The sequence below is a fragment of the Felis catus genome, chromosome B1 (assembly GCF_018350175.1).
Source record: "Felis catus isolate Fca126 chromosome B1, F.catus_Fca126_mat1.0, whole genome shotgun sequence".
In the NCBI taxonomy this organism is placed as follows: Eukaryota; Metazoa; Chordata; class Mammalia; order Carnivora; family Felidae; genus Felis; species Felis catus.
Genome location: NC_058371.1, coordinates 33,754,805 through 33,898,983, shown reverse-complemented (window position 1 = coordinate 33,898,983; position 144,179 = coordinate 33,754,805). Strand labels below are relative to the sequence as shown.

Here is a 144,179-nt window from a genome sequence, read left to right as displayed (position 1 = left end):
CCCTCCCCTGTTCTCTCTCTCTCTCAAAATATATAAACATTTTTTAAAATTTTGCAAAAAAACAAATTAAGAGTAGAATACTCCCTTCATATTAATATATCACTTCACATTCATTTCTAGACTGTCTTTAACTTTCCACAGTGCTACCAAATCTTTTTCTTTACGACCTGTGGGATAGCTAAATAGTATATAACTATTTCCACTTTACAAAGAAGAGAACTTGAGAGTCACTTGTCCAAATCACCTAGCAAGTCAATGGTAATTCCTGGGCGAAAATACCAGGGGCTTGACTTCTTAGCTAATTCTTGCTCTCCCTTCATCACCTCTTCAACACACACACACACACACACACACACACACACACACTCACACAAAGAATCGCAGAACAAACTCTTATGCTCGCTTCTATTACTGTTCCTAATGACTTTATAGGCTTTAAGCACACTAGTTATTTCTCATAGTTCAATTTAAAGGATAACTGAAGCATCACTGATCGATCATCAGGGAAATACAGACCCAAACCACCATGAGCTACCACCTCCCCCCTGTCAGAATGGCTAAGATCAACAACACAAGAAACAACAGGTGTTGGCGAGGATGTGGAGAAAAAGGAACCCTTGTGCACTGTTGGTGGGAATGTAAACTGTGCAGCCACTCTGGAAAACAGTATGGAGGTTCCTCAAAAAGTTAAAAATAGAGCTACCATGTGACCCAGCAATTGTACTGCAGGGTATTTACCCAAAGAATACAAAAATACTAATTCAAAGGATACATACACCCCTGTTTATAGCAGAATTACTTCCAATAGCCAAGATACGGAAGCAACCGGAGACTAATATTACACTCTATGTTTACTGGAATTAAAACTTAAAAAAAAAGCCAGTTCTCCTTTTACCTATTTTGTTCTGAATAGATTTGAATAAATGGTAAAAAGACTAAATGCTTAAGTATCCTGCCTCCAGAAGGAAAAACATCTTGCGGGCGAAATGTGGTCCCGGCGCCTGGGTGGCTCAATCTGTTAAGTATCTGACTCTTGGTTTCAGCTCAGGTCATGATCTCATGGTTTTGTGCGTTTGAGCCCCACTGTTTCATGAGTTTGAACCCCATGTCTGGCTCTGTGCTGGCAGCGCAGAGCTTGCTTGAGATTCTCTCTCTCTCCGCCCTTCCCCGACTCGTGCTTTGTCTCTCTCAAATAAATAAATAAACTTAAAAAAAAAAAAAAGGGAAATGTGGTCTGTTGAAAACCGGGATGAGATTACAAGCTGGCCTTCAAATTCTCATTACAGCTTTTGTGGCTGGTTACTTAATCTCTCTGAGCCTATTTTCTCTTCTTAAAATGAGAAAGAGGGAGTAATTCCTATATGGCAGAGACATCAAGAAGAATAGGGAAGGGGGCGCCTGGGTGGCGCAGTCGGTTAAGCGTCCGACTTCAGCCAGGTCACGATCTCGCGGTCCGTGAGTTCGAGCCCCGCGTCAGGCTCTGGGCTGATGGCTCGGAGCCTGGAGCCTGTTTCCGATTCTGTGTCTCCCTCTCTCTCTGCCCCTCCCCCCGTTCATGCTCTGTCTCTCTCTGTCCCCATTTCAAATAAACGTTTCAAATTCAACGTTTCAAATAAACGTTGAAAAAAAAATTAAAAAAAAAAAAGAAGAATAGGGAGGGAATATATATACATGTATATGTACATATATATCAAGCATTTGACACAGAAAGTTTAGAGACTCCACCAAGTAAATGTTGCAAAAGTTAAAAAAAAAAGGATATCTGAATATTTTAACCGATGCTATTTAACACATAATTACTGTATGTAGAACACACTTAAGATTTTCTCTGATGTATAATTATATGTAATTAAGTTTTTGCATTTTAACACTGTTTTTCCTATTTTGCCTTTTTCCTCTTTTATATCAGTAATTGTATTTGAAAAGTTAAAGTGAGAGAGGGGCCAGGCACAGGCAAAGAAGAACTTGCATTTATAATATATGTTAGGTATCAGTTGTAATAAAAGGAAAGTTTTATTTCTGTGATTTTTCTAACTATATATTTGGTTATTGGTAGACGTTTAATTTCATCTCTGATATTAGGCTGGGCCATATCTATAGATCAATAAGTGAACTCTATTCTTAATTATCTGTATTAACCAGTAATTTGCTGTGTCATCTGCACATTACTCTTTTTTATAGGCTTATTTATTTATTTATTTGAGAGAGAAAGAGACAGACAGACAGATAGAGTGAGCTTGAGTGGGGAAGGGGTAGAGAGGAGAGAGAGAATCCCAAGCAGGCTTCAAGATCACGAGATCATGACCTGAGTCGAAATCAAGAGCCCGACGATTAACTGACTGAGCCACCCAGGCAGGCATCCCCATGGGATCGAAGTATTGTAATCAGAGATCAAGATATATTTATTCATTTTAAATGTGATCAGACGTGTTAATTACAACTGGATTCTAATGAGAGACAACCATTCACCTTGAGGCTAAGCCTCTCAAACAAGTGCTTCTTCTGCACTAAAAAATCAGTTTTAAAATTGACTTAAAGGGGCGCCTGGGTGGCTCAGTTGGCTAAGCACTGAGTGTGCAGCCTGCTTAAGAATGTGTCTCTCTCTCCCTCTACCCCTCTCCCAAGAAAGAAAGCAGGAAGGAAGGAAGGAAGGGAGAAAAGAAAAAAAGAAAGAAAAGAAAAGAAAAAGAAAGAAAGAACAAAAGAAAGAAAGAAAAGAAAAGAAAAGAAAGAAAGAAAGAAAGAAAGAAAGAAAGAAAGAAAGAAAGAAAGAAAAAGAAAGGAAGGGACACAGATGTATTAATCCTTCTTAGTTCCCCAGAAACTAGGTCTAATGATTCCTGTACAGTGTGAATCAACAAATACAAACCAACTATCCCACACTGTGATAAACACTATGGGGTAACATACACTTTTAGAGAGTCTCCAGTGTAATTTACTATGACTTCTGTTACTTCAACTATGGCTTATGCTGGGCACTATGTGCCAGGCTCTGTTCTAAGAGCTTGAAGTATAGTAACTCATTTAATTTTTACAATACATGAACGAGGCAGGTATCATTATTACATACAGGAGGAAACTGAGGCAAAGAGATGTTGGGTAACTCTAACTAGTATGTGGTGGAGCTGTAGTAAGACATACCCGTGGAAAGATCACTGATGTTAAGAAACAAATCGCTCTAAATGCCAAATGAGTGTTGGAAGCAGTACGTACTTTAGGTATTCATTAGAGGAAGAAGTCAGCGTGAGCTTATGTGGTCAGGGCATGGGTCTTGGTAAGCACAGGATCTCGACAGATAAAAACAATGTCTTTTAAGGACACTGTGAATTTACCGAAGCACAGTAGATTAAGACAACATCAAGCTCAATTATTTTTAACCTAACCGCTTATTTATGGTGTGAGTTCAAAGATGGGTGGGGGCTGGGAGTTTGCATCAAGGACACTTAGCCACTGCCTGTACTTCCTCTGTATTCTGCATTTTTTTTTTTGAGACAGTGCTCTGCTCTATGATTTTGACAAAGACAACATGGGAATCTGAGAAATCAAGGTAAAATAGATTAGGTTTGAATGGATAGGTTTGAGAGCATGGTTTATAAAGATCAGCTTTGTTTCCCTTTATTCTCCATCAAGGCCCTAAATAAATCTGAAATAACTTTACCTGTGCCTTTCATGATTACCTGAGGTTGCTCATTAAAGTGACTGAGTCCACTCTGGAATGTATAGTACAGAGGCTAAATAAATACTTACTGTATAGGAGAATGAACTGTAATATTTGATCTTGATGTTGTAGACATAAGGCTATTGATTGGACAGTGTTAGAGAAGGCAATACTTAAATCTTCCCAAATACTACTCCTCAAACTGTTGGTCAATTTTTCCTATAAGACCCCTTGTGGGTTTTTGAAACGTATTTATTGACATCTAATTGAAATATAACATGAGTTTCAGGTGTATAACATAACAGTTTGATGTATGTATACGTTGTGAAATGATCACCACAATAAATTCAGTTAACATCTGTCACCACACGTAATTATAATTTTTTTCTCGTGATAAAACTTTTAAGATCTACTCTTAACTTTCAAATGCACAGCACGGTATTATTAACTGTAGCCACCACGCTTCACATTACATCCCCACGATTTCCTCATTTTATAACTAGAAGTTGGTACATTTTGGCCATTTTCATCCATTTCACCCACCTCTCAACCCCCATCTCTGGCAACCAGCAATCTGTTCTCTGTATCTATTTTTGTTCTCTCTTTAGAGAAAACTGACTTCGCTTAGCATAATGCCCTTAAGGTCCATCCATGTTATGGCAAAGAGCCAGGTTTTCCTCTTTCCTTATTTTCTATGGCTGAATAATATTCCTCTGTGTGTGTATGTGTGTGTGTGCTTGTACATATCCCACATTTCTTGATCTATTCACGTTTCAGCGGGCATAGGTTATTTCCATGTCTTGGCTATTACACACGATGATGCGATGAACAGAAAAGTGCAGATATCTTGTTGAGTTAGTGTTTTCATTGACCTAAGAAAATTCCCCAAAGTGGAATTGCCGGGTCACATGATAGTTCTATTTTTTATGTTTTGTGGAAACGACATATAGTTTGTCGTAGCGGAGGGTGCACAAGTGTTCCCTTTTCTCTACATCCTCACCAACGCTTATTATGTCTTGTCTTTTTTCATAGTAGCCATTAAACAGGTGTAAGATGATAGGCCATTGTGGCTTTGATTTGCATTTCTCTGACGACCAGCGACGTTGAGCACCTTATCATGCACCTGTTGGCCCTCTGTATCTCTTGTTTAGGAAGAAAAGAAAAAAAAAAAGGTCTATTCAAATCCTCTCCCCATATTAATTAGATCGTTTTCTTGTTTTTTGTTCTTGTTTTTTACTACTGAATTATATAAGACCTTTATAGATATGAATTCTTTATCAGATATATGACTTGCACATATTTTCCCCCATTCAGTAGGTTGCGTTCACTTTTGTTTTTTTCATTTCCTTTTTGGTGTAGAAGCTTTTTTTTTTTTTTAATTTTTTTTTCAACGTTTATTTATTTTTGGGACAGAGAGAGACAGAGCATGAACGGGGGAGGGGCAGAGAGAGAGGGAGACACAGAATCGGAAACAGGCTCCAGGCTCTGAGCCATCAGCCCAGAGCCTGACGCGGGGCTCGAACTCACGGACCGCGAGATCGTGACCTGGCTGAAGTCGGACGCTTAACCGACTGCACCACCCAGGCGCCCCTGTAGAAGCTTTTTAGTTCAATGTAGTCCCACTTGTTTATTTTTGCTTTTGTTGCCTTTGCTCTTGGTGTCAAATCCCCCCCCCCCCAAAAAAAATCATCGTCAAGACTTATGTCAAGGGAGCTTACTGCCTATGTCTTCTAGGAGTTTTATAGTTTCAGGTCTTATGTTCAAGTGTTTAACAGCTTTTTCTACTTTAAACCTGACATTCTTATATTTTGGTTTCCAGTTTGCAAGGGTAGCATGTCTTAGACTTACAGAATAGTCTTTTTCTTCATTTTAGCATTTATCAAAAAATGAATCACTTCCTATTATAAAAATCTTCAGGAGCGCCTGGGTGGCACCGTCGGTTAAGTGTCTGACTTCAGCCAGGTCACGATCTCGCGGTCCGTGAGTTCGAGCCCCGCGTCGGGCTCTGGGCTGATGGCTCAGAGCCTGGAGCCTGTTTCCGATTCTGTGTCTCCCTCTCTCTCTGCCCCTCCCCCATTCATGCTCTGTCTCTCTCTGTCCCAAAAATAAATAAATAAAAAAAAACGTTGAAAAAAAAAGAAAAAAAAATCTTCAGCAACACTCAAGAAGGGAGTCACAATGGTAAAGTAGGAAAATGAGGACAACTTATTGAAGAAGACATTTTTTACAAAAAGAAAGGTGTAAGCAAAGAAATAAGACAACCATCCTAAATGAAACCTCCCCCTCACTTTGCTTTTAACCAAGTCGATTTATGGACCAAAAGCCCGAGATCAATGGTTCCTCAAGTTCCTGGCTGAGCATTAGAATTATCTAGGGAGCTTTTAACAAACACCAAAGTCCGGGCCTTCCCCATGAAATATGCAATTTAATTGGCTCGGGATGACATCTGGGTGTTGGCATCTTTAATAGCTCTCCAGATGATTCCAATGTGTAGCCAGGGTTGAGAGCCACTAGTCTAGAAACTGTCTCAACTGCCTATATGAAATATATAGATAACGTAATCAGAAGTGTATTTTATTGAGATTTCAACTCAAAGTGTGAAACTTAATTGATCTTTGATTTTTTTTCACTTTCAGGAAATGTTGTAGTTAGACGTTAAACTCACCTAGGCATAATAGTACACCATAATGAATCAGATCTTTGGAGCAACAGAGAGGCATGGTCTTTAACATGGTCTTAAATACTATTGGTTAAAACCTCCAACTGGCAGTAACTTCCACAGTGATAAACACTGGTCTGTAATGGAAATAGAATTGCACAATTTGAGCTCCTAAGAGCTCTTAACTATACTCATGGATACATAAATTGGAAAATTCTTTGGAAGGGGCTGTCCAGTGTTCATTTGCTCTCTCTTGGATCTGAAAGTGATAACACATGAAGAGTGAAACTAGGAATGCGGGGTGGGATACAGCCCCCATTAAAATCTCCTCCACACTGAGAAAACTGCTATAGTTTGAGGTGGCCAGGCTATGGGCGGTTGAAGACCCCTGGGGAATATGTCCATACACCTCATCGCTGCAGAGCAAATTGATAGGCAGGAATAGGGCTGCAAAATTCAGCAGGATGAAGAAGGAGGCATGGTCTCCCTACACAAAACATGCAAATATTTCTTTTATTAACTCTTTATTACTTACTGTCATTAGATGATACTGTTAAGCCAACATAGTCTCAGGGATTCGTTGGAAGTCAGCACTATGTAAGAATGGAGCATTGACGAGGCAGCAGAGTCTAGGCAAAATAGCGTCTAACGCATTCCACCAATGTGTTAGAAAACTTGATGGAAATCTACATCCAAGTCTTTCCACATAGTTTTCTCTTCCCCAGTGATTGATTAACATGGGTGGACCGCCTAAGCTCCTACTCCCCAGATCTTTTATTGCCACCTGAGCTTCTGATGCCTCCCTCCTTTCCTTCTCTCTTTCCACATCTGAATCTCCCGCAGCCATTGTCAGGGTGCCTATCAAAAATGCCTTCAAAATTCTGGTTCATCCGATGAATACTTAACATAACTTTTGACAACCTCAGTGTGTAAAGTGGGAATGATGTTACTAGTCTTGTGGTTTTTATTAGAACAAAAATTAGAATGATTTATGGAAGGGTAAACTGTAAACTTTTGCTACTCAACTTTTGAGAACTCAACCTAGAAAACTCACACTGCTTATTTTCTTTGTTTTTACTGTCAAATATTGCTGTGGGAAGTATCCCAAAGATACTGATCCTACTGAAGTATTTATTTTGTTTCTATAGAATTTTATTTTGAAAATATTATTTCACCTGAAGATTGTTCTAAAAACACTAAAAGTTTTTTAGTGTTTATTTATTCATTTTTTGAGAGACAGAGAGAGAGCACACAAGCAGGGGAGGGGCAGCGTGAGAGGGAGAGACAGAATCTGAAGCAGGATCCAGGTTCTGAGCTGTCAGCACAGAGCCACACATGGGGCTGGAACTCATGAACCTTGAGATCATGACCTGAGCCAAAGCTGAACACTTGACTGAGCCACCCAGGAGCCCCTAAAAAAAGTTTAAGATATAAAAATGTTATACAACTTATCTATTACAGATTAATCTGATAATTACTTCTGCAATTAGGTACATTGTGTTGGCTCCCCTGTGTAAAAAATATTGCACACTTTCATTTTGTCTCCACATGTGACTGGTGTCTAAACCACATATAGTGTGGACCATATATATAGTTCTATAGGATCATAGTACTATATATAGGGTTCTGTATACAGAATTCCAAACTATTTAAAAGTTATTCTGAAGGCTCAGTTGGAGAAGCTTCTGACTTTGGCTCAGGTCATGATCTCACAGTCTGTGGGTTCAATCCCCCCATAGGGATCTGTACTGACAGTTCAGCCTGGAGCCTGCTTCAGGTTCTGTGTCTCCCTCTCTCTCTGCCCCTCCCCTGCTCGTGCTCTGTCTCTCAAAAATAAGTACATGTTAAAATTTTTTTAAATATAAGTGTTTTTTGTGAAATAACAACTTTATAAATATCCGAACTCAATGCACTGTAAAACAATCATTTTGGTAAACATTCATTTATTACAGTTGATTTATTTCCTCTAAATAAATGCATAACTGCTCAAAATCATTTAAGAACCTATGTAGAGGTACAACAGCACACTTACAAATCTATTTCTAGCTTCATTTTGAAGAAACACTGATCTTGGCAAAAATCTGGCTTATGTTTAGATGGATGATTGCTGGTGAGAAGGCATACAGTAAAACTTTTCCGTGGCCTGCACCGGCTCTTTTCTTTTTAAATTAAAATATAAAAGCATCTGTTTTCAGAGATGTATCTGACTATTGTGGCATAAATGAATAATTACATAAAAACAGACCCTGAAAGCAGTTGAGCATTAACATGCCTGCAGAGGCTGATTTTACTTGTAAGTTATAACTGCCTTAAACTAGCTAGACCAGGGGCGCCTGGGTGGCTCAGTCGTTAAGCGTCTGACTTTGGCTCAGGTCATGATCTCACAGTCTGTGGGTTCGAGCCCCGCATCGGGCTCTGTGCTGACAGCTCAGAGCCTGGAGCCTGCTTTGGATTCTGTGTCTCCCTCTCTCTCTGCCCCTCCCCTGCTCATGCTCTGTCTCTCTCTGTCGCAAAAATAAATAAAAACATTAAAAAAAATTAAAAAAAAAATAGCCAGACCACTCACTGATCATAATTGTAAGAAACTGACAAAACCAGACCATTTTAATGTTGTGAAATTAATTCAAACCTGCCTGATACAGCATTCCTTCACTGAGCTGAGGTCATATTATATTTAAAAAAATACAAATAAATACATCGAACTGTGAGTCTTATTTCTATAATACACCCAGTGTTTAAAATAAGCTTCTCAAAGAGAAGTGGGTAACTTCAGAATACAGATCCAGACTTGACTATTACCCACCGAAGTATTCCATGCCAGTCTGGGTGTCATTGCTGTTCTATAATTTTTGAATTTAGCCTTTTCAGTCTTCCTATTGTATTATTTACAATGGTTATGTCATACCTTATCCACTTACCTCCAGTCTCCACTCCTCCCCCTTTTCAGCCCCTGTGAATAGATGCCTTCTCTCTATTGACAAGCACGATTGGGTCCACCCACTGGAGGGCTGCATTAAGCTTTCTACGTTTTAGCTGGCGATTTCCCTGAATTTTCATCTTCCCTATTTTTCTTTGCTCCTGCCAAAAAAATCTCTCCTCTCAGATTAACTTGACTGAATCTCATCTTCTCCGGCTCCTCTGGAACCTGCTAAGTCATCATATCCTCTCTGTTCAGCTTCTTCTCTCTCTCCCCCTTTTCATGGGCTTGTTGCCTTGAGACATATTCGTGCCACACCCTCCTAATATAAACTCGCCTTTCCTCTCTTTCTACCTTATATTACCGTGATACTTTCCTCTTCCTTGGACCCTACATTTCTGAAGGGAGTAGTATTTCCTCATTCCCCTTTCAATATTTAACCTCTCATTATTCCTCTTCACCCCCTGTTCCCAAACTTTTATGTCCTGTGGCTTCTCCGTTGCATTTCCTGCCATTCGTCATTCCTCTCTTTGTGGCCCTAGCCCCCGCTTTGTCCTCTGTGATAATGGCTGTCCTCATTTTTGCCTTACATCCCACGCCCTTCCACCGAAGTCATTTTTCTTTCTAGCCTCCCAGTTCACTTTTACACTAAATGCATTCTACAACTATCTTCTCTTTTTTACAATTTCTCCCTTAAGATTATTATCCAGGGGCGCCTGGGTGGCGCAGTCGGTTAAGCGTCCGACTTCAGCCAGGTCACGATCTCGCGGTCCGTGAGTTCGAGCCCCGCGTCGGGCTCTGGGCTGATGGCTCAGAGCCTGGAGCCTGTTTCCGATTCTGTGTCTCCCTCTCTCTCTGCCCCTCCCCCGTTCATGCTCTGTCTCTGTCCCAAAAATAAATAAACGTTGAAAAAAAAAATTAAAAAAAAAAGATTATTATCCATTCCCACAAATTCTAATATGTCTATCAACTCTCAAATTTGTTCAATGCCAAATTTGACTCTTCTTGGGTCATGGCTTGCATTTGCAATTGTTTGATGGTCACCTCACCAAATTCATGTAAAATTAATTCGTTATGTTTCAGTCAGGCACATTTTTTCTAGTGCTTATTTCTATCAGTTGAATTATCAGCTATATAATATTATCACTTCAATTTCACTCAACTACCTACCCACCCATGTTTACTCTAAATGTAATTGGATTCATATTTAAAAAGCATTTGTTCAGTCTAGCCACGCAGTAAAAAATTCTCCTAAATATACATACCTTATGTTTTCTTTATTGTCATTTATTTTTATGAGTAATATGAATGTTTAGTAAATATTATTAGTATGAAATGGGTTACTAGAAATAGTTTGATTTGATGGAACAGTACTAATGGAAGAAGGGAATGGGTTTATAGTAATCTGACACGCAACTGTTGTCTAGGAACTAAGCAAATCTAATATCTAGAGTGGCATGAATCTCTTTTACAATAATTACTGCATTCTGCCTTTAGCGTCTTTTCAAATTTATCTTATTTTATATCTCAGGTTGCAATGTTAAATGATAGTAGGGATTATGTCCTATTCACCTCTGTTTTTTTTTGTTGTTGTTGTTGTTAATATTTTATTTTTAAGTAATCTCTACACCAACGTGGGACTCAAACTCACAACCCTGAGAGTGAGTCACATGTTCTACCAGGGAGCCAGCCACGTACCCATAGCTCTGTTTTATCTATAGCCTCTAGAACATTCCCCTTATATAATAGGTAATCAATAGATAGTCACTAGCTTCACAAGGACACTCCGTTCTTAAGGTATTGTGGAAGAAACCACCCCCAAAATGGAACGGCTGATGGGAAGATTGCCGATCACGGAGTAAGGATTACAAAAAACAGTCATTGCTCGCTGATACATTTTGTCCTAGGCCTGGACATAGCTGTGCATCCTCAGCAAGAAACAGGAAATGAATACTAGAAGTGCATACAATTCTGCCCTGTGTTACCACCATGTGTTTCTTATATTCCATTGGTTTCCTTTGTGATTGGCAAGCACTACATATTTAGCTTAACTATTCGTTCTGGGAGTTCTTCCAGAAATATGAGCTTAGCTCACTTATGAAACTTGAGCAATTTCACTACATGATTATTACTAGTAATAACAACAATTAGTTAATAAAGAGAAACATTGATTCGGAACCAACAGAGCTCTGTGGAATCATTTGCTGTTTGAAACGTGATGGGACGTGGTGCCTGCAGAGCCCGTGAGCAGAGTGTAGACATTTTAAATCAGCCTGAGCCAAGAATTACGGACACAAACCTTAGGGGAACTAACTTCCAACTTTATAAATTTCCTCATAAATTTTCAGGGTTACTTCTTTGAAAATGTTCATGAAATCCCAGCACCTTCCATTTCATTTTGGAACCTGGATTGTCTTAGAATCAAGCCACTGTTTTTATCTGACTTTTACAGTTGATTTCATGCTGCCTTTCCATTAGTTTTACTGGTCCCGGCTCTAGCACCATGCCTAAAAATGCTGGCATGTCAAGAAAATCCAACTTTGGGGTCTTATTGCTAGCATGTTATGTATGATCTCATAGAGTGCTTAGTGGTTACATGGATGGTCTTCGTTCATTGTGGCCATAGGAATTAGTTTTCAATATACTCATTTGCTGAAAACGAATGTGCCGGTGTAGGCTACTGCTTATGCCAACAGTATGTAAAATTACAAACACATTATAAGAGACCTTAGAACATGAAGACTTGACTGAAATCTTGAAGATTTTTTTTTTAAGTTTATGTATTTTGAGAGAGAGAGAGAGAGAGAGAGGGCATGAGCAGGGGAGGGACAGAGAGAGTGGGAGAGAGAGAATCCCAAACACGCTCTGCATTGTCAGCAGGGAGCCCGAGGCAGGGCTCGAACCCACCAACTGCGAGATCATGACGTGAGATCATGTCCGACGCATAACCGACTGAGCCACCCAGGTGACCCTTGGAGAGTTTTAAAATTAGTAGTTTGAGATTTGATTTCTTAGACTCACACAGGAAGGATAGAATACTTACAGGAAAGAAGTGAAGGGGAGAAAAAGGAAAAGAAAAGAAAAATGTAAAAAAAAAAAAGCCCTTCCTTTGAATTTTATTGCTTCTTTTAGCCTATATAGGCAAAGCAAAGCTCAGAATTCATTACCAAATATGTATCCCGTGAGCCTAAGTCCAATTAAATGTTAGTGTAAACATTTTCAAAATGACAAATAGCTAAATAAATGGAATAACGTTTCAAGTAACACTGGACAAGAAAGATCAGAAAATGTTTGAATTTTATGACAGATTGTGAGCTCTTCAATGCCGGGAAAGATATTTTGCTTCATCTTGGTATCTATTCAGGAAGCTGGTATATTTTAGGTGGAGACATAAATGTGAATATGTTAATATATAATTTGATATAAATAGATATGTGAATACATGTATATAGTTTATATATAACTATACTTAAGTATGTATAACATATAAACGCATATGTGAAATTTACAAAGGTGTAGTGCCGTCTCAACGAGCTTGTGTTTTCATCACCTTAATAGTCACAGCCGTATGCTTCTATTGCTCTGTGGAAACATGAAGAGTGAAATTCAGAAAAGTAAGACAAAGAGGGAGCCCAGCATTCCTTAGTGTGACACATTGGGAATATTCCTACAAAACAGAAATGTCTATGGCCTGATGTGTATTACCTGAGAATATGGCCCCACAGAGATAACAGAATGAAGAAACATCTTGGTGACTCGTCTATTTTCAAGAGATGTGCTACAGTGTATTACAAATGGAAGGCATTCCTGCTCCAAAATAACACCCCCCACCCTTTATATAAAGTTAACCTCATATGTCTGTTTCTTTATAGAAAATTTTAAAGCCAGCCCCTAAAGCACTTTGGAGATTTAATAAAGGTTTATCAAAAGTGTAGAATGGACTTTCTCCCCCGTTTATTAATCCTACCAGAACCTCCAAACCCAAGTCTCGTCTCACCTCCTCCTAGAGGCATCTAAAGTCCAGAAAGGGAAATTAAAAATCATCTTACTGGCTGTATTATTTTCGACACGAGAAAACTGAGACGGAGAGAGGTTAAGTGAATTACCTAAGGCCACACAGTCTGTTGCTCTGAGGTCAGAGCCTAAAACTTCCAGCAAAGCCTACTCCATTTTCCTGGCTTCCTCGCCATCCCTAGTGAACTTCTCAGGCTTTGAAAATTACCAAAAAATGCAATAGGAGGTTAGTATTCTGGGAAGTGGGTGAAATGTTCTAGGACAAGCCGCCTTGCCTTCTCAGGAAGTGAGGCTTCCCGACAAAGAAAAGAAATGTAGGCGGCCCTTTGGAGGCAAGGCCTCCCTCGCCCTGGCTGGTTAATTCGAGGGGGTGATGAGAATGACAGCAGGGTAAGAACAACCTCCTTGCCAACATTATTATAGTCTACCTTTGGTATCAAGAATCAGTGTACGCTTTAAAACATTGATTTTGAAACCGGATCTCTAAATGGACTTCAGGAGTCAGTGTCTCCCACATAAAAATCTATGCAGAAAATTTCTCTTTTGCATTCATCTGGGATAAAATCCACTGACGTCCTCAAATTTTCTGAGGGTGTTATGAACCAAATAGGGGTTCAAAATCACTGATTTTACTTTCAACGAAGATAAACGCCACGAAACAAATTGTAATGTTGGGATTTTATCTTTGGTATTTCCACCCTCTCCCTTCTGTAATGTTTTGCCTTTGTTAATACTCCGTTTGTATCATCCCTTACCATGTTGCGTACTCAGTATTCTCACTCTTTTTCTCCCTTTTAAAAGTTTGGGGCGCCTGGGTGGCGCAGTCGGTTAAGCGTCCGACTTCAGCCAGGTCACGATCGCGCGGTCGGTGAGTTCGAGCCCCGCGTCGGGCTCTGGGCTGATGGCTCGGAGCCTGGAGCCTGTTTCCGATTCCGTGTCTCCCTCTCTCTCTGCCCATCCCCCGTTCATGCCTCTGTCTCTCTGTCCCAAAAATAAATAAACGTTGAAAAAAAAAATTTAAAAAAAAAAGTTTATCTTCGAGGGAAAAAAAAAGTGCCCCAAACTTTAGACTCCCACTGAGAAGGACGTCTTGGCTCAGTAATTCTTGGCTCTTTGCCATTCTCTCTTTTAGGCCAACTTGAATGATTCCAGAACTCTTTCTGTGTTTATCAGTTTAACCTTCTAGAGAACATAGAGTTTTGTCTGTGGGAGCGAGGTCACATTTCTATTAAGTTCTAAGAATTCTCTAATATCTCTTGAGATTTGTGTTTGTTTGATCTTCAGTTTTTGAGAAGTCTGTTCTTAAATCCCCAAGCATAAGCCTCCTAGAGGTTCAATGTAATCTCCATTCTAAAGGCATTTAGATTCTAAAAGCTTTTTTTTTTTTACAGAACTAAGAAAAACATTCCTAAAATTTGTTCAGAATCAAAAAAGACCCTGAATTGTCAAAGAAATCTTGAGAAATAAGAACAAAGCAGAAGGTATCACACTTCCTGATTTCAAGCTATACTACAAAGCTATAGTTGTCAAAATAGTATAGGACTAGCCTGAAAATAGACAAATAGACCATGGAACAGAATAGTCAGCCCAGAAATAAACCTAAACATATAGGCAACTAATGTTTTCCAAGGGAGCCAAGTATACTCAAAGGAGAAAAGACAATCTATTCAATAAATGCGTGCTGGAATAATTACATGTTTGCATGTAAAAGAGTAAAGCTGCACACCATCCACAAAAATTAACTCAAAGAAGGTTGGTGACTTAAGTGGAAGACCTGAAGCCACGCAACACCTAGAAGAAAACATAAAAATTAAGCTTCTTGATATAGATTTTGGTAATTTTTTTGGATATGACACCTAAATCATAAGCAACAACAACCACCACCACCTGAGATTACATCAAACTAAAAAGCTTCTGCACAGCAGAAGAAACCATCAACCAAGTGAAAAATCACCTACAGAATGGGGAAAAAAAACATTTGCACACCACATATATGATAAGAGGTTAATATCCAAAATATAGAAAAACTCATATAACTCAATAGCAAAAAGTCCGTAACCCAATTATAGAATGGGAAAGGGACTTGAATAGACATTTCCTGAAAGAAGACATATAAAAGGCCAATGGGTGCATGAGAAAATGCTCAACCTCACTGGTCATTAGGGAAATGCAGACTAAAACCACCGTGGGATATCCCCTCAGCCCTGTTGGAATGGCCATCATCAGAAAGATGAGAGCTAACAAATGCTGGCATAAATGTGGAGAGAAGGGAACCCTTGTCCACTGTTGTTGAGACTGTAAGTTGGTGCAGCCACTATGGAAAATAGTATGGAGGAACCTCAAAAAAAAAAACAAATTAAAAAGAGAACTACCACATTATCCAACAATTCCATTGCTGGGGACAGTACAGCTACTATAAGCATCATGCTGTAAACAAACATTGCTTTGGAAATATAGGAAAGCTAAACCTTGAAAATTTTATGGTACAGATTTTCCTTGACTCGCAATGGGGTTATGTCCCAATAAACCATTGTACATTGAAAATATCCCAAGTTGGAAAAAATGCATTTAATACACTTAACCTACCCAACATCATAAATTAGCCTTAAACGTGCTGAGAACATTTACGTGAGCCCACAGTTAAGCAAACTCATCTAACACAGAGACTGTTTTATACTAAAGTATCGAATACCTCATGTAATTTATTGAATACTGTACTGGAAGTGAAATATGCAATAATTGCCTGAGTCTGGAATGATTGTCGGTATATTGGTCGTTTGCCATTGTGATCTGGGTGGCTGACCAGGGGCTGTGGCTTGCGGCCACCACCCAGCATCATGAGGAAATATTGCATCGCGTGGCAATAGTCTGGGGAAAAAGCTAAATTTGAAACTCAATGTACAAATTTCTACTGATGGTGTACCACTTTAATGCCCTTGTAAGTCAAAAAATCATAAGCCAATGCACTATAAGTCAGGGAAGGTCTGTCTTTTCATGATATCTGAGTAGGGGAGGTGAGCAAGTAACAAGGTATAGAATAATTTTAGTTTATTTTGATTTTTGTTAGCTTTTTTGACAAAGAAAATTTGCATATATCTAAGGTGCATAGCAAGATGTTCTGAGATATGCATACATTATGAGCTCATTGCCACAATCAGACTAATTAGTATATCCATCACCTCTCACTGCTACCTTATTTTTCTTGTGGTAAAAACACTGGAGACCTACCCTCTTGGCAAATTGTAAGTTTATGGCTCATTAACGTTAATTCTAGTCACCATGCTGTATATTAGGTCTCCAGAATTTACTCGTATTATTACTTTTCTCCCACCTTCTCACCTCTGGTTACCACCATTCTACTGTCACTATGAGTTTGATTTCTTTTTAAACTTTTTTTCTTTTTTAGATTCTACATATAAGTGAGAAAAGGACTTCCAGACTAGCCTGGATAAAACAGATTTGCTTTGGGAACGACAGGAAGGAAGGGGGAGCACCTAGAGGAAGATAAGTTATGTGGGGCCACCTCTTCTGGAATAAATTTAAACAGTGTTATCACTACAGATTTAGGCACAAAATAAGGTCTGTTTGCACTGACTTTGGCAAAAAAGCTGCTGGGGAAAGTGACTTGCCTACAAGACTGACTCCAGAGACACAAGTGGGTGAAAAAGATAGTATATGACTTGGCAAATAACTCAGGTGGCCAATGAATCAGACATTCAGAACAAAATGGTGGGGACTTCAGGCAAAGGTTAATTTTCAGATTTCTGCAAGAAATTAGGGAGGCAATTATTATTTGTGAGAACTGCCCATGGATGTAAGATCTCTCGCACTGATTTGGGTCTCGAGCAGAGCTCCAGGCTTAAAGTGAGACTGCCACAGGCACAAGGACCTCTCTCCCTGCCAAAAAGTAAACAAAATCCCAAATCAGAAACAGAGGACACTGGAGGGAGGCCAAGACTTGGTTAGGTTGGAGAAGGGGGTTATCAGCCAAATAACTTGTATCTAGAACTCTTTTCTGGAAATATAAATGTCTGGATGACCAAAGGGACACCGAAACTGTCACAGAAATCTAGCAGGTATGATTAGACCATTTTATTCCTTAGTCTAGAAGGGGCAACAATTTCTACTAATAAGGTCTACCAGGTGTGGAAGGGAATAGAGACAATAGTTTACATCTTACGTGCCATGCTATTTAGGATTGACAAAATTCTGGTATGAGACAGATTGAGTCTATGGGTGGTAACACCGGTTGAACTGCTGTGAAGAACTTAGGGGGGCTAGATGCAGGGGAAATGCGTGAAGACTACAGAAAAGATGGAAGTCATGTTTTGGAAAGATTAGTCTAAATGAGACACGTAAAATATTCCTTAGGAGAAAAAGCTTAGGCTTAGGGGGGCCAATTTTTTTCAAATATTTTTTTAATGTTTATGTTTATTTTTGACAGAGAGAGAGACAGAACATGAGCGGGGGAGGGGCAGAGAGAGAGGGAGACACAGAATCTGAAGCAGACTCCAGGCTCCGGGCTGTCAGCACAGAGCCCGACGCGGGGCTCGAACTCACACTGCGAGATCGTGACCTGAGCTGTAGTCGGACGCTCAACAGACTGAGCCACCCGGGTGCCCCGGGGAGCCAATTCATACACTGGAACATTACAGAAGACCAGGCACAGCCATAGAAATTGAGAAAGGGGGGAATGAACATGACATAAAAACTACATGTGAGTAGAAAAGCTTGCAAGTATCTGATTAAGAGTTTGCTCATTTTGGCTAGTTTTCTGTCCCTTATGCATTTTAAAAGCTTGTTGTGTGCTCCGCACCTATAAGCATTGCTATATTAAAAGACGGTCATACGCTGTCCAGGAGGTGTTTTTCCAGAGATTGTTACTTGCTCTCTGTTGTTGTACTTTGGTTATTTTATTACCCTACTCGTAGTGATACTTTGGACCCCCCACCTGGTGTGCTTTGATTTTTTCCTTGGAGTAGCCCTGGAAAGGAAAACAGATAGACAAACAGGAGACAAAAACATGCAAACACACAAACAAATAAACAAAAACAAAAAACTAAAGACTAAAAACAAAAAACCCCAAAACACGGACTACAAGTAAAGACGAGGGTGGGGGGTGGTGCTGATGGAAGAGCACGGACAAAGAGAGAAAGGACAGGAACGGGGGTGGGGGGTGGAGAAAGAATAAACACTGACTAGGCGGGGAGACTAAAAGGCTTAATCCAGAGAGAGAGAAAGGAAAGTAAAGAAGGAGGCGGGGAAAACGAAACACAGATAAAGTTACCCAGACAGAGAAAGTATACGGCTTGATTATTCCAGAGAGAGAGAAAGGAGTGTAAAGAAGGAGATGTAGAACATGTATCAAGAGAATGGATTAAATATACCTGTTTAGACATACCACTAACCAGAGTAACCAGCCTAGGGGAAGGAAGAGAGAAGGAGGCTGTTGTTTAAGATAGCGTCGGAAGTTCTAGCATCACCAATCAGACAAAAGGAAATCGAAGGCATCAAAATTGGCAAAGATGAAGTCAAGCTTTCACTTTTTGCAGATGACATGATACTATACATGGAAAACCCGATAGACTCCACCAAAAGTCTGCTAGCACTGATAACATGAATTCAGCAAAGTCGCAGGATCCAAAATTAATGTACAGAAATCAGTTGCACTTTTATACACCAATAATGAAGCAACAGAAAGACGAATAAAGAAAAAGATCCCATTCACAATTGCACCAAGAGTTATAAAATACGTAGGAATAAACTTAACCAAAGATGTAAAAGATCTGTATGCTGAAAACTATAGAAAGCTTATGAAGGAAATTGAAGAAGATACAAAGAAATGGAAAAACACTCCATGCTCATGGATTGGAAGAATAAATATTGTTAAAATGTCAATACTACCCAAAGCAATCTACAGATTCAAAGCAGTCCCAATAAAAATTGCACCAGCATTCTTCTCGAAGCTAGAACAAGCAATCCTAAAATTTGTATGGAACCACAAAAGACCCCGAAGAGCCAAAGTAATATTGAAGAAGAAAACCAAAGCGGGAGGCATCACAATCCCAGACTTTAGCCTCTACTACAAAGCTGTCATCATCAAGACAGCATGGTATTGGCACAAAAACAGACACGTAGACCAATGGAATAGAATAGAGATTCCAGAATTAGACCCAGAAAAGTATGGCCAACTAATCTTTGACAAAGCAGGAAAGAATATGCAATGGAAAAAAAGACAGTCTCTTTAACAAATGGTGCTAGGAGAACTGGACAGCAACATGCAGAAGAATGAAACTAGATCACTTTCTTACACCATTCACAAAAATAAATTCAAAATGGATGAAGGACCTGAATGTGAAAGAGGAAACCATCAAAACCCTAGAGGAGAAAGTAGGGAAAAACCTCTCTGACCTTAGCCGCAGCAATTTCTTACTTGACACATCTCCAAAGTCAAGGGAATTAAAGGCAAAAATGAACTATTGGGACCTCATGAAGATAAAAATTTCTGCACTGCAAAGGAAACAATCAACAAAACTAAAAGGCAACCAATGGAATGGGAAAAGATATTTGCAAATGACATATCGGACAAAGGTCTAATATCCAAAATCTATAAAGAACTCACCAAACTCCACACCTGAAAAACAAAAAATCCAGTGAAGAAATGGGCAGAAGACATCAAAAGACACTTTTCTAAAGAAGACATCCAGATGGCCAATAGGTGCATGAAAAGATGCTCAACATCACTCATCATCAGGGAAATAAAAATCAAAGCCACGCTGAGATACCACCTCATGCTGGTCAGAGTGACTAAAATTAACAACTCAGCAAACAACAGATGCTGGGAGGATGTGGAGAAATGGGAACCCTCTTGCACCGTTGGTGGGAATGCAAACTGGTGCAGCCACTCTGGAAAACAGTGTGGAGGTTCCTCAAAAAATTAAAAATAGATCTACCCTATGACCCAGCAATAGCACTGCTAGGAATTGACCCAAGGGATACAGGAGTGCTGATGCATAGGGGCACTTGTACCCCAATGTTTACAGCAGCCATTTCAACAATAGCCAAATTATGGAAAGAGCCTAAATGTCCACAACTGATGAATGGATAAAGAAGATGTGGTTTATATACACAATGGAATACTACTTGGCAACGAGAAAGAATGAAATATGGCCTTTTGTAGCAACATGGATAGAACTGGAGAGTGTTATGCTAAGTGAAATAAGTCACACAGAGAAAGACAGATACCTTGTTTTCACTCATATGTGGATCGTGAGAAATTTAACAGAAGACCGGGGAGAGGGGAAGGGGGCAAAAAAAAAAAGTTACAGAGATGGAAGGAGGAAAACCATAAGAGACTCTTGAATACTGAGAACAAACTGAGGGTTGATGGGGGGGGGGTGCGGAGAGGGGAAAGTGGGTGATGGGCATTGAGGAGGCACCTGTTGGGATGAGCACTGGGTGTTGTATGGAAACCAATTTGACAATAAATTATATATATATATATATATATATATATATATATATATATAATATGTATGTATGTGTATATATATATGTATGTGTATATATTTATAAAGAGTGTAGGTACAGATGAGTCATTATATAATTTACCATCCAAATCAAGCCATATTGAGAGTAAAAAGTGGTAATACCAATAGGTAGGCAAAGACAACAGGGGTAAAGGGGGGCTGTCCTGGCATGTTTAGATGTATGGTCTGGATATGGGGTCAAAGTACAAGAAGGATTCTCGGGTTTGATCAGCTCATGGGAGAATCCAATCCAGCATACAAGGAAATAGCACTTTGAATTTACTCACCCTTTGTGTGGTATGGGATCACAGGGGTGTTAAATCACCTAAGTATGTGTTATTTCTACTTTTTAGACCCATTTTGTTATACCAGCTACTATGACTCATATGTGAAGTGTTGGTATTGTAATGCTCAAGGCTTTGCACTCATACTAACTAGTTCAAAAACTATCTGAAAGAGAGTTTCCCAAACCATACTGTAAGAAATGCTACCTGAAATAATATGGTGGTTTTAAAACATGTCCTCAAATTCTTTGACATTCCTTCCGTGAAGGAGAGTCTAATTCCCTCCTCTTAGTGACTTGCCTCTAATAAATAGAATATGGTAGAAATTTTACTGCATGCTTTTTTAGGGTAGGTTATAGATACAACTTCCCCCCAGGTCTCTCTTGGGACACTTGCCCTTAGAACTGAGAGGCAGTGCTCTGAGGGAATGTCCAGGCCATGTAGGGAGACGTTAGGCATGTGGCCCAGCTGATACCCAGCTTGGGTCCCAGGCAACGGCCAGCACTCACCTCCAGACATGGAGAAAATGATCCTTCTCGTGTTTCAAGCCCCAGCTGCTGTCACACTGCGATTGTATGAGAGATCCCAAGCAAGAACTGCCTAGCCCAGGCAAATCCCAGAAATGTGAGGGATAACAACACTCATATATGATCGTTTTATAAGTATCGGTGGGTGTGAGATGGTATATTACACAGCAAAAGATAACTGGAATAGATGGAAACTATTCTTCCACTAAAAAAAAAAAAAAGAGTTCCATGACCAAATATCTTCTGGCAATTCTAGATACTATCTCGGCATGTCACCAGATATAGTAGCATTGAAGTTTCTGAGAGGTCTTACAGTCGAGAAAGCTGATCTGTCGTAACTGGTGCCTTCAATGACCACCTCTGCCCCACCGTTTTGGTGGAAACAACTCGTAATATCAAAAGAATCACACATTTTCACAGAGAGTATTGAAAAAAAAACTAGAAAAGCTCTCTATTTCTATTCGATATTGCAGGTTGTTACCGAATTATCTCATTACAAGCTAAATTCACGCTCTTATGTGCATCGCTATCTTTCTAATTTGGCCAAAATAGATACTGTTCAACTGAATAAAACCTTTTGCTCCAATTCACCAAATGTCCTTTCTGGACCAGTCAAGGTCTTTATCTGAAGAATGGGCTAGACAGAACCCAGGGGTGACAGCACAGATTATTAGGCTGGAACAGAATAAAACTCAAGTCTGTGGGTAGCCTAAACCCAAATGATCTACCTAGATGTCTCGCGAGTCTCTAGCTCTGATCTCAAAATGCCATCTGAAGTTTATGAGAAGTAAAGATTAGCAGGCTGAAACAACGCTGGAGCAATAGTAAGGCGCACAGAACCATGATAATAAGCACGTAGGGCTTTTGGAGACGGTGATGAGTTATACACAATTCAGTCTGAGATCTGGCTTTAACGAGAAACGATAACGACAAGTGTGCATTAGTCACGACTCGCTTTGTAATCTGGTTCAAGCCACACCCTCTTATGTCAGATGTGGCCAGCCCTGTTCCTCTTTTCCATCCACAACTGGTGGGAACAGATGGGTAGGAGAGATTTGTTTTGTAAGATGAGCTTCTGAATATTCTAGTGCACTTTTTTACGTGAGCTCTACCTCTAAGCACAAGACCTTCAAATCCTTTATCTATCACAGTGTTAAGGGATGCCAACCTCTCTCAGTCTACGCTGACAAATCTCATGCCCTGGCCCTCGTCTGTTTCTGCCTAAATTAACAGATGAGAAAGGCTATAACTGGAGCAGAGGTTTGAAGGGGAAAAAAAAAGTTCTTGATTGAGAGGTAGGAAAACTAAGTTTATTTCCTTTTTTGGCAAAAACTGATGGTGGGATTTTTTTTTTTAAGTGACTTGGCCTCACCAACTTCAGCTTTCTTACGAAAATAAGTGGGTTTAGCTCAAAGGCTCCCTAAGGATTCTTCCCACCGAACTTGTCATTCGGTAGCTCAGATCCCTGGTGCATTCAGCAGCACTCTGTTGGGGTTAAAAATGGTATGTCCTGGTATGAAAAGTGGGTTTGATTTTCACAGCTCAGTTTTTCCCCTTCCTGGTTCTATCTTCTCCGTCTCCTCCACCGATTTCAAATTCTCTTCTCCCCACACACACTATGCGCTAACTTTGCCCGACCAGCCTCCCTGGACTTCCTGTCCCTTCTACTTTTCATTAGTTCTAAATTCTAAATATCTTCTCATTTCCTCATCGGCTCCTCTCTCTCAACCTTCAGGCTTGTATCCAGGTTGTTAGCAATCACTGGAACTGTTGCTTGTGTCCTCAGCCTGCTTCTTCCTCTCGAAGCATTGTATCTTCTTACGACAAGTGCGTCCTGCTGGGACAGAAAGACTAACCCAAACATGACCAATGGCGATATTGCCTCTTCCCTTCCATCTTCTCCCATCTGCGGTATGCTATCTAGGATTGCCTACCCTTGATTATAAAGTCTCAGAGGAGGAGAATGTTCTGCACTTGAGTGCTGGGCATATGCGAACTGAATTCTCAGGCTTATTTGTTACGGGCTGTGTGATCTCCGGCAAGGAACTGCTGTATGACCTGTGCAAATTTATGTTAATGATGCCTGTAGTATATTAGCTGTTTTCCTCCCTTGCTCGAGTTTCTTCAAAACCGCTGGCACTGTGCTTATAACAAGAGGGTAATCTGTAATCACTTATGAAGTGAATGAATGAAACTGGTTAAAAAATAGGAATCTCAAAAAAAAGATACGAAAACCAATGAAGCATTAAAAGTGTCATTTTCAGTTAATAAATGGAACAGAGAAACGCATTCACCTGCTAATTGACTGACTTCTCTAAGAAAAGCCAAAGTTTTGAGAAAGTCAGTAAGATTTCTCTGTAGCTCCCACTTTTCAGGGTTCTTTTGAAATGTTCTAAATCCCACACCTTCACAGAAGGTGTATGTAAGGTTTCTAAACGGAAGTAAAATAAGACATGCTTCTGGAAAATATCACTCTGCTAAGAATTAGTTGATTGCAAATTTGCAGATGACCATCAGGTCGCATTGCTAGGGACCGCATGAGTACACTACACTGACCACAGATAGATTTGCCACCAAATACAGTTGACCTTTGAACAACACAGATGTGACTTCTGGGCTCACTTATGCACAGATTTATTTTGATAAATATAGTACAGTACCGGAAATATATCTTCTCTCCCTTCTTTATTTTCTTAATAACATTTTTGTTTCTCGAGCTTACTTTATTGTCAGAACACAGTATATAATACATATAACATAAGAAATATGTTTTAAGCAACTGTGTATATGATCTCTAAGGCTTCCAGTTAACAGCAGGCTATTCATTAAGGTTTGGGGGAGTCGAATGGTGTATGGGGAGTTTTGACTATATAGGGGGTCGGTACCCCTAACCTCGGCACAGTTCAAGAGTCAACTGCACATTTTTGTTTTCAGTGAATGTTGTTGCCCATTTTGCAAGAGTGGGACTAATTTATAGATTACTAATTTGCTCTGATGTTGTGGGTACAGATATGCATATACAAACACATGTATATCAATCAATCCATCGATATACTAAAGACAGATATATCATAGATAGATGTAGATATACTTTCCCAGGAAACAATAGCTCAGCTAACCAAGACCGCAATCCAATTTGCCAGTAGCTGAAGTAACAAGAGATGTTCTAGTTCAACTGTGTCTGTCTCCAAGCAGTAAGAGCGTTCACATGCTCATACGTGAACATTCCCTGTAACAGTGTCATAGTGAAATTTTAGAAACAATCCCAACAAAAGGGCATTAGCTAAACTGCATGTCCATACAATGGATCAGTACAGGTGCTTCAGAACTGTACCCATTAATTTAAAGATTCTCACAATAAATTCGTAAATGACAGGAATGCCATAAAACTTAGTATCATGATCTCACTTTGGAAAAAGCAATACACATGTGTAGATAAATAGATGTGTAGAAGAATTTTCTAGAAGAATATACCCTGGAGTGATAACTTGTCTCTGGTTTGGGGAAATAGGACCTTTAAAAGCCCTTTATTTTTCTTTTTTGCTTGTTGGTACATTATGTTTTTCTGTATTCAACATGAATTAACATCACAGGAAGGATATTTGGCCATGTATTTGAAAGCCCAGGAATCATCATGACCTCAGCATAAGAAGATTTTTATACTTTGGAATATAACTCAAGAAAATATTAGTAATGTGCACAACATGCACAAAGTATTGAACTTTTTTCAACAATTGTACCCTTGGCAATATAAAGCATTATTATTTAAAAAAAAAATTGCTGAGGTGCCTGGGTGGCTCAGTCAGTTAAGTGTCCACCTTCAGCTCAGGTCATGATCTTGCGGTCCGTGAGTTTGAGCCCCGCATTGGGCTGTGTGCTGGCAGCTCAGAGCCTGGAGCCTGCTAAGGATTCTGTGTCTCTCTCTCTACCCCTCCCCACCCATGCTCTGTCTCCGTCTGTCTCTCAAAAATGAATAAATGTCAATTTTTTTTAATTTTGCCAATTTGATGGGTGAAAAAATGTTTATTTATGTTCATATTTTATATATCAATCTTTAAGCAATCTGGAATTCATATTAGACAGAAATTCTAAGGTAATACTTTCCTTTTCTATATTAGTAGACTTACTAATTAGTAAACCTACTAATTAATATCATTTATTCATTTATTGAGCATTCTAAACTCATATGAGATTGTAACCTTATTTTGCACTAAATTTTAAAATATATTCTGGTTCATTCCTGGATTGTCTATTTTGATTCTCTTATTTGTCTATTACTATCCCTATACACGACTTTTAAATACAAAGCTTCATGATTGATTCTAACATCCGTTGAAAATTTACCTTCACTTGTTCTCACTTTAATGAAAGGGCCATTTACAAAGTTTGACACAGGTAAATTGCTGATATATTTCCTCGGGTCTCTGGGCCAGTAATTTCATTATGACTTATTTACATGCATAGACAGGTTTCATCTGCAGATCAGTGCTTCTCCTAATCAGCTTTTTTGCTATAAATTTCCTTACTCTCTGCCACTCAGCTTATTTCCTAAGAACAAGCAATAACAATGTAGAATGTTCTTATAGCTCCTTGGATTCTGTGGTTTGTGTTTCATTCTATTTATTCTACTGTTCTGGTCTCATTCACAAGGTATCACTGTTCCTGATAAATACCTTTCCTACAGTAAACACATTCTAAGGTGTGTACCCAGAAGCTAAGGTATGTCAAGCAATTCTGGCAATGGTTCGTTAGGAAACGCATGCTTTAGACATTTGAGATTATTCTGGAAGTTTCTGTGATACGTGAAGATAATTCAAGGCAATATTTTTACATGAAAACTCTCATCTCCCATTTCTGCATTCTTCTTATTTTTCTCCTACAATTGCATCTTGTCTCCTGGAATTGTACCTTTCTCTGTCAAGTCCTGGTATCCTTGGTTATCTTTCCAAATGGAAAGTACTCTGGTGAATATTTTTCTATCCTCTTGTCTAAAAATTTCTCCACCATCTTGTCACCTCCCCACTGTTCTGTCATGCAAGCTCTCCAACGTGCCTTCCAGAATGAGTTTCACTGTTTACAAAACCTGCATAGTTTTAACATCTCTTCACTTGATCCAGCTACTCCAAGAAGGGTGCATATCTGTAGCTTCTTTGTAGACAATCCTCACTCTTTTACCTCCTAGGAATGCAGCAGTGTGGTTAGTTTTCCTAAGTTTCCCACTGCCATTTGCAAATGCTCAACTCTTGTACATGCTGCAAGCATGTCTTTTTCCGTTCAGTCAGGCAGCCCTTCTACATGTCCTTAGCCTCCACGCTATTTCTCCCTTTTCACCTACAATTTAGTACACACTTCACAGTGTTTCCTCTTTCGCACCCAGTTCCTGCCATCATCGCACGTGATTACGATGTTCATGTAATCTGATAGAAAACCTTAGCTTATCTCTCAGTTTCTGGATGTTCAGTTGCATTTATCGTCTCTCTTCTTACGCTGTTTGCAGAAATAACTTCATTCTTGACCTGTTCATCACTCTAAAATTCTTCAGCTTTGAAACATTTAAAAAAAGTTTTGATTTCTTACATGTTATAAAAATAATTGTGCTTATATTAGAAAATACTAAGGGATCACAAATATATAAAGAAAATACAAGTCACCATGATATTGGTGATATTGGATATCAAGTCACCATGATATTGGTGATATTGGATATCAAGTCATCATGATATTGGCAATTTGTATTATATATGGACCCCTATATCTATCATCTATCTATCATCTATCTATCTATCTATCTATCTATCTATCTATCTATCATCTATCTACCTATCATCTATCTATCTATCATCTATCTTCTATATATGTATCTATCTCTCTAACATCTATTTATTATTTTTCATATGTATGTTATCCGGCTACCTATTTATCATCTAGCGATCTAGCTGTCTCTTTATCTGTAATTCTTCCTCTCCACACCCATAGCCACACCCTAACACACATATACTAATATATGGGTATACATACATACCTAATTTTGTCTATGTCTATGTGAAGTGGCATATAGCCCATTCTGGCCCAACCTGCTAGGAATAAGCATGTGCTCTGGAAAAGGGCTGCGTAGACGAATTTTCAAAATTGTAATAGTTTGATCCAAGCCAGTTTGAGCAAGAAGCACACCACTTCAGATATATTAGGTTTCATCACCTAAATGGAAGACCTCTTTAACTGCCTATAGCTCTTGAATAATCGCCAAGAGTGTGACAAGCAGCGGTATACCAACTGTCCTGCAGGACATCTGAACAGCCCTGTGTTCTCTACCTCTCCAGGGGACTTTGGAGTGTCCGGAGCAGAAATATTTGGTCCCTATGCTCACATTGCCGGCTTACATGGTCTTCTTTCGCATGTTTTTCTCGTTACAGGCAGCTCTCTTTGCATGTTTGAGTGTGGTTCCTTCCCATGCCTTTCTCTTTCCGTTCAGACATTAAAAAAAAATGTTTTTTTCAACGTTTATTTATTTTTGGGACAGAGAGAGACAGAGCATGAACGGGGGAGGGGCAGAGAGAGAGGGAGACACGGAATCGGAAACAGGCTCCAGGCTCCGAGCCATCAGCCCAGAGCCCGACGCGGGGCTCGAACTCACGGACCGCGAGATCGTGACCTGGCTGAAGTCGGACGCTTAACCGACTGCGCCACCCAGGCGCCCCCCGTTCAGACATTTTTAAAAATACATTTTGGAGGCCAGCATATGCCTCCTCAATCGTTTCTATTCCTTTCATAAAATTATTTTAACATTCACGCTTTTTGATTAAATGAGAGTATTCCATTGCCTTAATTCCGTACATATTTTCATAGACTCCAAGCTGGTTATTTTATCTATATTCAACTTAGATGGAAAGATATCTTTCTAGTTCTGATGTTTTCTAAGACGTATGTGGATGGGACTGCGCTGCAGATTCACGGATCCCAACATCCAACATGCTCCTCAAGTCCCTCACCTAGAGCAGGAGACTTGGCTCTTTTTTTTTTTTCTTAGAAGAAATATTTTTCATAGTGTGTGTACTGTTTTCATTAGCTGCCAATATTTTTTAGCTGTTTCTGTATGTGTAGCCACTTATAATCTATAACTCCAGTGTAATCCATTTCTAAACCCTCACATAAGTGGTCAACTGTTATTTGACAAAGGAACCAAGAATACTCAGGGGAGACAGCTTAGACTCTTCAGTAAAAGGTATGGGGAAAACCGGACAATCACATGCAGAAGAATGAAGTTGGACCCTGATTGTACACCATACACACAAAATAAACGCAAGAAAAGGATTAAAGACGTGTACAAGACTTGAAACCATGAAAGTCCTAGAAGAAAACACAGGGGACAAGCTCATTAACAGTGGTCCTGGCAATGACTTTTTGGATGTGACACCAAAAGCACCATCAGCAAAAGCCAAAAAATAATGAGTTGGACTACAGCAAATTTAAAAACTCCTGGATGGCAAAAGAAACAATCAACAAAATTGTTGGTTTGTAACCTCCTCAGGAGCTCCCTGGGTATAATCTGAAACTGGTCCCTGAACGTGGAGGGCTAGGAGAGACCAAAGAAAGAGGCAGGCCACTCCACACTAGTAGGTGGCAGTTTTAAGAAGCAAAGGGCACTTGCATACAAGGCTCGTCTTAAGTAGCAGCAAGACACATGGATCCTCACACCTGCCCCCCCCAATCTTAAACGTTCATAAAGAGACCTTCGTGGGGTTCAGTCATGTACACTCTTCAGATGTTCTCCTCGCCACATCACTATCTCAAAGCTGTGTCCTTGGAGCAGCTTCTGGGAATGGGAAAGGCAGGTGGAACCCACATTCCAAGGATAGAAGAGAGGGTGTGAAGCTTCTGATTGCCCGGGTCCCGTTCACAGGGCAACCGGCAGTCACATCTTTTTGATGACCTTCCCCAACACTCCACCCCTTGTGGCCAGCTCTTACAATCTCACATGCCACCCTCTTCTGCCATGGCCCTGCGTGGTCAACAAGGGGCTTCCCGAGCATGGAAGTGGCCCTTTCGATGGCTGTCTGGTTGCACTGAAGGCAGCTGCTACGGCCACAATACAGGCACATACATAAGAAAACAGAGATTAAATAATGATGCCCCAAATCAGTGACAGCTTTTTCCCTTAAGAGCCCCATGATCTGAACCATTGATTTATTAAGTTCCTTAAACTGCGGGTCGGATCACTCAGGATGTTTACTTGTGTCCCCATGTGACTTAGGTATGAACACACAACATTCTGTTTAGATAATGGCACAGATGTCTCCTTGAGGCGTATATATCTATATCTATCTATCTATATACCTATCTATCTATATAATGTCTTAGGCTATTCATTTTGGAAAGCAGTTTTTCTCATGAGAGACATTTCAGTGTTCAGTAAGGATGGGTTTCGTTGGCTAGCAGTTATGGCTTGCTGGGTGCTTCTATGTGCGTTATACTATCCTCCAGGCAAATCAAGGAGACAAAGATGGCTGCCAATTGATCATACTAGTGGAATATAGTATCCATTGGCCTTAAAAAGAGGGAGGCTAGTAGTTTTAGGAACCTGACTTGGCTTTGCCTAGTGTACATGTTGGCTAGGGGAGGCAGCATTATCAGGCATGAAGTGATGGGCTAGGGGTGGGATATGCCAGACAGGAGCCCCGCCTTTTTCCCTCTTTCAATGATGTGTGCTCCATTTCAGGTATAAGACATTTTAGCAGGTCCAGCTTGAAGTAGGACATTGGGATCCTTGTGGAGACTGAGTAGTTCCCCTTGACCTGGGGGTGTGAATAACTCACCCATCTCAGCAAGACCTCCCACTATAAATTCCAGAATGATCTTGCAGCATGGTTATCCATGGTGGAAACCTCCATAACCATGGTTGTTTCCCATAACCTCCATACCTTCACAGTATTGGGTGCCTTGGCAAGGGTCCCCTGCTTGAACTGTGGGGCAACAGGACCTAGTGGGTGATTATTCACATGTATTCAAAGCCTGGACCAATACTTCAGTCTACCTGGCCGAGATGGTTTTTACCTGTCAATAATTTAACCTACTGCTTTAATATTCCATTTTTTCTTCTCGGCCAACCCTTTCGCTTGTGGGTTATAGGGAATATAAAAGCAGTCTTGCATGTTATGGCTTTTGAAATGTGTTCCTTAAGGACTTTCTTGTCAATGAAGGTATCCATAGGTGGCATATATCTTTTATAATCCTCTAATGGTGGCAGCCTAGTCTGCACAATAATAGAGAAAAGCTTAGGTTAGGCCGGATGTAGTGTCCACGCAAATCAAGGCATATTTAGATCCCTTACTCAGAAGGAAAGAGCCAATAAAATCAGTATGCCAATCCCTCACTGGTTGGAAACTCAGGATTCTTTTGGTTGGTTGCCTTGGGCATTGTTTAAAACGCACAAGACATGCTGTTACTACATTAACCAAGTCACTATTCTTCAAGGGCAATTGGGATTCCTGGCAATATGCCATCTTATTTGGGGACCATGGTAGCCGCTCTTTTTACATACCCAATCAACTGTATGTACTGATGGGGTCAATAGCTAGGACTCATACCCGAGCTAGGACATCAACTTCCTAATTACCAGGGGCTCTCAGTGTCTTATGAGCGGAAACATGAAAAACACTGACGGCTGCCTTAGGTTCTTGTAGATAGACCCCAAAGTCCTTCCACAGATCTTGTCCCTAGAAGGGCTTATTTATGATCATTCACTCCTCAGTTGTCCAAGCCATAGGAATAATCCCTTTATAATAGCCCAATTGTTAGTGCAAAGGGTTAATGTTCAGGGCTCCTGAGGGATTGATCGCCAGCCAGACTGCTCTGAGCTCGGCCTACTGGTGGCTTTGTGAAAGGCTTTAGCTGGAGGAGTGCCACGAACACTCCCAGAAGGGATATTGGGTTTCTACCCCCTTCCAGAGCTGGGGCCAAAATTCTGGGGGCATTCCTCCCTTATTGTCTCTACTAGAGGGTCTGGCCCATACTTTCTAAATTCAAAGACACAGCTAACTCAAATGTTAACCCTGCTTAGGGGACCCCAGAACTTTAATCTGCTTTGTTGGTATTGTTGCCTTCTCAAAGGCAGCTTGATACTCTGATTCCCAGTCCCACACATGCCCTTTCTTTATCAGACAGCACAAGGGATGGGGGCACTGTGCCAGGTGTGGATTAAAAATCTTCCCAAACCCCCAAATCCCTACAAAGACTTGCACCTCTTTCACATTCTTTTTTTTTTTTTTAACTTTTTTTAACGTTTATTTATTATTGAGAGACTGAAAGACAGAAAGCGTGAGCAGGGGAAGGGTAGAGAGAGGGGGAGACATAAAATGTGAAGTAGGCTCCAGGCTCTGAGCTGTCAGCACAGAGCCCGACACGGGGCTCGAACTCACAAACTGAAAGATCGTGACCTGAGCCAAAGTCGGTCACTTAACCAACTGAGCCACCCAGACGCCCCAACCTCTTTCACATTCTTAAGGGTTGTATGAACTTGGACCTTACCAATCACAACTTTTGGTACAACATCCATTTGACCTGACCAGATGACTCCCAAAACCTTACAGTGGTGCCTGGGCCTTGAGTTTTTCATGGGTTTATTGCCCATCTTAGCCCTCACAGATGGCCCAGCAAAGTCTGTAAGGTGTCCTGCTGCAGAGGCAAATCTTCACTAGTTAACATTCTACTATCAATGTAATGGGCCCATTTTACTGATGGAGGAAGAACAGGGATGGGTCCCAGCTACTATCCTGTCACATATTCTGTATCTGTGCAGGCAGCCTTGTGGGAGCAGCTGAAAAGTTCATCATTGTCCCTCCTACCTGAAAACAAATTGATCTTCGTTATCAGAAACCTGTACTTGTTAAAGTCATTTCTATGAATGTCGCTGAAGGAAGCAATTTTTAAGCTCAACGTGGAGCTCAGTGAAGGACTCGATCCCACAACCACTGGATCGTGACCTGAGCCAAAATCAAGATGCTCAACGAACTGAGCCACCCAGGCACCCCAGAAGATGAAGCACTTTTGTAGGAATACATTTTTTTTCCGAAGCATCGGAGTGAAATGATAATTGTCTGCAAATGACCAAAGACTTAAAAATTGCCACAATTAAAGACGTGGTGAGAGTTCATTATATTGCAATTGACAAAGGAATTTGATTATTTCTGTGACATACATGCTTACATTTCAACATGATGACTGATGGCATTATACCAGGACAAACGAAATGGAATGAGTCCACCTCAAGGGTCATCTTGTGGTCACGGCTTCTCAATGACCTCCCGCAGCACTCACTAAAAAACAAAAGGATTAAAAGCACAGCTTTTAACCATACAAGTCCCTTTTGGAACACTTGGATGTATTTGGTATTTAGTTAGTTGTGGTGGTGCATTACAAAGCAATTGATAAGGGAATTTCTACGTTTTAAAAGCCCCCTCCCTTCTTTTTCCTTAGTCTCTGTGGGCAGCGTTTTTGTTATCTTCAAAGACAGGAAAAGATTTACAACTTGAAAAGACAGAGAAAGAATGCAAGTTTTCTCCTAGGAGTTTGGGGGTGATTCCTATTTAATGTTTCCTTTGTCTTAGGGGTCAGAAGGCATGGGGCATTTTGTCCATTGCCACGTCAATTACAACACCCTCCTCTTTCTTTTCATCACTTTCTCAGATGTTCCATTTCTTAGTGTTCTAATCCAGCTTTGGCACCAGTGCATGGGACTTAAATGGAGGCATCCCGGGCCCTCTCGGTTTTGCAAAACGGCCTGTGAAGGCTCTAATTTGTTACCCTGCTCTCCCACCCGGTCAAACTCTGAACTGGCGATCAAGTTCCCACTGCCCTCCTGGACCCTGCGTCACCAGCACAAGACACAGCTTCACCACCAAGAGCCCCAACACTTTCTTTAAGATGCAGAGCCTCCCTCTCCCCAGGTATGCCCAAATAAACTCCTTGGGAAGATAATAATAATAATAATAATAATAATATAATGGTAATGGGAGTGGGAGTGAGAGGAAATGGTAGCAGGATTTTCGCACAGAGAGTGGTGACACCGAGGCTTTTCTTTCCAGGAAGCAACTTTATTCATGCCGGAACCACTCATTGGGTTCACACCCAAAGAACTGAGCCCCAAACGACCAGCAGCATAGTTTTTTCTTATACATTTCTATTTCTTTGTCTTCCATATACGGTAACACACACAAACATGTAGTCTGATTAAGTAGTCTCAATTTACAAGGTCATGAGGGTGTTGTCACGTAGGCGCGTAGCCAGGTAACCTTGAAGTTTTTTGTTTTTTTTTTTTCTTTTCTCTCTCTCTTTTTTTTCTCCTTAGGGAGGGGACCCTACCACAAAATTATAAGAGGAGTTAGATAGGTCTATGTCCTGGATAGCGGTGATGATATCATAGATGTAGACTTATATCCAAATTTATCAATTTGTATACATTAAATATGTACAGCTTTTTTTTCCCACGTCAATCATACTTCATTAAAGTGGTTGTAAAAAAGTCGGCTGATTTAAATGTAAACCTCGTCAAAAATACCTTCATAGAAATATCCAGAATAATGTGTGACCAAATATGTGGGCATTATGGCTCAGCCAAGGTCACACATAAAATTAACCAACCATCAATATTTTTAAACGATATTCTGAATTTTAATTTCTTCAAACACTCTTCTCTCAGTTCCTTGACATTTAGTTACATTTATCTCCTCTCTTCTTAAGACACTCTCAGAGGGGCGCCTGGGTGGCGCAGTCGGTTAAGCGTCCGACTTCAGCCAGGTCATGATCTCATGGTCCGTGAGTTCAAGCCCCGCATCAGGCTTTGGGCTCATGGCTCAGAGCCTGGAGCCTGTTTCCGATTCTGTGTCTCCCTCTCTCTCTGCCCCTCCCCCGTTCATGCTCTGTCTCTCTCTGTCCCAAAAATAAATAAATGTTGAAAAAAAAAATTAAAAAAAAAAAAGACACTCTAAGATATGGCTTCATTCTTGACCTATTAAGCCACCTGTGTAATCCAAAAATTAATTGAATATATGAATAATTGGATGGTTTGCATTGATACATGTAGTGTATAAATGATCACACATTGATAAGAGCATGGGTTAACAATGTTGCTTAGTTACGTTGGCAGAGAAATCAGAAAAGATCGCTTTGTCCTGTATTTTGATCCTATCAACCTTACCGAACACTTCTTAGGAACCCAGCAACATGTGACACAGAAACAGAATTTGTGAAATGACTTAGATATAAAATTGATCAATTAGTTGAACAGTTACTCTCGTCAAACAATGTTCTTCCATATAGTTTGTTTGAAAGTAAGACCCCCACCATTAATCTTAGAGTTCCTCCAATGTACAGAAACAACCTAAATGTGTATTGATGGATGAATGCATAAAGAAAAATTTGTGTGTGTATATATATATATATATATATATACACAATATAGTAGTTTTCAATCTTAAAAAAGAAGGAAATCCTACTATTTATGACAAACATGGATGGATGTGGAGAAAGTTATATTAATGAAATAAGTTAGATACAGAAAGAGAAATATATAGCTTTTGTTCTTCCTGGCTTATATTGATCCCAACCTGCTCAAAAGAAGCATATTTGGGTCTCAGAGTCTACTCAAAAAACAACAAAAAAACAAAAGCATTTTCTCAGGACTTGCCATCAGCATCTGGTGCTCAATTCCAGCTGTTTTTAGTTCATTTCTACCAACCTGTCACATCTTCAGGCATTATGGGGGGTGCTCCCATATGTTGGGGAGCCCCCCATACATGGGGGGTATCCCCTACTTTGTAGAATGGGTTCAGGATTTCTAATCCAGAGAAGCTGGCCCTCCTTGTCCTACAAAGGATCACTTGGAGGGCCTTCTTTGATATGCAAATGTAGGACACATTTTTCTAGGAATAGTGGATTATTATATAACAAGTCCTTTCACTCTCTCTCTCTTTTTAATGGTTAAAAAGTTACAATACCCATTTGGTATGCAGTAGATCTCTGTGACGATGTAAATAAAGAGCACTGGGTTTTCTAAGGAGGAAAAGGTCAAATCGCAACCTCTATCCCCTGTGATGATTAACTGCATGTGTCAACTTGGCTAGACCGTAGTACCCAGACACTTGGTGAAACAATATTCTGTTTCTGTGAAGGTATTTTTTCAGATGAGATTAACACTTAAATCAATAGACTTGAGTAAAGCAGATTACCCACCATAATATGATGTGTGGGCCTCATCCAATTTGTTAAAGGCCTTCATAGAAAAAAGACTGACCTTCCTTGAGAGAGATGGCATTCTGCCAGCAGACTGCTTTCAGACTTGAGCTAACATCAGCTCTTTTGGGGCTCCAGCCGGCTGGCATACCCCGCAGAGTTTGGAGTTGCCAGCCTCCCGAATTGTGTGAGGCAACTCAGGGAATGCTTCGGGCCTCTGAATTATGTCACACGCGAGAAAAGGGAATTTAAGCTGGAGAGCTGGGCTTTAGATAAAGATTTAAGTTTGACTGAGAAGAGTGTTAGGTTTGAAGCAGTATAGAACTGTTATCGCCTTTAGATTTAGTTACTCTGGAACGAACAAGTCAATGTGAACAGCATCTAACTAAGCCCATGTGAACTAAGAACCTTAATGCCCTATCTGAAACACCATCGTAGGGACGTGTAGGGAAGGTCCAGGGCCTATAAAAATGCTTCTACAATATGGACCAGTTTCAGATCAATAACTATACAATTGCAATAACAGACCAGTCAGAATCCAATCCTCATTCTATGCCCAATATCTTGGAAGGGCATGCCATTCTATCAACTATGTAAAGCTGTAAAAGTTATTGAATGATTTTTGGGAGTGGGGGTAAAAGAGAAATACGATAATAGTATTCCTGATAATAGTGTGTAAGGAGGGCTCATACGGGTTACTGAAAACTTTTCTAAAGTGAAAAATCTGTACCACAATTCTAGGTTAATAAGTAACAGAATTCTTCCTAGAAAAACTTTAAACAATCTGTAATTTAAATTTACTCATTTAACCAATATTAACAAATATTTAGGGGCACCTGAGTGGCTCAGTCGGTTAAGCGGCCGGCTTCGGCTCAGGTCATGATCTCGCAGTCCGTGAGTTGGAGCCCTGCGTAGGGCTCTGTGCTGACAGCTCAGAGCCTGGATCCTGTTTCGGATTCTGTGTCTCCCTCTCTCTCTGACCCTCCCCCATTCATGCTATGTCTCTCTCTGTCTCAAAAATAAATAAACGTTAAAAAATTTTTTAACAAATATTTATTGGACACTTGCTCTAAAGCAAGCACAGTTACAAGTCCTGGGAATAACTTATTGAACAATTACTTGCCCTTATGGAACTTGACATTCAGGTGGGCAGGAGACAGACAATAAAAATGAGGAAATAAGTAAACAAATGCATAATGTAAAATGCTAGTGTGTGATAATTGCAGCAGAAAAAAATAATAAAACACAGGGGGATAGGTTGTGCTAGAGAGGAGAAAAACGAAAATTTCTGATCAGGTTACCTCTCATCGAGAAGGCTATGTTAGCCCAAATACCTGATATACCTGGAGATGTCTGCGCTGAGTGCTTAATAATGCCTATTACTTACCCCATTGGTGAGGGAGAGATTCCTGCCCTATTGTTATGGGGATGGCTGAAACATAACCCCATACACTGGAAAGATGAGATCAACAACAACTTATGTCACAGATACTCACAACCCAGAGCTGGAGAATGCCCATGGCATGCACCCCACACCCAAACACCCAAGGGTTGCACTTGGGCATGGAGTGAACCAGGGATTGTGAGAGGTAGGCTTAGTAGTATCCAGGGGATGGGGTACTCTCCACCACCACCCTGAGCCCCCCCCTCCCCCTGCCCCGGTTCCCATGGAAGTATGTGATTGGCTTGTTTGGGTAATTCTGTAGGTTCATAGGGAACTGAAGCCTGCTCTTCAGGAGATAAGCAGGAACTGTGCCTGCCTGGTCCTGTTAACCAAGGGGGCCTGACCCACGGAAATAAGGGTAGAGAGGGAAACTCATAGTTAGGCCAATCCAGGCCCTCTGGTGTTTCCCCAGTTGTCAAGGAAGGCATAATATCGTACCTTAATTTTAGTTCTTATGCCAGATGGAGGGCTGGGGGGTGGTGGTGCAGGATGAAGCACAGAAATTGAAGGACAGTGCCCATCCTCATTGAACCTGGATGACAAAGTGATCTTCTAGCCCTTGGTACTTAATAAGCCCTCGTCTGCTTGTTAACTACATTAGATTATGCAAATGGCGAATCAGCTTGATTAGACCCAATAAGTCTCTGCTGATCACCTATTGCTTTTAGATTCAGATTTTGCATGCGGAAAGGAAAGACCACGTTGTATTATGCGTATACCTAGGAAATATTGTGGGTTCAGTTCCACAACACCGCAATGTAGTGAATGTGGCAATAGAGTGAGTCAGATACATCTGTGGGATTTTCAATGAATATAAAAATCATGTTTACACTGTACTGTATAGTCTATTAGGTGTGCAATAGCATTACGTCTAAAGAAACAACATACCTACTTTAATTAAAAAATACTTTATTGGGGCGCCTGGGTGGCTTAGTCGGTTAAGCGGCCGACTTCGGCTCAGGTCATGATCTCGCGGTCCGTGAGTTCGAGCCCCGCGTCCGGCTCTGCGCTGACGGCTCAGAGCCTGGAGCCTGTTTCCGATTCTGTGTCTCCCTCTATCTGACCCTCCCCCATTCATGCTCTGTTTCTCTCTGTCTCAAAAATAAATAAACGTTAAAAAAAATACTTTATTGCTAAAAACTGCTAATCGTTATTGAGCTTTTAGCCAGTCATAATCACTGATTACAGGTAACCATAACAAATATAATAATGAAAAAAATTTGAAATATTGCAGGAATTACCAAAATGTAACACAGAGACATGAAGTCAGCCAATGCTGTTGGAAAAAAAGGCACCAATAGCCTTTGTCGGTGCGAGGTGGCCACAAACCCTCAACTTGTAAAAAAAAAACAAAACAAAACAAAAAAAACCCACACAATACCTGCGAAGTGCAGTAAGACGAGATATGCCTGTACAGAGAACCTAATGGAATGTAGCAGGTTTTAAACTAGCTAATAATTTTGTGCCAGAGGGTTATTGGCTGGTTATAATAGCAAAACCTAAGCAAGAAACTAAACTCTTATGTAAATATAGTACCTGAAAGGCGATAACAAAATCTCTCGGCCTTCTTATGTAAAAATGTATTTACTAAGCTTAAAAGCAAATCGCTTTCTTTCATTCGTGTCATGGTATCTACTTACCACAGGTAAGAATATGATAAGTTAGAAAAGGGAACCCTGAGGCTTTAAAGGGGTTTTGGTTTTAAAAGACTAATCGCTATTTTTCCTCCTTTTATTCTAAGACTGGCTGTTGATGGCTTGTGGTTCACAGGCTCTGCTTGTTTTTTAAGTGATCCTCCTCTAACCATTAATTCAGTGTGCAAACACATATTTAGTAGCTACTCGTTTCGAAGAATTACGCTGGGGTCTTGGGATATGAGGATGACCAGCCCATATCCTAAAGGAGAGCTCAGTTTCGGGGAGGGAAGCCCTGTCAATAATTTTGTAAAATATTTTGATTTTTTGGTATTGATTATATAATGTTTAAATTATTAAAAACAAAATAGCAACCACTACTTAAGAATCAAGAAATACAGAAAGAAAGAGATAGAAACCGTCCATCTCCCAGCACGTATAGAAAAGCTTCTTTCTCTAGGGGCACCTGGGTGGCTCAGTCAGTTGAGCATCTGGACACTTATTTTGGCTCAGGTCATGATCTCATGGTTCATGAACTTGAAACCTGGGTCAGGGAGCCTGCTTGAGATTTCTCTCTCCTTCTCTCTCTGCCCCTCCTCCATGCATGCTCTCTCTGTCTCTCTCTCTCTCTGTCTCTCTGTCTCTCCCTCCCTCCTTCTCTCCCTCTCTAAATAAACAAACAAAAAAAGATTGTCTTTCTCTCTACCTTTCCCCATCCCCCCTCTCTAAAATGTAAATAAATGAATAAATAAATACACAAGAAAAGAAAAGCTTCTCCAAATATTTTGGCTTTTTTTTTTCTTTGTTTTTCATTCCGAATAGGTTTGTGAGGTTCTATTCAGATTTTGATCATTTTGTATATAGCTTTATTGCTTTACTTCTGTTCTAATATCATAATGTAGAGACTTCCCATAGTACCAAACTTCATTGCACAGGTAATTTAAAATAACGGTTTAATATGTCACTGAGTGTAGCAGGTTCCATAGCTATCTTCGTATTTGGGGGATAATTTGGTTTTAACCTTTTCCTTTAAAAATAATGTAATTAACATCTTGCTGCCTCAAACCCGTTTGCTACCTCAGACAATTTTCTTAGAGTGATTCTCAGTGGTGGACTTCCTTGTTTCAAATATACGAAAATATTTAAAAATGTTGAATCTGACGACCCGTCTGTCTGCTCTTGGAGATGACGTTCCCACTTTAAGTTTGTGCTTTTGGTTGTTCTGTTACCGGAAGTGGAGGTAGAGACGTGACTAGGTGAAATTTCAACATGTGTGCATCGTGTGCAGAGGACAGAGAGAAGGAATATATCCAGCCAAGTTAAAACCTGCGCTCGTATGCCCCTTGCCATTAGCCTTTAATAGCATCCCTGGAGGCGCTGACTCAGCACCAGCTCTGAGCGGTTTTTTTCTAGGTGCAGGCTAAACAGTGGAGGCAGTGCCTCAGTGTTCAGGCACCTTATAGTCCGTCTTTGGCTTGAAGGAGCGGTATGGCTGTGTCTGCTCCAGAAGCAATTGCAAATGCACGACAGTTTAGAAATGTTTTCATTAAGTGAAAACTTATATTAAAGATCCTGTACTCAAGGGTGCCAGCATTTGTCCCACATGCTTAGGAAAGATCAACTGTCTTTGGTTTTTCAATGCTACTTCCTTCTCAAGGCTGTGGCCAGAATGGATCCCTGCAACGACCTCACAGTTCTTGAGTTCGAGCCCCACGTCGGGCTCTGCGCTGACAGTTCTGGATGTTCCGCTTGGGATTCTCTCTCTCCCTCTCTCTCTCTGCCCCCTCCCTACTTTGCACACTGTCTCTCAAAAATAAAACAAGCAAGCACGCAAGCAAACAAACAAAAAGATGGAATGATCCATGCTAATGTGAAGACTGGCATACTCTGATCACCCAGAAAGACTTTGCTCCCTTCTCTCTTCCTCTTAGGAAGACCTTGCATCCTTGGCCTAAGTAGGCGGGGACCGAATTATCTTTTCCTCCTGGTTCCGGTACTAACACCATCTGCTCGTATTTCTACACGACCGTCTTTGAAATAATTAAATTGGAAAGCAGAAAGGATAGTGAGGATTCTGGGTTGAAAAGAGATTTTCGTAAAGAGAGGAAAGATATCATCTTCCACATGTGTAATTCCTTTTCTGCCCTTAGTGACTAGAAAACCTGGGAGTAGAGGCATTATGGTCCTGGGAGTGAAACAGTTACAGTAACGTCTTGCTGGTGCTCCAGTAAGAACCGGAAACAGACTCAGTTTCCTGGAGCCCCAACATCACCCCTCCATAGTGATGCAGGGACTGAAGGCAAGAAGGAAATGGCAGATACAATGAAATTTCCTTATAACCTGCAGGCCATTGACAACAACTTGAGGAAGGCAGAGTAAAGCTTTCTCCAGGAACTCCTTACTGTCTTAAGGCTAACGTTTTGCTAGAGGGAAAAATAACCTTAGCTTAACAATAGCTAGGCCTCCAGTCATCTGCGTCTTCTTAAGCATATGAAAATCTCTTGGAAAACTTCCTCTTGACTTTACCTCCCCAACTCCCAGGTATATAATCAGTCTCTCCTCAGGGTCCTGGGACAGCTCTTCCTGCCCCCAAATCCTGTCCCTGTGCTTTAATTGTAGTGGTGAGTCACACATAGCGAGTCCCTGGGGGACACCGAGGTTTTTACTTTCCAGGAAGCAGCAGGGGCTCAGCGGGCTAAGACCCTAAAGTCTCCCGTATATGGTAACATACAGTCTGAATGGGAGGTCTGTGTTGAGTCATGAGGAATGTCGCACATGCGCAAAGAGCCAGGTTGCCTTCCCTTGAGGTTTTTACCACATTCCTTAGGCAGGTGCTCTACCATATAATAAAATCACCTTTTTTTGCACCAAGGATGTCTCAAGAATTCTTTCTTGGCCTTTGGCTCCAAACTGCCCCACCATCGCCCCAAAACCTCATCAGGTGCTTTTCTGGCCTTTTGTATTTTAAAAGGCCTCTTTTTCCTCTTTTTTTAAAGTCTTAGGAATGGGGAATGATCTAGATAAGAGTTCCCAGCCATGTTGAAAAACTGTATTGTTGCTGGGGCCTCATTTCTAGTTTTTGCAAAGAGTTGCAAGGTAAGGACAGTTGCTTTCAATACCTCAAGGGATGTCAACCCAAAAGACATTGTAGGTTGCTATACCCATCTGGTTCCATTTCATCCTGTGAGTATTTTTAGAAGCTTCCAAGTACCAATGAAAATATGCATCGTGCTCAGGTTGTTTAGTCTAATAGCTGGCTTTCTCAATTTGGGTGCGCGTATACACTCATTAGATATCTTTTAAAAGATCCTCATTTAGGCCATTTGAGTGTTAAAGTCATCCTCAGTGTAATCTTCTTAAAACTTTCTTTTGACATTCTTCATCTGGGAATTTCTAGGCTCTGCCTGAACAGAAGTATTCAATCTGCCAGTCCATTTACCAAAGGGGGGCTTTCTCTCTGTCTCGCTTGCTTGTTTGCTTCCTTCTCTTTCTTTCTTTCTTTCTTTCTTTCTTTCTTTCTTTCTTTCTTTCTTTCTTTCTTTCTTTCTTCTCTCTCTCTCTTTTTTTTCCCTAAAAGGGTATTTCTCTTAAAACACTTCCCCAGAGATCTCCCTTACCCCCCACTGCTTTAGATAAGGGCAAAACCCTAAAGCTGATTTGTAGGGTAATTGCCTCTCACCTCTCTGAAGGAATTCTCTGATTAAAAGCTCCAGAGTGGCCACTGAACCTGTTCAGTAAACCAAGGTACACAGACTAGACAAATCAAGTGCCAAGGAGGATTCTCCGATGCCCCCCACCACCGGCTCCTGCAACATAGATGAGCTGGACCAGCTGAGCTGCGGCTGCCCACTGCATTGCCTACTGGGAGCTCGGGGAACCCTAAGGGGTTAGACCAGAGGTCCCACCTGGCTCCCCAAATCTGTAACTGAACTCAAAGGATTCACTGCTTGGGGCGCTTTAAATTGAACATCACCCAAGGGAGTGTTGAAAGCAACGATTACTAGCAAGGAGACAGGGAGATTGCTCTCAAAGTGCTGTCTCATGTAATCCCTTCCCTGTGATGTCTTGTAATACGCAGAACAATGGCCGAACTACTGCAACAACAGTTTGTTCACTTTCCCTTTTCCCTTCCATCCTTTCCTCCACCATTTCCAATAGGATATCTAACAATCCCTTGGGCTTTTGGGAGGCGTCCTTATACTCATGTGCTGGTCTAAAATGGTCAAAAAACTGGGACAAGTCTCTCCACATAGAGGTGACTGGCCAGCTTGGGATTTCCCCCAAGGACAAGAAAGAGGCTTTCCCTGGGGAAAGGTCCCTTTACCCATGCTTGTTTCATTTTTCCATATCCTGGCTGGCTGGCCAACTGTTAGAAGACAGAGGAGAGGCAGCAGAGTAACCTCCAAACTGAGAAGGCACTTGGAGACCAAAACACAAAGCAGGACCCCGCATACAGTTTACACAGAGTTCTATTCAGAGTAACTTACTGACGGGGGAATCTGGCGGATGATGATCCTGACAGCTGCACAGACGTTCTCCACCAACTCCAAACCTGCGTCTGCAGATTTTGTGAAGTGAGGGGATCTGCAGAGGGCATGTGGCAAAGTCAAAGGGTCCACTTACTTGGTAGCTAACATTTAACAGATCTCGTGATACCACTGGTGCACAGAGTGGCGGGGGGGAGGGACCTATATTATCTCTACCAGTTATCTAAACAATTTTAGGGAAGAGCAGAATAAGCCTCTCTGAGTTTCTGTTGGGGTCTCCATTAATGTCCAAGGGGCCTGGAACATGTAACCCAGGGGAGGTCATCTCACGAACATGGAAGAGATGAAGGGCCAAGTGTGGAGTCGGTATTGTGAGCACGTCTACAAAATGCTTTTCAGATGTATGATAGCCTCTGATCCTTGTCAACTCCAGCGAAGCAGAATGCTAGAGGTTACCTGTTACATGACTTTGGAACCTAACTTTATCTATAATCAAGGTTTACAAGAAAGTCATAATCCCTATATAATACAGCAAGTGGCAGAGTGGGACCCGAACCAAGATCCTGTACTCTTCCTCACGATACGACAACAACAACAACATCTACTACTATAATTGCCAGATTTCGGTGAGAAATCAGGGAGATCGCATCTTCAAAGCATTAGCCAGGTTTCTGGCACTTAGTAAGTGTTGAAAGAATTAGCTCTCACCATCATTATTTTGTTTTTAAGGGTAGTCGTCTAAATCTCTATTCTGATAATGTCTTGCAATGTGACTTCGGAAAACCTAATTTTTTTCTGAACAAAAATACCCAATCACGCTATTAGAAAGAAGTTATTGCTGTGGATTAATAATTGGGAATCCCTTGCAAGGTGACTGTAAGCTCAGTCCATAGCATTGTTATAAATTCGTGTGGGTGGAACAGGAGTAGCACAGGAGGAGTTCTCTCCTGGGCATGGGGATAATGTGACATGTATTTCACTCAATAGGAGTAGGGGACCATGTCCCCAAATCACATATCGTGTGATATTCATGGTCCCTGTAGTAGTTGTAATGAAAGAACTTTTTGCAAAACGAATTAATACAAATAAAACCCACAATGAGATGTTACATCATACCTGTCACAATGGCTAAAATTAACGACATAAGAAATAACAGGTGTTGGCGAGGATACAGAGAAAGGGGAACCCTCTTGCACCGTTGGTGGGAATGCAAACTGGTGCAGCCACTCTGGAGAACAGTGTGGAGGTTCCTCAAGAAATTAAGAATAGAAACTACCCTATAATCTAGCAATGGCACTATTAGGTATTTACCCAAATGATATAAAAATACAGATTCTAAGAGGCACATGCACCCCAGTGTTTATAAGAGCATTATCAACAGTAGCCAAACTATGAAACTATGGAAAGAGCCCAAATGTCCACTGACTGATGAATGGATAAAGAAAATGTGATGCACACACACACACACACACACACACACACACACACAATGGAATATTACTTGGCCACCAAAAAGAATGAAATCTTGCCATTTGCAATGACGTGGATGGAGCTAGAATGTATTAGCCTAAGTGAAATAAGTCAATCAGAGAAAGAAAAATATCACATGGTTTCACGTATATGTGGAATTTAAGAAACAAAACAGATGAACATATGGGAAGCGGAGGGAGTGAAGAGAGGGAAACAAACCACGAAAGACTCTTAATGATAAAAAACAAACAGGGTTGATAGAGGGAGGTGGGTGGGGGGGATGGGCTAGATGGGTGATGGGCACTGAGGAGGGCACTTGTGATGAACACTGGGTGTTGTGTGTAAGTGATGCATCACTGAATTCTACTCCTGAAACCAATACTGCACTGTATGGTGGCTAAAATTGAAATTTAAAAAATTTAAAAAATAGATTAATAAAAATTCTTTAAGGATTTGGGATGCACAAGATTGTGGGGATCGACAGCAAAGACCGTGACATGCTTTTTAACCCCTATTTTGAAATCTAAGTAAAGAGGCTCTTTTTTTTATGAATAAAATAATAATTTGGGATAGCATAGAAGTTTATTCATCCACAGAAACTTATTAGATTTTGTGACAGGCCAGAGAATTCAAGAGGCCCTGTAGATGGCCATGTACAGGTCTGACCCTTATGGTATGCTGCTTGGGTCTAAAGCTTGCTTCTTTTGCAGAACAACTGCATGGTTTTGCTTCACATCTTTTTGCCTTAGTGCATTCTTTTTTAAAAAAAAAAATGCTAATAAAAGTATCACTTAGTTCACAAGAAAGTTGTGAGGATAAAAATACGTTAACTCACATATAAAAACTCAATACGTGTGATCAATCATTCTTTGAAATAGATCTCTAGCTTGGTTCCAGACCTATCTATTTGTTTATTTTTTAATTAACAACTGGACATCCTGTCTCCATGTGACACATCCCAAACTGGTATTTTTCTTCTTATCTGCCTTACTGCATGAATCCACTCTCTCAGGGAATAGTACAAGTGTGTGTATAAGACATATACCTATATCATATGCATCATATATATATAAATATGTATGGCACCATTGATCACTATAGTTTATCACAGTCTCTGAGTGCTAACTTGTGCTCTTTCACACTGTGCCGCAGTACTCTGAGCAAAGCATATTATGAAATGTATGTGGCTCACTCATTTAGCTATTCTTTCTGTCATTTATTTTCTGCTCCGGCAAAGAGTTTGACCAATAACGATGAAAGATGTAAGCGGTAACGTCGCATCTATCACAAGAGACAAAGGGGAAAATTAAACTAAATGTCAGAATTCAACTTTTGGGGGACGTGGGTGGCTCCGTCTGTCAAGCGTCTGACTCGTGGGTTCAGCTCAGGTCATGATCTCACAGTTTGTGAGATCGAGCCCCGCATCTGGCTCTGAGAGTACAGAGCCTGCTTGAGATTCTTGCTTTGCCCCTCCCCTACCCCCCCCCCCCCCTTTGCACACATTCTCTCTCTCTCTCTTTCTCAAAATAAATAAACTAAAAAAAAAATTCAATTTTTATGTTTGCTCCATACATCTTCTAAGAAATAATGAGGAAAATAGAGAATAAAATTCATTTAGAGATTGGTTTAAATTATTTGACATTAGAGGGTATTATAAATATAATTCTAGGCTATGCAGAGTGACCAAAACTTCTGAGAATGACAGCTGGAAAGGCATGATATAATTACAGATTTAAAGAGAACTGAAGGACGATCGTCAGTTTAAAAATGTCGTATGCATCCCTACGCAGACCGAGATCATTCTTCATTTCCAATGCACTGCCCACTGAAATGGGCAAGTGTGCAAGTTGCCACATTGATTAGAACCTGTCAGTGGTACCCATTCCCTACAGGGACAAAGCCAGAAATGAACTTGTTCTGTTTAGTAGGATCTCTTCCCATTCTTCCAGGTACTCTGCTCCAACAATGCTAAAGTATTACCGTAAACAGAACGACATTACATCCTCATTTTTTCTCAAAGTTAATTTTACATTGACTTCATTGTTCCTGCCTCCAGGAAGTCTTCCTTGCCCTGCTAAGGGTCGCCTCTGACCCCCATGCCTGCATCTTTCCTAGCCTAAAGCACAGTGTGTCATAATGTATAGGCAACACTCACTTTGCACATCTTTGTGGGACATGTCCTTGCCTATCTCCCTCGCCAGGCTATGTAAGCATCTCAAAGGGAATGACTACATTTTCAACTGTGATCTCAGGGTCTTTCACCTTATAGGTACTAATGAATGTGCATGGAATTAATGGGGGAAATCATGTAATAATTAAAAAGTGGGTATAAACTTAAAAAAACATTTTTTAATGTTTATTTATTTTTGAGAGAGACAGAGACAGAATGTGAGTGGGTTAGGGGCAGAGAGAGAGGGAGACACAGAATCTGAAGCAGGCTTCAGGCTCTGAGCTATCAGCACAGAGCCCGACCCGGGACTCGAACTCACGAGCCGTGAGATCATGATGTGAGCTGAAGTTGGATGCTCAACTGACTGAGCCACCCAGGCGCCCCAAAAGTGGGTATAAACTTTCTGTTCCCTGAAAAAGACAAAGCAGTAGAACTTGGATTGAGAGAAAAGAAACCCAGGAGATTCCTAATCCTACAGCTGAAATGCTCAGTAAGTAGATATAAAAATTCCCTTGTGGTTGTTGGCTGATGCCTATATGACATTTTGAGAAATCCCTTTTCATTGAAATCACTCTATTATAAAAATGTGCTTCAGAATCCATAGAATAATGCCTAATTTTAGTGGATTAGGAATGGATTTAATAGTAATAGCCTCAGGATTAGCTCATGGAATGTGTATTTTATAGGAATATATATATATATGTATATATATATATATATATACACATAATTTCTCAACAGAAATAAGACTGAGTGTATAAATCAGCTGTTAGAATGTGTGACTAAGAGCTCAAACAATACTAAGTTCAAATTCCACTTCTGCTACTTACTAGATAAAATGACTTTGGGCAAACTTTTTTTTTTTATTTATTTTGTGTGTGTGTGAGAAAGAGAGGGAGTGCAGGGAGGGACAGAGAGGGAGAGATAGAATCCCAAGCCCTACTTGGGGCTCGAACCAGGGAACCCTGATATCATGACCTGAACCGAAATCAATAGTGGGATGCTTAATCAACTGAGCCCTCCGGGCACCCCTGGGCAAACTTCTTATTCTTATTTACTATATAAAGGAGGACAGCTGAGTCTCAATCTTTTGAATCTTTTATCTTTTTATTTTGAAGAGGCTTTTTTTTTTAAAGTTTATTTATTTTGAAAGGTGGGGAGGGGCAGGGAGAAAGAGAGAATCCCAAGCAGGCTCCACACCGTTAGGGCAGAGCCCAACGTGGGACTTGAACCCATGAACCATGAGATCATGACCTGAGCTGAAATCATGAGTTGGACTCTCAACTGACTGAGCCACCCAGGTGCCCCTGAATCTTTTATCTTTTTAAATCCCAGGTTTTTATCAACAAAATAGGGGTAAGATGGCATTTATCATACAGAAGTGTCATAAGAATTAATATGATCGTAATATCAAGGACCTGGAACTTAGTAAGGGAGCTCACCACGAGCCATTTAGTGAGTCATACACTGTGCTATCTGGACATGCCTGCTCAGCCTCACTACCACCAATGACAGCCCCTCAAGGTTTTTTCTGGAAATTACGTCCTTTGGGTCTAATAAGGCTTTTTCCCACTCCTGGTTGTTAGTGATGATACTGAAGATGCCCTTGGAGATCTGAACAACCTTGAGCTTGTATTGTCCTACATTCTTATTTCAGGATGGTTCAAGCTCCCTGAGAGCACCATTGTGTGAGAACAGAATAGAAGATAACTGGAAAAGAGAATTTTATCTAATAATTGGAGTGGATTAGAAATTGCTTCACTGAACCGCATCTGTATGTGCGGGAAGAATGCCATTCGCAAATACATATATAGCAAATACATCTGTAAACATAGCATATATTTAGCAATACATATACAATACATAGCAAATACATATATAAACATTTGCATACATTTATAACATACATAATAAATGTGCACACTTACCAAGGTCCATCCAAGCCAGTTAGCCCAAGATAGCTTCGTGGGCTATAGTCATATACTGGAAATGTACTACTCCAGAGTGGGGAATGCGGGAAGCACGAAAGAAAGAGAAACAATAGCTTATGGTAAAGGAGCCTTAGAGCCAGGAGGCAGCCAGAACTTCCTCCTGCAGGGCCATTGTTGCAGGACAACAGCTTCAGGGTTGTGCAACACCTTTAGTAAACACTTCCTGAAGCAGAGACAAGAATGAACCCGGGAGTTTCATTCTGTCTCACTTGAGAGGAGTCAGGAACAGATCAAGCAGTGCACCCTGAGCGAGAAGGGCAGGCGCTCTGCCCCTGGGCTCATCCAGCATGCTGCAGGGGCTTCTTCTGACAGTCACGGTCACGTTCCTCCTTTCTCCAGTTCCAGGTCGGTGTTTAATTCCTTTTCGGGTTCTGTTAGATACGCCAGTGAACTGCTTGCTTTTCACCTTCTCTCAATAGCTTTTTTTTTTAAACCAATTTTACTCACCAGTTGGGCTGGTTTTAGTCTGCTGTTTTGGGGGGGTGGTGGGCTGTGACTGCTGTAAACCCTCAATGTAAAGGAGAGGGAAGGAGACGACTTGAATCCATTTTCCTATGTCTGATATGGGAATACATAGCCATCAAAGGGAAAACTTCATACAGCTTAATTGAAGCAGAGAATATGATCTTCGTGTCACAAAGCGGAATTCGTCAAATCCCGCTTGTCATTTTGAGAGAAGTAAAGATGCAGAGGATTTGACTAGCTACCGCTGTGCACAAGCCTTTCAGAAAGTATCCGCGGTAATTATAGGGACCAGTTTGGCTCGTCGTGTTCCTTTTGAGTGGACGTTTTTATGTTTGGTCCTGCCATTACTGGTGATAATAAGTATGACTAATTAGGAATAAACAGGTGACCAGCTTGATATTTCTAAAGCATTGTGCTATTACCTGATCAAAACAAGGTTATCGTTAAGCTTAAATGGATCATTTATTTCTATTTTGCTGGTTATCAAACACGTAAGACTTCAAAAGGAGAGAAATTTTACTTCTCCATAATAAGTGACTTCTGGCATGTCCCTCCATTTCTGAGAAATTCACCAATTAGATGTTGGTTAAATTTAATCATTTCCTTAACTTATTTCTATTTCCGGAGCTTATTTAAGTCACCACATTAGCTTCGGTGCGTGAAAATCCTTCCCATTCAATCTTTTCTTGGGTTTTAGAGTGCTTGCGGAGATGTAGGAATGGGAACAGATCATCAACAAGAAGTATAGGGTTAGGGAGGGAAAGATTCTCTTCTCTCTTGCACTCTCCCTACTTGGTCACTAAAAGTAATTCTCCCCACCTCCTCCCCACTGTTTCTGATTTCTTTTCCAGGCTTCTGAGAGTTTTACTTCACATCATTTACTATAGAACTGTACTGGGCATTTAAGTTATTGACTTCAATTTCTACTTTGGGAGTCAACCTTAATAGAAACCTTCTTTCCCTACATGTCTCCAAAAGTGCTATCTCTAAAAATTCTTTGGGATCCCTCACTTGGTTGGCCCCTGAGAATTGCTTGGGAACTAGCTTTATTGAACAGCATAAAGATCAAGCAGGATCCATTAACAGCTAACCCTGGAGTCCACCCACATGACAGGCTTTTCACCACATTGGGCATACTAGCTGATTCTGTTCTGTCATCTTTGCATTCACAACATGGCACCAAGAGACAGCTTCCTTAGAAACCATGCCTAAAACCGTGATGTCTTCAAGTATTTGGTGGTGGGGACAGAGGGTTTGCAGTATCTCTTGTGAGAACAGGGTGACCGACAGTTACCCCCTCATCTTCTATCTTGAACAGAGAGTCCCCCCCCCCCACTTTACCTTCCATTTTTTATTTTCGAGACTGTCCCCTTGGCAGTGAGTATTATTCCCACTGATATTATTCCTACATGGATTTCTTTCCCAGCCGGAATGTAAAAAATAAAGCAATTCTCATTTTCTCATCTCTTCCTTTTTGTTGATCTGCCCCCACCATCCAAAGAAAATATATGTGCCTCGGACCATGACTTGTGCCCAGTTTCCACAGACATGAAATAAAAGAATGAAGTATAATTAGGCCAGCTGTTTGTACGCACTTCACCATCCCCTGAGAAAAATAACTTCTAGGATTTCATCATAGGAAAAAACCCAAATATTTAAAAGGATGCAACAGTTGTTTGGGGGTGAGATGTACGTGCACTGACAAAAGAGAAAGTTCTTTAATATATTTCAACAGGATATCCAGAGGGTACAGTACTTTTTAAAATTATTTTGTTTCAAATTAACAATTCTTTCTTATCTTCATAAAATGACTGGATGAGCCTCAAGAGCATTTATAATTTAATCTTCATAGCCAAAATGATAGATTTAATGAGGATGCATTTTTCCTCGATGTTTGTCGTCACTTTTACTACACTAAGCTTCCAATCGCCAGAGTTTGAGGGGGTGCAGCGCAGCCCAGATCTGAAGTCAATATTGAATAAACTCTGATCCGGGGCTTAATGTCATGTGTTTAGTTTGGAAAGACATTCTTTAAACGATTTGGAACAGATGTGATCAAAAATGAAAATGCCAAATATTATACACAAATGTGCTAAACTCCAAAATTTCCCCCAAACACATTAAAACAGAACGTGGCAATCCAGACCAGTGCCTGTGATATTAATCTTGCCAATGAGTATTCGCTTTTCTAAAACCAATATACAGTAAAATCATTATCTCAGGCAATCCAAAATAATAGTTTTGTTTTTTCTCGATCTAGTGTTGCCGGCCAGAAGTAATCCAACGTGTGAGTTCTGTGGGAGAGAGAGAAAGCGAGTACTAAAATGAATTAGTAGAAACATATTGTGTTACATCTCGGATTTGTGTAATCCCAGGATGGCAGTTAGTTGTGTTTGTTCCACAGGCTTCCAAGTAATTAGCCTGATTTTATTCAGCTGGGAGGAGGCTGCGTCATTTCCATCAACCTGAAGGATGATTGAGCCAAACGATATTTCGGTCTGCTGTGTATCTCTAACTTGGGTCATCTGTGATCATTTGAATCTCATTCTTTCAGGGGCCGTCTTGGTCCCACAAAGATAAGAGCCATTAAGAGAAAGTCTGTTTCTTGTAGAGAATGTACTATGTTGCAAGAGCTTGGGAAGAGCCGAAAATCTGTTGCTTGCACACTGAAGATAGTGAGAGGTTGCCAGAGACTTTTTAAAAAAGTATTCTGGTTTCTTTGTTGATAGATTTTATTTGCCATTTGGAAGTGTGCAGACATCAAAGATCTGGAGGTAAATTTCTCCACTAATGTACATATTTGACTTCATATTTAAGTCAATGGGTAGTTTCCGATTTCATGAAATGTTAAGATTTAGATACTAAGTAGAAGCATGGAGATGCGTGTATATGTCAAGAAAACTTGCATTGGCCGGATGGCCTGTTTCCCTCACCCCTTCTGAAAGGGGAATGTGTGTGGGCTATCATTTTTTGCTTTGATAAAAAGAATCTGCCGGATAGTTATTATTTTATGACCCAAGGGCAACTTGGGCTGATATTTACTCTTGGAATAGTGTACCATGGATGAAAACCAATTTTCAAACAGCATTGTCAGAAGAGTTACTTTGGCTGCACATTGGTGACTATATGGCTTCATGAACTCCATATTAATGGGACTAATTGCGCCGATTGGACATAACCCACAAGACAGCATGTGGTTGCCTTATGGTGTGCTTGTTTGGTATTACAGGTTTGCAAGAAGCTTCAGGGAATTGTGTCAGTACCGTCAGTTAATTTGTGGCAAGAGTAATTTTCTGAACCTCTTGGCATCTTATTATTTTGACATAATTATGATAATTAGGAAAATTTTAACTCAATGCTAAAATGATCGATTTAATGTTCCTTTAGGCTTTTTAATTTCTGTTATAAAATTTTTTGATAAATAATATTATTGTTTTCCTTTACAAAAAATAAATTAAATAGAAATAAAAATGCCCAGTGATTATCTCTGCAACAGCAAGAAGGTCTTTACAAAAAATAAATTAAATAGAAATAAAAATGCCCAGTGATTATCTCTGCAACAGCAAGAAGGTCTTTACAAAAAATAAATTAAATAGAAATAAAAATGCCCAGTGATTATCTCCGCAACAGCAAGAAGGTCTTGAGGTATCTTATCTAGTTCTTGAAGTCTTGTCTATGTAATGAGACTTATTTTATCAAAACCAATTACAACTTTCTCCAAATGATCCTCATCTCTTCAAAGAGATTACAGAGAATTCGGTATTTGTTTGCAGAAAACCATAGACTACATGAACTGTCCTTAAAGGTCATTTAATCTTCTGTCTTTTTAACCAATTAAAAAATTAGAACCAAACCCAAAGTTCCAGTATCCTAGGGTTGATTCCATGATTTTAAATGTTTTCAAAATGTTTTCAAGAGTAAATCTCAAGTAAATCTCATTGAAAGAAAAGCTATTGCATATCCCTTTAATGGCCTGGTTTTTACCTAATGAGATTTAGCCAATGGCTCTTAAGTGGTCAAGTGCATTTAGCCATCCTAAAATGATAAAAGAAAATGGACATAACTAGGAATTTTTTAAAGTTTCTGCTTTAGGGTTGCCTGGGTGTCTCAGTCAGTTGAGCATCCAACTTCGGCTCAGGTCATGATCTTGCGGTCTGTGAGTTTAAGCCCCGTGTCAGAGCCTGGAGCCTGCTTTGGATTCCATGTCCCCCTCTCTGTCTCTGTTCCTCCTCCGCTGGTGCTCTGTCTCTCTTTGTCTCAAAAATAAATAAGCATTAAAAAAAAAATTAAAGCTTCTGCTTTAGTTTCTAAACAACATTTAAAAAAAAATATTCTCTGGGACATCTTTGGGATAAGCGTACAAGTCACCCAAGATGACTGACAAAAAATACTCAATGTTATTTGTTAAAAGATCAAAAAATAATATAAATTTATATTACCATAGAATTTAGGTTTGAGTGCTTTAATAAGTTGGGATTATCTTTAGAAAGCACTCTAGTCATTACCCAGAGAACTAAAGCCCTTCCAGACCACAGTGTTAGTAAATGGCCAGCCTGGGCCCATACTTTGATTTTTGGTTTCTACTGCATCTATATTCTGGGTAGACCAGTAGCCCCTTCAGAAGCCAAAGAGCTGATCTATTGACATTTACTTAGACACTATTCTACACGGAGGAAGGACTCCATCAAGTGGGAAAATAAAAAAGAAAATAGAAAATTCAGTGTTAGTTTTCGGAAAACTGAATTCATCTCAAAAATAACTTGTAGAAACAATGCTGAGATGAGAATTCAAAATGTAGATAGAAGGTTGGATGAGATAAATGTTCAATTGTCTTTCCATATGGCTCCAGGCTCAAAGTTCCCTTCCGGACCAGTAATAGTGCTCTAATTGTTTGCTTCTCTAATTTTTATTCTTTTCATGCTTTGTATGCAAAAATAAATTTACCCGTATTGCAAAAGCCAAACATTCTATGTAGCTGGCATTGGAGCTTTATTACTGCATCATAGTTTTCTTCGTTAATGTAAAATATTGCTATTGGACAATACGAAAAAATATTAGAATCAGAAATGGCATACATCATTGATTTCATTTTTGTAACACTGTGTAGTTTTCAGAGTACTTCTACTCAATTATGCTGACACTGACAGAAGATTGTCGTAGAAGATTAGTTTGGTTTCTGCCTTCCTGTGCTGGCCTGTATTGCTTGCTACGTTCCTCCGCAGAAGATTCAAGGTAGCAAAGAGAAATGGAAAAATCCAAAAGAAATACTTTCACCAAATAGAGATACACTTGCAAGCTTTCAGTGGGGATGTATGTGAAGGTCTAGGCTAAAGATCTGAGAGGAAGAGTGGGTTTCTGATTTTGTCTCTCTACTCTTAAATTACTCTGGCATAAAACTCAGTTAAGCCTCTGTATGTGGCATTATTGCCGAAATGCAATACGGCTGATTATTACCAACCGGCTTGTTTATTTCTTCTGCTTCACTCAATCTGCTCTTACCTTTTTTTCCCTCCTCAGTAAACGCGATAAAAGAACTCTCTGGAGTGAAGAACTATGAAGTGGTTTATCCCAGAAGACTTCATTCACTACATAAAAGAGAGGTCAAGAAGCCAGAACAACAGGTACCTCTTTTGACTTAACGAAGAGTCCTGAAAAAAAAAATGCATATATTTACAGGTGGTATGCATATAGATATATAACTCTAATATATAAATATGTACACATATTTATATAGAGACATTTTTATTTGTTATTTGACCTATATTATTTTTATTAATCGTCACAATAACCCAATGTTCTATTTTGAGCCTCATTTTTTTGCAGATTAAGGTTCTGACGGTTGAAATAAACTGTCCAAGGTCACACAGAGAGTAAACCTTAATACTTTTATGGTAATTTCTAATTCTGTGTACTTCCAAAGAAATTAGATACAGTTTATTTTATCTATTATCTACTTATCGATCATCTGCATATCTATGTACACACGTACAAACAAAACCATGAACATTAAAACTGAAGTAGAAGATAAAATATTGTGAATCAATTAATATATATATGCATATTAAGTTAAGATGAATTACTGTAATTAAACATGAAATTTATTTTTGTCTTTCCTAAAGAGAAAGTTATTGAAGTTTGTAGAATTCTTACTACTTAATGAAACAACACAGTCTCAGTCAAAAGCTAAAAGCTAAAACATGATGATCCATTCAACAGTTTTCTCATTACCTGCACTCAGGAGTCTTCTGCTGGGAGACAGGAAAAATACAGATAAATGAGACATAAATAATAACTTGTAGAAATATTGTAAGATGCAACTCACTGGGAGTACATATCCTCCCCACTGGATAAGCTTCCCCACAGATGATTTCTTCTAAAGCAAACATGTTTATAATAGCAGAACCATAGGAGACCCTGTTTATTGAAATTATTCTCTCTCAACAAAATGTTTCTGGTAAATTTAAATGGGACCTGTATGCACTGGGTTCCTCATCAGTATGGCCCTCTTCAAATGCTTTCCAGTATTCTCTTAAAAATGCCAGATACCTTTAAAGTGAATCCCTCACAAAACAAATTTAAGCTTTTGAACAATTTATTTTGTTGAAAAACTCTAGAATAATTACTGACACCTATTAGATGATCAGTCTTAAGTTTTGGAAGAATTGAGTGGATGGATGCAGTTGATACAATGTGCTTGATATTTATTGCCAATACATTATTTTTCTAGTCCACAACTCGATTCACTGATTGTATAAGCCTTATCTTTTCTTGATTCATAGTAAAAGTGTAAAGGATCTGAATTCAAAAGGCTTGTTTATATTCACATCTTAGCTTTGTTAATTTTCTCTGTTAGACACTGATGAGCTTCAATTTTTTCATCTTAAAATTGAGATAATGATAGGAATGCTTACTTTATATGGCTATTTGGAGAAAACTTACGTGCAAAGCAAAGCAGGATGCAATTATTAACTCCCTGCTCATGATTATGCTATGGCACTGTCTTATATAAATCACCACCTTCTACTTCTGACTAACTGTCATGGCTCTTTTCCTTAATATAATGGTTTATTAAGCCGTTTTGTTATCTTTCTGCTTCTCAACACAACCTCCTTTTTAGTCAGCTTTGGTAACCTCAAAGCCTTTCTTGGCAATATGTTTATTTCTACCACTCGGCCCTTCTTATGGATTTTTTTTTCCTATTTAACATGTTCTCCCCCTATGTAACACCCAGTTCATATTCTATTCTTGTAAAGTAAACACGGAATATTTGTATATGTACTGATAGATCCTTTTCCTGGAGTCATGCTTCAGGAATGGCCAGTGTTACACCATTTGGCTCTTGATTTTCTCTTAATATTGATTTCACTATCATTATCGTGTATGTGTGTGTGTGTGTGTGTGTCCAAGTGACTGTGAGAATAAGTTTAATCTTCTCATCTGGGTTGAAACGGCCCACGTCAATAAAAAAAAAGTGTTTTTTTTTCTACCTTTAACATGCCTCTGCTCCTCCTTACCCTCACCTCTCAACCTGTCCTATGGAAGGTATTCCATAAATGTTCATTGATTCAAGGAAATCCCCACAGAACACATCAATCTTACCTTTTGGGGGAAATAAAAACATTACACCAAATTCCATAGACAACCAAAGGGAAATGCGCCTAAGCGATTGGAGGGCTTTAATGTTTCTTTATAGGGTGAATATTATTTTTATTTTTGTCGTTTTGTGGAGTATATTTGCAAGAGTCTCCTTGCTGCCTTCAGTTGTCAACAGTAGGAGGTAACATGTTATTAGCCATGAAGAATGTGACAGGGCGAGGACTGAATGCTTCCGACCATCTCACAAATACATGTAACTCAATCATGTTTGCCTTTTAGTATTATTCAACTAGCATTGATGTTCTCAGGTGCTGGTTGATGCCTTTGAAGTACCGGCCAGCAAGAATGTGATCGATCAAACCATTAAAAACCACAAAAAACAATTCCTGGCTGAAGAAACATTCCAAAGGCATTGATCTGCTTTTCCCAGTCACTGTCTTCATCCTCTGATATTTCAGAATCTCACCTCCTTTCCCTCGTCACAGATGTCTAGCTCTCATTCTTACAGTGCCTGGACTACTGTGTATAGAATCACCAGATTCTAGCAAATAAAAATACAGGACACCCGGTTAAATTTGGACGTCAGATAAACAATGAAAGCTTTTTTTTTTTTGTAGACGTCATCTCCAATATCATGTGGGTCATGCTTGTATTTAAAAATCACTCACTTTATCTGGAATTCAGATTTAACAATGCCCTGTATTCTAGGCGGCGATCATACCATGGGGCTTTTTTCACGTCCCTATGAACGTGTTCTGTCTACAAATATAAGGTCCTGTGCTGCTGCATGTCTGATATTTCAGGCCTGCCTGGTCAGGCTTGCTGAGTTCTGCCATGACACTTGTTTTGTTTTGTTTTAATTTTTTTTTTAACGTTTATTTATTTTGGGGACAGAGAGAGACAGAGCATGAACGCGGGAGGGGCAGAGAGAGAGGGAGGCACAGAATCGGAAACAGGCTCCAGGCTCCGAGCCATCAGCCCAGAGCCCAACGCGGGGCTCGAACTCACGGACCGCGAGATCGTGACCTGGCTGAAGTCGGAAGCTTAATCGACTGCGCCACCCAGGCGCCCCATGCCATGACACTTGTTTCACAAGCATAGACCATAGAAGCCAGGGCCTCCTTGTCTATCTAACACGCAGCAGGCACATTCTCTTTCCTTCCACAGAATCTTCCCTTTTTGTTCACATACAGCTTATGGCCAATACGAACTCTGTTATACAAATAAGCCAAGTTGTTAGAAGCTATCTTCGTAGGGGAAGGAAAAAAAAAGAGGTTAGAGTGGGAGAGAGCCAAAGCATAAGAGACTCTTAAAAACTGAGAACAAACTGAGGGTTGATGGGGGGTGAGAGGCCGGGGAGGGTGGGTGATGGGTGTTGAGGAGGGCACCTTGTGGGATGAGCACTGGGTGTTGTATGGAAACCAATTTGACAATAAATTTCATATGTTAAAAAAAAAAAGAAGCTCTCTTCGTGGTTTCTGCGTTGAGATTATCAGTCCTCCTCGTGCAAAGAATTGATTAGCAATTATTCAAAATAACTAGAATTTGGAATGCATGTGACGGAAGGGATCTCTATATCCTGAAGATGTTATATACATTCTCAGTCAAATTAATCACTTCTCAAAGCAGGGAAGAGGAGGACTTGTATACTTATTATTATGTTTTAAATATTTTTTTATTTTTTTTAATAATTTATTGTCACATTAGCTAATATATAGTGTATACAATGTAGTCTTGGCTTTGAGAGTAGATTCCTGTGATTCATCACTTCCATACAACACCCAGTGCTCATCCCAAGAAGTGCCCTCCTCAATGCCCATCACCCATTTCCCTGCCCTCCTTACCCTGCCTCCCACCCCTATCAACCCTCAGTTTGTTCTTTGTATTTAAGAGTCTCTTATGGTTTGTCTCCCTCTCTGTTTGTAACTTATTTTTTCTTCCCTTCCCCTATGGTCTTCTGTTAAGTTTCTCAAATTCCACATACGAATACAAAGATATATCTGTCTTTTTCTGCCTGGCTTATTTCACTTAGCATAATACCCTCCAGTTTCATCCATGTTGTTGCAAATGGCAAGATTTCATTCTTTTTCATTGCTGAGAGGTTTTCCATTGTGTGTGTGTGTGTGTGTGTGTGTGTGTGTGTGTGTATCTATATCTATCTATCTATCTATCTATCTATACCTTCTTTACCCACTCATCAGTTGATGGACATTTGGGCTCTTTCTATAATTTGGTTATTGTTGATTTATCCAAAGGATACAGGGGTGCTGATTCATAGGGGCACATATACCCCCATGTTTAATAGCAGCGCTGTCAACAACATACGTACTATTAATCAACTGTGCCCTCTACTGGTCTAGAGAACAGAGGCACTGGCTTTACCTTCAGCTGTGCCAAGAGCATGGCCCCATCCTTCTGACTTCATCATGCCTGGCATCATGAAATAGTCCTCTGAAAAAATTTTCTGGAAGGAATACTCAGGGGCTGAGTAGAAATTTGCATGTTTTTTTCATTATCGTATTTTTGGTTATGCTGTGTATGCATGGCATAAGGAAAACTGAATAACTATTTGTTGAATAAATGAGCAAATGGATAATAAACAAATGAACAAATGGGCACATCCATGAATTAGTGTAACTGGAATATATTACCCATATATCTGCATAGAAATGTATTCAGTAAGTACTTAATTAAGGTCCTGGGTGTTGGGAACTTAATATTCAAAGGTAATTCCTATCTTCCCAGGATTCTGCCTATAGAGCCCACACACTTCCTTTGAGGCCCAAACTGCCAGGCTCTTGGCTCATGTCACAAAATAAAACATCTGGCGGCCCAGTACCTTCCTTATGTTGGGAACAATTTCAGGTCTTAGCTGGGTCCACCAGAGTTTCTGGAGGCCTCAGACTACTGTATGTCATGGCAACAGTTGTATTACTGGAACCACACCTCCCTGGGACTTCGAGGGCTTCCTTGGCTATTTATTTTCTGTGTGCATGGGCATCATCTTGACTTCATCCTCTTGCTCCCCTCCCAGGAACGTCCAGGATGGTGGCCTTCTCAATTCACCCACTAAACCTTACCCATGGATGGTGTTTCTCCTGGAGGAAGTGTTTGTTTATATGTCCTTATGGCCAGCTAACCTTATTCATTGGGCTCCAAATAATTTCCATCTAGTGGACACTGTCCAAATCAAGGTGCATCTTTCCTCTCTAACCCATAGTTCAGGACCCAGGCTGTATACAAGTAGGATACGCTTTTTATTAGCAGGCATTGCTTTCCACCATGGACTTCTACTTGGAAAGTACAGTTATAACATCACCTAGAGCACCCTGTTTCACAAAGACTTGTTTTCTTCCTTGCTGTTTCCTTTCGTCTATAATCTCTATGCTAGTGTTGGCTAAAACTTCCAGTCCAAAAGCAACAATCTTTTCTAAAACCACCACCAAATAAATTTTAGGTGAAAATCTACAAAAATCCATTGCTGACAGGAAATGCATATCTGGAAGCTTCTTCTGGGTGGAAGATTACATTTACTATCCTCCAAATATTTTAATTCCATCTGGCCTTTCTTAAACCTGAATAATAAGTGGTTACAATGATTCCCTATAATTTTTATTTTCAACCCTCAGGCTTTTTTTCCCCCCAGCCCCTGGTGTTTATAAACATGATGTGAATTACAGCAGCCTCTCCTCATCTAGATCCACACATTGTACTTAGGAGTTTTTGACTTCAGAGAAGACTCCAATAATTGATCATTTAAAGGGAATGTGGGCCATAATGGTTGACTTTGGAGATGGCAAACCCCGGCACAATCCTTCTGATCTGGAGGCCCAAATTCACTATTGTCCTTTGCTGAGCTCAGGTATTGCTCTGGCCAGGAGACGGAGGAGAGAAGAAAAGCAGAGAAAACCGCACTCAGTCATATTTGGTCTGACATATTTAGATCTCTTTAATAACAATGTCCTGGCACTCCGCAGGGAGTTTTTAGATTCACTGTTTTATAGAACAGAATCAACATTCAGCACACAATAACATCTTCTTTAACACACTTCTGTACAGTCCTATCTCCTCTTGGATATATAAAAAAAAATCTCAATTTCCAACCATTCTCCTTTTCTCCATGAGGTTTATTTGAGGTAATACTTTCCCATTCTGAACTCCTAAGACTTATTTTCTTCCTGATGACTTCATTCTGCTTTCGAATACATATTTCTGTTGTTTTGTCCATATTCTAGCTTCCATTTAGCCTTGAGAAGACCTCCAGACCAAAAATCATCTGTAAGAGTCTTTGAGGTCTCTGGGTCTGCGTGCTTACTATTCCTTCTTCTCAAATAACTTCCCCACCCTGCTTCACCTGGCTAATTCATGTCTCGGCTTACATGTTACTTCCTCAGGAAAGCCTTTTCTGACCTTAAGATGTTAGACACCCTACACTGCATTCATATTTATGTCCCTTATCATATAAATCATTTTTATTATCTGTATTTCCACAAGATTTTAAGCTTCCTGACAGTTGGCATCAATTTTTTCTTGCTTAGCGTTGAATTTCCGGAACCAAATAGAGTCATGCTTATAACTCAAATAATATTTGTATATATATGATGCCTATAACTGAAATAATATTTGTAAAATGCATGGGTGGATGGGTGGATGGATGGATAGATGGATGGATATACAGGTCTCAGGTAATTTGTCCATTCAGGTGGCAGAGTTGTGTGATTTGTTAAAAGAGACCAGAAGCAGACATTTGCTATTATATGGACTACTGCTAAAGAAAGCAGGCATTGTTTGCTGATGATTAAAAGATGAACGCAGCCAAATCAATTATTTGTGTATTTATAACTACCAGCGAATGTTTGTGCATTTTTGCAGGAAAAATTTGAAACTGAATTGAAGTACGAAATGACAGTTAATGGGAAAATTGCAGTGCTTTACTTGAAAAAAAGCAAGTAAGTGTTTTTACTTCTCACATTACCCTCACCAACAAAACGTTGCCGAATGAGTCTGTTTCTGCCTAAGGCTCTCAAAAACCTCGGCTAATAAGCTTTTTCTCTCGACTGGCCCACGGGGTTGGGTGAATATATGTTCCTACTGAAGTGGTTTACGTTGAGCAAAACAATAGCTTATCAGTGTTTCAATTCTTCTAGTAATAAAACACAGTGAATGAGGTACAAGCAGATATACATTTTATCAAGTTCAAGGAAAAGGCAGATTTCTAGACCTTCCCCTACATTATTTTGTTATTTTAATATTTTAATTTTAAATTTATTTATTCAAATTCAAGTTATCTAATGTACAGTGTAGTATGGGTTTCAGGAGTAGAACCCAGTGACTTATCACGTGCATATAATCCACAGTGCTCATCTCAACAAGTGCCCTCCTTAATGCCCATCATCCATTTAGCCCACCCCCCGCCCACCACCCCTCCACCATCCCTCAGTTTGTTCTCTGTATTTAAGAGTCTCTTACAGTTTGCCTCCCTCTCTTTGTAACTTATTTTTCCTCTCCTTCCCTTATGTTCATCTGTTGTGTTTCTTAAATTCCACATATGAGTGAAATTATATGACATTATTGTATTTTATTTACTAGTACTGAAAGATTAGATTTGTTTATTTATTGAGAGAGAGAGAGACAGATAGAGCACATGGGCTGAGGAGGGGATGAGAGAGAGGGAGAGAGAGAGAGAATCCTAAGCAGACTCTGCGTTGACAGTGAGGCTTGATCCCATGAACCTTGAGATCATGACTTGAGCTGAAATCGAGAGTCTGACACTTAACCAACTGAGCCACCCAGGTGCCCCCTGAAGGATTAGGTTTTAAAACGATTCTCAATCATTTCCACCAGGAAAAAAAAAAAAAAGATATATCTAAGTTAAATAACCCCTAGGACCAATTGGGCTCTCCTGATTCCAACGCCAGTGCTCTTTCCCACCCAGTTACACACTAACCTGCCCACTTTCTCATGCAATTACATTGTCCTCCTGTTCCCTCATTCTCTTTATTCATGCCGGCCACAGGCAACATTCTTGCAAATTTCATGGCCTCTGCTCTTGCCCAGATCTTGATCATCCTACATCTTGACTATTTCAAACGTAGTTCCCCCCCCCCCCGAATTCTGTGCTTTCAAGCTCTTTCAATCCTTTAATTATCCTATATAGTACAGCAAGATTTTTTTTTTCATTCAAATAGACTCTTTGCCTTTTGCAAAACTTCACAAGAGCCTGGAATTTGGAAATCACGTGGCAGGGTGTAAATAGTACAGGTGTGGACTTGAAGCAGACCTGGATATGATCCTTTGCCACTGGAACTGTGTAATTGTTATGGAACCTGGCTTGGATCCAGCCAGCCGAAGAACCAAGTGGCACTCAGGGATCTCGGAAGGCAGGAGGTTTATTTCACACAGGCGGGCTCAGAGAAGGTCACTCTCTAGAGGTCTGAGTTCGTAACCAGAGGGAACAATTTATAGCCTGTGACTTCCGCATTCCGCATTAGTAGTAATTTGGCCAGTGTGGCAAGAGGGGTAGGAAGAGGAACTGGGAAGGGGAGTCTTTGGGCAGGGACTGGAATTTCCCTATCAGTCCTGTCGGCCACTTTGTAACAGATTTTTCCCTATCATAATCTCATCTGGAAAATAATGTGAGTCATATTTACCATGTAAGACTTCAGAAAGGATGAAATGAATGATCCATGTAAAGTGTGTAACTCAGGTGGCATTTTACACCTACAAGTTTCTTCCTTTTCTCCCCACCCCGCCTCTTTAAAAGGTATATCCAGGGGCGCCCGGGGGGGCGCAGTCGGTTAAGCGTCCGACTTCAGCCAGGTCACTATCTCGCGGTCCGTGAGTTCGAGCCCCGCGTCGGCTCTGGGCTGATGGCTCGGAGCCTGGAGCCTGCTTCCGATTCTGTGTCTCCCTCTCTCTCTGCCCCTCCCCCGTTCATGCTCTGTCTCTCTCTGTCCCAAAAATAAATAAACGTTGAAAAAAAATTAATAAAAGGTATATCCAGACTCTTATGTGCTGGTGGGTCATTGAAAGAACTCAAAAAAGCTCGGTGAAAACTCTGGAAGGGCCCTACCTACCAAAAGCATGTCAGTTCCCAATAGACTTTCACTGCTACGGTTATTAGCAGTCGCTGGGAACTGAAAAGCACTTGCGAAAATGTAGTTATCGTAAACTGGTGAGGGACGCTGCCCTTTTTAGTCCTTTTTATCAACTCTACCCTTCTCACTTCCATTTGGAAATGGAAATTTATCTCCCCTAAATAAGAATAAAAGTCTGATGAAAAAGCAGATACTGTTCCATGCTAGTCAGGCATATCTCTGGCCTTCTCAGTCTTCATGCTTGTATTAGTCTTGAGGGGTTAGGAGGATGAGCTCAGGAGCTAGAACATTCCTGCGCATCCAGTGAAAGCTTTCATTTTGATAACTGGACTTTTTAAAAAAAAATTTTTTTTAATGTTTATTTTTGCGAGAGAGAGAGAGAGAGACAGAGAGAGAGAGAGGTGAGCGGGGGAGGGGCAGAGAGAAAGGGAGACTCAGAATCCAAAGCAGGCTCCATGCTCTGAGCTGTCAGCACACAGCCCAACATGGGGTTCGAACCCATGAACCGCGAGATCATGACCTGAGCTGAACTTGGACACTCAACAGACTGAGCCACCCAGGCACCCCTGATCACTGGACTTTTCAATTAGCATGAGTAACCATGAATTTGTTTTTCTTTTTTTCTTCAGGGGTCTCCTTGCACCAGGTTACACGGAAACACATTATAATTCCACTGGAGGGGAGGTCACCACCAGCCCACAGATCATGGTAAAATAGAATATCCTAGATTCATTGTCAATCAGGGTATGACTCACACACCCAAAGGCAGTGTCATTGCCATACAAACAGGGAAAGTGAAAGCATTTACGACATTGGTGCCTTTTCCAGCAGTAGTAATTTCTTAATTGATCCTCCAATATTTGTATAGTTTGACAAGAACAAATGCATTTCTTGACCCATGGTCAAGACCCATGGTAACCCTTTCCAGACTTCAGGGGCTCTCTCTAGGAGAGTAGGCAGGAGTTGCTCATCTTCATTAGAAGAGTGAAAAATTGAATACGTCGTGTGTCTTTTTTTTTTCCATTTCTTTTCTTTTCTTTCTTTCTTTCTTTCTTTCTTTCTTTCTTTCTTTCTTTTGAGAGAGAGAGAGAGAAAGCAGGGGGTAGGGGCAGAGGGAGAGAAAGGGAATCCCAAGCAGGCTCCATACTCAGTGCAGAGCCCAACATAGGGCTTGATCCCACAATCCTGGGATCATGGCCTGAGCCGAAATCAAGAGTCTGACACTCGACCAACTGAGGTACGCAGGCGCCCCTACATCTCATGATTTTAGTCAATGCCAATCACCTCACTCGATTGTATAATCTCTTGATCTCAAGACTATTTCCTCAATGACAGAACTGTAGAATTCTGTTTTTTTGTAAATACTTTTTTTACTCTTAACTCCTATTTAGAGAAGGCAACTGTGTTAAGTAGTGTGAGGGGTATTTTATCATTTCCATCTTTTCTGAGCTCCATTTTACTTTTGGAAGGCTTTCACTCATTCTCCTCATAGTGATGGCACAGACATTTATGTGGGTCAATACTCATCGGTCCAAAGCAGAAAGGTGTGCTTGATTAAAGTACATCCATATGGAAAAGTGCTACAGTTGGGCATTTTTCTCCAAATGGAAGCAGAGATGTCATACTAATCCAGTTAATCTGCTGAAACTTTTTGATTGCATCAAGAAACAACAACACAATCTGGAAAACCTATTCATTGGAAAGAGCTTGTAGGTGTCAGAAAAAATAATTAATGAGCAATCAGCCCAGGGAAAGAATATTGATGTTTTGGGGACTTGGGTTTTCAATTTTCATCTGCATGTTGTTTCTTCCAGACTGAATTCACCCCTCTTACCCTTTTTTCTGCAAGACTTATATTTACACCAACATTTAACAAATGTTCCTTAAGCATTGGGCTAATTAACTAAATATTAAAGGTTTTAACCACAAAAAGCTTCTTAACCATTTTTTTTTTTTTTTGTATCTCTAAGTTGACTGTTGTTCAGCATAAAAGGATTTGAAAATATTATAGATCTTGTTGCCAGATTTCAAATTCAGATTTAGGAGTGGATCTAAGAACACACACACTTTCCTTTACAAAACTCTTTTTTTTTCTTGTTTAGGATGACTGTTATTACCAAGGACATGTCATTAATGAAGAAGTTTCTGATGCTAGCATGAGCACGTGTAGGGGCCTAAGGTAAGGCTTCGAGAATGGTTTGCGTATATCTGCGGTGATGGGTGAGTGTGTGTGTTTTAATAAAGCTGAAGAATCTCAAATATAATGAATTATATTGTAGTTAAGTATGAATCCTAAGGGCTCAAGAATTTTGAAATTTGAAGGAAACAGGTCTCTTTTTTTAAATTTTTATTTATTTTTTCAATATATGAAATTTATTGTCAAACTGGTTTCCATGCAACACCCAGTGCTCATCCCAAAAGGTGCCCTCCTCAATGCCCATCACTCACCCTCCCCTCCCTCCCACCCCCCATCAACCCTCAGTTTGGAAACAGGTCTCTTGATAGTGGTTTGTAAATTACACATTTGAATTACTTGCAGAAGTGTGTTTGTTTGTCTGCTTTTTTCAAAATACAGGTTTTTTTTTTTGAGCTCGAATCTTTAGGAAACAGGAGCTCCTCTCCACCTTCTCTCTTTACTTTAAATTCCCTCTTCAGCTTGTCCTATCCAAGCCTATGACATCATTTTTTTCTGTAGGCATCTGTCTACAGTGAGATATTTCTTCTGATGCCCAGACTTGATTATCTAATTTTGTCTTCCATATCTCCACATCTCTTCCATATCTGGATAGCTTAATGAAATCTCAGTCCTGATGAACCCCAAATCAAACTAATGATTTCCTCCCAAATCTGGTGTTTTTCCAGTGGTCCCTATGCCAGTGAATGGTATAATCAACCAACTTCTTGCTCAATCCAGAAACCTAGGTTCCTTGATGATTTCTTGCCTCTCAACTACCCACTTTCAATCCATTATCAAGCCCCATTGATTATATGTTCTAAATGTTCACTGAGATTATTCAATACATTCTTGTTGTACTGCCACATCCTACTCCAAGGTACCATGGTCCTTTATGCAGATCATTGCAACAAACCATCTACTTCTCTCTTCACATCCAGTCTTGTCTTCTAATTCAATGTACACTTAATCCAGTCTCTTGCTATATATTCTTAGGGTTTTTCTTCATAGCAATTATCTGTAATTATGAATATTACATATAATATATGTACTTATGGGTTAAATGTGACTCTTTGATCCACATCCATCTTCCTTGTTTGACTATAAGCTCCACAAGAGGAGAAACCACAACTCTTTTCTTTCTTACTGTCTGCCCTTAATCCAATGACTAATGAATAATGGGAAAGCCCTAAATATTGGTGAAATGAATCTTCGCTTGGGGCTCCAGCAGGGATAATTGATAAGAAATTGATAATATTTGTTGATCAAGTGCTTTATATATTATGTCCTTCAATCCTTACAATCATTCTAATAGGTAGGTACTATTCTCATTTTTTAAAAGGAAAAACTCAGGCTGTGTGAGTCTAGGTACTTTTCCCATGGAATCAGAGCTAAAAAGTTATAGACCCAGATTTTTAATCCTTATTTATAGGACTCCGAAGTCTTAATTTGCAGGCACCTTTAATGCAGACAAGGCTTGAGAATTGGAAAAACACTGGGTGAGAATCAGGATATTTCCATTCTAGTGTCAGCTCTGACACAACAGGTGAGCTATGTGACATCACAATAGTCGCTTCTCTCCAACGGGCCCCATTTCCTCATAGAAAAAATAAGTTGAGGTCATCTCTAAGTATATCTTCAGCTGCAATGTTTCCCTATTTTCCATGGCCGTGAGCTTGAAATTATACGGCTTTGGTAACTTTTTGCGATCTCTAGGTCTATAGTGTTTTCAAAAGCAGGAATATTTTTTAAGAAGCCTGGATTCTCATGTTTTCCAGGGGCTACTTCAGTCAGGGAGATCAAAGGTACTTCATTGAACCTTTAAGCCCCACAAATCAGGATGCACAGGAACATGCACTCTTCAAGTATGATCCCGAGGAAAAGAAGGCTAACAGCACCTGCGGGACGGATGACATATTGTGGGTACACGGATCTCGGCAGAATGTGTTTCCACCTGCCACCAGTCTGGTGGTATGTATACTTTTATTTTTTATTTGCAGCGCTCGCATGTATCTCGTCCTGGTTGCCCCGTCTTCCAGTCTCAGTAGTTGCGATTAATGGAAACTCGATAGTCATTGTTGAACTAGTAGCCCTATAGTAGGCTCTAGAGACACTAACATCTTGTTGTACATTGATGATTTATTTAATAAGTATTTACGGATCGACTATTATGCGCAAGGTTAAAATGCATAAGGTTAGAACCTATCGATGCGTAAGGTTAAAATGAAGTGTAAATATGATGCTTGCCCTCTAGGAAAAGGCAACTTCGCCAATGCTACAACACACGACAAAGGTCTAGAGCATTACTTTGACGTTAAATATCCTGCCGTCTTCATGAATGAACTCATTCAACAGATTTCTTTCTTGGAGTGCTGCTATGGGTGCTGGGGATGTAGCAGTGAGCAAAAATAAACACAGGATGTGTCCAGAGGAATTTAGAATACTCTTACATACATGAATTCATCTTCCGGTCACAGAAGAAAAGTGAATACGGCTTGTTTGAAGCCACAGGTGGATCTAAAAAGTCATTGCCATAATTACTCTCCTTTCCTTCCGGAGACACTGTATCTAATCATTTCTTCTGTTTTCAGAATCCATTAAGCACGGGGCAGAGGTGGTCTGAATAAAAGAAAATCTCAATCCGCTGGGTTTGATTTGAGTTCACTTTGCTGTGGGTTTAAATTCTACCCGTGATATGGTATCTAGGAACCCAGAGGAACCACTCCTAGAGACGAAGACTCAAGGATTATTTCCAGGTTTTGGCCTGAGCAAATGACGAATGGGAGTACTGTTAACTGAGGTGGGAGAAGGAGGGAGAAGTAGATTTTGTTTGCAGTTTGGGAATCGGTGGTTGTAATTTTGACCACGTTAAGTTTGTGGTATCGGACATTCGAATGGATGCATGAAGTAAGGAGTTAATTAGAAGAGTCTGGCCTTTAGAGAAGAGGCCAAGACTGGAGATATACGTTTGATAGTAATTAGTGCAGGGTTCCTATTTAAATAAGGCAGAACACATAAAAAGCTACCCATGCCACATAAATTTCAAGCTCATGGCAGTAGAATATAGTATAACATTGTGATTCCCTACGAAGATTGCCTGGATAAAGCAAAGGGTTGAGCTTTAATGACAGCCTCTAATACTTAGTGGTCAAACAGAGGAGAGGGTTACAGGAGTTACAAACCCCAAATGGTTAGGGCCCCGCTTCCCTCCGTAACCTCACCTACCTTCTGCTCCCCACCCACCGATGACCTCCCCCATTATGTTCTGACAAACACAACCTGTTTTCTCTGTGCTGTCAACATGCCAATATCAATTCGCTTTAGAGTCTTGTTCACTTTTTTTTTTTTCCTCAGCTGGAATTATCTTCCAATGTGTCTTCCCTTTCCTGGTTTCTCATTTTCATTAATAATGTCTGCTGCACGACCAAGTCTTCAGAACTAACCATATATTCTGAAATAACTCCCTTGTCACTCAATATCACATCACTCCATTTACTCCTTCGAGTAGCGCTAAGATCACCACCCGATAGCCCTATGCCTGTTTGTCTACTGGGAGCTCCTTAACCAGTAGACTGGTTCACTGCCTTATGCCTGGTGCCCCCAGCACTGGTGGTGGGGTTAGGTGCTAAATGAATGTGCTGCTTCTGTGGAGGGTGGGAGGGAAGTGCATAGCTCACCAGATGACGCCTAGAAGTCTTGCTCATGGAAGTTTATTTACCTGTTAAAAGACAAGCACTTCCTGAAATGCAACATGATAAACTTTGATAGTTTATCAGTTAGTACGAATAATGTATCTGCTGCTTGTCAGTGGCACAATCCACTATGAAATGTGTCTTTTGCTGTCGTGGTTTAGTGGAGAAAAGGGAACAGAAAATAGGGAAGCTTGGAATGTGGGAAAGAGATCTAGTCCTGCCTAAGGAGAAGCAAGCAGAGGGGCACCTGGGTGGCTCAGTTGGTTGAGCGTCCAATTTCTGCTCAGGTCATGATCTCCTGATTCAGGAGTTCAAGCCCCGCCCTGCGTCAGGCTCTGTGCTGACAGCTCAGAGCCTGGAGCCTGCTTCAGGTTTTGTCCCCCCGTTCCCCCCCCCGCCCTGCCCCTCCTCTCTCTCTCTCTCTCTCTCTCTCTCAAAAATAAACATTTAAAAAATAAAAATAAAAGAGCAGACTAGGTGCCATGGTAGCTCTGGACATTGCACCATTGCTAAGGAAGGAGGTAGTCACTGGGAGAGGAATGAAAGGCTACTTAAAAACAAAAACAACAAGAAGAAAACACTGGGAGGTTGCGGAAGTCAGAGTTTCTCTATTTCAGGGCAGGAGAGCGGGAAGAGTCCATGGTTCAAAAAAATCCAAAGACTTTGGTTTTAGTTCCAGTGCAATTATTAGTTAGTTGTGCAATCATTTAAATTCTGACAAAATGAAGGGGTCAGGCTAGAATATCACCGATATCCCTGCTAGTTCTGGTATTCTGAGCCTCTCATCATAGTTAATTCTGGTTGGTTAGAGTTCAAATGATAATGTTGTCTTTATTGCCAGATATCAACCCATCTCTTAGAAAATTACACATTTCAAAGAAAAGAATGACTTTTGCGGAGAATGATGTTGTCTCAGTAATTTTCCTTTTTATATTTATTATAGAAATCAAAAGACCGGAAGGGTCGGGAACGTAAGAAATACATAGAGTTTTATTTGGTCCTGGATAATGGTGAGGTAATTATACCAGATACCTATGTCTTTTCAAATCTCCTCTATCAATTTAGTGTGTGAAATATTAAATATATGGATCAGTTTTCAAAAATCATGAATATGAGCTATTCCTTTTTTTGAATTGTTCTGACCCTAGGAAATTTGAGATTTAATTAGAGTGTTAATGACTTCTCCTTTTCAGGAATGTACACCTGATATGATATGTATAAAGTGAATTTTTTGCACTTTTTCCTTTATTTTTGTCTCCAAACTTAGCTTCCAATTAAGTTCCTTTGTTATTTTGTCTTTCATTAAGCGGTTAAATCATTGGCAAGTTAGAATATATGCTCATCAGAAAGTGGTAAATGCATAGGACTCATGAATGGAATCTTCTGAAAGAAGGCACTTTTGGGGGTAATATTCATTGTTCATATTCTTTTGCAAGAATTCATTTTCATATATTGGAAACCTAAGGTTCACATGTATGCTCCCACAAGGAGAAGTTTTATGCTATGATAATCTAAGTTAATTTGTTTAAGTCATAAAGCTTGGCCTCTAATTCTACTAAATTCATTTACCATTTACCATTCATATATATATTTTTAACGAATAGCATATTCCTTGCACTGAATCTGCACAGCTTATGAAACCATGGTATTTAAGTGGAAATACATTTGGGATAATTCCATAGAGACTTATACTGAGCTCCTACTGAAGGCGTAAAACATCATCTCTACTCCAAAAGTGCTTTAATTTAGCTAAAGCAGTAAGGAAGCATTTTGCATCTTTTAACTGTTAACTTTCATAACTGTTTGTTCGTTATAACCACTGATAAGCAAAATAACCTGAAGTTGCCTTTTTTCACCTTCTAATGATATTCATTTCTACCAATGCCCATATCTTGTCTCGTTTCTTGTTTGTTTGTTTGTTTGTAGTTTAAAAAGCACAATCAAGATCCAGAGGAAATAAGAAAGAGGGTGTTTGAAATGGCCAATTATGTCAATATGGTACGGTATATTTTATTAAGTGCAATTTCAACAATTTGTGAGGCGGTGCCATTGGGTTTTTCTACGAATGCTCTTGAAGCAGGGAAAGAAAGTCACCACTCCTGACTAACAATGCTTGATTGGCTCTTGAACTTTTGCTACTTAATTGAATATTAATATTACATGATAGAGATATTTCTCACCTACTTGCCACACTGTTCTCAGGTTGAAGAACGTATAAGAGATGATTTTGTTTGAATTGTTTTTGTTTTTCTAAAGCCTGGGGAGACATCACTGACCAGCAAATCCCAGCAGAAATCCAAATCTATGGAAGAACATGGAAAAACAAACAAAATCAGCTGAACACTGGCACAGAGTTATTTCATTTAATCTTCAACACAACTCTGAGATATTTCTAAGCCTTAATAGTATAGCTAAAGAATTAAATCCTGGGAAGCAAAAGAGCTTGCCTAAAATCACAAAGTTAGGAAATGGTAGACATAAGATTTGAACTTAGATTGGTTGGATTTCCGAGTCCATTTCGATTGGAAAGATGTTGATCTTGGTCTGTAAGCATGATTTTATCATCTAATCCACAAAATCTTTAAAAAATGATTTCTGTATCCCTTCTGTTTAAATCTTAATTGTTAGCATCTTGTTAGTTAAACATCTAGTTAGTCTGCCTCCTTAGATGGGTGAGTCACTTTGTGGAAGCCTGCAAGTTCTCTAAGGATAGAGGAAAAAATGAAAGTGGATTCAATGACCAACATCATCTGGGTCTCGTCTTCTCACCACAAAGACTTCTCCCAAAGAACCCCAAGAATTGGCCATATTTACTGAGCATCTCCTTTGTAAATTTTTTTTTAAACATTTATCTATTATTGAGAGACAGAGAGACACAGAGCATGAGCAGGGGAGGGGCCGAGAGACAGAGAGACACAGAATCCGAAGCAGGCTTCAGGCTCTGAGCTGTCAGCACAGAGCCCGACGCGGGGCTCGAACTCACGAACCGCAAGATCATGACCTGAGCCGAAGTCGGCCGCTCAACCGACTGAACCACCCCGGCGCCCCACTGAGCATCTCCTTTGTGACAGGAACTTTTTGATGACACAAATAAAGTGGGGAACAAAACTGACAAATATCCCTCCCTTCAAGGGAGTTTACATTCTTGTCCAAGACAAGCATAAAAATACCAAATAAAGACTAGGTAGGATGGTGGTTATAAATGCTATAAAAAAGTAAAGCAGGATAAAAAGAGAGAGAGAGAGAGAGAGAGAGAGAGAGAGAGAGAGAGAGAGAGAGGCAGGTTCCTCTTGGGTGCTGTGTTAAATAGGGAAGCCTAAGTCCAAGATGTCCAAGGTGACATTTGAGTATGGAAAGGAAAGGAGAGAAGCATCTGACCCTAAGGGAGGGTGTGCAAGGCAGAGTGAGGTTCTGAGGACAGAACCCAGATTGTCCTATTTGAGGAACAGCGGGAGGGCCATTGTGGCTGTATGCGGTAAGCCATGGAAAGGGTGGGAGCAGATGACACATGACAGGCAGCGGTGGCTGGAAACTGCAGGTCCTTGTAGACCTATGTAAGGACTTTGTTATGCTGCATGGGTGAGGAGACATTGGGGGACTGGGCTGAGGTGTAACGTGTTCTGATGTGTGTCCTTAAAAAATCACCTTGGCCACCGCATTGAAAATAAACTGAAGGAAAGCAATTGGCAGAAACAAGACCCGATAGGGGATTGTTCCCTAATTCAAGGCAAGAGATGATGGTGGTTTGAGAAAAAGCAGTGATGGTGGATCTATTGAGGCTAGCTGGTCTCTGAATACAGTCAACAGAGTATATGAGGTAGATGAGAGATGAGACGTGTGAGAAAAGGGAAAGATGAGGTGACATCGAGGATCTTGACCTGAGCAACTTGAAGAATGGGTAACGTATTGGCAATAGTGACTCAGAGGAACGATTAGCATTTCCATTTTGTACACATTCATTTTGAGATATCTTTTTGTATAAAGATTTCCAGGGGGACATCATTATGTTGTATACCTAAAATAAATATAATGTCATAGGTCAATTGGATTGACAAAAATATTGTTTCTTAGCAGAGGTGACAATGGGCAGTGGGTTGCTACTTTTTATTAACTGCTCTATGACTAAGTACTTTTTAAAAATACATTCATGTGGGGCGCCTGGGTGGCGCAGTCGGTTAAGCGTCCGACTTCAGCCAGGTCACGATCTCGCGGTCCAGGAGTTCGAGCCCCGCATCGGGCTCTGGGCTGATGGCTCAGAGCCTGGAGCCTGTTTCCGATTCTGTGTCTCCCTCTCTCTCTTCCCCTCCCCCGTTCATGCTCTGTCTCTCTCTGTCCCAAAAATAAAACTTTGAAAAAAAAATTAAAAAAAAATACGTTCATGTTTCATGTTACATTTTTATATTTAAAAATGAAAATATTGGAGACCCTACATTTCAAAAATCAGAGAAATTGCTAGGAAATTTCCTTGAGATCAGGGGTAGACATGTCCATATTGACAATGACCCCCACGTGTCTAGACCCTACGAGGTGCCACATTATATCATTGTATGTATGTGCCGATGGATCATTAAGGATTAAAGGGAAGATTCGTGGGTGAAAAAAGAAAAAAAGATATCCAGGTAAAAATGCTAGAAATACAAGATTGTTTGAAGTTTTGAAGTCTGGGTGGAGAGATAAATCCAAAAGTCTTTTTTTTTCAAGTTTATTTATTTATTTTGAGAGAGAGAGAGAGAGAGAGAGAGAGAGGTCTCGCATGAGCAGGGGAGGGGCAGAGGAAGAGGGAGAGAGAGAGAATCCCAAGCAGGCTCCGTACGGTCAGTGAAGAGCCTGATGCAGGGCTTGAACTCATGAACCGTGAGGATATGACCTGAGCCAAAATCAAGAGCCGGACACTTAAATGACTGAGCCACCCAGGTGCCCCTCAATGCTCAGAATGGCATAAGACGTGGGTCAGCGAACTGTAGCCTGTGGGCCGTATCTGGCATGCTGCCTTTTTATAAAACGAGTTTATTGAAACATGGCCACACCATTTGTTTATGCATTATCTATGGGTGCTTTCCTGCTACAGTGCCAGTGGTGAGGAAGAGTTACAACAGAGACCACGCAACTTCAAAGCCTGCAGCAGTCTCTATCCGGACCTTTAAGGAATGAGCTTGCCAACCTTGGTGTAAGATAACCAAAGGAATGGTGTAGATAAGTAGAAAAGAGACCTAAGAACAGGTCCTTGAAGTGCTTCTTTGAGGAGAGGTCAGAGTACAGGAGAAACCGATAGAGACCAGGAAAGAGGAGACAAAGAGCTTCAAGGAAAACCAGGGGACAGTGTTGTTCTGGAAGCCGCTTGAGACAAAAACCCATCAAAGGAAGAAATGATCCATGACGTTAGATGCTTCTGAGGACTGAGGAGTGGCCATCGGATTTAATAGCGTAGAAGTTACCAGTCGCCTGGATGAAGCACAATTCTGTGGAGCGTTAGAGTACGGGCACGATTAGAGTGAGCCCAACGAGAATAGGAAGTGGAATTAGAGACAGCAGATACAGAAATTTCTCTTCAAAAATTTCGCTAGAAATAGAAGCAGAGAAATGGTGCGTAAGTGACAGGGGGAAGGGTCGTAAAGAGATCCTCCCCACTGTGATGGGTCATTCTTTTTATGCTGATGGGAACGGGTCGTGGAAGGCTAAGCAGAGACAATGCAAGGAGGTTGGAAGAATTGTGGAATCATCTCCTTGATCTGGGGAGAGATTGGAGGTCTAGCGCATGAGTAGAGAAGCTGGCCTTCGGCTCTCACGAGCATTGCTCTGTAGAGTAAAGAAGGTGAGCACGGGTTGCTGGAAGAGGTTTAGCTCAGTAGGTAGACAGTGGTGGGAGCCAGTCAAAGTTCTCTTCTGATTGTCTCTTTACTCTGAGTTTGGAAGCAAGGGCATCTGCTCAAAGTGAGGTTTCAATACTTAAAAAAAAAATTTTTGTTAATGTTTATTCCTTTTTGAGAGGAAGGCAGAGCGCAAGGAGGGAGGGACGGAGAGACAGGGAGACACAGAATCCGAAGCGGGCTCCAGGCTCTGAGCTGTCAGCAAAGCCTGACACGGGGCTCGAACCCATGAACCTCGAGATCATGACCTGAGCCGAAGTCGGAAGTTTCACCAACTGAGCCACCCAGGCACCCCAGATTTTGACTTTTCTTTTGATGGTTACTGCATTCCTCAATGCTTTTATTATTTTCCAAACGACTTAAAAACATTTCTTCAGGTTTCTCAGCACAAAGTTGACCCACGAGGAAGCTTGTCACCATGGGGTTTTTTTTCCTCCCCCAGCTTTATTGAGATATAATTGGCATAGCACATTGTGTGGGTTTAGCTGTTCAGTATGTTGGTTTGATATACTCATAACACTGCAAAATGATTTCCACCATAGGTTAGCGTCATATAATTACCATTGCTTTTCTGCGGTGAGAACATTTACGAATTACTGTCACCAATGTTAAGGTATATAATATGGTATTATTAACTATAAGTACCAAGCTGTACGTTAGATCTCCAGAGCGTGTTCATCTTATAACTGGAAGTTTGTACTCTTACCAACACTGTGCAGTTACATCAACTATAGTAGCAACTTAAACTTTTGAGAGTAAGCATATTGTCTTATAAGGTTAATTGATTATTTCTAAAAGTTACCCTGTATGCATCATTGGTTATTTGGCTCATTCCAGGTTTAAGAATCAGAGGACCACTTCATTGTGACTCACGGGTACAGAACTTTTTCATATAGCACGCTCTTTTTCCAATGTCCAAACCAGCACTGAGTCAACCTTGCTAATTCTGGAATGTTCTGACTCAGGGAACAATGCAAAGCATTTGAGTCATTACACTTACATTGAAGTCATAGTAGTGAACTACTAACTGAAAATTATAATCTGCCTTAAGGTGGCAAGCAAGAGAAGTTTATTTTGATAGGACTTTTGCTCTGAAAAACAGCAGTCTCCAGACCTGAAATACCTAAGGGTGTCTGCCTTGCCTGAGCATGGGGGTGCTAGCATCCGTGAAAAGAGGTGGTAACTTCTATTTCACAAGTATGTTTGGAAAGAAAGTTTTTACCGTGCTGGGAGAAATAGGTTTGAAAATCTAAAGTACATTGAAAATATTGAAAGATAACATTACCACCTATGTCATTCCTTTGACATGTATTCTCTTTGGACAGCTTTATAAAAAGCTAAATACTCATGTGGCCTTAGTCGGTATGGAAATCTGGAATGACAAGGATAAAATAAAGATAACCCCAAATGCAAGCTTCACCTTGGAAAACTTTTCTAAATGGAGGGGAAGTGTCCTCCCAAGAAGAAAACGTCATGATATCGCTCAGTTAATCACGTATGTAGAGTTTTTCCCTTTTGTGTGTTAAATGGTATTTAGCGTAGAAAGTTTCCAAAGCCTGGGCAAAGCAGGTGGTTTCTTGGGGTAGAGGGTAAGAGGAAGTGGCTTACCCAAAGGGGATAAAAGTTTAAAAAGTATTAGATCGAATCTTATGTTGAATATGCCCTAACTTCTGTTATAAGTGTTTCTTTTTTTCTTTTTTAAAGAAAAGCTAACAATTTAAAAATGATTCATCAGAAGTCTGTTTTGATTGGGTATACAGAAAGGAAAGACAGGTTTAGATAATGGCAAGAGAAGTTTCAATTCAGTGTTTTAAAAGTCCTGACTAGCTTTAAGTATTAGTGAGGACAAACTTCTAAGATATAAAGAAAACTGCGTATCATATTCTAATCCCACACCTCTCTACCATCCGGCTGAAGTGACAAAAACAGGGGGAAGGAGGAGAAATAAATCTAGTGACTATAAATGAACACAAAACCGCTGCGCATATGCCTCAAAAGAAATTTCTTTTGAGGCATATGAAGATGCCTGGAATAGTTTGCAGCTGGAATCAGATAGAAGGAAACAGCAATGAATAATTGAAAATTATTCGAGTTACTTCCTAAGAAAACAGTAGGTGCCATAGCACATAAGAGGACTAGGTCCTGTCAGAATTAATTAATATTCTGAATTGGTTATTTACTACACAACGACACATCAACCCTGACTTAAAATAAGTCTTCTTGACTTGCGTGTCTGGTTCCTTGCCTGGTAGGGCTGGAGCACAGGGGCTGGTTGGTCATCTCTGTCTATATAACTTTCAAGTGGCTAACTTGGACTGCCTCCAGCATGGCAGCCTCAGGGGTCTGGGCATCTTATAAGGTGATTAGTTTTCACCCAGAAGAAGCATTGTAAGAGGACCAAGAGAAAGCCTCAAGTCTTTTCATGAGCAAACCTCAGAAATTACAGCGTCACTTCTGGTATATTCTGTTGGCCAAGAGCAAGTCGTAGATCTACCCATATTCACGGGAAGGTACTACACAGGATAGGAATACTGCAAGCCTAGCTCATTGGGGGTTATATCTGAAGAATAGCTGCCATAGTTCCTTAATTTTGAAAGGTGAGTTCCTTAAATTTTCAAGGGTTCACCGCAGGGTGAGCTCATTTTGTTTGGAAAAAGTTAGCATTTTTTTTCAAGGACTCATAAGTAGTAAGGTAATTCAACTCTTACCAGACTGCCTCCAGGGCCATGCTCAAATTATAGTAAATTCCCATACTTTGAACCAATAGGGTAGAGAGATAAAAATCACAGACAAGATGACAAATGCATAGATAAAAAATGACAAGCCAACGGGAAGAGTAGATTTCCTGACTAGACTGGAATAAATAAGATAAAAGTACTAAAAAGATATGGTGGAAAGAAATAATTGCACTTTCATTCAAAAATTTACCTAATGGGGCGCCTGGGTGGCTCAGTCCGTTAAGCGTCTGACTTCGGCTCAGGTCATGATCTCACGGTTCGTGGGTTCAACCCCCTCATTGGTCTCTGTGCTGACAGCTCAGAGCCTGGAGCCTGCTTCAGATTCTGTGTCCTCCCCCTCTCTCTGCCCCACCCCTGCTTGTGCTCTGTCTCTCTCTGTCTTTCAAAAATGAATAAACATTAAAAAAATTTTTTTTAAAAAAGAAAAAAAAAATTACCTAATAAATTAACAAAAGGTTGTGTCTATACCTAGGCATAACAAGGTAAGAACTTTGTGGTACAGCTATAATCTATCCACTAAAAAGAGTAAATAGCTAACTCCATAACGGGGGAAGATTTATTTATTATAAATGAGCTGGTAGTGAGAATTGAACCCACACAAATGCAGACTTAAGTATAAGTAATTTTTTTAATATGAAATTTATTGTCAAATTGGTTTCCATACAAAACCCAGTGAAGTATAAGTAATTTTATAACATAATTTTTAAAGAGGATATAAATACTGCAAATCTTTAAAATATCAGGTATAATGTAAAATATCATTTCAAAATAATAGATATCTGAAAATTGTCCAAAGGAAGTATAAAGTGGGACGAAGTTCTCTAATTTTCCTTATTTTGCATGGCAAAATCAGTACTCTCCATTCTTGATTATGATAAGTGGGAAAATATAAGTTCAATTTTTTATGTAAATGCATCTACTAAGGGCATTTTTTAAGTAATGCATTCTTTGAAAATTACTAGAGGCAACCCAGGGTCAGGATCTTGATCAGATCACAGAATAATAACAAAGGCAGCACATGGAATCATTGCAAATGGAAAGAAACAAAAAGTGAAGAAGACAAAAAAAAGAAATTAACATTACTAAAACCAAACCAATAGTCTATGCAAATAAATGTAAGTGGCTCAAATTCCTTTTAACAAATATTTCAATAACATAAATGCTTCGTAACGCAAATACATTCAGAATGCGCCCAAATTCCAAATCCCACTATAGCTTAAAACAGTGCTAAAAGTGAACAAAAGTAAATGATATAAAAATATATGAGAGAAAAACATAAATTAAAACAAAGCATATGTGAAAATATTAATATTCAAATTACACATATATATATATATGGACAAAAACATTCCTGTTTATTTACTTCCTGTCAAGAGATGAATTCCACAACAAAAAATATAAAATAATGAATGAGAGATATAAAATATTAAAAATGATTATATCCAGTGATTATATCCGGCTGCTTATATTTAGTTGATATGACAACCATTGCACATTAAAAAAAATGCCTAGTGCAAATTCAAAAACTGAAGGAAATATTTAAGAGTTATTATTTACAATGTGAGTTTCTCTGTTAACCATTTAGAGTCCTGGATGAGTTGTCTATAGAAAATATCATTTAGAATCATAAGTTGTTATATCAATTATTTTCTTTCTTTCAGAGCAACAGAACTTTCTGGAACAACCGTGGGCCTTGCCTTCATGTCTACAATGTGCTCTCCTTATCATTCTGTTGGCATTGTTCAGGTTTGTTTGAAGATAAATCGTTGTTTCTGCAGCTCAAGTCTGTCAAATGCTCTTTTTTTCTGAATCATGTAGGGTTTTTTTGTTGCTATGGCAAATAACATGGATTGAACTTCAAATGTTGAAACAGTCTTGCATATCAAATATAAACACATCGTTGCCATAACGTATTATCTTTTTTATATATTGCTGGATTCAACCCACTAACATATCTTGAGGATTTCTATATTCTGTTTGATCCCGAGGGATACTAGTCTGTAGTTGTCTTTTCCTGTTATGTGTTTTTCATGTTGTGTTATTAGAACAAATATCGGGTAAATCTGGCCGCATAAAATGATGTGTGCCCAACGTTTCAATTTTATGGAATGTTTTAGTAAAATTGGTATTATTCCTTCCTAAAATGTTTGGTACAATTCATCAGTAAAACTATATGGGTCTGGCATTTCTTTATGTTTTTAACTATGAAATACAATTTCTTCCATAGATAACAGAAGTATTCAGGTTATTTATCTTTTCTCAGATGATATTAGGAACCTATGTCTTTTTCTTATGATCTTACTAAGGACTTATTAATTTTATTGATTTCAGAGAAAGAGCTTTTGCTTTATCGACGTTCTCTACGGTTTTCTTGCCTTCAGTTTCATTGATTTCTGCTCTTGATTATTGAATTTCTTTTGCTTTCTCTGCATTAATTTGCTATTCTTTTCTATTACTTAAGGAACATTTTTAGATTATTCATTTGAGGCTTCTCTCTTTTTCAAATATAAACATTTAATGCATAAATTCCCTACCATGCACTGCTTGACTGCATCTGTGATATTTGGATATGTGTGTTTTTATTTTCATTCAGTTAAAAATATTTTCTAATTTCTTTTTGGATCTCCTTTTTGACTAATGTATTATTTAGAAGTATACTATAATGATTTCTATTATGATTTTCTTTTAGTTTCATTATATTATGATCTGAGTATTCATTTGCTAGGGCTTCCATAACAAAATACCCCAGACTGTATGGCTGAAACAACAGAAATGTATTTTCTCAGAGTTCTGGAGGCTAAAAATCCAATATCCAGGTATTGGTAAGTTTGGTTTCTCCTGAGGTCTCCCGCTTTGGTTTGCAGATGACTACCTTCTTGCTGTGCCCTCACATGACCTTTCCTCTTTGCACACATCCCTTCCTCTTCAGTCATGTTGGATTAGGGCCCCATCCTAACTTATATTCTCATTTAACCTTAGAGGCCCTATCTCCAAATACGGTAATGCTGGGGGTTAAGATTTCGATATACGAATTGGAGTTGGGGGGGGGTGGGCACAATTCAGTTCCTAATAATCTGGAACATACCTCGTAGAATGTTAATATTTTAAAATTTTTTGAGGTTTGTTCTTGGTCAGTACTGCATATGAACTTGAAAAAGAATACCTTCTGCTGTTATTGAATGGAGCATTCTATAACTGGCAACCATGTCAAGTTAACCTAACAGTGTTCAGTTCTTTTGAATAGTTTATAGAGAGTGGTTAAGTATCCAAGTATAATTGTAGATTTGTTTATTTCTTCTTTCAATTCTACAAGTTTTCACTTCATGTATTCTGAAGCTCTATGGTTAAGCAAATACACAAAAACAGTTGTCATGTCTTTTTGGAGAATTAATCCATTATTGTTTCATGTTCCTCTTTTTTCCTGACATATTCCTGTTCTGAAGTCTACTTTGTCTGATATCATTAGAGTTACTCCAACATTTTGTGGCTAAAGTTTGCTTGATGCAACCTTTTCCTTACTTTTACTTTTAGCATATATTTTTTTTTCAACGTTTTTATTTATTTTTGGGACAGAGAGAGACAGAGCATAAACGGGGGAGGGGCAGAGAGAGAGGGAGACACAGAATCGGAAACAGGCTCCAGGCTCTGAGCCATCAGCCCAGAGCCTGACGCGGGGCTCGAACTCACGGACCGCGAGATCGTGACCTGGCTGAAGTTGGACGCTTAACCGACTGCGCCACCCAGGCGCCCCATAGCATATATTTTTCTCTACATTTAAAAGTTTCTGGCATATAGTTGAGTTTTACTTTTTATCTAACCTGACAATCTGTCTTTTTTTTTAATTTTATTTTTTATTTTTTAAAATTGACATCCACTATCAACAATAGCCAAAGTACGGAAAGAGCCCAAATGTCCATCGATGCATGAATGGATAAAGAAAATTTGGTGTATATATATATAAATATATATACATAAATAATAAATATAATATATATTTATAATAAATATATTATATATATATTATATATATAATAAATAAATAAATAATAAATATAAATAAAATAAATATAAATAAATATAAATATATAAATAAATATAATATTTATATATTTATATAAATATATATATAAATAAATATAAATATATATATATATAAATATAAATAAAAAATAAATAAATAAATAATAAATATAAATAAATATATATTATATATATTTTTATATATATAATAAATAAATAATAAATATAAATATATATTTATATATATATACACATATATAATGTAATACAATATATATTAATGCATTAATGTATTAATGTAATACATTATATAATATAATGTATAATAGTAATACAATGGAGTATTACTCTGCAATCTCTGTCTTTTATTTCCTATATTTAAATCACTTATATGTAATATAATTATTGATATTGAACTAAAAGCTTCAACTTTTTTTCTAGATGTTTTCTATTCCATCTAGTCTATTTTTTATGCCTTCTTTAGGATTGAGGATTTTTAAAAAATAATTTCTTTTATCTCCATTATTAGCTTTTCACTGTTACCTTTGTTTGTTTATTTTTAATGGTTGCCCTGGTTTATTATATACCTCTGTTTGTTTTACGTTGAAATAATACTGAGCTGCATCACTTGTAATATAATAATGTTATAAGAGTACACCTCTAATTATTCCCTTCCAGTTTTCTGCTATTTTTATCATTTGTTTAACTTTACATTCACTATAAATACACAATATATTGTTACTAATTTTTCTTAGACAGTCATCTTTCAGCACAGTTTAAAGTAAGAAAAAAATTGAGGCACCTATGTGACTCAGTTGGTTAAGAACCCAACTCTTGATTCAGGCTCAAGTCATGTTCTTATGGTTTGTGAGTTGAACCCTGTGTTGGGTTCTGTGTTGACAGCATGGAGCCTGCTTGGGATTCTCTCTTTCCCTCTCTTTCTGGCCCCTCTCTGACCTCTCTCTCTCAAAATAAATAAATAAACATTTAAACATAATAAAAGAAAATAAAAATAGTATTATGTTTATCTTAGCTTTATCTACACTCACCTTTATTTCATTCTCAACACTCTCCATTTCTTTGCAGAGTTTCTATCTGGTATAATATTTTTTATTTCTTCCCAAAGATTTTTTGAAAATATTTCCTGTAACACAGGTGTGGTGTGGATGAATTTTTTAGTTGCTTTCAGATGACTTTATCTCTCTTTCTTTTTTGTATACATTTTCAGTGAGTTTGTAATTCTGACTTAGTAATGTTTTTTCTTTCAGTACTTTTAATAATTTCACTTCACTGTCTGCTGGATTACAGAGTTCCTGATGAGAAGTCTGCTGTAAACTTTATCTTTGTTGCTCTGAAATGTATCTTTTTGTTTTCTACTTCAAGATTTTCCCTTTCTTTTTAATTTTCTTTAGTTCGATCATAATTATGGTATAACTAAGTGGACTTTGGGAGAAATGGGTAATATATCACATTTAGTGTTCCTTGAACTTCTTGGGCCTGGGGCTGTATCTGTGATTAATTATGGAAAATTCTGGGCCGTCACTTCATCAAATATTTCTTCTATTTTATTCTCCTCCTTTTTTCTTCCAGGGATACAAATTCCTATATCTATGACTATTCTATATTGCCCCTCAAAAGTTATATGCTCTGTTTTTCTATTTGTTTTCTTTTTTGTCCTTTTTGCACTGTGTGTTTTCATTTGGGTAATTTTTGTTGAACTGTTAGGTCAAGTGATTATTTTCTCAGCTATTCCAAATCTACTGTTAAGCCTGTTGAAGATATCGTTCGTCTCAGTTACTGTCTTTTTCATTTCTAGCATTTCCATTTGATTCTTTCTTATGGTGTCCAGGTCTGTTGAAATTTGTCATCCAGACTTGTGTGCTATTCATCTTTTCCACTGGAGCTTTTACCATATTAATCGTAGTTATTCTAAAGTATCATCTGATAGTTCTAACATCTGTGTCAGATATGAGTCTGGATACGTTCATTGGCAAGGTAGGCCTTTTTCTTTATTTTTTTCTTTTTTGTTTTTTTTTTTTGGATGCCTTATTATTTTTTGTTGAAAGTCAGGCATCCTGTGAAAGGCATTATCTGAGGGGTGTGTGTGTGTGTGTGTGTGTGTGTGTGTGTGTATTTTTTCCTTGCCTGGAAATCATCACTTCTTTCCTTCCTCTAGGCCTCTTGAGTAAGGTTTGAATCAATCTAGCAGGAGTTGAGTTGGATTGGGGATTTTGTTGTTGTTGCTATGACTAGCCTCAGTCCATCACAGGCTTTAAATTCCTCTCACATTATTTTATGTTTAGGGTGAAGGCTGGTTTTCCAGAGGGTTTTTCTCAGTGTGTGCTTCATACTAATTTTTAGGTCTTTACTGGATCCCCCAGAGAGTTTCTTTATGCTGCAGACTCTCTCCCTTTGGTAGGTGGTTGTTACTTGTTACGGGATGATCGTTAGAATTTTGGTGGGCAGAGGGCATTTTCTTTCGCTTTACTAAACCTCAGTCTTTGGTAAGTCCTGTGTCCTATAGTGTCGGGGGTAGGTCCTTTTAGTGCTCCTGCTCCACTGCCAGAGGTAGCGACCTCTAATGGACATAGCCCAGTATGTATTCCTGCCCTTCCTTCTCCTAACTTCCAGGGGTAGAAACTTTCCATGTGTCTCAGAGCTTTCACGTGGTGAGGTCTGTGTGGAGAAAAACCCATGAGTAGGTGAGAATTCCCCTATGTCTGAAGCTCCCACGTTTGGTGTAGTTTCTTGCTGTACCACACACACTCTAACTCTATGGGTTTTAAGATTATTTTATACGAGTTATTGCTGGAACCTGGTCTGTTCCAGGTAAACAAATATTCATGTCCTGGCTTTCCCTGTAGCTGCCAGCCTACCTTTCCTTAGATTTCATTTTGTTTGTTGCCTTGTGACCTCAGCTCTGGGTGAGTTCTAGAAAATTGTGAATCGATGGTCCAGTGTTTTTATTGATTGGAAGTTTCGAAGTGATACTCTCCCCAGACTTCTACAATGTGGTGGTAAGGAACAGAGGTGGGGGGGGTTCTCCTTTGCCTTTGTCTGGTTTTGGTCTTAGGCAGGTCCTGGGTGTCAGAAGCAAAGCTTTCTTAGGGATTCTTTCCATCCTTCCCACAACAGCAAAATTCTGCTTTCTATTTTTTGCAGATCTTTTGAGGAAGAGTTTTCTGACCATCCCTCAGTAGGAGAAAATCTCGATGAATGTTACTATAGGATCCTGGGCTCAAGATGTTTGTCTTTTTGTTTCAGGAGTAGAGGATGTGTGTGTGTGTGTGTGTGTGTGTGTGTGTGTTTAAACCCATCCCTTAACCATGTTGGGTCTTCCGTTCTACCCTAGGTTGTCAGAGATTACTATTTCTTTCCCCAGTGGCTTTAGATTTCTATTCCTTAAAGGAGAAGATTCTGGATATGGCTTCAGGCTCTTTTCTTGCAGCAGTTGCTACTTTACTCCTTCTGGACTACTCCACCAAGACAAGTTCTTTCTGTTCTACTACCTGGCTCCCAAAGTGTGCCCTGAGCTCCTAGAGGAGGTCCTTGGAGAAGAGTCTCTAAGTGTATGCAAAGCACCCTTGTTTCTGAAGTCCCGCGGATTCTATACTCCGGCACTGGCCTGTCCCAGGCCTTTAACAATTCACTTAAGAAGTTAAGTGAATTAACTTCCCCACTTGTAGGATCCCTGGAGTCTCCTCCTCTACACTTTGCTAGAGACAAGCCAGTTCCGTCTGTCCTTGGGAGGGCCTATTTTTAGTTTTCAGGTTCTGTGGATGTTCTGCAACCACAACTGACTGATAGAGCCAAGGAAAATTATCATTATCTGGCTAGTCCTTGTTGTTAGTACAAGAATAATGCTTTTTCCAGCTTTGTACGTCCTAGGTGGAAGTGGAATATATATATTACATATATATATGTGTGTGTGTGTGTGTGTGTGTGTGTGTAATATATCTTATAAGTCTGGGTTTGTGACAAGCTTTGTAAGATGAACAGAGGAAATAAAATATGTACTTTCTAACCTGAAAGAGTTTACCATAAAGTCGGAGGCGGAATCGGACTACTTAAAGCAATACTTAAAATATATGATAATAGAATTGAAAACTGCAGTAGGAATCCAGAGGAGAGAATTACTGATGAAGATTCACGTGGTCAGGAAAAGTTGCTTGAAAATAAACTTCAAAGGGTGGATAGGGGGAAGAGAGAATAGAGGTCATTCCAAAGGAAGGAAACATTTCAGTTATGAGAATAATGAATTAAAGGAAGACACCATGCATTTAAAGGGACCTCAAATAAGGCAATCTGGAAAGTCTAAACACATTTACATTTTTTCCAGTTTTTTTTTTTTTGGTTTGTTTTTTTCCCCATTTGAGTAACTCCATCTTACTAAAATAGCAAGCTTTACTGGTTCTTCTTGACAGGACGATACAATATCGTGAATTGTAAATATGAGCTTCCCATCTTACACAGGTGTTCCTTGTTTGCCAGCCTTGTACCGTGCCTTCTGGATCTCTTTATTTGGTTCTTTGACATGAAGTAGATAAGGAAATCAGGCGTCTGTGCGTGGGTGTCATTGGCAGATTCCTGTCTCCCCTGTGGGAAATTACAACCTTCAGTGATTCTCTAGTGTTGTGTTATTGTTCTTGAAAAACCTGGAGCCCCCAGTCCAACACTTCTAATCAGAAATCATCTGGTAATGAAGTTGGCTACGGGCTGGACTTCGTGCCATGGGGCAAGTCTAGAACTGACTGAGGTCTAGCTTGGCAGTAACAGAACTGAGAGAGATACCAACGGTACTAAAGTCCTAGGTTAACAAACACTTTTGGATCCCTCTTAGCTAAACACATCCAAGACCTTCAGTCAATTAGAAGGCATTGAAAAAGAAGCCAAGGGGAAGGAGGTAGATCAGGTTTAAGCAATTCTGATTCCTTATCATTTTTGAAGACCTTTTGCCACTGTCTCTCATGGCAGGAAACCACAAAAATGTTTCTCATTAAAAATATTCCCCATTTACTGGGGCGCCTGGGTGGCGCAGTCGGTTAAGCGTCCGACTTCAGCCAGGTCACGATCTCGCGGTCCGTGAGTTTGAGCCCCGCGTCAGGCTCTGGGCTGATGGCTCAGAGCCTGGAGCCTGTTTCCGATTCTGTGTCTCCTTCTCTCTCTGCCCCTCCCCCGTTCATGCTCTGTCTCTCTCTGTCCCAAAAATAAATAAACGTTGAAAAAAAATTAAAAAAAATATTCCCCATTTACAAGAATAAAGAGAAAGCAGTGTGCCCTGTAATGGGCATTCAGTACCAAAGTTGTGTGTGTGTGTGTGTGTGTGTGTGAGAGAGAGAGAGAGAAACAGACAAACAGAAATAGAGACAGACAGAGGCAGGAGGGGAGAGGAAGAGGTGGGGAGAGAAAGAGAGATGGTGATTAGTGAAAACTCTGAAGCTGAAACCGTTCGATCTACCCCACTTAGTGGAACTATTTAATTACACCCTGAGTGATAATTTATTTTAAAAACCAGAGGTCTGTTTTCCCTGTTCTTGCCCTTAGGACCACAGTGAAAACGTGCTTAGAGTAGCAGGAACGATGGCCCATGAAATGGGCCATAACTTTGGAATGTTTCATGACTCCTATGTTTGCAAGTGCCCTTCTACAATATGTGTGATGGACAGAGCACTAAGGTGAGGCTTTCTTGGAAAGATGCGTTCATATCCCTGTTTTTGGTTCACTCTGGACTGTGCTGTTCTTTTATGTCATCTTTGGCAACACATCCAAGCTTTCAAATATCAAATAGCATAATCATGAATGAATATCTACACCAAACCGCCTTCCCCCTCATCTATGTGCATTTTTTTTTTTCATTAACTAAAGACATCATTTAAACATACTGTGTCTTTGCTGTTGGGGTGACTTGACATTTTTAACTTCAGATTATCTACACCAGATCTGGTTTCGGAAAATAATTGGTATTTATCACATTTTCAATAAATTCAGATTGGGTAGTGGTAGGGAGAAAGTTCTGGGAGAAAAATCTAATTAAAGAAGAACGTTCTCGAGGAGCCTGGGTGGCTCATCGGTTGAGCGTCCAACTTCGGCTCAGGTCATGATCTGACGGTTTGTGAGTTTGAGCCCCGCATCGGGCTCTGTGCTGACAGCTCCGAGCCTGGAGCCTGCTTCAGATTCTGTGTCTCCCCCTCTCTCTGCCTCTCCCCCAACTCGTGCTCTGTCTCTCTCAATCTCAAAAATAAACATTAAAAAAAAAAAGTTGGAGGTGTTTGTGTCCATCCGGAAGGGCTAATTTAGGCACAGAAATGAGCTCATGATTTAGCCATTGGGCACTGGATTGGATTTCATCTTTTGGGGCAGGTTTGGGGTATATCATCCCCAGTGTGTGACACTGCTCCCTTCATGCTCAGCATGACTGTGTTTCATTCTCTTCTTCCTTGCCTTCACAGCTTCTATATTCCTACAGACTTCAGTTCCTGCAGCCGTGTCAGCTATGATAAGTTCTTTGAAGATAAATTATCAAATTGCATCCTCAATGTTCCATTGCCTACAGATATCATATCCACCCCAATCTGTGGGAACCAGTTGGTAGAAATGGGAGAAGACTGTGATTGTGGGACTCCCGAGGTACCCCCAAGTACTCTCTGTGGTTTTTAAAAATAATGTTTATTTATTTATTTATTTTGAGAGAAAGAGCGTGAGCAGGGGAGGGGGAGAGAGAGAGGGATAGAGAGAATCCCAAGCAGGCTCTGTCTGCCCTGTCAGTGCGGAGCCCGAAATGGGGCTCGATCTCACAGGTCGTGAGACCTGAGCCAAAGTCAAGAGTCAGACACTTATGTGACTGAGCCACCCAGGCGCCCCCAACCAAGTACTTTCTAAAATGATCGAATGTGTTTTTCAATTGCTAAGAAGATAAACCATAAAGCTGTATTACGCAGGCTCACTCTGAAATTGTGTGTTTCTATAATTTTGCATATGTTCAGGCCGGCTTTTCTAACAATGAATGATGCATTGCTTAAAAGACTTCCTACTTTCCATCTTGGGGTTCCTTCCCCATTTCTTTTTCTTTTTTTTTTTTTTTTAAGAACAATCAACAATTGAGTTTTGTACTCTCTTCCCTCCCATCTGGCAGACATACTTAATGGCTCCTATGTGCCTATGACCTCTTGAGTGGTTACTTGAGGCACAGCACTGTGATAGTGCTCAGAGTGCAAATAGCTTGGCCAAGGTCACAGAGCTGGTGAAGGGAGGAGCTGAGACGTGGACCCAGGTGTTTGTGTCAGCAATCCCAGAACAACCCTGCCCTGGGATTGAGTTTTTCCCTTTGGGACTGAAGAGTTTTTATCCTTAGGAGTCCTGGCTTGATCCCACCCTATTGATTTGGCAGCCAGGGTTCTGAATGGGACCTTTGCCCCCATTTTGTGAAGACTTAACATGAGTAGCACGTCAAGCCCTCGAGGGGTCAGCTTTTCAGTAACTTCAAAATATGACCATAAATTTATTTATTCTGTGAGAAAGCAGAATCTTTCCAAGATGATGTGTATATTTGAAATAAGGGTAGGGGCACCTGGGTGGCTCAGGAGGCTAAGCGTCCAACTTCAGCTCAGATCACGATCTCACAGTTCGTGGGTTTGAGCCCCACGTCGGGCTCTGTGCTGACAGCTCAGAGCCTGGAGCCTGCTTCAGATTCTGTGACTCCCTCTCTCTCTGACCCTCCCCCGTTCATGCTCTCTCTCTGTCTCAAAAATAAATAAACGTTAAAAAAAAAAAGAAAGAAAGAAGGGTGAGAGTTTTAACCCTAACAAGTTGTAACTCTATATCTTAGGGATACTAAGCAGCTATAAGAGGAACTTTCTGAGGTAGGAATTTCCCCAAAACCTTATGCAGGTATCTGATTTCCTAGAAGCAAGGTGGGGAGAGCAAGACAAAGTCTATTGCTTAACACAGAGTTGGATTAAGTGTCAAACTTAGATAAAGAACTGTACTTTTAGCTTTTTAGTGTCTGCCCTGGAGATTAAATTTACTGCTGGGTAGGTTCATGAGTTCAACTAATTATATTTTTAATTATTTAGATAAATTTTATTTTATTATTTTTTTAAATGTTTTATTTATTTTTGAGACAGAGAGAGACAGAGCACGAGCAGGGGAGGGGCAGAGAGAGAGGGAGACACAGAATCCGAAGCAGGCTCCAGGCTCCGAGCCATCCGCACAGAGCCCGACGGGGGGTTCGAACCCACAAACTGTGAGATCATGACCTGAGCCGAAGTCGGACGCTTAACCAACTGAGCCACCCAGGCACCCCGATAAATTTTATTTTAAAAGATTGTTCCTTTTCCTTTTGTTTTCATTCATATTTTACTAAAAATAGGTCACTTGCAGTACTATAATGGGAGGCTGAGCAAACTAGAAGAGATATTCAAATTAAAGAAAGAAGGTGTCAGTAGCATTCAGGTCATGACAAATCACCAGTGGCTCCAAAATTTGTTTTTTTTTAATGTTAAACTTTGTTCTTTTATTTTCATGAAAATTATATTCAGACTGTACCAAAGTAGAGTTTATGTGATGAACAAATAATATTTTGAATTAATATGAAAATAGGGGCACCTGGGTGGCTCAGTCGGTTAAGCATCCGACTTCAGCTCGGGTCATGATCTCGCAGTGAGTTCGAGCCCCGCGTCGGGCTCTGTGCTGACAGCTCAGAGTCTGGAGCCTGCTTCTGATTCTGTGTCTCCCTCTCTTTCTGCCCCTCCCCTACTCATGCTCTGTCTCCCTCTGTCTCAGAAATAAATAAACATTAAAAAAATTTTTAAAAAAATATGAAATGAGAGCAAAATTTGAGGCCCAAACCAACATTTGTATTTATTTCCGGTATTTCTTAGGAATGTACCAACATTTGCTGTGATGCTAAAACTTGTAAAATCAAAGCAAGTTTTCAATGTGCATCAGGAGAATGCTGTGAAAAGTGCCAGGTAAGATTATTACTTTAGTCTCTTTTAATAATTAAATACTGCGTATTTTTCTATATTAAAAATCGCTGAGATTACGTTGCATAAAATAGCAGAGCGCTAGTTTTCTGTCTGTAAAGTAATGCTGCTTACCATTTATATATGAGTGCTTTACAAATACAGGCTATTCGATTCTCCGACAACCTTTTGAATTAGATATTATCATCTCATTTTGCTTTTGAGGGAATAGAGGTTCAGAATAGAGAACGTGTAAGATAATAGGGCCACTGAATTGGCAAACTCCAAACTATCAGTACCAAAGCCAAAGCTGGGGACTCCTACCTGCCACTGCTTCTGATGAAGGGCCTTCTTGCACCAAACCTCATAATTGGTTGCATATTTCTTTTGGTGGAAAAGCTTTTATTTTAAATCTTGTGCAGTCTCCCCTATCTTGACACTTAGAAGTCACTTCAGGGTGAAATTCTTGGAAAACAGATATAAAGGATTCTGTGTCCTTTTCTCTGTGGGGCTCATTGACTTTCCTTTCAGGTTCAAGTTTAGAATTTTACATTCCATTGTTGCATAAGATTCTCTATTATGATTATTTGTTTATGTGTCTCTTTCCTTAGTTAGACTGACCCCAAAGGGCAGGGTGCTGATTCATCCTCGCCTAGCATAGAGTTTCATGCATTTTAAATGCTCAAAAACTGTTCTTAGAAGGAATGTGTAGAGTTATAACGTACCAGATTGTGGGTAGTATTTGGGAGAGATTGGTTTCTTTTAATATCAGAGGGAGAGGAAAGAAAGAAAAGAGACCAAAAGGAAGAAAACTTGAGAACATAAGTAGTTTTCAACAAGCGTTGAATAAGGGCTATTTGTTAGAGATTGTGGGAAATTAAAAAAAAAAGTAGTCTTTGACTTCAAAGAACATGCTGTTTCTTTAGGGTAATGACATACATACCTGAAACATATGAAAATACCGTGCATGATTAAATGCCCAGGTAGACGTTATAAAGATACATGCCCTTTGTGTAGCTTTTCACTTAATTTTCATAATGGCTCTGTAAAGGTGATATTAGAAAGGGAATTGGGTTTTCAGAGTGATGAAGTCCATTTTCAGCACCTAGCCCCTGGCAGAACCAAGATTCAAACCCGTATCTTCCAAATCCAAATTTAAAGTTCTTCCCACCCTGCGTAGAAAGGAAGGACTGCGTTGTGCACTGAAGAAGACAGAGGGGGCTTCATGGAAAATGAGGCTGTCGCTAGTCTTAAAGTAATGTGTAGATTTTAGATAGCAGACAGAAAGAAAAAAAATCCCCAAAAGAGGAGACTGAGGGAAAGAATAAAGATAGAACAGGAGGTATAAGTGTGGCTCAGGGGACAGCTGGTGAGAAAGCGAGTCTGGCTGGAGCAGTGGGGGTTGAATTTGGAGGGTCTCATATGCTCTTATTAAATTTTGGATTCCATTCTGTCATCACTGTAAAGATTTTGCAAGTTTTCTGATGATAGGGGAGCATGCCTGCTCACCTCACCTAGGGAAAGAGATGCCTCCAGTGTCCTCACAGCCTTCCTCAGATTTGCATAAAGGGCAGAATTGGTTTGACTAAGATTTCTCTGAGGAAGTAAGACCAAGGTTTGCAATAATTGATGGCGATGCAGTTAACACATCAAATGTGCATCCGGTTATTTCTTCTCCACAATAAGTCATTTCATAGGAAGAAGTGAGTTGAAAAGAAATATTTGAGCATACAATGAAAGGAATTAAGGATTAGGAAACATGACGCCTGGGAAAGTCTCAGAGCATGCTGATCTGGTGCTTGTAAAAACTTATTTTCTTTTATCCAGAAGGTTCACTTCACCAATACATCTCGGAAGTTGCACGTTTAAATCTTGAAAATCTTGACAAAGATGCATTCGGTAAAGGAAAAGATAAATCCCTTCTTTGTGTTTAAGATGAGGCTTGGTTTTCTTCTGTATTTTTCTCATTGATATTTCTATAGTGCTGGCATTATAAATTCGGAAATATTGATGACTTAAGGACTCCGGCCATTGGGCACAGTCAATAGAAGTGATACGATAGACGTCTTTAGTTTATACAATGCAAATGTAAGCATCATTCTATCTTACCGAAAGGCAACTCCTTGCCCCCCAAAAAAAAGGCCAAAAGGAAAAGATTATGCGCATCAATTTGAGATATTAGGGTAAGTCAGGTGGGGAAAACAACAACAACACAACTTCTCTTCACTTTTATTTCCCTGCAGCTTAAAAAGCCTGGTGCAGTGTGCAGACCAGCAAAAGATGAGTGTGACCTGTCAGAAATGTGTGATGGCAAATCTGGTATTTGCCCTGATGATAGATACCGAATCAACGGCTTCCCTTGTCAAAATGGGAAGGGCTACTGTTTGATGGGGATGTGCCCCACTCTTCAGGAGCAGTGCACCGAGCTGTGGGGACCAGGTAGGAGGGCAGACCCCCGTGTTGTGGGCATTCCTGCCTCTCTCTCTCTGCGCACGCAAGGAAAAATCGTATTATAACGGGCAACAGTGTTTAATCATGGCCAAAGTAGTCTTCTGTCCCAGTCTTCTTTCTTAGAAATGGTGCATCCGCTCAGAATCCGGGATAAGTGCATTTTTAAGACATATGGTCAATTTGGGGACTGCTAGATTCAGCAAACAAAAATAAGGATGGCCCAGTTAAATTTTAATTTCAGATTAACAATGTTTTTTAGTATCAGTATGTCTCATGAAATATTTGAGGTAGACTTATACTAAGAAAACTTGGTTTATCTGAAATTCAAATTTAATGAGTAAAGCAGGAAAGAATAGCCAATGGGAAAAAGACAGTCTCTTCAACAAATGTTGTTGGGAGAACTGGACAGCAACATGCAAAAGAATGAAACTGGACCACTTTCTTACACCGTACACAAAAGTAAATTCAAAATGAATTAAAAATCTAAATATGAGACTTGAAACCATAAAAATCCTAGAGGAGAATAAAGGAAGCAACCTCTTTGACATTGGCTGTAGCAGCTTCTTTCTAGATATGTCTCTGGAGGCAAGAGAAACAAAAGCAAAAATAAACTATTGGGACTTCATCAAAATAAAACGTTTCTGCCCAGAGAAGGAAACAGTCAACAAAACTAAAAGGCAACCACTGGAATGGGAGAAGATATTTGTAAATGACATATCTGGTAATGGGTTAGTATCCCAAATACATAAAGAACTTACAAAACTCAACACCGAAAAAATGAATAATTCAATTAAAACATGGGTAGAAGATATGAATAGACTTTTTTCCAAAGAAGACATCCAGATGACAACAGAGACATGAAAAGATGCTCAACATCACTCATCACCGGGGAAATACAAATCAAAGTTTATAATAAGATATCACCTCACACGTGTCAGAATGGCTAAAATCAACAACACAAGAAGCAACAGGTGCTGGAAGGGATACGGAGAGACGGGAACACTCTTGCCTTATTGGTGGGAATGCAAACTGGTATAGCCACTCTGGAAACCAGTATGGAGGTTCCTTAGAGAGTTAAAAATCAAATTACTCTATGATCCAGCAATTGCACTACTAGGTATTTACCCAAGGAATACAAAAAGACGAATTCAAAGGGATCGTGTACCCTGATGTTTATAGCAGCATTATCTACAAGAGCCAAGATATGGAAGCAGTCCAAATGTCTGTCAAGTAATGAATGGATAAGATGAGGTGTGTGTGTATATATATGTGTGTGCATACACAGATGTGTATACACACACACATATATATATATATATATACACACACATATATGTGATGTATATACATATAAGTATATACATATATACTTATAGATGTGGTTTATATATATATATATACACACATATATATGTGGTATATACATATAAGATGTGGTATATATATGGTGTATATATATATATATGGTGTATATATATATATATATGATATATATGTATATATATATGGTGTGTGTGTGGAGGGTGTATATATATATATGTGTGTGTGTATATATATATATATATATGGCCCAGTTAATATATATATATATATATATACACCCCCCATACACACAATGGAATTTTACTCAGCCATCAAAAAGAATGCGGTCTTGGCATTTGCAATGACATGAGTGGAGCTAGAGAGTATAATGCTAAGTGAAATAAGTCAGAGAACGACAAATACCATACGATTTCACTCATGTGGAATTCATATGTTCTTTGCACAGGGACCATGTGAAACTCTGTATCGTTACAATATTAGTATATGTGCTGCTCCAGCAAGCACATTCACATGTGCAATTTAAGAAACAAAACAAACAAAGAGGGAAAAAAAAGAGGGAGGTGAACCAAGAAGCAGACTCGTAGCTAAAGAGAGCAAACTGATGGTTCCCAGAGGGGTTTGGGGGGCATGAGTAATAGAGGTGATAGAGATTAAGGAGGGCGCTTGTGATGAGCACTGGGTGACGTATGAAAGCGTTGATTCACTGTATTGTACACCTGAAACTAACATTGCAACTATGTTAACTAGCTCGAATTTAAATAAAAACTTAAAAGAAAAACAAATTTCACCGGGTATCCTGTGCTTTATCTGGAAACCCTGATCAAGATCCTTCTCAGATGAGTACACCCCTGGAAGTCTGTGGAGGGGGAGGGGAGCAGTGTGCTGGGAGATGGGCAGAGTACAAGGAAAGGGGAAGAAAAGAAAAGAAGGGCTGTGGGAATGCAGAGGAGCAATCTGGGAAAGCCAAATCTCTTAAATGTCCGTTTTGTCCGTCATACTGGAATTTTAGAAGACATATTCTCTGATTACACCATAAAAATAAATTAAAAATAAAAGCATAACTTAATCTCCAAAACTATAAACTGAAACTTCCATTGTGCTCAACAGATTGATCAGAAAGGCCATTTTAAAAATATCAGTTCTCCGGACTTTCTGCATAGGATGTCCATTGTGCATGTATATTTAATTTTCATACCCCCCTCTGCAACACTTCCAGATTCTTACCTAAGTGGCTGAAGGAATTTTTTAAACAGGGGAAATAAGTCTTCCTAAAAATACTTGACGAGGGCTACCACGTGCCAGGAACTTTTCATAATCCCTGAAAATATACATAAAACAAGAGAAAGGAAAGCAACATCGATCGCTGATTTACAACACACCCGGTCAAAGAGAAAAAGAAAAAGAAAGAAAGAAACCTGAGAAATACGTGGACTAGAACTTAGAAAAAAATTCCTGAATAAAACCCTTTGGATCAGGCAAGGGTGGGCTGAGACACAGTTTGAGGAGAACGCTGGATACCCCTGGTGCCTCAGGAAATGCGCTGACCCCTGGATTCTGGCCTCAGCAAACCTCCCGATCACAGGTCAGGCGGACACGAATGCGAAATTACAGGTGGAAACAAGGATGGGTTTGCGGGTTAAAGAAACATGGCTTCCTTGGCTGACGTCAGTATATAGCAGAAACCTGGGGAAAGAAAAACTTGAGCACAGAGGTGAAGCTCTGAGCTTCCCCTTTAGTATCTGGTGACAAAACCCTGCAGGAAATGCTTTTACATGGTCCTTTTGCCCGACCCTTCACTATCTGCCTCACCTGCGAATTTGTAAATTTCCCAGCACCCAGACACTATGTATTTTGTTCACAACTGTGTTCCCAGGGGGTCCTAACACATTGCTGACTTTAGTAAATGTTCAAAATTATTGAATCAATGAGGAACATATTTATCTGATATTAGAATAGGAGAGATCTTTTAAATTGTACATTCAAAGGCAGCCCTTATAAAAGACCAGAGAAGCAGAGTTGCCTCAATGAAATTCCAAATTTTGCCGTTCATAAGGGCTCACAAATTTATTTCAAATTAATTTTCGAAGTTTGAAAAGTCTATCGCATATATATAGAAGGAGGTCTCGAGATCACTATTCAATATCAGATCATTTCTGTAAGTCAGTTGCCGTTCCAAATATTAGAAATGTGGCCCAGGCATTAATAGGCAATTTGTCATAAAGAAGTACAAACATCTAAAGAACATTAAAATCATCTTAACTCACTAGCGAGAAGTAGAAGTACTGACACATTAATGAGTCAGGAGACATAAATATAGTAAGAAACAGGAGCGAAAAGTTGATTCCTTCCACGTTTGTCAAATTGGCAAAGCTTTTCTGCAGTTAATGCTCAGTTTCAGTGAAGCTGTGACACAACACCCAGTTTTATAGTCTGGTAAGAACATGAGTTAGCACAGTCTTTCCAGGAAGAATTGGAAAAAATGTATGTAGAATCTAAAAAGAAAATGCACTCTTTTCCCCGGGAATCGTATTCAGGAATGTTTGTTTACAGAGGATTTTTAGCCAGCACTTTTTAAAAAAAATTATAATGGGTAATTGGGAAACATCTCAAAGTTCAAGAGTAAGCATGAGTGAAAATAAATTATATAATATTTATGCAATGCAATTTTTATAGCTGTGATACTGCAGAATATGTAGTCATTGGGGAAAGGACAAGTGTATTGTTAATTGGGAAGTAGCGTGGTACCGGGAGTATGAATGATCCCTTCCACAATATTAGCACCAAGACCTCTGAAGCTTGGGATTAGGAATCTGCCTTTCCTTATTATCCAGGCCTAGTTATTCACTTTTCTCAGTGTAGATATTTTATTTTATTAAATAACAAGGAGCCTGTAAATGTTACTGAGACCAAACAACTAAGAAAATACGGTAATAAAACTCATTTTATCATCTTGGACATTGTTCAGGAAGGGCATGGACAGTGAGTTGAGTTACAGATAAACCCAGAGGTTAAGGCACTTGGCCAAGGTCACACAGCTGCGATTTAGCTCCTGAACCCTGAACCACTGTATTCTGTTGCTCATCTGATGGGGCTCTAAGAAAGATTACATGAGAAATGAAATACGTGATGCTTATTGTTGTGCGTGCACAAAGCAGTTTGGCTAAACGTTGTAAGAAATGGTATTTCTCCTGGCAAGTATTACCAGGAGAGCATTCCAATGTCTGCCTGTGGGTTGTTAATGTACTGATTGTGGCTCTCCAATTAAGTCTTTACATTTAGATGGAGTTTTCTTAATCTTAAGCATGTCAGCCATATTTCCAAATGTGTAGCTATCCATTGTTCAAAAAATAAATATTTAAAACATCATTTTAAATTCTAACCAGCTTTCTTAGTAACAAATTATTGCAGCCTGTATTTCTGACAAGGGTCAATGGGATTATGCCCTAACAGTGCTTCTCATGCTATGGATTTCATTAATTTGACGTTTCATGAACCCTCTGTGGCATCGAACGCCTTATCTCTTTTCTTTTCTAATATGTCCCTGCTGACCATGCCTGGTTCCAGGGACCAGCGTTGCAGATAAATCGTGTTACAGCAGGAATGAAGGTGGGTCGAGGTATGGGTACTGTCGCAAAGTGGATGACACACGCATTCCCTGCAAAACAAAGTAAGTGGCCTTGTTGTTTGAACCTTCCTGCTCCACAGACTAGGGGACTCACTCTCTTCCAGACACACATTCTGATTCATTCCAGTTAAACAGAAAGTGAATTTGGAAAGCATCCATTAGGTGACTATTATGTGCTAGGGTTTCAGGCTACCGACTGAGTTAAAAAGACAAATAAGAAATGATCTCTTTTTTCCAGTCGCTCATGGCTGGGGTTTCAGATGACATCGAGTACAGTCGTTTTTAAACATTTTTTTTTTCAACGTTTATTTATTTTTGGGACAGAGAGAGACAGAGCATGAATGGGGGAGGGGCAGAGAGAGAGAGGGAGACACAGAATCGAAACAGGCTCCAGGCTCCGAGCCATCAGCCCAGAGCCTGACGCGGGGCTCGAACTCCCGGTCTGCGAGATCGTGACCTGGCTGAAGTTGGACACTTAACCGACTGCACCACCCAGGCGCCCCAAGTACAGTCGTTTTTAAATAGAGTGAATGTTTGGATGAAACATGCAGCAGTGAATGGGCCTGGCTGGAAATCTATACGTGGATTTAACAATATTCCTTAGGTGCTTTCCCACCTAAGTCTTTCATTATGATTCAAGGAGTAGAGATATTTATCTACTCAGAAGAATAACCAATATAATGCTTTTATAGTTTTATTTAAACTTGCCATGGTAAAGCATAAGAGACTCTTAAAAACTGAGAACAAACTGAGGGTTGATGGGGAGAGGGAGGGAAGGGAGGGTGGGTGACGGGTATTGAGGAGGGCACCTTTTGGGATGAGCCCTGGGTGTTGTATGGAAACCAATCTGACAGTAAATTTCGTATATTGAAAAAAAAACTTGCCATGGTATTACAGAAAGAAAAAAAAATACAGTAAGGAAAGATCGACAGTTCATCTGGAGAATTTGTTTTACTTTTTGTATTGATATTCTGGTGGGGAAAATTCTAGCATATCACAAGCAATGGGCTTGAAATTTCTCTTGATGTTTATTTATTTACTTGGAAAGAAAGAGCAAGAGAGTGAGTGGGGGAGGGGCAGAAAAAGAGGGAGAGAGAGATTTACAAGCAGGCTCCGTGCTATCAGTGCAGACCCAACGTGAGGCTCAAACTCACAAGCTGTGAGATCATGACCTCAGCCGCGATCAAGAGTCAGACATTTAATTGGCTAAACCACCCAGGTGCCCCAGGACTTCAGATTTTTGTATAAGATCTTTTAATTCCACAGTTTTAAGATGACTTTTAAAATTCAAATTATCACAGATTAAATTTAGTACCTGCTCCAGATTTTACACACACTAAGTACTGCATAGCAAGAGACTGAAGAAGGTTAACATTTCTCAATGCTTTTCTATTAAACAATAATTGTTCTAGATGATAAATAGTACCAAACTGTATTTTGGACATAGTATCATCTCTTGGGGGTCTGGGTGGTCTCTCCTTTATTAGAAATCGGGACAGATTTAAAAGGGAAGGCAATTATGTAAAAAGAAATGTGTATGTGTTTTGGGGGGACCAACGTGTGATTTGTGAGGTAGCGAGTGCGAAAGAGAGCAGAGTAGCGCCGTTTCCCTATGAGCATGTGCGCACGCTATCGTCCTGTATAACCGTTTGTATGAGCACTGGGTCATTTCCGCAACTAGCGGCACAAACGTATCATTCTTTCCACGGCCCCACCTCCTAGTCACTTCTGAGTAGTCATTGGCTGTAGTGGAGACTACGCCTGGAATTCTCTGTGCTCTAGAGCCTTCTGTATAAAGTGACTCCAGAAAAACACCTTCTCCGTTTTGGAGAGAATGTATGCCTTTCTCCACTCCGCAGTCACATTTCCTCACAGCTACCAGAAGCATCAGAAGAATCTGATTCTGTCACTCTCAGAATAGTTTTTCCGAGCCCTCCTCTGAATTCTGCATGAAGCAATTGGCTCCAATTTTATTGGCATCGACTTTACTCACCTTGGCAGTAAGTGGATGGCTTTACTGAGTGCTGAGCTGTTTCATCTTTATTTGCAGGGAGATAGTTCTTCCAGTAACCACACATGATGCCTTGGCGTGTCACCCAAGACTCAGCCTTAGATAGACACAGTTACAGTGGGGAGAATTCCTCAGCGCGATTCATGAAAATAAGAAGTAACCTTAGGGCACCTGGGTGGCTCAGTCGGTTAAGCGTCCGACTCTTGGTTTCCGCTCAGGTCATGATCTCTGGATTCGTGGGTTCGAGCCCCGCATCAGGCTCCGTGCTGGCAGCACAGAGCCTGTTTGGGATTCTCTCTCTCTGCCCCTCCCCTATTTACACTGTCTCTGTCTCTCTCCAAATAAATTAAGTAAAAAAAAAAAAAAAAGTACCTTAGCTGAAACAAAATAGAAACGGACTCCCTGTGTGCCCTTCATGATGTTACAAGTCCATTCTCCTTTATCTTGAAAATGACCTTCATTCCCAAGTGTTTCTTTTGGTCTGTCATGGCTTCTCCAGCTCCAGCCACTGCATTCCAATAAGCCAAAATGAGGAAAAATGAGGAATAAGACATATTCTTTCACGTAAGGCCACCTGCAAGAATTTGCACGCAAGATTCTGCTTTCTTGCAGTTGGCCGGAACTTAGGCACTTGGCCAAAAATTAGCTGCCCGAGAACCTGGGAAATCAGGATTTTGTTGTGTTTTGTTTTTTTGTTTTTGAGTAGCAATGTTTCTTGTTACTATTCACTAGTTCTATTACGGAAGAACAAGGGGAACTTTGATACAAAGGAGAACTAGGAATCTCTGCTCTAGGGAGAAATGCCATTAATTAAATACCGATAGGGAGCTGTGTTACATTTGGGGAAAACTGCAATTTGGATCCTGGTATTTTAACCGCAGCAAATTTTGGCTTTTCCTCAGCGATGCCCTGTGTGGGAAGTTGTTCTGCCAAGGTGGGTCAGATAATTTGCCCTGGAGAGGACATATAGTAACTTTCCTGACCTGTAAAATGTTCGATCCTGACGACAGCAGTCCAGAAATAGGCATGGTAGCTAATGGAACTAAGTGTGGACACAGGAAGGTAAGTTGAAAGTGTAGCTTTTAATCAAAACGTTCTTTGGTCTTGTTTTTTTTGTCTTGATGTTTGCTACTCAAGGCCTCCTCCTGTTCCACGGAGGACAGTTTTCAAAGCAATACTTACGCCATTCTTTTATGCATGCCTACATTCACCCCGTCAGTATTATTTAACAAGCAACTATTATGTGCTTAGTACTAGGTTATTAAACCTAGGTAAATTTTATTGCCCCCGAATCAGTAGGGTCTCAATAAATTATAAGCCATTCTGATAATAATAAAGAGAATAATAAAAATACTACTCATTTTTAGATAAATGATAATTGTTTGAATATTCCAGATGACATGATATTAACATGTTTTCCATAATGTTTTTGTTTGGAATGGGTGCCTTGTATCATGTGCAATGCTTAGCTCAGTGCTAAATATTTGTCTCAGGAGTGGACTGAAGGGGTAGATAAACAGAATGACCCATGAGGAATGAAGTCAAATAAGGAAATATTCTCTAGAGAACTTTCTAAATATTTAAAATAAATATTATCTAGATCCCGTATTCTTATTTGCAAAAGAATGTTGTGATTTCCCTAATAAAAAGGTCAGTTTGGGGGCACCTGGGTAGCTGAGTCGGTTAAGCATTCGACTTTGGCCCAGGTCATGATCTCAGGGCTTGTGGGTTTGATCCCCGCGTTGGGTTCTGCACTGATAGCTCGGAGCCTGGAGCCTGCTTGGGATTCTGGGTCTCCCTCTCTCTCTGTCCCTCCCCCACTTGTGCTCTGTCTCTCTCTCTCTCTCTCTCTCTCTCTCTCTCAAAATAAAAAAAAAATAATTTTAAAAAAATTTTAAAAAGGCAAGTTTTATAACAATAGTAGTGGCTAATAATGTAAGACTAACTTCCAAAGGCTGAGCAACCTGCAGAACTGAAGCCATCAGGGCTCGATGTGAACTCAGTGTTTTTTTCACATCACTTTCAGGTTTGCATTAATGCAGAATGTGTGGATATCGAAAGAGCCTACAAATCGACCAACTGCTCCTCCAAGTGCAAAGGGCATGCCGTAAGTTTTGAAAACGTTTCCCCAAGCTCGCCGAATCTTTTGGAAGTTCGGGTCAGTCCTGACGATGCTAAAGTACCGTTTCAGCGCTGAATGATACTAAGTCTGCCTAACCGCTCAGTAGTTTGGTGCGATGAAAAAAATTTTCTTCCAAGCATCTGGTATTGAAATTCCCATGATGGATCCATACACTACGGAGGTAGTTGCAAGGGTGCAGAGCAGGGGTTAGTCCTTCTTCTGAATGGAGGAACAGGCTCCTTGGGTTGGTGGTCAGCCTAGTGTGGAAACTGACAGGATCACTGCTTGTCTAGGTGTGTGACCATGAGCTCCAGTGTCAGTGCAAAGAAGGATGGGCCCCTCCTGACTGTGATGACTCCACAGTGGTCTTCCGTAGGTAACATTACGCGTCTTGCTCTCCTCTTCCAAGCTTGTAGTTCGTAGTACATTAGATTTCGTCGCCTTTTTTTCTCTCCTCTTGGAATTCTCATTCCGTAAATATTGAATCTAAAATATTAATCTTCAAGGTTTCTAACAACTTTTCAATCATATTTTCTAGTCCTTATGCTCCTGCTCGACATACGAAAAGATCTCCTCAAATTTTAGAGCTGCGATCTTATTTTAATTTCCCCCATTTTCTCGCTTTATGATTATTCTATTTTCATAGCGGGCTTGGCTTAATGTATAGATATAGAATCCTCATAAAACTCTCTAAGAATCTGGCTTCAGTTATTTTTGTAGGTTCACTGCTGTCCCTTGAATCATCTCTGTTTCTTTTGAGTTTGATTGATTTGTCTTTCACCCTGTCTCTTATTTCCCTGTGCTGTTTTTTTTTTTCTTCAGAATATGGGACCCTTGTTGAAGGTGGGATTAGGCTGACTCGAATTAGCTTGCATGGGTTTTCTTTGTATGTTTTTGTGCTTGTTGTACCTCCTGATACCTCTCTGGATGGGACATCTGGATGTGAGCTCTATTGGTAGATAGAGACCTCCCTCTAGGACTTCGGAGTGGTAAGCAGCCAGGGTGGGGAATCCTCACCTCCAGTCGCCATGGTGAAGAGTACTTGGCCCAGGAGAGAGCTCTTCACTGTATTTACTTCCCGAGAGAGTTGCTTTTCCTCCACGCTCTTTCCTCGATCCTCCCTTTTCTGTCTCATCTACTGTGGGCATCTGCAGTTAGCCTCCATTCTGTTCCTCAGGCTTTTGAATCCCCCATTGCTTCTAGAGAGCAGTTCTTGAGTCTTTGCCCAGAGGCATAGCCCACTATTATTCTGCATACACAAGGGATGGGGGTGCAGGTGGGGATGGGCCTGACCAAACCATCTGTCCCAAGTTCAGATTCTCTGTTGGCTTCCCAAGAAAAAAATGGCATCTACTTCTGACGCTTGGGCTATTTTAAAAAACAATTGTTGGTTCTGGGGTGCCTGGGTGCCTCAGTTGGTTAAGTGTCTGACTGTGGCTCAGGTCATGATCTCATGGTTCATGGGTTCAAGCCCCGCATCGGGCTCTGTGCTGAACGCTTGCTCAGAGCCTGGAGCCTGCTTCAGATTCTGTGTCTCCTTTTCTCTCTGCCTGTCTACCACTTGTGCCCTGTCTCACTCTGTCTTTCAAAATTAAATAAATGTAAAGTTAAAAAAAAAATTAAAAACAATTACTGGTTCTTTGCCAGACTTCTCAAGAAAGAATAGCATTTACTTCTGATGCTTAATTATATATATGCTTTAATATATATATATATATATATATATATATATATATATATATATATATAATTCTGATGCTTCTGAGCTATAATTTACTTTGTTTCTGTCCACCTAAATCCCCTAAAAATCCTTTTAAACTATGACTTCCCTCATGTTGAACTTTGTTTCAAGTGATTTGGCTAAATCACTTCCATTAGTAATTTCTTCTTTCTTTTTACATGAAACTTAACATTTTTAAGGATTTAACTCTGTTGCTAAGTAGAAAACATGAATAGCGGATAGGATTGGATTAGATTTTTTTAACTCACAGTTTTAACTTCATGACTCTTGAGAAGTAGATACTGATATTCAAAGTTCAAAACCTGAGGCTACCCTTATTTTGTTTGTTGGTGTCGTTAAATAACCCCTTAACAATAATGTTTCTTTTCTCTTAAATGTTTTTAGAATTGCTACTTAATGAAAACCAGTCATCATGTTATGCCTGGGTAATGTTTTCTTTTTATTATTTCGATTGTTTGACAGTGAGGTCTTTCAAAGTGAGGATTTGATTCTTCAGTTCCAGGAATGTGTCTATTATTACAGATTTTAAAATGGATTCTGTTCCACTTCTTTGGTTTCTAATTCAGAAATATAAATTATTTGTATCAAGTATCTTGACTAGGTGGCCTTATCATCTTTTTTTTTTTTTGGCATTGTCTATTGCCTGTTATTTTTGGGAAAGTCTTTCAAAATTATTTTCTGTAAAATACAGTGGATTTTTGGCAATGTTAAGACTCCTATTTATTAGTTATAATGACATTTTATTATATATTTTTTTAGTTGTAGTGACATTTTAAAATATTCAGTGACATTTTTGAGTTTCCTTAAAGCACTTTTTTTTAAAAATCTTTATTTTTGAGAGAGAAAGAGAAAGAGAGCACAGCAGAGGAGGAACAGAGAGAGAGGGAGACACAGAATCCAAAGCAGGCTCCGGGCACTGAGCTGTCAGCACAGAGCCCAACATGGGGCTCAAACTCACGAACCGTGAGATCATGACCTGAGCCTTAGTCAGATGTTGAACAGACTGAGCCACCCAGGCACCCCTCCTTAAACCACTTTCATATCATTCTATTATCTTCTCATTTCATGTCTTCTTTTTTTATAATCTGTTGTCATTTTGTTCAGAAGACCAAGCAGATGCCACCCTAAATTTACTTTGACTCTTTATAGCTTTTATTTCTGAAAGCATAGATTCTATATGTATTCTACCTCTGCATATTATTTTAAACCTAATCTTTTTTTATATTTTTATGCTTTTTTCCCCTCAATTGCATACCATCCAATAAAGGAGAATAAACTCCAACACACATTGTTAAAGTATTTCTTGAAAACTTTAAATCCAAGGACTGGTGATGCAAAGATACATTATACTACATCAAATTTATATCTTAAGGGAATCAAGGAGGCAGCTGGAGTGGTTCATGATACAACTGGGGACGTTTTTCTCCGAATCACTTATGCTCCTTGTTAATCTTGTGTCAAGATTCAACTTCATCCGTTAGGTTTTCTTTTTGTTTTGTTTTTGTTTCCATTTCTGGTACTACCTCTGACCCAACCGTCAAGGAAAGCCTCCACCAGACTGGTGAAAGTCCTCTAATTCAGGAAAGTGTCCTGTCTCCAAAAGGACAGACCTCGGTGGATAGTTTTCGTGATATCCAGGCTTCACATCTCAACCTGAATGAAAAAAATTACATTTCTGTTTTTATTAAATTCTAACTAGAATTCAGAATTTTCTACGATTACAGGGTTGTAAGGCAACAAACCACCATGGTATTAGTAGTTCCCATGACTTTGTCACCCATACAAATCATATATATTTTTATATCACATTGTGGTTGCTGCATAAATCTTTATTTTTTAAAAATTTATTTAAATTGTAGTTAACATACAGTATAGTGTTGGTTTCAGGAGTAGAACCCAGTGATTCATCACTTACATATAACACCCAGGGCTCATCCCAACAAGTGCCCTCCTTAACGCCCATCACCCATCTAGCCCATCCCCCCACCACCTCCCTCCAGCAACCCTCAACTTGTGCTCTATTGTTAAGAGTCTCTTATGGTTTGCCTCCCTCTCTGTTTTTATCTTATTTTTCCCTTTCCTTCCCTTATGTTCATCTGTTGTGTTCCTTAAATTTCACATATGAGTGAAATCATATGAGATTTGTCTTTCTCTGACTGATTTATTTCGCTTAGCATAATACACTCTAGTTCCATCCGTGTTATTTCATTATTTTTTGATCACCAAGCAATATTCTGTTGTGTATATATATGCATATATATATATATATATATATACATACACACACACACATACACACACACACACACACACATATATATATATATATATATATATATATATATATATATATCACATCTTCTTTATACATTCATCAGGTGATGGACATTTTGGCTCTATCCATAATTTGTCTATAGCTGACAGTGCAGCTATAAACATCGGGATTTCCCTGATGATGAGTGATGTTGAGCATGTGTCTGTTAGCCATCTGGATGTCTTCTTTGGAGATGTGTCTGTTCATGTCTTCTGCCCATTTCTTCACTGGGTTATTTGTTTTTTTGGGTGTTGAGTTGGATAAGTTTTTTTATAGATCTTGGCTACTAATCCTTTATCCAATATGTCATTTGCAAATACCTTCTCCCATTCTGTCGGTTGCCTTTCGGTTTTGTTGATTGTTTCCTTAGCTGTGCAGAAGCTTTTTATCTTGAGGAGGTCCCAATAGTTCATTTTTGCTTTTGTTTCCCTTGCCTGCAGAGACTTGTCTAGTAAGAAGTTGCTGTGGTCAAAGAGGTTGCTGCCTACATTCTCCTGTAGGATTTTGATCCTGTCTCACATTTAGGTTTTCCATCCATTTTGAATTTATTTTTGTGTATCGTATGAGAAAGTTGGTCCAGGTTCATTCTTCTGCATGTCACTGCCCAGTTTTCCTAATACCATTTGCTGAAGAGACTGTCTTTTTTCCACTGGGTATTCTTTCCTGTTTTGTTGAAGATGAATTGGCCATGCATGTATGGGTCCGTTTCTGGGTTCTGTATTCTGTTCCATTGATTTCTGTCCATTTTTGTGCCAGTACCATACTATCTTAAGATTACAGCTTTGTAATATAGCTTGAAGTCCAGAATTTTCATGCCTCTAGCTTTGATTTTCTTTTTCAACGTTACTTTAGCTATTTGGAGTATTTTCTGGTTCCATACAAATTTTAGAATTGTTTGTTCTAACTCTATGAAAAATGCCGGTGTTATTTGGATAGGGAATGCACTGCATGTGTAGATTGTTTTGGGTAGTATAGACATTTTAGTAATATTTGGTCTTCTAACCCATAAGCATGGAATGTTTTTCCTTTTTTGTGTGCGTCTTCTTCAATTTCTTTCAGAAGCTTTCTCAAGTGTTCAGTGTACAGAGCTTTTACCTCTTTGGTTAGGTTTATTCCTAGGTATTTTATGGGTTATGGTGCAATTATAAATAGGATCGATTTCTTGATTTCTCATTCTGCTGCTTCATTATTGGTGTATAGAAATGCAACCAAATTCTGTACATTGTTTTATATTCTATGAATTTGCTGAATTGATGGATCGGTTCTAGCAGTTTTTTGGTGAAGCCTTTTGGGTTTTCCATAGTGTCATGTCATCTATGAAAAGTGAAAATTTGACTTCCTCCTTGCCGATTTGGATGCCTTTTATTTCTTTTTGTTTTCTGATTGATGAGGCTAGGACTTCCAACACTATGCTGAATAACAGTGGTGACAGTGAACATCCCTGTTGTGTTCCTGACCTTAGAGGGGAAGCTCTTGGTTTTTCCCCATTGAGGATGATATTATCTGTGAGTCTTTTGTATATGGCCTTTATGATTTTGAATTATGTTCCTTCTATCCCTACTTTCTTGAGGTTTTTTATCAAGAAAGGATGCTGTATTTTGTCAAATGCTTTTTCTGCATCCATTGAGAGGCTCATATACTTTTTATCCTTTCTTTTTACAATGTGGTATGTCACATTGGTTGATTTGTGAATACTGAACCAGACCTGCAGCCCAGGAATAAATTCCACTTGATTGTGGTGAATCATTCTTTCAATGCACTGTTGAATTCAATTTGCTAGTATCTTGTGGAGAATTTTTGCATCCAGTTTTGCCAGGAATATTGGCCTGTAATTTTCCTTTTCAGGGGTGGTCTTTGTTTAGTTTTAAAATCAAGGTAATGTTGGCTTCGTAGAATGAGGTGGGAAGCTTTCTTTCCATTTCTATTTTTGGGGGTCAGTTTGAAAAGAATAGGTATTAACTCTGCTTTAAATGTCTGGTAGAATTCCCGTAGGAAGCCATCTGGCCCAGGACCTTTGTTTGTTGAGAGATTTTTGGTAACTTATTCAATTTCTTTGCTGGTTATGTATCTTTTCAAATTTTCTATTTCTTCCTGTTTCAGTTTTGGTAGTGCATGGGTCCCTAAGAATTGGTCCATTTGTTCCAGATTGCCCAGTTTGTTGGCGTATAATTTTTCATAGTATTCTCTTAAAATTGTTTGTATTTCTGTGGTGTTGGTTCTGATCTCTCTTCTTTCATTTGTTATTTTATCTGTTTGGGTTCTCTCTCTCTCTCTCTCTCTCTCTCTCTCTGTCTCTCCCTCTCTCTCTTTTGATAAGTCTGGCTAGGGGGTTTATCAATTTTGTTTCTTCTTTCAAAAAACCAGCTCTTAGTTTCATTGATCTGTTCTGTATTTTGTCTGTTTGTTTGTTTCTGTATCATTTATTTCTGCTCTAATCTTTATTATTCCCCTTCTTCTGCTGGCTTTAGGCTTTATTTGCTTTTCTATCTCCTTTGGATGTAAAGTTAGACTGTATATTTGGGACCTTTCTTGCTTCTTGAGATAGACCTGAATTGCAACGTATTTTCTTCTTAGGATTGTCTTTGCTGCATCCCAAAGGGTTTGGACTGTCATATTTTCATTTTCATTTGCTTCCATGTATTTTTTATTTCTTCTTTAGTCTCCTGGTTAACCCATTCATTCTTTAGGAGAATATTCTTCAACCTCCATGTATTTGAGGGCTTTCCAAACTTTTTCTTGTGGTTGATTTCAAGTTTCATAGCGTTGTGATCTGAAAATATGCATGGTATGATCTCGCTCTTTTTGTAACTGTTGAGGGCTGATGGCTACATGAATCTTTAAGTATCACATATATGTATCTCTGGTTTGAAATTATGGTGGTTATTAATCTACCATTAGATCTTATAATTTAGGGCTTAAAAAGAAGAGGGGCGCCTGGGTGGCGCAGTCGGTTAAGCGTCCGACTTCAGCCAGGTCACGATCTCGCGGTCCGTGAGTTCGAGCCCCGCGTCAGGCTCTGGGCTGATGGCTCAGAGCCTGGAGCCTGTTTCCGATTCTGTGTCTCCCTCTCTCTCTGCCCCTCCCCTGTTCATGCTCTGTCTCTCTCCGTCCCAAAAATAAATAAACGTTGAAAAAAAAAATTAAAAAAAAAAAAAAAAGAAGCAAATATTTAACTATATCACAGATTGTTTTATAATATTTTGACAAGTGTATTCCAACATCATTGGCTTCCTTTTTAGTGCTATACATTTTATTAATGAATTTAAAAACATTCAGGGAGGGGCGCCTGGGTGGCTCAGTCGGTTGAGCATCCGACTTCGGCTCAGGTCATGATCTCACGGTCCATGAGTTCGAGCCCTGCATTGGGCTCTGTGCTGACAGCTCAGAGCCCGGAGTCTGTTTCAGATTCTGTGTCTCCCTCTCTCTCTGCCCCTCCCCCGTTCATGCTCTGTGTCTCTCTGTCTCAAAAATAAATAAACGTTAAAAAAATTTTTTTTAATAAAAAAAACATTCAGGGAAAGGGCTTACAGGTTTTATCAGATTTCCAAAATGATCTATGGCACATAAAAGTTTAAGATCCCTGCTCTATAGTATGGCCATATATAACCATGGGCTTTCAAGCTTACTTAATTAAAGCCATTTTTCAGTAAAATTTATACAGAAAACATATAAATAGATACATTCCATATATTATTTATATACATTTATACTATAACATATATATATATGTAATATAAATTATAAAATGAGTATTCATACAATGCAATCTGGGCAAAGGAACAGAGCATTGCCAGCAGTCCAGACATCTCCTCCCTTGGCCCCATACCTGTCCTAATGTCCTCTCTCCTTCTGAAGGTTAACCCTTTCCTCTATACCATGTTTTCAAAATCATCCATGCTCTTACATGTATCTGAAATTAGTTTATTTTTGCTATTGTGCATAATATCACAATTTTGTCATGTATTGGTGTAATTATATATATATATATGTATATGTATATGACAATTTCCTTTCTTACTGCTTTTACGGATACTTCAAAGCTATGTTGAAAAAAATTTCCATAAATGTTATCGTTCAAGTCCCGTTTTTTAAATGCTTATTTATTTTTGAGAGAGGATAAGTCGGGGAGGGGCAGAGAGAGAGAGAGAGAGAGACAGAGAATCACAAGCAGCCTCTGCGTTATCAGCACAGAGCCCATGTGGAGCTCGAATTCATGAACCTTGAGATGATGACTGGAGCCGAAATCCAAGGTCGGAGGCTTAACTGGCTGCGCCACCCAGGCACCCCACATTCAAATCTATTTATCTTAACTATTTCATACCAAATTGTTTCCGGGGTGGTTGTACAAATTAACACTCCCAGCAGCAGTGAGTATAAGTCCCTATTGTTCTATGCCCTTTAAGCCATTTGCCATTGGCAGATAGCAAATTTTAGCCCCTTTGGCTAAGGTTTTGTGACGGCATGTTGGGTTTTCAATTTTGCTTTCTGTAACTACTACCACTCTGAATAATAAAAGAACATTTCCTTATCTTTTGGCCATTTGGATTATATTTTCTGTGAAGAATTTGTTTAAGCCTTTTTGTATTTCTAGTGAGTTGTCTCTCCCCACCTTTTTATTCACTTGTATATGTTTTAATATTATATTTTTCATATAAACTATTTTCAGTTATATATGTTAAAAGTAACTTCCCTCCTTCTGAGTTTTCTTATGCTTTTTGCGGTGTTATGTGATCATCAGAAGTTTTTAATGCAGTATAGTCAATTTTTTCATCATTTCCTTATTGTTAGTTTTGTTTTGTGTGTGTGTGTGTGTGTGTGTGTGTGTGTGTCCTTTTTAAAGGAAATTTTCCCTACTCTGAAATTGTGAATATATATCTGTGTATTGTCTTCTAAAAAGCATTATTTTATTCTCTTTTCAAATTTAAGTCTCTATCTGAAATTGTTTTGTGTATGATGCAAATGTTTAATTTCATTTTTGTCCCAGATGGATGCCCGATTGTCACATCATCATTCATATGATCATCCTTCCCTAAGGCTCCACAGTGACACTTACCTAATAAAGCAAGTGTTCATATATGTGTCTTTCTGGGATATCTGTTCTTTTCTGGTGGTCCTATTTATCTGTGTACTAGTATGGCACTCTTTTACCACCAGGTCTTTGAAATAATTTTGATCTAGGTGGTCCTTTAACTCTGTTCTTTATGAATGATTTGGTTAGTAGTTTTTTGTACTTTCACATATATTCTGAAGTTACACACACAATTCCTGTTGGGATTTTCATTTAACATAGACCACATCTGTGGTCTCTATGGGAACAATGAGCACATATAAGCTGTTGAATTCCGAATCTATTGACAAAATGTCTATCCATTTATTTAGTTTTTCTTAATTTTGCCAGCTAATACTTGATAGCTTCACCACAACAATTTTGCATATATTTTATTAGGTTTGTTTCTAGGAATTTAAGTTTTACTGTATATATTTTTTTCAATATATGAAATTTATTGACAAATTGGTTTCCATACAACACCCAGTGCTCATCCCAAAAGGTGCCCTCCTCAATACCCATCACCCACCCTCCCCTCCCTCCCACCCCCCATCAACTCTCAGTTTGTTCTCAGTTTTTAACATTTACTGTATATTTTAAATGGGCTCTTTTGAAAAATATTTTTCAGCTATTACTAGAATATAGAAATTCAACTAATTTTTGTATATTCATTTTTGTGCCAAGCACCTATACTACCTCTCTTAATAATTCTAGTAATTTATCTGTAAATTTTAGCAGATTTCCTACATAATCATATTATTTCAGAAAATGACAGCTTTGTTCGTATCTCTCTAATCTTTACAATTTTAATTTCTTGTATTTGTTTTCCTTCACTGAATAGAGCCTCCTGTACAATGCAGAATAGAAATAGTGATAAAAAGTTTCTTTGTTTTTCTTCCGATCTCAAAGACTTGCCGTATTTTGCCCGGTATCTGAAGGTATTCTGTACATATTTAGATCTTCTTCAGATTAGGAAAATTCACTTCTATTCCTACTTTGCTGAGAATTAAATCAAAGACATTTTCTTTCTTTACTGGGTGAGATTTCTTACCCCTTTATTCAGCTAGTATTTCAAAGTAAATTGATTGATATGTGAACATGTATTTAACTTTGCAATCTTTGGCTAAACTCAACATAGAAACAGTATTGATGGATGATGTTTGCTATTTTATGTCCGTGAGTGATACTGTCCTGTAATTTCTTTATACTGTACTTGCTCAGTGTGGGTGTTGTTACGTTATGTTATGCATAGAAAATGAATTAGAAAATATTCATTTTTTATATTCTCTGGAAGACCTTGTGTAAGAGTAGAAGAGCCTATTTCTTTAGTAGTTATAAAACCCTTCAGGTTTTTAATTTCTTCATATATAAATTTTGTTATATTATGGTTTCCTACACAGTTTTTCTGCTTTATCTAAATTTAATTTGGCCATCACATTTACTTTTTTTAAGTTTATTTATTTATTTTGAGAGAGAGAGGGCATGAGCAAGTGTGAGCAGGGGAAGGGCAGAGAGAGGGGGAGAGAAAGAATCTCAAGAAGGCTCCACACTGTCAGCAAAGAGCCCAACGTGGAGTTGGACCCACGGACCATGAGATCATGACCTGAGCCAAAAGCGAGTTGGATGTTTAACTGACTGAGCCACCCAGGCTCCCCCTCACTTTTCTTTCTATCAATGTAATCTGTAGAATCGTTTTTTCTCTTTTTAAATATCGTCCAATACAAATTTTCAATTGTTATTATTTTTTTATTATTTGTTTACCTTTTTTTACATTTTGCTTGCTATTTCAATTTATACTGTAATTTATCCTATTCCAGTCCCTTTCCTTAAGTTTATTTTGTCTTAAATAAATTCTCGAAAGGGATATTTGGTTCATTAACTTTCAGCCCCCTTTTCCAATACATTTTTTGAGGTTTATAAATCCATACATTTTTCTCTAAGACCTCTCTTAGTTGTCGCCCATTTGCTAAAGGATATTTTCATTATCGTTTGATTCAAATTATATTGTGTTTTCCATTTTCTCTCTTCTTTGGCCCTTGAAATGCTTAGACATGTTTCTTAATGTGTGTGCTTATTCAGACTTTCCACGTATTGTTAAATTAATACTTAACATAATCCCATAAGGATCAGAGAAACTACCAGGGTAAGAATCTGTTGATATATGTGGAGACTTGCTTGCTGCGTGGCTCGGCATGTGCCCATACTTGTGAGTCTTCTGTCTGTGCACACAAAAATATGTATTCTACAGTTGTTCTGTGCAGCATTTTCTATGTTTGTGAGGCCACCTTTGTTCACCGTGTGTGCGTGTATCAATCCCTACTGATTTCTTGTTTGTTTGTGCTATCAGTTACTGAGCCAGGAGTCTTAGAATCCCTCACTATAACTGTGAATTTGGTTATGACTTCTTGTTCTACCAGTGCTTATATATTTTGTGACCACGCTACTATTACATAAAAGTTTAGAATTGTTATGTCTTCTCAGTGAATTGGCACTTTAATCCGCATGCAAGGCTTCTGTGTATCTCCGGTCTTCTTCTTTTACAAGTTTTTTTTTTTTAGTGTTTGCTTCTTTTTGAGAGAGAGGAGGACAGTGTGCGAGAGGGGGAGGGGCAGAGAGAAAAGGCGACAGAATCCAAAACAGGCTCCAGGCTCTGAGCTGTCAGCACAGAGCCTGAGGAGGGGCTTGAACTCACAAGCCATGAGATCATGACCTGAACTGAAGTCGGCCGCTTAGCTGACTGAGACACCCAGGAACCCCTTCAGGCTTTTTAAATTCTATAGTAAGACTAATATAGCTGTACCAAATTTCTGTTGGTCTCCTTTGCATTGGCATAACATTTTTCCGTACTTGTACTTTCATTCTTTCTGAAGCATCGTGTTTTATATATGTCTCTTGTTTTTGAAAAGTGTGGAAATATACACATTCTTAAAATTTTAGTCTTATGATATATATTTTTAAACCGGGGTACTTAGTCCATTTAAATTAAAGGTAACTACTGATATACTTGGGTGTAATCTACAATCATATTATATGATATTTATTTGTTCTCCTGTTCTACGTTCCTTTTTCTCTTCTTCCTTGCTTTCTTATGGACTTACTGAGGATTTTAATCATTCCATTTTTCTTTTTATTAATTCAGAGATTATGTATTTATTTTATATTATTTTAGTGGCCATTATGAAAATATTCATTTTATTTGGTGTTGTAAAAAATCGACATTACTTTTTAGAAAAGTTTTGGGTTTACAGCAAAATTGAGCAGAAAGTAGAAAATCCCCATATACCTTCTGCCTCGCCATCCTTCCCTGACGCAAAGCCTTCCTCACAATCAACATCCTCCACCAGAGTGGTACATTGTCACAACCGATGACACACAATTGTCACTCAAAGGCCATAGTTTAAATTCGGGTTCATGCTTGGTTTATTTACTTTTCATTCCTTCCTGCATTTCTGAACTTCCAAGACCAGGATCATTTTCCTTTCTGTCTTTCTGGGTTCCTGCCCTCTCACTAATCTTTCCAAGGTCATTTTCCCCTATTTTTTAAATTTAATTTTCTTAATGTTTGTTTATTTTTGAGAGAGAGGAAAAGCACGAGACAGGGAGGGGCAGAGAGAAAGGGAGACACAGAATCTGAAGCAGGCTCCAGGCTCTGAGCTGTCAGCCCAGAACCCAACGCGGGGCTCGAACTCACGAACTGCAAGATCATGACCTGAACCAGAGTTGGACACTTAACCAACTGAGCCAGTGAGATGCCCGTTCCCCAATTTTTTTTTCAAATATTGCATAACTTTAACAACTTTTTTTTTTTTTTTTGGAAAAATGTCTTAGTTGCTCTTAGTGGGAGAGTTAGTCTGAATTTCCCAGACCGCCATTACCAGAAACAGAAGAGTGTATTTTCTCTTCAATTATTTCCATCTTCAAATACATACCTACTTCCAATTACTATACTTCTCATCTGTCTTATACCCCAGCTTTCTCTGCAGACCTTGTCCTTTCAAATTAGGGGTGTTTGTGAAGCAGTCAATTTCCTCTTTATTTCTTCTGGTGCCATGTTAGTCTTCCGAAAATAGTTACAATTTTCATGTTAGTGCCAGTCCTTTTTTTTTTTTTTTTTTGATTCTGAATATATCTATACCATATTCAACACAAACCCTTCAGAATTTTATTTCCTTTGGCCTTTTTGTTCGGAATTGTTATGCAAGGTGGAAAATATTAGATGTGTGTCATTATCTTAAAATTCTGCTTCTGACATATTTGCCTCCTTCTGCACGTATGCGTGTTCACACTTGGGAGTTTTTCTCGCGTTTCTGCAAAATTTAATCTTATTATTGCTTTGCTGAGCTCTAATAAGAAAGCAGTAGTTGTTTGCATTGCCCCCTCTCACTTGTACCTCCTGGTCTCTGAAGCTTCTGACTATTATAAGAGAAATTAATGTCTGCGGTAGCAAAAGATTGAAGTTGCCTTCATTACTTAGATCAGGAATTAAAACAGAGGAAACACCATCTAGATCCAGGAAACGTGTTCAAATCATGCCGCAGTTCACTGGGTCACATAATCTCTTTTCTGTCCATAATCATTCTGCTCTGGAGCCAACATCAGTAAGACACTCGCTTGTGTCGCTCTCAATTCTGGTCTTCGTGTCTTCACTCCTTATTTGCTACCGACAGGAATATGATCTCAAGCCTTCCGTTTCTTTTTCTCTGATTCCAAGGCTGAGTGTGAAAAGTGTGCCACTCCTTTTCTTCCATCTCCTGACTTCGTATCTCCTCTCCTCTCCCAGCCCTACACTTTCCAGAGGTTACAGACGTCGTGCCTTCTAAGAATTCTCAGCAGCATGATGCCTGACTTCCCTCATATGCAATGTTTAGTACAATATGGATTTCCCCTTTACTTTCTCTATCTGCATAACATTACAACACTCAAGATCAAAATGCATTTTTATTTTATTGACTATTAGAGATTTTCTAGGGAATGCGTGTTTTGGACGGGGGTGGGGGGGTGGGAAACGGGAGGTGGAATTTGCGATGAGAAAAGAAATAAGGACTAGAGTGATGCATATTTGTGAATTTCTCATGCCCTCACCAGCTCTGCTTCTTTTTGTTGCAGACTTCTCCATTGTGGTCGGGGTGCTGTTCCCCGTGGCTGTCATATTTGTGGTGGTTGCTATAGTGATCTGGCACCAAAGCCCCAGACGAAAGCAGAAGAAAGCCCAGAGGTAGCCTTCTATCTTGCTTTGGGGACTTTTTGGCCTCTAATTTATTTTAAATTTAAGGAGCTGACCCAAATTTCTCAAAGTTAATTAGGGTTCCCTTCGAATACTCTGAAATGAGTCCAGATGCATTTTTTTCTTGGACCAGATGCTGGGGGTCAGTTTTACTGGGAAATCCTGCACAGTAAGACATGTCTTTTTGTGTTGATCACTGTATTTATAATTAATAAATATAATTAATAATATAATTAATAGAGTTATTCTAACTCTCATCATTAAGGATTTTACACCCATTGTAGGAATATAATGTGTAACACTTATCGGTCGCTAGCTTATGACACGTGCTGTGCTAAGTCTTTTTGCATTCATTATCTCTAATCTTCACAAGAAGGTTGTGAAGTACTAACTGTTAAAGCCATTTTATAGATGAAAAGGTATCGTATATTAATTCTTACAACACTCTTGCAAAGCCAGGCACTTTACACTTGTCCTAAAGTGGAAGCAAACGTTCAGAGAGGCTAAAAATATGTTCAAAGTTTTACAAAGTAAATCGGTGGAATCTGGATTTCCACCTAGATTGCCTCGTCTTTCAAACACGGTCTTGACACTGTAGCGTCTTTCTAGCATTTTTAAAACACCGGCTTACTCACATGTAATGGGTTTTCCTAAATATTGAGTGACTAACTCATTAATGAAATAACATAATTTTTACAACCGTTGATTCAGTGCCAGCGTTATTAGGAATTCAGGGCTCTGTAGAGAATCACAAAGAAAATTCGTGGTGGTGATTATGAATTCCAGGACAAGGAAACCTTAAGAATGTCCTAGAGAACAGAAGAAAGGCCAGTCAATGACCAAAGATGATGCAACAGGCAAAGGAAATTGGCAAACTTCTCTTGAATGTCCTCATCATGGTGAAGGAACTGCTAAGTCAATGTATACGATATGCTTTCATATACAGGCCAGCATCTACCACTGGTACCAGGCCTCGCAAACAGAAGAAGAACCCACAGACGGAGAAGGCTGTACGACCCCAAGAGGTGAACCATAGTTGGTACTGTGTTTGCCTTGGGCCCCGGTTCATGATTCTCTCATTGTCTCTTCTATCGTTCCTACTCAGCGGCGTTTTCCAAATCCAGTCCGCCGGTTAGTATATAGTAAGAATTTGGGGCTCCGTAACTACACATTCAGAAATTTCTCCTTTGCCTTTGTTTTAAATCCCAAAGAGTCTTCCCAAAATGCAGAGGCTCCTTGCTGAAGTTCACAAATGCAAAGAGGTAAAGAGAACAAGGAGGGCAGACTCCAGATCTCTCTCTCTCTCTCTCCCCCCCGCCCACACACACTGACTGTAGGTGGACCCTTTCCCTTTTGCAAATGTCCCAATAAAGACAACGATATGTATAGTTCCATGACAGCATATATAATATGTATAACCCTTAAAGCCCTGGCTGTGTCTTGCAAGTTTAGAAATTCAGGCAGAGGTTGGTTAATGGCAATGCCATTGGCCGTGATGTTTAATGGAAACTTACCTGTCTCTAACAGCTCTGGTTACAGCAGAATGCAGCAGCGGGGCCACTGTGATTTCCTGTCTGGTCTCTTGTGTCATCTCAGTTTCTGATCTCCCGTGTCTTGAGAGGACTGCTTATTTGGAAGTTGAACTTAGGAAACCGATCATTTCATTTTAAGATATTATTATTATTATTATTATTTTTAGATGACTCAGATGAAGCTCCATACACCTGATCTTCCAGTAGAGGGCACTGAGCCTCCAGCTTCTTTTGTGAGTTAGCAACCTCTCTTAAATCTCGCTTCCAATCTAATCGCAGGGAAATACTAGCAAGAGACATAACCCACGATAGCCCATTGTTTCCTTAGAAGAATGTGAAAATCTGTGCGTATATTTATATGAAAGCTAGATTTTCCTGCAAAACTTTTTGAAAATGCAAAATGTGAGAAGGTGGGCTATTCCACTACATTCCTACGTTTAACCTCTGAACCTGAATTATGGCGGTCGGAAAAGTTGGTAACTTAATAATACGAGAAGAGTAGAAATCTGCTGTATAGAGTGCCGTCTTCATGGTCTGTCTACTGGCGCTGAGCTTATTTCTCAATCGCACGTGCATACCTAAATGAAAGCACTTGAACTTACAGCTGTAGACGATTTTCATGGGCAGGATCATGAGTTCACCCTGTCTACAAATGATTGAAGCCTTTCCATTCAGCACATCTCTTTTCAAGGCCCCATCTTGGCATTATTTTTTATTTTATTTTATTTCTTTTACCTTTTCACTAGCTAATTACGAAGCCAGATTTTCCACCGCCCCCAATACCTACAACTGTGTCCACTTCCTCTTTCCTTGTAAGTATCAGGTAGTCACTAGTGACTCCTTAAATGTCATCTGGGCTGGATTTGAATGGCGTCTGTAAATCTATAGATTCTTTCTCAGGATATGTGCTCCCTAGGACAACCTGAAGTATTGTAGCACACAGGTATATCTGAGAAAGCAAGGCCTACTTACTATCTATAAATTAGTATGGGTATTAATTTTTTGTTGTTAAAAATAATTCTTTTATTTTATTTAAAAATTTGTTTTATTATATGAAATTTATTGTCAAATTAGTTTCCATGCAACACCCAGTGCTCATCCCAAAAGATGCCCTCTTCAATGCCCATCCCCTCCCCTCCCCTCCCTCCCACCCCCCATACGTTAAAAATAATTTTACTGTTACATAATCATCAAGAAATGATGACTAGTTCTGCTACAGGAGGTAAACAGTGTCCTTCAAAGGATAGTTTCTAGACGCTTACTTTGGAGAATATAAAATTTTATTATAAATTATGTTTTACTTTTTAATATGATATAGACAGAATAAGCCCTATATTAGCCACAATTGTCTGTGGAAGATAGGATATTAAAAAACAGACCAGGGGCACCTGGGTGGCTCAGTCGGTTGGGCGTCCGGCTTCGGCTCAGGTCATGATCTCGCGATTTGTGGGTTCAAGCCCCGCATCAGGCTCTGGGCTGACAGCTCAGAGCCTGGAGCCTGTTTAGGATTCTGTGTCTCCCGCTCTCTCTGCCCCTCCCCTGTTCATGCTCTGTCTCTCTCTGTCTCAAAAATAAATAAATGTTAAAAAAATAATAAAAAATAATAAAAAATAATAAAAAATAATAAAAAAATAAAAAATAAAAAACAGACCATATGTAGGCAAACCTGCAATAAAAGTCAGGCACTACGAAGTAAAAAGTAGGAGTCATTCACTTGAGTAATTACTGAGCACATTGTTTCTTCATACTTGGTACTCTGTTGTGGGTAAATGAGAAAGAACTAAATTTTTTTTTCAAAAAGTTTACATGCTTAGTGTGTAAACTAGTCATATACATATAGAGCATTTAATTCCTCGTGTATTTTTTTGCACCAAAGCAAGTCATACGAACGAGAAGAATGTGGTCAAAAGGAAAATGAATGGGGTCAGATTAATTTAAAGTAAGAAAAAGATCCATTGACTATGTGGTTAGAATTTGAACTCGACCCTGAAAGTTGGGTAGAATTTAAATGAGTGATGGGGAGGTAAGGAATGATTTAAATTAGGAAATAAATATACCGAAGATTGGAAATGCATAGCCTTTCTAACGACCTACTATTATTTTTGTCCCTAATATAGTATGCCACAAAAGTGCTTCCCTCTACTGTTTTTAAGGATAAAACAACGTCAACACCTAAGGTAAGAGATCAATAGCCAAACTGTTGTAATCTTGTCACACTCCTACTATGAAGGAGAGAAGTTCTAACCATGTCTTCCTGGAAGATGTTCGCTAAGAACAGTGTTTGTATGATTATAGGATAGGAGCTAAGATGTCTTCCTTCTTTTTTAAAAAAATTTTTAAAAGATTTTTTTTAAAAGTGTATTTATTTTTGACAGGGAGAGAGAGAGACAAAGCATGAGTGCGGGAAGGGCAGAGAGAGGGAGACAGAATATGAAGCAGGCTCCAGGCTCTGAGCTGTCAGCACAGAGCCCGACGCAGGGCTGGAACTCATGGACCGCGAGATCATGACCTGAGCCGAAGTCGGATGCCCAACCGACTGAGCCACCCAGACGCCCCTAAGATGTCTTCCTTCTAAGTTTGGTCAAACCCAAGAGGAAGATGGAAGGGTTTTATCTGGAAAGGGATGATGATCCTAATATTCGTCATTTTCTCAGAAATATATCCCAGGGAAGTGAGATAGAGGACATTTCTCATAGAATAATCATCCAGTGTCTCATAAGTTTTCTGTTGATCCCTCACCTTCTTCATATTATACTAATTAGTCAGATGGATATTTGGATCCCAGTGTGAGGTTTTTCTCACTTTCTTTCCCTACCTTCCCATGTTTCCACCCCTTCACTGTGATATATCAAATAATCTATAAAATAGGATGTGTGACTACACAGAATTTATTTTAATTTCTTAAGAGTTCAAAAGTTATATAATATCTAATTTTTTGAATAAGTTGATCATTTAAGAACTTGTCTTTTTCAGGTTTCCAACCCAAAGGTCTGAAGCCGCAACTAAGCAGGTGGTGGGTAATAATCAACTTAGAAGACTGGACAGTCTGGACGGAAGAGAAATGTACTTACTTTCCCCTTATTATTTGCTCTTGATACCCAAGGATGTTAACACTTCTTTCTTTCTTTCTTTCTTTCTTTCTTTCTTTCTTTCTTTCTTTCTTTCTTTTCTTCTTTCTTCTTTCTTCTTTCTTTCTTTTTGTTTCTGGATGGGAGAGGGTCTGGGAGTATGTTAACATTTCTTGATTCATGTTCTACTTTGAGGAGATTAAACAAAAATTTTCTAGAAGGACATACTCTTGAGAATCTTTGTATGAATTTAAGATTTCTGTTCTCCATATTCACGGGAAAGAAGATGATTCTAAACAAAGAGCTATGAATCTGACATGTCTAATTAGATGACTTTCCTAGACACCCCCCTCTTCTTACTGTTGTATTGATTACTAGTTCCTCAAATATTTTGAGTATCTTGATTTTCTCATTTAGTAAGAAGTAATTTACCCTCTCCTTAAAGCCAGCAAACAAACAAATAAAAACCCTGAGTAAATTACAGGAAACTGAGAGGGATGGAAGAACGTTGTATATTCATCATTAGATAACTAGCAACATCTTGATTGTTTTGACTATTAACCTGTCAAATTAGAACGCTGACAACAAAATCATATAAACATTCTCTGATTCATATAACATCTTTTTTCCTACACCATTTATTGCAATCCTTGTTAGCTATGTCATTTGAAGTTTACTATAAGTGAATAAAACTTTATTAGTTAATTTTTTTTTCCCAGAAATTTGTATAATTCAGTTACTGGCAAGGTTAAAGTGAACTTTGCTTTCTAAGTAGAGAAAGTTTAGTTACATAAATTCATAACGTAAACCAGAGGTTATAAACTGGTAGTTTGCAGGACATATCTGGACTACAGAGTTGTTTTATTTGGATGGGATGATTTTGGTCATAACGTATTTTAAGATGTTTTGAATGCATTGCCAATATTTAAAAATTGGGAGATCTTGCATAAACATCCAGAGTTCCAGCTTTTTAAAAGTAATCAAATGATTTGGCAGCCCTGGAATCACATTGCCCACAGCAACCATTAGTCTAGTTGACTGGTGTTGGCATAAACATTATTGGTTGCCTTCCTTGCTTTCAGAACACCAGTTTTATTCAGCTGCCCATGTTTTAGAAAAGGCACTCCAGACTCCATCTCCAGAATAAATTGCTATTACTGTAAAGCAGTCATAATAATCATATTTCCTTTACTAGTGCTTGATGTGGTAAGTGTATGACTTCGCTCTTTTTTGTTTTGTTTTGTTTTGCCGATGAGACAAGAGAAAAGATACCTTAGGAAATTTTTACAAAATATATTCTCTTGGCTGTTGGCATCTGGGTAGCCTATCCGGTATTGTTGCAACCATGTTGCGATTATGAGGGCAAGGTGGATATACTCAGTAAGATAGAGCAGAAAGGTAAAAAGAATAAAACCTGGTCTCTTGATGATGTCATTGAACTGGTAGATTAATAACTGTTGAATTTACCCTATACTTTATTGGGATTTCCTGTTGTGTGATCAATAAAATTTGCTTGCTGTTTAAGCCATTTCAAGTTGGGTTTTCTTTTCTTTTTTTCTTTTCTTTTCTTCTCTTCTCTTCTCTTCTCTTCTCTTCTTTCTCTTCTCTCTCTTCTCTTCTCTTCTCTTCTTTCTCTTCTCTTCTTTTCAAGAGACAGAGCATGTGCACGTGAGCAGGGGAGGGGCAGAGGGAGAGGGGGAGAGAGAATCTTAAGCAGTCTCCATGCCCAGTGCAGACCCCCAATGTGGGGCTTGAGCCCGTGAACCGTGAAATCATGACCTGAGCTGAAATAAAAAATTGGATGGCTTAACTAACTGAGCTGCCCAGGTGCCCCCCCCCCCCCCCCCGATTTTCTTAATTGCTGCAGAAGTCATCCTATCTAATAAAGTAGCCGCTACCATTATCGGGGCACATGCTTTCCATGTGGGCAATTAGGGCCACTTAATCTTCACCGTTTTGTTTGTTTGTTTGTTTGTTTGTTACACTTGGCCCGTTTACCAACTTCCACCATGGACCTGGTCCCATACACCTTCCTTTCCATGGGGGACTTTACCCACCAGAAATTTGTTTCCTCTCGCAGTGTTAGTTTCTATATAAGCTCATTCTGGCCTCAAAAGTGAAACTCAGTCCCCAGCAAACCCAGAATCCATCTGTCAAATCACTCCTATTATAGCACCCTTTCCTTCCATGTGGGAGTACACTAAAGAACACATTAAAAAGTATAGCTTTCTCTGTAGGGTGAAATTTCAGAAGACCTTGCCCTAACCCAGAAAGAAATCCCTATTTCCCATAAGGCCATAGTCTTACTTACGACAAGCCTATGGATCTTTCCTGTATTGTTCATTTTATTTCTTTGTTTGTTCTTCGGTTTTTGTTTTCATTCCTGTCCCTATCTCACTCTTTTTATTTTTATTTTATTTTATTTTATTTTTTTTAATTTTTTTTTAACATTTATTTATTTTTGAGACAGAGAGAGACAGAGCATGAACGGGGGAGGGGCAGAGAGAGAGGGAGACACAGAATCGGAAACAGGTTCCAGGCTCTGAGCCATCAGCCCAGAGCCCGATGCGGGGCTCGAACCCACAGACCACGAGATCGTGACCTGAGTTGAAGTCGGACACTTAACCGACTGAGCCACCCAGGCGCCCCTATCTCACTCTTTTTAATACTGATAAAATAGAAATCCTTCACTTAGGAATCTCCAACTAGCTACCGCATGACCCAAGCTAAAAATCAAACATCCGCTCTCAAGAGGAGGCATCTGACCTTCTCTGTAAATTCTGAAATGGTGGCCGTAGGTGTCTAATGCAGAGACCTCACAGCTCCTTATGAAGACAGATACCTCGAGGACAATGCTGGTAAGGTGATTCTCTTATCCTAAGACTTTGAACCCAAGCCCTGCCGAGTTTCCTACTGAGCTAAACTGTGGGACAATTTAGGCAGTTCAAAGCAAAGACTTTGATTCACGGTCCTGTTTTCCAAATTAGATCTGCCACTTAACCAACCTTAAGAGAATTCCTCGATGTGACGTTTAAAAAATTTTTAACGTTTATTTATTTTTGAGACAGAGAGAGACAGAGCATGAATGGGGGAGGGTCAGAGAGAGAGGGAGACACAGAATCAGAAGCAGGCTCCAGGTTCCGAGCCATCAGCACAGAGCCCGACGCGGGGCTCGAACTCACAGACCGCGAGATCGTGACCTGAGCCGAAGTCGGCCGCTCAACCGACTGAGCCACCCAGGCGCCCCTCGATGTGACGTTTAACCACCTCGAGTATGCTACTGAACCTGCTTGTATAATTGGTTATTTTTACTTTCTCTGCTTTAAGATGATAGATTAAACTATGGTCTTTTTCAGGTACTGTATGGCTGGTGTAGCATGTGGTTTCTCTAAATACTCCTTAGCACCTCACCAAGTTACTGCTTTTTATGAGTTTTGAAAATGTTTTTAACTTTGCATGAAATGACCAAGTTGTGTGAGGTACGGGTGACAAAGAGCGCACCTCTTAGCTGCAATCAGAAATTGTGGACAGGGTGAAACTGTATTATTACTTAAGTGAGTAATAATGCCACTTATACGGTAACGACTTGAGGGTGGCCTCTGAGCGACAGACAGCGTGGAGCTGCACGTGTCAGGCCAACAACACGGAAGGGGCTAATTCTGCCAATGAACATGGAATGAGCTCAGGAACAGCCCCCATCCCAGGTAGACCTCAGCTGCTCTCTGATGAGAAAAACAGAAGCAGAAGACTCAGCTCCGGTTTGCCCAGATTCTACAAAAATAGAATCTTTGAGAGAAGAAATCCATGTTCTTTTCAGCTGCTGTGGTTTGGGGAAAGTTTTTTGTGTTTATTTATTTATTTTGAGAGAGAGAGAGAGAGAGAGAGAGAGAGAGAGAGGCAGAGAGAGAGGAAAAGAAAGAATCCCAAGCGGGCTCCGCAATGTCAGCGCGGAGCCCGACACAGGGCTCGATCTCACGAACCGTGAGACCACGACCTGAGTTCAAATCAAGAGTCGAACACTCAATCAACTGAGCCACCTGGGTGCTCAGGTTTGGGGAAATTTGTTATTCAGCAATAGATTAACTACTGCAAAGGAGTAGAGATCAAATGTTTTGAATATTCCAGACAGGTTTAGATAGAATTAACCACTATCTTTAATAGGAATTCCATAATCTTAATTTTTTTCTCTCTATATATTCTCTTTCATTTATTCTTCTCTCTTTTTTTTTAAATTTTTTTTCAACGTTTTTTATTTATTTTTGGGACAGAGAGGGACAGAGCATGAACGGGGGAGGGGCAGAAAGAGGGGGACACAGAATCGGAAACAGGTTCCAGGCTCTGAGCCATCAGCCCAGAGCCTGATGCAGGGCTCGAACTCACGGACTGCGAGATCGTGACCTGGCTGAAGTCGGACGCTCAACTGACTGCGCCACCCAGGCGCCCCTTCTCTCTCTTTTTTTAAGAGTATCAATGATCTGGGGTGCCTGGGTGGCTCAGTCACTTAAGCCCCCAACTTCAGCTCAGGTCATGATCTCACGGTTGGTGAGTTCGAGCCCCACATTGGGCTGTGTACTGACAGCTCAGAGCCTGAAGCCTGCTTCCGATTCTGTGTCTCCCTCTCTCGCGCCCCCTCCCCTGCTTGCACTCTCTCTCTCTCTCTCTCTCTCCCTCAAATAATAAACATTAAATTTTTTTTTTAATTTTTTTTCCAACATTTATTTATTTTTGGGACAGAGAGAGAGAGAGAGCATGAACGGGGGAGGGGCAGAGAGAGAGGGAGACACAGAATCGGAAGCAGGCTCCAGGCTCTGAGCCATCAGCCCAGAGCCCGACGCGGGGCTCGAACTCACGGACCGCGAGATCGTGACCTGGCTGAAGTCGGACGCTTAACCGACTGCGCCACCCAGGCGCCCCTAAATTTTTTTTTTAATAAAAAGTATTGGTGATCTGCTTGAGATCTCTGCTATCCAGTCTTCTCATATATCATGTTCTCTCTCAGATTTGTTTGCCTGTTTCCTTGGCATTTTTGAAGAATTCCTTAAGTTGATCTTTCGAATTTCCGGTTTTATGTTTTATACTGTCCGTGCTCCTTTTTACTAATTTTACGGCATTTTATCGTTGTTTCTCAAATTTGCTCCACAACAGTCTCTTCTTTCTCATCTTATGTTAGTCGTGTAAAAGCCTGCTAATGACCTAGTTTTGCCTTTGGTTTCCAGAATCTTACTTTTAAAATTCAGTTGACAAAGCAACTTCTGTTTAGACCTTGTTGGTGCTTCTCAAAGTATTTTTCAAGAGTGTGTCCTTCTTCAGGCGCTTGAGTACTATGCTGCCGGGATGCCAGACACACGATTGTTTTCACAGATGTGGCACTGCCACTTTCCAGTTGGCTCCCCTTCATGTCCCGAAAGTTCTGTCCTGACCTGTAATATTCTCGCAGTTTATATCTTTGTCAAAAGAATCAATCGCTTCAGCTAAAGAACTTCAGTACGCTAACATCCTGAGTGTAATCTGCAAATAAGTTGGGCCATGAGTGAATCTTCCATGTTCTCCTCGGCCCAGATTCTCTTTGCTTTTTAGCTAAAACCACCTACTAGGGCCAGACCAGGAGTGGCTGACCTTGTCGGTGATACTGAAACCTACCTCATCAGGCTTTCCTGCCTCATTAGGGGAATGCCTCCATCGACAAAATCTGCAACCATCTTGGCGTATCTGCTCTTGAATTTGCCCAGTTTTTTCTGTTGCTTCCAGAAAAAGACCTTCCCTTGCCAATGACAACTTTAGACATTGCTTAGCAACTAGCCCCGGGCAGTCTGCTATGCTGACATCACTAATACAATATCACTATTATTATCACGCTAAGTCAGGAAAATTGTTATAGAAGCTAAATCCTTAGGCAGAAGGAAATTTTGGTATGTAATTTACATGAAGGCATCTCCTTGTTGATATTTAACTCTTCTCTCTCTCACACCTCGTGTTGAAGTCCAAACTCTTTTTTTTAAATCCATTTAAAAAAAATTATTGTGGTGAGAATGCTTGACATGAAATGTACCCTCTAACAGATTTTTAAGTGTACAATAAATACAACATTATTATCTATAAGCACAATGTTGTGCAGCAAATCTCTAGAGCTTCTTTTTCTTACACAATTGAAATTGTATGTCCGTCGATTAGCTGCTTTGCTTCTATGAGTTTGCATGTATTAGATACTTCATGTAAATCAATTCAGGTAATATTTATCCTGCTGTGACTGGCTGATTTCATTTAGCATAATGTCTTTCAGGTTCACCCACGTTGTTGCATATATCAGCATTTTCTCTCTTCTTTAAGGTTGAATAGTACTCCATTATACGTATACGTCACATTTTGAAAAACCCATTCATCCACTGATGGACGTTTACATTATTTCTACATTTTTGGTATTGTACAGAGTGCTGCAATGTACATGCGGATTACAGATAATTCTTCCGGATTCTGATTTCGATTATTTTGGATAAATATCCGGAAGTGGAATTGCTGCGTCATGTGGAAGTCCTATTTTTAAATTTTTGAGGGTCTTCCGTACTGTTTTCCACGGGGGCTGCACCAATTTACATCCCACCCAACAGTGTAAAAGGGTTTCCCTTCTCAACACCCTCCCCAAACCCTTGCTGTCTCTGGTCTCTTTTGATAATAACCAGCCCAGTAAGGTGTAAAGTGATATTTCATTGTGGTTTTGATTTGTGTTTCCCTGATTAGCGAAGTTGAGCACTTTTTCATATACTTGTTAGTCATTTGTATATCATCTTTGGAAAATATGTCTGTTCGGGTCCTTTGCCTATTTTTTTTTAAGTTTATTTATTTTTGAGAGACGAGGGGGAGGGACGGGGAGAGAGGGAGACAGAGGATCTGAAGTGGGCTCTGTGCTGTCAGCCCAGAGCCTGATGCGGGGCTCGAACTCATAAACTGTGACATCATGACCTGAGCCAAAGTCAGGTACTTAACTGACTGAGCCACCCAGGTGCCCCACCTTTGCCTATTTTTATTTTTATTTTAATTTAATTTAATTTTATTTTATTTTATTTTATTTTATTTTTTAATATGAAATTTATTGTCAAATTAGTTTCCATACAACACCCAGTGCTCATCCCGACGGGTGCCCTCCTTAATACCCATCACCCACCCACCCCTCCGTCCCACCCCCCCACAAACCCTCAGTTTGTTCTCAGTTTTTAAGAGTCTCTTATGGTTTGGCTCCCTCCCTCTCTAACCTTTATTTTTCTCTTTTCCTTCCCCTCCCCCATGGTCTTCTGTTAAGTTTCTCAGGATCCACATAAGAGTGAAAACATATGGAATCTGTCCTTCTTTGTATGACTTATTTCACTTAGCATAACACTCTCCAGGTCCCTCCACGTTGCTACAAAAGGCCATATTTCATTCTTTCTCACTGCCACGTAGTATTCCATTGTGTACATAAACCACAATTTCTTTATCCATTCATCAGATGATGGACATTAAGGCTAACATCTGGTTATTTGGGGGGGTATTCTTTTGAACATCTACACAACAAAAAAGCTACTGTCTTAACCATTTCAAATGTAAAGTTCAGTGCATTAAATACATTCACAATGCTATATAACTATCATTACTATCCATTTTCAGAGCTTATTTATCTTCCTACCCGGTAAATATCTTCCCTTTACTCTTTCCCCCAGTCCCTGATAACCTCTATTCTACCTCAGTCCATATAGATTTGCCTACTCTATACATTTGATGGAAGTGATAATATACGATATTTTGGCTTATTTCACTTACCATACTGTTTTCAAGGTTCCTCCGTGTTGTAGAATGTATCAGAATTTCATTCTTTTTAAGGTTGAAGAGCCTAATATGATTTTAATATATCTCCTTTTCTGTTTGAAGCAGCTGGGGATAGTTTCTGGGTCTCCACATATGCATTCATATTAAGATTGCTCTTTATCCTTGCTTTTTTTCTAGCCAAATAATGACTTTTACGACTTTGTTTTAATCTGGACTTCTGAGCAGGGGAGGGGCAGAGAGAGAGAATGGGACAGAGGATCCAAAGTGGGCCTTGAACTCACCAACCGCGAGATCATGACCTGAGCTGAATTCGGATGCTCACCCCACTGAGCCACCCAGGCGCCCCATAAGTCAGGATCAGTTCTATCTTCTTCTTAGCAACAAACCAAACAAACCAACAAACAAAAACATGTCTGAGATTGGTTTCTTAGACTTATCTGCCTCAACCGTCTTATTAACCATCTGTATCATTTCAGTGTTGAAATACACCGTGTACAACCCTGATGGGAGAAGGAGCGAGGAAGTTCGAAAATCTATCTTAGGTAGAAAACAGGGCGGTGACACTATGGATAGAGATAGTGGGCTCTTCCTGAGTAACTTCTGAGGAGAAATGGTCTCAGCCTCAGAACTGCAAAAATCCTTGTATTTCTCACAGTGGAGACCCCAGATTCACGGGCCAACTGTTGTGGCTTCGCACCTAGCACGTTGCCCTGTAAGTCCATGCGTGCCACCAATTCGGGTTTCGAAACTCTTTAACTGCTGTGAAAGAGCTCACAGAGATGTGTGGGTCTTTTGGGACATGCTGTAGCTATCAATGGAATGGAGTCTACAGGAGTCAGTTCCAGGCAGAGACTTCTTTCGTTTTCTTTGCCAATGGCAGAGCCGAGCAGATCCCGTGGGAGCTGGAGCATCAGACGGGGAACCAGGAAGGTCAAGAGAAAATTCAGTAGAAATGGACAGGCGAAAACAAGAATTTTTTTTTCCCTGAAAACAGGGCTAAAAGCAGAGACAGACCCCTTTCTCTTCTAATAACTGGCTTTTTTTAGACCTAGTCAATAATTTAAACTCTTTGGGCATCTTTAAATTTCCTCACCCATGAAATGGAATGAATAATTCACGACTTCCCAATTTTGCAAAGAGGGTTTTCTAAGAAACACGTTAAGGCATATGAAAATATAAAATGGATAAGTGGGGCGCCTGGGTGGCTCAGTCGGTGAAGCGTCCGACTTCGGCTCAGGTCCTGATCTCGCGGTTGGAGTTCGAGCCCCGCATCAGGCTCTGTGCTGATGGCTCGGAGCCTGGAGCCTGCTTTGGATTCTGTGTCTCCCTCTCTTTCTGCATCCCTCACCCCCGCCCCCCACTGCTGCTCGTGCTCTGTCTCTGTCTCTTTAAAAAAATAAACATTATAAACAATTTTTTTAAATATAAAATAAAAACAGAAGAGAGATTCTAAAAGTATGCCTCTGTCCTTGGATTTGTCAGAGATGAGGCCCCTCTCTGCGTGGGCTACTGTTTCAAACAGCTTTGAGCAGGAACCCAGCCAAAATGACTTATTACTTGTACATAGTTCATTGGTGAACCTGTATTTCTCTTGATGTTTTATTCTTCCTCTGAAGTGTGTCAGGGAGTAAGAATTCCTTCAAGGGTCCTTCTAGCTGGACTGAGAATCGAATTGACACGAGACAGATTAACACGAGAAAATCAAATTTAAGAGTGTGACTACGGGGAAACCACCCACACGGGAATTTCAAAGACAAGCAAAATGAGGTATAAATGCCACTCTGAAATAAAGAGAAGGGGTTCTGGGGCTTCAGAGGACAGGAATGCACTTCACAGGGCATTAAGAAAAAGGGCAGGTGTTGGGTAACTAGATGTTTGCACTGTCACACAGATGGGTCACTCAGATTAAATTGATCTCTGCTAACAATCCTTATTCTGGGAAAGACCCCCAATTTAGATTTTCCTAGGTAGTTAAGAGAGGGGCACAAGTTTCTCGTGAGCTTTATAGAGTCTCAGTTACCTGCGGCACAATAATCTTCATGTCACAGGGGCCCATTTTGGGGTGGCCTTCCCTCAGCCGGTCTCCACCTTCTTACATTAAATCTAAATCTCAGGCAGAACTTCTGGGGTAGATCAAACACTGTCCTAGATCTGAGGCTGTCCTGTGCAATGATCCTTGATTCTGACGATTCTAATGGCCTAGATCTGAGGCTGGCCTGGGCAGTGATCCCGAATTAATGATTCAGGGACATCAACATGTACCTGAGTCCACAAAGCCATTAGAAACAATGAAATTACAGCAGTGATGATTTGTTAAATGAGACTATCATAGGGTAACCGTAAAAGTTTACATTTGTAGCAAGCGATAGGATTTCTACCAGTATGTGTTTCATCCTCTTAACAAATTGGTGTGAAAACTCATGTGTCCTCATTTAACAGATGAGAAGCCAAGATACGATAGGTGATTTTCCTCTACCTCACACAGCTAGTAAGTGTTGGAATAGGGATTCAAACCTGACTATTCTGAATCCAAGTGTTTAGTTCCCTCTACACAACCACACTGCTTGCAGCAAAACTATTTTGCACCGAAAGGCACTTTAGTATTACTGTACTAAGTATAGAAATTCCACTTTATTTTCAATTACAGTTTCACTTTTTGTCTGTTTTTAGCTTACTGTTTATTTTAATTTGAGTATGGCTGTCAATTTCTTGTTGCAGTCAAATCTTAGGCCCCCTGACTGCCCACTCCTTCTGAAAATCACTTCTGCTTTTTGTCCCCATTCTCCTGACTAGTGATCACCATAGAGCCTTGAAAATGCAAGTAATCAGGGGCGCCAGGGTGGCCCAGTTGGTTAAGCGTCTGATTTTGGGTCAGGTCATGATCTCATGGTCTCATGGTCCGTGAGTTGGAGCCCCAGGCCCTGCTCTGTGCTTTCAGTTCAGAGCCTGGCGCCTGCTTCAGATTCTGTGTCTCCCACTCTCTCTGCCCCTCCCCCACTCATGCTGTGTCTCTCAAAACATGAATAAACATTTAAAAAAAATTAAGAAAATGGACGTATTCAAAAAGTCTTTGTTTTACAAAGGTCTTCCATCAAGATCCTGGATTTATGCATTGTGCAGTTATGCCCTGGATGGGTTTTTTTCTTGTTCTTTAATTCAGACATTTACAAAACCCTCATTCACTATGTGGCCACTGGGAATGGGAAGAATAAACTCTTTCCCTACTTTCCAGGGATTCACAACCTCTTTTGTTATTATTATTGTTTTTTGTTTTAAGGTTATTTATTTATTTTGAGAGACAGCACGAGCGGGGGGGGGGGGCAGAGAGAGAAGGAGAGAGAGAGAGAGAGAGAGAGAGAGAGAATCCCAAGCAGTTCAAGATCATGACCTGAGCCAAAACCAAGGGTTGGACGCCTAACTGACTGAGCCACCCGGGCTCCCCCTAAGCCTGCTTTTAAGGACTGACATAAATAAACGCATAAATAAAATAATTGCTAAAATAGAGGCAAGTTGTTAAAACACCAGCACGAGGGAGCACAGAGGAACTGTTCATCAAGGGAGGGCACAAGAAGTTTCTCAGGGAGGTACCATTTAAATCTGAAATCATAGGTGGTTTATCAAGACTGTAAAAGAAAAAAAACATACAAAAGGGGCTCATTCAATACAAATAAAACGATTTTTCTTCAGCCTAGCCTCAGTAAACCTGGTGAATCATGACTTCATACATTATCGAACTCACGAAGCATAAGAAAAATCACATAAACAGAGCCAAAACAACCAACCAAATAAATAAAAGTCAGTGCTCAGGAGTACAGCTCTTTTGCCTCTGAAGTCTGAAAGAAGTTTTTGTGACCAAATCTGGGAACGTCTCTTCCCTGGGCTCTCACACTGATGTAGGCCCTAGGTATTTCATATATACAGACTCCTGGCTCCCTGTCCCAAGCCCCCTTCTGTTCACGCCCAGTAAGAAAGGTACCCCAGCAGGGAACAATGCATACACTCAAGTTAGGGCATGGCCCAACCTTTTTGTCAGTGACTTTTACCACTTGTCAAGGTAATGGAGTAGTTATTTTTAGTTTTATTTATCATTTTTATTATTTATTTTTGAGAGAAAGAGAGAGAGAGAGAGAGTGTGTGAGTCGGGAAGAGGCACAGAGAGAGGGAGACACAGAATCCGAGCAGGGTCCAGGGTCTGAGCTGTCAGCACAGAGCCCCATGCGGGGCTCGAACCCACGATCCATGAGATCATGACCTGAGTGGAAGTGTGACGCTTAACTGACTGAGCCACCCAGGTGCCCCATGAAGTAATTATTTTTAACTGAGCTGCACACCATGAATTGAGAAACCTAGTAATAGCGCCTTCTCAAGCTATGATCTCATATCAACCTTGAGCAAATAAAATAGGCATTTTCATCTGTTTTAAGGTATTAAAGGGAATTTTTGTAAGTTTAATTTAAATAATTCCTATACCCCACGTGGGGCTCAAAATCACAACCCTGAGATTAACGGTTGCATGCTCTTCCAAATGAGCCAGCCAGGCACCCCTAAAGGAATTTTTTTTAATGTTTATTTCATTACTTTGAGAGGGAGAGATAGCAAGCAGGGGAGAGAGAGGGAGACAAAGAATCCTAAGCAGGCTCCACGCGGTGAGTGCAGAGCTGGATGCCGGGCTCAAACTCACGAACCATGAGATCATGACCTTAGCCAAAATCAAGAGTCAGACGCTTAACCAGGCACCCCAAGAATCTTTTTCAGGTGTACATCATAACATATGTACATTTTCCACGGAGGGAATTTAATACCTGAAAAAACAATGGCTTTACACTAAGTCACATTGCTTATATTTTCTATCACTGCACAAACATTAGTTATAAATGTTTCTATCTCAATTAATTATGTGAGAGCCTTAATCTATTTTACTTTCTACAGAACCACTCCTAGGCTCATTGAATTGATCTTTTACGTTCACTAACATATACAGAGAGTATCACAATATTTTCTCTCTTACCCCGTAATGATTGCATCTGTCATCAATTCTGCTTGGAGTAAAATAAATAACAACAAAGTTATATATAACATTTTTCATTTTCTAAAAATCAATAATGAGAGGGGTTTTCATGTATAATGATTTTTTATTGAATTACAATTGACATGAAATATTAGTTTCAGGTGTCCAACATAGTGATTCCAAATGTTTATACTTTATGATATGATCACCTTGATAGATCTAGTTACCATCTGTCACAATACGAAGTCATTATTACTGACGCCATTCCCTATGCTGTCCATAAATCCCTTGACTTATTTATTTTATAAGTAGGAGTATGTACCTCTTAATCCCCTTCACCTATTTCACCTGAACCCCAACTTACTCTCCCCTGTGGCAACTGCCCCTTTGTCCTCTGAATCTATGAGTCCATTTCTGTTTCCTTTTGTGTGTCCTTCTGCTGTGTTTTTTCAGATTCCACATGCAAGTGAAAGCATACAGTATTTGTCTTTGTCTGATTTCTTTCACTTAGCATATACCCTTTAGGTCGTCCACATTGTCTTTGACTTATTTCACTTAGCATATACCCTTTAGGTCGTCCACGTTGTCTTTGTCTGACTTATTTCACTTAGCATATGCCCTTTAGGTCGTCCACGTTGTCTTTGTCTGACTTATTTCACTTAGCATATACCCTTTAGGTCATCCACGTTGTCACAAATGGCAAGTTTTCATTCTTTTTTTTTTTTTAATGGCTGAATAATATTTAGATATGCCATACCTTCTTTATCCATTTTTCAGTGGGTAGACATTTATGTTGCTTCCATATCTTGGCTATGGTAAAGAATGCTGTCAAGAACAGAAGGATATACATATCTTTTCAAATCAGCGTTTTCATTTTTGTTAGATAAAAAGCCCAAAGGGGAATGGCTGGATCATAGGGTAGTTCTGTTTTTAAGTTTTTGAGGAACCTTCCTCCTGGCCTCCACAGTGGCTGCACCAATTTACATTCCCACCCATAGTTTACTTCTCCACGTCCTCACAGACACTTGTTATTTCTTGTCTTTTGCATAATAGCCATTCTGACAATTATGAGGTTTTATCTCATTGGCATGTTGATTTGCAGTTCCCTGAAGATTAGCGATGTTGAGCATCTCTTCATGTGTCTGCTGGCCATGTGGATGTCTTCGCTGAATACATGTCTATACATGTCTTCTGTCCATGTTTTAATGGGGCTGTTTGTTTTTTGTTGAATTGTATACATTTTTTACATATTTTGGATATTAACTCCCTTTCATTGTATCGTTGACAAATATCTTCTCCTCTTCAGGAGGCTGCCTTTTCATTGTGTTGATGGTTTCCCTCACTGTGCAAAAGCTTTTTAGCTTAATATATTCCCATTGATTTATTTTTGCTACTCTTGGACTTTGCAAGGAGATAGATCCAAAAAAATGTTAGAAGTTCAATGTCAAGGAGCTTACTGCCTACTTTTTTTTTCCAGGACTTTGATGGTTTCACCTCTTACATTTAAATCTTTAATATATTTGAGTGTGCATGTTTGTGTATGTGTGTGTATGCATATGTGTATGCTGTAACAAAGTGGTCAAGTTTCATTTTTTTGCATGTACCTGTCCAGTTTTCTCAACACCATGTAATAATGATTCTTGACCAAAAGTGAGCAATGAAATCATCTATCTTTAAAAAATACCCCTGGGTACTCCTGGTTCAAAATCAAAGGCTTAATGGGAATATTTCAGCCATTCTTTGCTACCTGTATCTTATTCCCATTGTTGATCTTTATTATTCAGGTAAGTTAATGCAGGAGGGGGAAAAGTAATTGGATTAAAAACACTTAAAAATATTTGTTTTCCAGTAATCTCAACTTCTTATCCAAAGCATTGTAATTCAATTCTAAACATAGGCTATTTCATTGGTGCTCTTGATAAAGCCCCAGGGTTTTAATTGGAATAGAAGGAAAACAAGGTTAAGAATTAGAAACTAAAGCTACAGACCATATTGAAAAATAAGCTTGTAAATAATCAAGAATAAGCAACATTTAGACTTGAGGCTATCTTTTTCTCTCTTAGTGGTTGATAAGCAAACAAAAAAATGTATAAGGATATCAAGCATACACAAGAATATGCATGCAATTGTAGGGGAGGCCAAAGCACTTTGGGATAATCTGGTCGCTGTAATGCACACTCATCATTCCCTTGTTCCTTTGTGGTTCGTGCCCATGTTCAAACAGAGGAGACACAACTTGTTTAATAATTTAATATCTATAGCAGTTCTTGGTTCACAGAGAAACTGAGTGGAAGGTACAGAGATTTCCCATAGATTCTCTGCTCCTCACATGTACGGTCTCCCCCCCTCCATCGACATCCCCCTCCGGAGTGGTGCATCTGTAGAGTTGATGAACCTAACATTTTACATCATTATCACTCAAAGTCCATCGTTTGTCTTAGGGTTCAAACGTAGTATTGTACATTCTCTAGGTTGGACAAATGTATAATGGAATGTATCCACCAGTATAGTACCATACGGTGTATTTTCACTGCCCTGAAAATCCTCTTTGCGTCGTGGATTCAGTACCCTCCTCCCCAATCCTTGGCAATCACTGATCCTTTTACTGTCTCCAAAGTTTTTCCCTTTCCAGAATTCATATAGTTGGAATCTTATAGCATGTAACCTTTCTCAAATAGGCTTTTTTCACCTAGGAATATGCATTCAAGTTTCTTCCTCGTCTTTTCATACTTGATAGCTCTTTTTTAGCACTAAATAAAATTCCATCTTCTGGGTGTACCACAGTTTATTTACCCATCCACTCCCTAAAGCTTGGTTTGAATTTTAGTAATTATGAGTAACACTGGTACAAACATCCACGTTCATGTTTTTGTGTCAACGTAAGGTTTCATTCCTTTGGGTAAATATTAAGGAATGCAGTTTGTGCTTCGTATGGTAAGAGCGTGTTGCGTCAAACCTTCTTCCAAAGTTCGCCATTGTGCCCTCCCACCAGCAATGAATGAGAGTTCCCGTAGTTTCCCATCCTTGCCAACATTTGGTATTGTCAGCGTTCTGGCTCTTCTAATAGGGGTGTAGCAACAGTTTCTCACTCTTTTAATTTGCAATTCTTAATGATATTCTTGATTCTCTTAATTCTTAATGCGTACTTTTCATGTGCTTATTTGCCAGACACAGCCTTTTGAACCCAACCCAGCCCCCTTTTATTTTGTTGCGACTGGAGATAATGCCACAAGAGAACTTACACTTGCATCCTTTCGTCTCAAGTGGTGAATTTCCCACCTACTAACTCAAATGACCTCAGATAACCCCAGCAGCTTCGTGCAACAGTATCCCACAGCTGACAGCACGTGAGGGGTTTGGGTTTAGACTTCTGCTTTCCTCTTAAAGCACAAAATGGAAAAGCAAAGAGGAGGGAAGGAAGCTAGGCTGATACAAAGAGGCCTTATATTATAAAGGGGTGTTGAAAGATTCACTCAACGGAATGATCTAAGTAAATTTAATAAGGAAAGACTACCTGTATATCTTGTTTGCATAAAAACAACATCCAGCCACTTCAAGCCAACTCACTAATGTGACACAGCCGCCCTTTTTCGCAGAAAGAACTTTGGAGAACTGGCAGGATCCTCCGGAGAACGTGGGAGTGGGGGGTGGGTTCGTCGCCACACTTCTGTGTGGGACTGTAGGCAGTTTGGAAGATAGGAGGCAGTTTGGTAAGGCTCTGAGAGGGTGAAAGTGGAGGAGAAAGCGTTATTTTACTTCTCCGGCTGCTTTCCAGCGGTGTCTTGAACCCACGGCGTTGTCTGTATCCTGCAGCGGGGTGGGGGGACTAGGCCTGGTGGCTCAGGAATGAAATCAGGGCAAGAGAGAAGCCCTGTGCCCTGGAAAGCCAGGGGAAATGAGACCAGCCCCTGGCAGTGGCTGTCTCACCCCATCCCCTTGAAACCCACAAGGGAAGTGGCATCTAAGGAGTTTTTCTCATGCAGCTTCTCTGGGGACAAAACGTGATGATCTGACCCGAGAGCTCTCTGTGGGTGAGTAATTGACTGGTTTTCTAATACCTTAGGTTTCCCCGGAAACCCGGTAGAAGATTCATCAACTCCCCACCCCCTAACCTTTTCTAGCTGACAATTATAGGCTGCCCTCTCCACGTGCATGGTTTATTAGAATCAGCAATGACGTCATGTAAAAATGAAACCCCAAAACAGCACGTTAGAGAATACAAACATTTCCAAACAAAGCCAATATATTGGATTACAGATTCCAACCTCAGCAGAAATGCTAGAACACAGGAGCCAAACATCATACTATTAATAGGTATAAACATATTAATAGGTATAAGGGAAGACACTCCAAATATGAAACCAGAACCAGGAAAAATTAAAAAATATATATATTAAGTGTAAAAAATGTGAAAGTTCACATGCAGAATAAAATAGAACGAATAGAAAAATAAATTGGTAAATTGCAAAGATAAAATGTAGAAATCTTTCCAGAAAGTTTCTGAAAAGTCATAAAAAAGCTAGTATGGCTGTATAAATATCAGAGAAAAGTAGATTTTTTTTTACAAGAAATACAGCTGGCAATGAAGAGGGATTTTCATGATGAAGACATAATCATCTCAAATGTTGTGCACCTAGTAATAAAACTTCAAAATACATGAAACAAAGACTGATATACATTAAAGGAGACATAGGTAAATCCACAATCATTGATAGAATAACCAGGAAAAAATGTTAACAGTACAGTTACAGAAGATTTGAACAACACTATTAACGAGGCAGCTAGTCGGGCCTAATCAATAAAGAATACTACGTTCATGACCACAGAAAATATGTGGTCAATGTGTCTCGTGTATTTCAAGAGGTTGAAATATTACAAAGTATTGCCCAGCACACCACAGAACTATGTTAGAATTCCATTAAAATGTGATATCTTGGAAAGCTCCAAATATTTGGAAATTAAGTAGCACACCTTGAAATCTCGTGAATGAATAATAAAAACCCTGAAATTTGGAGATATCTTTAACTGAAAAACATAAATATATGGTACAGAAATGTATAGGACAATGCTGGGGAATAGATGCTTATGTTTCCCAATGCTTATGTTAGAAGTTTGAAATCAATAATTTATCTGGATAATTAAAAATTAATGATTTAAATTTTTACTGTTTATTTTTGAGAGAGAGAGAGACAGAGCACGAGTGGGGGAGGGGCAGAGAGAGAGAGAGAGAGAGAGAGAGAGAGACACAGAATCCGAAGCAGGCTCCAGACTCTGAACTGTCAGCACAGAGCCCGACGTGGGGCTCAAACCCATGAACCGTGAGATCATGACCTGAGCCGAAGTCAGATGCTTAACTGACTGAGCCACCCAGGTGTCCCAAAAGTTAATGATTTAAATAAAAATTAAAGTAAACTAAATTTAAAGTTGTAAAAAATAAGGAAAAATGGAGTGACACACAGAAAGCCAATCAAGGAATTAACAAAGCCATAATCTGATTATTTGAAAAGAAAAACTAAATTGGTAAAAGTTTACCAAAACACATCAAGTATAAAGAGCAAGTAAGAATTGCCAATATTAGGCATGAAGGAGATGACATCACAATTAGATCCTTTAGCTATTAAAAGGATACCAGCGAAGCGGCATGAACACTTTATTGTAAAAAATTCAGCAGCTAAGATAAAAGAGAAAAAATCCAGGGGCACCTGGGTGGCTCGGTCGGTTGGGCAACCGACTTCGGCTCAGGTCATGATCTCAACGTTCGTGAGTTCGAGCCCCGCATCAGGCTCTGTGCTGACAGCTCAGAGCCTGGATCCTTGCTTCAGATTCTGTGTCTCTCTCTCTCTCTCTCCTCCTTCCCTGCTCACACTCTGTGTCTCTCTGTCTCTCAATAATGAATAAACGTTAAGAAAAACTTTTTTTTTTAAAAGACAAAAAATCCTTTAAAAGCCATTGAATCAGGAAGGCAGAGTAGATGCACTTTTTCCTCATTTCCCTTATTAAACACAGCTAAAAACCCTATATGGAGTATATATAATAAATATATATAATATATAATAAATATATAATAAATACATTATATATTATTATATATAATATATAATAATATATATTATTTATATATAATATATTATATATATTATATTATATATATTATATATTATAATATATTATATATATAATATATATAATATATATATATAGTATATAATAAATATATATACCCGACGTGGGGCTTGAACCCATGAACTGTGAGATCCCGACTTGAGCCAAAGTTGGTTGCTGAACTGACTCAGCCACCCAGGTTCTCCGCCTCTCTCTCTCTTTCTCAAGGGCAAGAAAAAAAGTCCCAGTAAAGAAATAAAAGACATAGAGAAGAATCAAATGGAAATTTTAGAACTGAAAAATATGGTCATCTAAATTAAACAAAAACCTCGAGAGATGAATTGAAGAGGAGAATGAAGAAAACAGAGGAAAGAGCCCGTGTATTTGAAGATAGAACTATAAAAATTATTTAGACAAAATAATACTGAGAAAATAGACTAACAAACAGAACCTCAGACCCCTGTGAGGCTATAACAACAACAAAATAACATCCATTCCATTTGAGTCCCAGAAAGTAAGGAGAGGGCAGCACTGAAAAAGTAATGAATAAATAGGTAACTACTATCCAAAAGCCAAACATATTTAAAAATACGTTTAATGCTGCTAGGACAACTGCATAAATACGTGTAAAAACAAAGCAAGAAATATCAAGAAAAGTAACTACAGTAAATAAAACAGGGTACTTTACAATAGTGCGAAACAACTCGCAATAAATCTGAAAGCCGTGAAGAATGTTTACAAGAAAAAAACTATGTTTTTTTTTAGATATAATAAAATCATTACTAAACAAATTAATAGATCGATCATAATCTGGGGTAGGAAACCAATATTTTAAACATACCAACTATCCAAAAATGGATCAGTAAAATTTCAATAAAATTCCCAGAATTTTTTTTTTATTTCAAAATGATTTTAAAACGCGTGTGCAAAGGTGTGGCAGAGGAAACACGATGCATAACTTTTTACACTCTTGTCGTCAAGAATCAGAGCCTGTTTCCCGTTCTCTTACACGGTATTTTGGTGGCCCGGCCAATCGAGTGATGTTAAGCCGTTTGTAGGCTTGGCCTTTAAGGGAACTCATAGCTTTTGGCTTGGTCCTCCTGAAGTTCTAAGCCACCATGACAGAAGTCTGTGTACTCTAAGTCTCCCATATACTCTGAAGAAGGCAAAACTAACCAGAGACAGACCGTAATCACCTGATTACTTCTGGCCAGCCCCTAACCATTTGGGTTAGTTCAGCAGAAACCCCAGGGATATCATGGCATGGAGGCAAATTGTACCCTGTCTAAATTCCTGACCTACAGAGTAGTGGAAAATAATTAATAATAATAATAACAATAATAATAATAAATTCTTGTTTTAAGCCATGAAGGCTTTAAGATAGTTTGTTATACAGCAATAGGTAAGAAGAACCATATGAAGATTCAGTAAGATTATTGCAAAAAGGAAAGGAAAGGAGTGATGAACACAGAATTCGAGACAACGCTTAAATTTAGATCGGGCAGCAGGCAAATAGATGTGTCAACCTAATGGATGGGGTGAGTGGTACGTTATCGTCAAAGGTTGTAGATTTGGTTTTGGGGGGTGGTTTCGCAAGTACTGACACATTGCTAAAAATGAATAACTGACAAACTAAATCTTAATCTTTATTTTAAGTGAGCTATGTGTAGACTGATAAGAATGTGTTATAAACCAAATGTTGCAATTAATCCAACTTTCATCCCATGATATCCAATAAAAAAAAAACGATCACTATCCATGACAATAGTATATTAAGTTGTATAAAATTTCAAGTCTCGAATGTTATTAGGTCCTAGTAGAATTTCGAGTCTTTTTTTTTTTTTCTTAACTCTTTTTGTCTTTTAGAACCTTTTTTCAGGGTCTTTTTATTAGTTAACAGTGCTTTCCCAAGGAAAATAAAATGCACACTTAACTTCCTTAGACTGAAACTGCAGAATGATTATAGGAATTTCAACAGATGGAGAATGTTGGCAGAATTTAATATAACTCTTTCTTGATATTAATATTTGTTTTATCAGACATGTTAATCTTAGGGATAGGTTAAATCATTATGTTCCTTCCAGGAATAAATCTGGATGAAGTATACACATTTGAAAAGATATAGTAATTTCCTTTAGTGAAAGCCTAAAGTGTGTAGAGGCTCATAGAAATGTTTTCTTTTTAAAGAATGAAGATTTCATAACAGCCTCTTTAAAATGCATTCTTTATTGCATAAATAAGCCTGTAGCAATAACAGTTTAAAAAATTTTAATAAAGTACCCAATAAACCAACTGTTTTAAATTGTTGCTATCCTATTCAAGACAAATATATATACATAAATACAAATGTTAAAAATTTTATAGAGGTGATATGCATATGAATATTTAGAAACATACACAAAATTTCTAATGGTGCAGCTCAATGAATTTTTACAAGGCATATATCCCATGTAATAACACTTGCCTTAAGAAATGTAACATTAGAGCTGCCTCGGTGGCATAGTCAGCTGAGCCTCTGACTCTTGATTTTGGCTCAGGTCGTGATCCCATTGTCTTGGGATCAAGCCGTGCATTGGGTTCTGCACTTAGTATGGAGCTTGCCTAGGATTCTCTCTCTCTGTCTCCCTCTGTCCCTCTCCCCCAGTCATGTGCGCTCTGTCTCTGTCTCTGTCTCTGTCTCTCTCTCTAAAAAGAAAACAGAAAAAAGAAATGTAACATTAACATTGCCCTGGAAGACTCAGTCATATATCTTTGCAGTCACTATAGTTCTTCTTTCCCAAAGGAAACTATTATATGATATCTAAAAACTGATTTTTGCTAGGTTGGGAATGCATTACAGTAGAATCATAGAGCCTGACTTTTTTTTCAAAACATGTATGTGATATTTATCCATGATTCTGCATGTGGCACTTGGTAGACTTTCATTGCTGTCTGGTATTTCACTATGTGGATATATCAAACTGTACCTTTCCTTCTCGCAGGTGGTTAATATCAATGTAGATCACTCTTAGTACAACCTGGGACTAAATTGACCAGAAGCTAGTTTTCAACCTCTGTAAAGACTGGAGTATTTTTTGTTTGCCTTTACTAACATGGTGAATGAAGTCTTTCAGAGATCCCAACTAATCCTGGGAAGTTAATTAGACTCCTCTCCTTCTTGGGGGACACCTAATTCCAATGTTTGCTTTTTTTA

At 39.5% G+C, this 144,179-nt stretch overlaps 1 protein-coding gene and 1 long non-coding RNA gene across 6 annotated transcripts; one reads left to right on the top strand and one right to left on the bottom strand.

Annotated features, from left to right (window-relative positions):
• Positions 1–32,720: 32,720 nt before the first annotated feature.
• Positions 32,721–92,153, bottom strand: LOC111560109. 2 transcript variants are annotated; one of them, XR_002741667.2, is made up of 4 exons: positions 91,946–92,153; positions 72,214–72,335; positions 54,975–55,123; positions 32,721–32,900 (listed from the first exon to the last, which is right to left on the bottom strand). It is a non-coding gene; the product is annotated as an uncharacterized LOC111560109 (long non-coding RNA). The 2 variants fall into 2 exon arrangements; XR_006596461.1 differs by lacking the exon at positions 32,721–32,900 and adding an exon at positions 51,049–51,769.
• ADAM28 (ADAM metallopeptidase domain 28) lies at positions 49,200–123,613 on the top strand. Of its 4 annotated transcripts, XM_045055378.1 has the most exons (25): positions 49,200–49,355; positions 54,993–55,096; positions 61,944–62,020; positions 64,798–64,876; positions 66,271–66,347; positions 68,120–68,312; positions 70,977–71,048; positions 71,960–72,031; positions 77,226–77,395; positions 80,300–80,384; positions 88,203–88,333; positions 89,108–89,285; positions 91,538–91,627; positions 93,865–94,060; positions 98,960–99,062; positions 101,934–102,093; positions 103,058–103,138; positions 103,447–103,525; positions 117,362–117,470; positions 118,426–118,504; positions 118,691–118,741; positions 119,179–119,244; positions 119,758–119,823; positions 121,129–121,188; positions 121,985–123,613. In XM_045055378.1, exons 1-25 carry the CDS (start codon positions 49,298–49,300, stop codon positions 122,003–122,005), a joined length of 2,457 nt encoding a protein of 818 aa, XP_044911313.1. In that variant the 5' UTR covers positions 49,200–49,297; the 3' UTR covers positions 122,006–123,613. The 4 variants fall into 4 exon arrangements, 2 of the variants coding, with proteins under 2 accessions (XP_044911313.1, XP_006930695.3); XM_006930633.5 differs by lacking the exon at positions 118,691–118,741 and having other exon boundaries at positions 49,201–49,355; XR_006596459.1 differs by lacking the exons at positions 118,691–118,741; positions 121,985–123,613 and having other exon boundaries at positions 49,201–49,355; positions 103,447–103,529.
• Positions 123,614–144,179: the final 20,566 nt, after the last annotated feature.

Excerpts from the sequence above, each read along its gene's own strand:
- ADAM28 (XM_045055378.1), top strand. The coding sequence starts at position 49,298 with ATGCTGCAGGGGCTTCTTCTGACAGTCACGGTCACGTTCCTCCTTTCT. Across the intron at positions 80,385-88,202 it reads ATTCTGTTGGCATTGTTCAG|GACCACAGTGAAAACGTGCT; the intron begins GTTTGTTTGAAG and ends TCTTGCCCTTAG. Across the intron at positions 118,742-119,178 it reads AAGTTCACAAATGCAAAGAG|ATGACTCAGATGAAGCTCCA; the intron begins GTAAAGAGAACA and ends TATTATTTTTAG.